The sequence below is a fragment of the Pleurodeles waltl genome, chromosome 5, assembly GCF_031143425.1.
Source record: "Pleurodeles waltl isolate 20211129_DDA chromosome 5, aPleWal1.hap1.20221129, whole genome shotgun sequence".
Lineage (NCBI taxonomy): Eukaryota > Metazoa > Chordata > Amphibia > Caudata > Salamandridae > Pleurodeles > Pleurodeles waltl.
The window spans coordinates 117,469,466-117,613,644 of record NC_090444.1 but is presented as its reverse complement, the minus strand read 5'-3'; positions in this window follow the sequence as shown (position 1 = coordinate 117,613,644).

The window sequence follows — 144,179 nt, the reverse complement described above, 5'->3', positions numbered from 1 at the left end:
CGAATTGCCCGTCTTCACTGTATGAAATTCGGTATTATGCAAAGAACCAGAAAATGGTCCAGTGTATGGCTGCCATTTTGAAGAGGTGTGTGGGCTAGTCTTCTGACACCCAGAAGTATGGACGTAGGTATTGTAGTCAGACGGCGAGAGTGGGAACTTTTGTCATTCATTTAGGGATATAAGTTTAATGAAGTTGGAACCACAATACGATGCGAACCCCGGTGTTTGGTTATAGGTGATTTCACCTGGACGAGACCTTGATGTTGTGAGTACAGCATAGTGGAAATAGAGGGCATGATAGAGGAAGAACTAAGGTGCATATTTATACTTTTTTAGCGCCGCATTTGCATCGCTTTTTGACGCAAAAGCAGTGCAAACTTACAAAATACAATTGTATTTTGTAAGTTTGCGACGATTTTGCGTCATAAAATGATGCAAAAGCGGCACTAAAAAAGTATAAATATTTGCCTAAATCCTTATTTCCAATGAATTATTGCATTGATTGTTACCCTCAGAGTGTGACTACAGGCTTGTTTGGGCATCAGAGGATCCATTGGGCAAAGCCTATATTTCTTTACATGTATGTATCTGTTTGGGGCGTGGCCTGACGCCAATGAAGGAAGAAGCCTTTCCGTGAGGCTCCTGCCAGCGATCCCCCCACCCTAGGTCAACCTGACTTCCAGTGTACCCACCTGGGACCCAAATAGCTGCTGATTCCTCTTAAGGCACCCTCATCGAGGAGTGAGCTGTTCGGCACTGGCATCGAGGTACATTGGATGCCGGACGCCGATAATGCGGAGAAGACCATGCAGTAGCCAAAATGGTAGCCAAAACATTGTGATTGCGGGGGTAGTGCTGACGACAAGATGATCGAGGTCGCCAGCGGTACTCCTCGTCTGTCATCACGGGACGCCCAGTTGGAGAGTGATTTGGTGGTCGCATGGCCCCTGAGGTGAAGAGGCCTAGTGAGGGGCACACGGCGAGGGGAGGCCAGACGGAGCCCCCAGCGGGGTTGCACATGGGCATTGCAGCTGAGGCAAAGAAGCAATAGCTCTTTTCATCCGCATGGAATGCTTCAGCGGGGGCATGGTGGCGGCTGGGCGCCAACCTACGGAGTGCAGCAGAGTGCAGGCAAAGAACAGTGACCCAGGTGAGGAGGAGGCCTGCAGCTGGATGGCCAGACCGGGGCGGATGCGGCGCAGCACTTGGCGGTGGGAGCCTCGCTCTGGCATCTGGCGTGGCCCTGACTGCAGAGAGCCCTGGAGGCCCATGCAACACCTAGGTTTCCCGGTGTCGGTTCAAGGGACCTGGCCAATAGGTGAGTGAATATTTTGAGGACCAGGGACGAGACAGTGAGGAACACAGACGTGAAAGGGAGCCCTCCGGTCGGCTCGTGAAGGAGGTGCAGACATGGCTGCACACTGGCTGAAGCCGGAGAAGTGGAGGAACAGGACCAGGGGATGACGTTCCCACTCTTCTAGGGAGGCACAACCAAGGGCAAATCAGGAGGACTGGCGCAACACCATTGGGGTGGAATTGCCTTTACCGGTGCAACAGAGGACTACCTTCTAACCACCACAGGCTACGCCGTAGCATTGGCTGACGATGTGGGGGCACCAGCTCCCACAGCTGAGGTCTAGGTCAATCTGGGACAGCCATCATGATCCAGGTGAGAACTGGCCATGTGGAAAACAGGTCGTAAGAGGGGCCAGGAGATGAGGGAGGAAGCCGCAGGGGGTTCCCTGGCCCCACAGTCGAAGACTAAGCATGTCCATTCAGTAGAGAGCTCTGGGGCCCCTTCCCTCCAAGATGTTCTGCAGGCTATAACGGCCTCTCACGAAGCCCTGGAAGGAAAAATTGATGCCCTGGCGATGTTGGCGGAAAGGGTATCTACATCAGAGAAACAAATCAAGGAGGCTCTACCTGTTGTTAAGGATTCGACCGACAAATTGTGCAAGTTAGAGAGACAAATTCATGACCTCGATTTAAGGACGGAAGATGCAGAAAACAGATCAAGACAAGATAATCTCTGAGGGATTGGCCTACTTGAGCGCACAGAAAGAAATGATATGGTGGGTTTCTTGGAGCACTGGCGTAGGGAGACAATAGCAGACGAAGGACTTTTGCCCTTTTTCACCCTGGAGACGGCACACAGAGTACCGGTGCACCCTCCCCCACCCAGGGCTCCACTGAGACCAGTTATAGCAAGTCTGCTTCATTAGAAGGACAGAGACTATCTTTTGGGGCAGACGAGGAAGAAAGGAGACTGTACAATGGAAAACAGCACAATTTGCATTTTTCCAGACTTCTCAGGAGAGGTGCAGAAGCAGAGAGCCACCTTTAGAGAGGCTAAACAAAAATTAAGAAAAATGGGCATACGATATGGAATGATGTTCCCGGCCCGACTGGATGTGGTAACGGAAGAGGGGGCGCAATTCTTCCGTGACGGTCATAGAAACTGGCACCAACTAACAACGGCAAAATAGACGTCCTCGGCATAAGCCTCAGTGCAGACCATCTACCCCATCGAAAAAGGAGGTACAACAAGAACACCAAAAACTGATGGAGGCAGTAGCCTCCCTGAGTGGTAGAGACCAGAGCCCAACCCCTGCACTTGGCGAGGAGGCGGACCACTCGGGATCTGACAGAAATTCAGTCAGCACACATACATTGGAGGAGACCGGACCAGAGGTGACACTTGGGACATCAGACTGTATCATTTGACTCTTTCGCCCTTCCTACCTGTGAGAACCGTATAAACACTGTGGACTTGCTGAGTTCCTACCCAGTGGTCTCCCAAGAGGGGAACGAGATTAGTGAAGACAATTTTGGAGGGGGGCATCGGGGTTAATGACAAGCCAGAGGGAATAAGACTGGGGTGTGAGGTACGGGTGGTGTTACAGCACTCTTTGAACGAATCAAGTGGCCAGCACCCAATTTAGTGCGCACAGTTCATTATTTTTAGTTTGGATGAGAGGCAGTTGTCTTTTTGTCGTAGGGATGGGGAGTTGGGAAGTTAGTAGTTTGTTTTTTTATAGGGGGACTCATGAGTCTCATGTTATGACGGAAAAGGGGCTAGGCTTGGGGTGTACTAATGACCAGATGCAGGAACTGAGGTGGCGGGGAGGGTACAGAGGAGGTTTGCTTTGAGACAGGACTATGGCTACACTAGAGGCATATACATTCATATCATGGAACGTCTGGGGTATGCATACAATGTCAAAAAGATAGAAAGTCTTCTCCTATTTACAGAGTCGAGGAGGTCATGTGGCAATGCTCCAAGAAACACATATGACACCAGCTGAAGAGAGGGCTATACAGAAGCATTGGAGGACACAGGTATATTATACTGCTTATTCAGCATTTGCCAGGGGTACTCTGATTTGGATAAGAGCTGGTGTTCCGTTTCAGCCCATGGATAGCTTTGTAGATCCAGTTGGGCGCTATGTGGCTGTGAAAAGAAAATTAGAGGGCCGGGCTTTAGTCCTGGCCAATGTTTATGCACCTAACACAGACCAAGGGTCATTCTTCGAAAAACTCACTGCCAAATTGGCCCCGCACCTTATGCAGCCAATAGTGCTGGGTGGGGTTTTAACTGTGTGGCGGACCCCAGCATGGACAGATTCCACCCCCCATTGAATGAGTCCCTGATAGCAAGGGTAGCACGGCGGTTTACAGCCTGGCAAACACAATGGGGCCTCATAGATGCCTGGTATAGGTTATACCAGCTTACCGGAGATTACTCGTACTTTTCCCATCTACATGACCTGCATGTGTGTCTGGATTATTTCCTTTGCACCCCTGATGTGTTTTCAACCATACATAATGTTGAATACATGGCCCGCACCATTTCAGACCACAACCCCATATTATTATCGCTGAAGTGGGGCTCCACCCATCCTCGTACTCTTACATGGAAATTAAAACCCCAAACCTTAAAACATACATGCTACCAAGAAGCCGTGAGACAACAGATGGCTCATTTCTTTCTTGAAAACAGTAACACAGCTAGTAACCCATTAGTTGAATGGGACGCATTTAAAGCGGTGCTGCGGGGGAGATGTATAGCGGAAGCAGTGGGGGTAAGGCGTGCATTGTTCAGGGAAAGACCAGGGGCAGAAGATACGCTGTGAGAGGAGGAAAAGCATAGGCCTGGACAACCAGACCCTTACCATAGATTATTAGAATTCAAAGAGAGAGTGGCAGCCCAGGTTGAGCGACTTTGTTGCTTCGATTCCAAGAATTACATATTGTGGCTCACGCAGATAGGCATACAGTAGGTAGACTGCTTTTGTGGTTAGCATCACCGACTAAGAGAGGGTTGATCATTAAGGAAGTACAGACAGCCACAGGGGATAGATTGCATACACAGGAGGAGATCAATGGCCACTTCCTGCACTATTACGAGAGACTATATAAAAGCACCCTCCAATATGATGTAGAGGCCACCCATGAATACCTGGATCTAGGGCCACTCACAGCACTCACACGAGAGGCAGCTGAACAGCTGGGGGGCATCATACTACAGGAAATTAGAAGTGCCATTAAGGACTTAGCTAGGGGTAAGAAGCCAGGAACAGTTGGCTTCCCAGTTGAGTTCTACTCCACCTATTCTGACCTAATGGCCTCGCAGTTGGTCACCCTATATCAAGCTGCAAAGGAGAGGGGACTCTTGTCAGATACGACATGGGAGGCTTTAGTGGTGCCATTATTAAAGCCCGGTAAAGACCTGACTGAGTGTAGTGCATATAAGGCCATTATCCATGCTGAATCTAGATTATAAGATTCTTAGTAAAATACTAGCAACATGGCTGCCTCCTCATATGACACACCTGGTGCACCCGGACCAGGCAGGGTTTATCCCAGGGTGGAATAAGGCTGGTAACATCCGTCGTCTACTTGCTTTCATGATGGACCCCTCATATGACAAGACAGTGGTGGGGGTGTTTGAGGTGGATATTGAAAAAGCATTTGACAGTCTTGAATGGTGTTTTCTTTATGCAGTGATGGCGAAGATGGGACTAGGTGAGGAATACATAGCACGGGTAAAATTACTATATACTGCCTCGATGGCTAGGGTTCGTACTGGCCAAACAATCTCAGTAAGCTATGCAGTCGAGCGGGGCACCAGGCAGGGCTGCCCCCTTTCTACGCTGTTGTTCGCGATAGCATGGAACCGCTGGTGGCCCTGACTCATGCAGGAGGTGGGGGCAAAGGGATACAGGCAGGTGGTCAATGGCACCACATAGCCCTATATGCAGACAACCAGTTTATATTCCTGAGGAATATGCAGGGGGATCTGCCAGGTGCCCAGCTGTCCTTATCAGGTCTCAGCGTAAACTGGCACAAGTCCGGTCTTTTACCATTGGGGGCCGCCGGGGTAGCCCCGTCAGACCTGTGTTAATTATTGTGGGAACCACAATGCTTCTCTTATTTGGGTGTTAAAATATATCATAATATGCACTACATTTTGGACGGTAATGTGGGACATGTTATACAATCTATCCAAGCAAGTATGACATTCTGGCTGGCATTGCCTTTGTTGCTGGCACTTCTCAAATGATAGTTTTGCTGAAGGCTGTTGTACTACTTCACAGTGCTACCTGTGTGGGTACCCAGGTCAACCGTTAAAGAGTTAGGTACCCTGGTAACATCATTCGTATGGGGTACTACCCGGAAGCTGGTGGCTTTGGCTAAACTACAAAAACAGTTGGCGGATGTTGGATTTGCCGATCCTGACTTCGAATCCTATTATCTTGCTGCACAGCTCCAGGCTTAGCTGAACCCAAGGCACAGGCCACCAGTACCTATGTATCGGTTTCGTCAGGCATGTTTAAAGCAGTCGCAAACCTATACAATAGAATATGGACACCATTTTGTGCTTAGAAGTGTTCACTATAAACATACTGACAACCCAGTGTTTATTTCCACTAGGGTTGCCCACAGAATGGTGTGTTTTGTGGGATAGGGATTATCTATACCACAGATCTTTCTAATTTATTTCTCTCCCCGTTCTTAATTACAGGTATGAACAAATTCACTAACTCGGTATAACCTTTTTCTACCATGCTTTTTATATCATGCGGCCAACCTCTATAACCACCTAACTCTGTGCAGCATACAGCCTTTGGCCATGTGCAGCGGGGCTTGGCCGCAGGGCCTGGCCTGCAGCTAGTCCCTGCTGCCATCACCCTAACCACCCAACCCCACGCTTCTTACAGCTTTTGGTCAAGCACAGCAGTATTTGGCCGCAGGTCTGCAATCCCCCCTCTCTCTGGAGATTTCAGTACTGGGAACTACATCCCCATGGTCTCAGCCTATTTATTATTTTTTGTGTGGGAGCTCAGCCCCATCCTCCAGGGCCTGGCCATGATCTGGGTGCCCCCTAGGGCATGCAGTCAGAATGTTGGGGACTGCAGGGGGAGTCTGAAGGTCCCCACAGTCCCAGCTGGCTCCCCACCTCCTCTGGGAGCTGGCATTGCTGTCACAGAGAGGGAGCTGCTTTCCTCTGGTTCCCTGCGTGCATCTCTGCGGGCAGGGAAACAGAACTGTTTGACAGCTCTCCCTTCATCCAAGCGGAGTGTTTGCTCTGACTCGGTGGGAGCTGTCAAAGCTCCCACCAAGTCAGAGCAAAGAGCTATGTCACAGGGGTGGCCACCCTGGGACATAGCAGGAGCTGGCCCTGGGGGGGGGGGGGGGTGACAGTCCCCAAGGCCATAGTAGGCTGCACGAGGGGGGTATACGGCCCCCTCTAACTTCATAATTTAACTCTGGGGAGGTGGCGGTCCCCAAGGCCGTGGGGTGGGGCTGCACGGCCCCCTTAATTTAAATTAATAGCCCTGGGGAGGTGATGGTCCCTGGGGCTGTGAGGGGTCATGCGGCCTTTGCGTCAGTTTATATATTGTGCCCTGGGGAGGTGGTGGTCTTTGGGGCTGTGGGGGAGCTGCACGGCACCCTCACATCAGTTTACATATTGTGCCTCGGAAAGGTGGCACCCCAGGGGCTGCAGGGGCGCCGCACAGCACCCTCACATCAGTTTACATATTGTGCCCCTGGGAGGTGGGGTCTCGGGGCTGGGCCGGGCCAGGCAGCCCCTGCATCAGTTTATATATTGTGCTGGGGGGAGGTGGTGGCCCCTGGGGATGCATGGGGGCTACGCGGCCCCCCTTAATTTAAATTCATAGCCTTCGGGGAGGTGGTGGTCCCTGGGGCTGCGGGGGGCGAGTGGCACTCCTGCATCAGTTTATATATTGTGCCCTAGGGAGGTGGTGCTCTTTGGGGCTGCAGGGGTGCCAGGCGGCCTCCTACATTGATAATTTTAATGCCCCTGGGACCTGGCCCACCCGGGGGCTTCAGAGAAACAAGAATGGGAGCCCGCAATTGTTTTTTTTTTTTTTTTTTAATTTTCAGCGAATTCGCTGCGATGTCCGCTGAAAATTAAAAGAAAATATTTTTAATGACGTTATAAAAGTTGTCATGAAAATATGGGGTAATTAGCAGTGCATGATGAGGGGGTGAGTTATGGTTACCTTACAGCACAAGTTATAGTTACTTGAAATAACTCTAACTATAACTGCAGAATTTCTAAGGTTATGTACGAGTACATTCAGAACCTAACTATAACATCAGTGTAACCTTTGGTTTTTTGAGTGAATTTCTATGTTGTTTTAAATTCTATTCCCTAACTATAACATACCCATAACCTTTGTTTTTTTCAATGAATTTCTATTTGTTTTAATGTAAAGTAATTTTAATTACTATACTTTAATCCAACCACTGCCACACACAGCCACAGGCCAGGACCTGAGGCCAACTCCCTATAACCACCCAGCCACGCACAGCTTTTGGCCATGCACAGCGGGGTTGGGCGCAGGGCCTAGCCTGCGACCAGGCCCTGCGGCTAACCACTTATAACCACCAAACCCTGCACTGTGTACGGCCTTCGCACCGCATCTGGCCTTTGACTCTGCGGGGGTTGACAGCAGAGCATGGCCTGTGGCCAGGCCCTGCAGCCAACCCCCTATAAACCCCTATGCATGACCGGAGGGTTTGACTCTCTGGGTGTGAGAATAGGTGTGTGAGCGTGTCTCTGGGTGTGAGAGTGTCTTTCTGGGTGTGAGAATGTGTGCGTGAGGGTCTTAGTGGTTCTGTGTGTGGATGTGTGACAGTCTGAGTGGGTCTGTGAGTGGGTGTGTCAGTGTCTGAATGGGTCTGCAAGGGGGTGCATCAGTGTCTGAGTGGGTATGTGAGTGAGTGCATGAGGGTCTAAGTGGGTCTGTGAGAGTGCATGAGGGTCTAAGTGGGTCTGTCAGTTGGTACACGAGGGTCTGAGTGGGTCTGCGAGTGAGTGTGTGCAGGTTTGAGTGGGTCTGTGAGTGGGTGCATAAGGGTCTGAGTGGGTGTGTGAGTGGGGGAGGGCATGTTTGTGTCAGTCTGTTAGTAGGTGTGTGAGTGTCTGAGTGCTACTATGAGTGAATGATTTAGTGTATGAATGGGCCTGTGAATGTTTTTTTTTCATTTTTCACCAATATTCATGATTTTTTGGTGAAGTTACGTGGGGCGTGCTGACGTATTTACAAATATTGCCCACTGTGAAAAAAATTATTTTAAGGTCATAATTTTACCCTCAAACATCTCCTATATCACAGTCCTGGAGTCAGGGTACAGGGTACCTCCACCCTGAACCCTTATGCCACTTTTCATTTTATTTTTCAACACCGGGGACCATGTCCCATTACCTAAAATGGCAGCCGCAACTTTCTGGTCAGATTGCGGCCAGCCAATCACAGCAATCCTGTTGACGCACATATTCGCAAATTCACTACAATAATTGCAAAAACGTTGTGTCCGTGTCCCTAGATATACAAATTAGATTTTCCTTTAATTTCTCTTAAATTTCTGAACAGACTTACACCAGATAACAAAAAGTATAATCTGCATACCGAAAGCTACCTTTCTACCAAATTTGGAGTAATTCCATCTAGCATTTCGGGCTGTAGTCGTGTTCACAACTCCTATGGTAATTAACATGGGGAACGCATTTGTTGGTCCCCATTTTGTCGGCCCCCGCTTGACGGATCTCCCCGAAACTTTCCATGTTCAAAAAGAATTACAGGCACACTTTTTGGGGAAATTTTCATGAAGATTCGTCAAACGATGCCAAAGATATAAGCAAGTCAAAAAACGCTATTTCTATAGAAACATTATATATATCCCAAATAATGAAATGTGTAGGGTATGCCTGTTCATCTCTGGCTAATTCTCATCTCACTCCCACTTAGACAAATTTCACCCACTTGCACACTTAACAAGCATCACACTTGCATAGTGAAATTAAGAAAAAAAGCTAATTTTCAACTATTTCCTCAAGTCTATTTGTGTGTATTCTATGTACTGTGTAGACTATCATTTTTTGTGGTTAGAAAAAAATCCTCATTATAATCTTTTTTTCTCTCACCCATGTGCCTTTCCCGAACACCCTGTGAAAAGGGGAGTTATTCCTATGGGTGCACAAAAAAGTGTCAATTCTTGGCCTCAAAACTGGATAAAGAAGACAAACTTCACACAGTCTGAAAAGTATTCAAAGGTTCTCAACTTCTCTGGCAGGGAATTTTCGATGCAAAAAATAATTTGTGAGAGAACTTTCTCACAATAACTTTTCTAGGAGAATTCATAAGCTAAAAATTAGGATTTGCTGATGTTCTTCCACAAAACTACATTAAGTGGAAGTGCCCTCCAGATATGTTTTTCTTCTCTTGTTTTGCAAACTTTGTGAACTTCTTAAGGCTGACAAGTTTAAAAGAAACCTATCAATTTAAGTGTTGAAACGCTTTCGAATTTCCGACATCCTATGTAATTGGTCTACATGCCCACAATTGCTGCAGTAATTTAAACCTTGGTGTAACGCACATGTTCTGAAGTGTTTGAAATACATTTTACACACATTTCTTCATCACTACTAGTTTAAGACAGAAGCATTCTGAAACACAGTCTATGCATAAATCAAAAGACTGCGAAGTTGTTATACTTATTTTATTGCATGTGGCTCAGTTATAAGTTTTACAAGTATAATTCACACTTTCTAGATCAGCCCCAGGGAAATCTGCTCTTCGCGCCGACAATGACAGTTGTGACGACTGGTAAAGTGAGACCTGCACTGCGTGTGACAGCAGTCTCAGCCCCCGACAACTGCCAATGGAAAGCAACTGCCCACGATGCCAGACCTGCTCTGCTCACTACAGCGACGACCATCCACATGCTCAGCTAAGGTCTCTTTTCAGCCAGTCTGCTCTGGTCCCTGCACCTGAACCACACTCCATTGGAGTTAGCCTGAACTTGTGAATTTCCCCTGGTCTAGCATACCTAGATGGCCACAGGTAGCACTTTGTGCTTTTAGTCACTATTTTCACTAAAAATGTTAAAAAAGAATATCTCTGTTGCTGATTGGATTTTTGTCGTTTTGATATCATTTTAGTTATTAAGATGTACTCTATGTTTCTAACTTGGTTTGGGATTTTCTTGTGTTGTGTTTTCACTTTAATACTTTTTAGGTGCTGAATAAATACTTTACAAATTCCCTCTAAATTAGGCCTGACTGGTTTTGTGCGAAGCTACTAAGGGATCAAGCACAGGGTAATTCAGTGACTTTTGTGGTGTACCTTAGCAGGGACTGAGTTTGTTGTCAGAGTGGGATTTCCACGCCTTCAACCAAAAACCCAATTTCACACAGTAGTCAAGAATGGTGGAGGATGTAATATTCTCCACCACATGATGGATGGAGTACTGCTAGCGGCCGAAGTGCATTAGTAAAAGTATGGGAAATGTAATTCCAATAGGGGAGAGTCTGCAAGCGTAGAGGGTGAAACTAAAGGGTTGGCCAAAAACGAACAAATATTCTGTAACTATTTTGTTGGCCTTTCACCTTCAAGCAACTGCATATAAAATAACACACAGCTTAAATGATAAAATAACTGCAAGTTAAACTAATCATTGAGAGATGCACTATTTTAGGTTGTGAAACCTCAGTTGCCTAATGCAAATACTTCAAATATCTGTGTGTTTAACCAGAGAGCCACATATTGGAATTCTGGCTGGTGCAATGGAGAATAGTAATGTGATTTAAGTGTTATGAGGTCCCAGCCTCTGACTGAAAGCACCTTACATATGTATGTCATTATTTTAAACTTGCATTACACACAATATAAATAGGAAGCTACAAAGGTGCACAAAAAGATTTAGGTTTAAGTCAAAAAAATGCTTCCAAAAGATAGATATAGTAATGTGCAGACTGTACTTAGTGCAAACATTGATATTATAATATATATATATATATATATATATATATATATATATATATATATATATATATATATATATATATATATATATATATATATATATATATATATATATATGTCTGTATATATATATATATACACACACACACTTAAAAAAACAAAGGTTACAGGGTCATTATACTTAGGCTCACATTTTAAATGTACCAAACCATAGAAATTCATCTGTTATAGTTAGTTATCTCAGGTTACTATAACTTGTGCCGTAATGTAACTATAACTCGTGCCCTCGCCATGCACAGTTTTCTTTGTCAAACATTTTACTGCAAATATTACATTGATATTATTAATGATGTTATCAAAAACGTCATGAATGCCGTAAATTGTGGGGTAATTAGCAGTGTATGGCGACGGCACGAGTTAGGGAACCTTAGGGCACAAGTTATAGTTACTTGAGATAACTAACTATAACAGATGAATTTCTATGGTTTGGTATGTTTAAAATATGAGCCAAACTATATCGTCCCTGTAACCTTCGTTTTTTTAAGTTAATTTCTGTGCTTTTTCAATTCTTTTTCCTAACTATAACGTCCCTGTACCCCTTGTTTTTTATAGTGACTTCCTTCTTTTTGTACTGTTAAGTAATTTTCATTACTATTCATTAATCAAACCACCACAGCTCAAAGTGTTCAGTTGTGCGTGGTGGCAGTTGGCCACAGGACCTGGCCGCAGTCCAGGTCCTGCAGGCAACCCCTATATCCACCCAAGTCTGCACTGTGCAAGGCCTTTGTCTGTGCACAGCAGCCATTGACCACAGGGCCTATGGCCACCCAAACCCCGCGTTGCGCATGGCCTTTGGCCATACCCAGCAGTAGTTAGTACAGGTCCACATTCCTCCCAGCCCCAGCTGATTTCAGCCCAATGACCACATCCCTGGGGCCCGGCCTTCTAAAATGTATTTATTTAGTGGGAGGCCCACATGGCCCCACCCTCCCCAGGTCGATCTTGCCCCGGGGTCCTCATAACCCCAGGTGCAGTCTAAATCTTTATTTTTTTGGGGGGGAGGGGCTGCGTGGTCCCCCTTCTCTGGCCAATCTTGGCCCCAGGGACCCATTGCCCTGTGGTCCAGCCTAAATATTTTTTTGGAGGATTGGGGCTACGCCTCCCCCCCCAACAGGTCAGTCCTGACCCTGGGGCCCAGCCTAATTCTTTTTAAGAGGGGGCTGCGCGGCCCCCCTCTCCAGGCCTATCAGGGGCCTCAGGGACTCCATCCCCTGGGATTGGCTTATTTTTTTTATTATTTTTTTAGGGAGGTGGTCCGTGTGGCTCCCTCCCCAGGGCTACTCTCGGCCCTGGGGACCCCATACCCTGTGGCCCAGCCATGTGACCTAGGTGCCCCCCAGTGCACCCAATCGTAATGTTGGGGACCCTGGGGTGAGCTGAAGGCCCCAACGGTCCCGGCCGGCTCCCAACCTCCTGTGGAAGCTGGCTCTGCTGTTACAGACAGGGAGCTGCTCTAGCAGCTTCCTCTCTGTGAGAGCAGTTTCCTCTGTTTCCTACCTGCATCTTTGCAGGCAGGGAAACAGAGGAAACCTCTGCTCGCAGTGTTTGACAGCTCTCCTTCACTGTGAGCAGTTTTTTCTGTGAACTGGCGGCAGCTGTCAAAGCTCCTGACAAGCCACAGCAAACAGCTATGTCCCTGGGGTGAGCACCATGGGACATAGCAGGAGCCGCCATTGAGGGTGGCGGTCTCCAGGGCCATTGTAGGCTTCACGAGGGGGGGCCCACAGCCCCCCTTCAAAGGCATTGCCCTGGGGAGGTGGTGATCCCCAGGGTCCAAAATGGACCCCCTCCACTATTGGTTTGTAGCCCCAGGGGAGGTGGTGGTCCCCAGGGCTGTGGTGGGGGGCTGCAGGCCACCCGCACTGTGTATAATAAGTGCCCTGAGAAGGGGGTGGTCCCCGGGGCGGTCCTGCGGCCCCCTGCATGAGTTTACTATTGTGCCCCAGGGAGGTGGCGGGTCATGGGACTGCGAGGGGTGGGGCTGCTTGGCCCTCTTGCACCTTTTGTTAGGTTAGGCGGTCCCTGGGTCTGTGGGGGGGGCTATGCGGTCCCACGCACTTTGTGTAATTAGTGCCCAGGGGAAGTGGCGGTCCCTGGAGCTGCGGGAGGGCCATGCAGCCCTCCCCATCGCAGTTATAATATCAATGCCTCCAGGACTTGGCCCAACCAGGGGTTTCATAGAAACAAGCATGGGAGCCCACAATTGTTTTTCTTTCGCTGATCCACTGCAACATCTGCCCAAAACAATTTTTAAATGTTTTTTTGCTCTGGGGGGCCTCTGGGGCCCCAGCACTAAAGCTAAAGGGTCAGGGTGCCCCTACCCTGGCCCCTTTTGTGTTTTTTTATTCTTTTTTGTTGGGACTCGGCTTCAGCTGAGTCCCAAGATGGCTGCCAACATTTCCTTGTTAAAGGGTTGGCAGCCAGTCAGATCTCAGCACAAGATTGGGAGAGTTGGCACAGCCTTCACGTCATTATATGTACAAATTTGGATTTTCTTGAATTTCTCAAAAACGTCTGAATGGATTTACCCCAAATAACAAAAAGGCTTCTTCCTAGACCAAGAGATACTTTTCTGTCAAATATTGTTACATTCTATCCAGCAGTTTGGGTGCTATCACTGTTCAAAATACCTGTGGAAAAATGAATAGGGAAAACACGTTTTGAGACCCCCTCTTTTACTCTGACCGCACTTGACGGATTGACGGATCACCCCAAATCTTTCAAGACAACAGATGAAGTGAGCACCATTTTTTGGGGAAAATGCTGTGAAGCTTCATCAAACAGCACCAAAGTTATTAGCAGCAAAACATTAAAATGCTTTTTTCTATAGAAACGAGGTCCTAACTATAACAACCTTGTGGCGCTAGGTCTTATATATACTGTTCATAACCTAGTGGTGGTGCTACTAGTTAGTTATAGTTAGTATTAGCAGAGATGCAGGCACGGAAGCAGAGGAAACTGCTCTAACAGAGAGGGAGCTGCTATAGCAGGACATCAGCCTGGGGAGGGGGGACCACACAGCCAGCCAGCTATATAAATATATATTTAGACTGCGCTTCAGGGGATGAGGACCACAGGGCGAGATCAGCCTGTGGAGGGGGGCACTCCCTCCCACCAAAAAAATCAATTTTAGAATGCCGGGCCCCTGGGGATGTGGTCCCCGGGGCAAACATTGGCTGGGGGAGTGGGACATGTGGATCTGCGGCCATCTACTGCTGTGTATGACCAAAAGCCATGTGCAGCATGGGGTTGGGTGGTTATAGGGGTTGCTATAGGGCCTGGACCTAGGCCAGGCCCTGTTGCCAACCCTGCTGCGCAAAGAGCAGCGCGGGGTTGGATGTTATAGGGGTTGGCCGCAGGGCCTGCTGCCAACACCTGCTGTGCATGGCCAAAGGCCATGCACAGTGCGATTTTGGTGGATACAGGGGTTGGCCACAGAGCCTGGCCTGCGGCCAACTGCCGCCCCACATGGCCAAAGGCTGTGTGCAGTTGTGGTGTGATTAATGTATAGTAATGAAAATTAATTACATTAAAAAAATCATAGAAATTCACTGAAAAAAACAAAGGTTACAGGGACGTTATAGTTAGGAAATACAATTTAAAAAAACATAGAATTTTACTTGAAAAGGAACCAGAGAAGGATGCCTTCTCTCCCCCTATTATTTATACTAACGCTAGAACCCCTACTTACATTGATCAAAGAAAATCTATTCATCCCCGGTATCCCTTTCTCATCAGGCCCACAAAAATTAGCCGTATATGTGGAAGACATTCTCCTTTTTACCACCCAGGCAGAATCAGCCTTGCTGCACATCATATCCACCATCAACAACTACTCTGAGATGTCAGGCTACTGCCTCAACAAGGAAAAGACAGAGGTTCTTCTTCTCACTGTGTACTGCAACAGTTCACACATGAGCCCCTAGAAACTCAGACTGGCCCCTGAAAAGATAAAATACCTGGGTATATGGTTCACCCATAATCTTAAAGACTCCATCGATCTCAGTGATAAACAGACGCTATATAACATCAAAGACTTAGAAAAATGGTCACCCAGATTAATTACTTGGTGGGATAGAACAGAATCAGTCAAGGTGATGATTACTCCTCTTTTCAACTTTTTAATCAGCATGTCCCCCATATACCTTGCAGACACCTCTTTTACTAAATAGACATGTTACTTACCAAATTCCTCTGGAAGTCTTAAAAACCCAGAATTGCCCTAAAGAAACTGAGACTTCCTAAAAAACGTGGTGGCCTAAACTTACCCGACTACCGGAGATGCCAACATGCCTTCTTAGTGAAACAGCCACCAACCCCTCAATGCCATAGCTCGTTATTGAAACCGCCCACGCTAAACCCTTATCCCTCACTTCATTTCTAACAGTCAAAAAAAAAAAATCACACCACTCTATAAACCTTCTATCCAGCACAGGCACTCCAAAGAATTGACAACAGACTACCCAACAACATTAAACACTCATGTCTAGCCTCGCTATAGCACAATGAATACTTAAAAATAGAAGGGAGAACCATGTATATAGAGCAATCGGCAGAAGAAAATATTCTCCTGGTGAGAGATATCGGCACCCCTCAGAATCCGTACTGTTCTCTCAAGTTAAACACAAATTTGACCTAAAACACCTAGACTTTTACCATTTCCTCAAAATAAAATCACTTATAGCCAAATATAAACCTCCAAATCCCCGTAACCTACCCAACACATTACAATAATTCACCAGAGGTGGTCACCTAGCTTCCAAACTGTACTCCCTCCTATCCCCCACCAAAAACTCACTAAATAAACTAACACATGACAAGTGGGAAACTCTTCTATCCGACTCCAACAACACTCCAAAAGGTCTTCCTGGACTGGCCATCTACCTGGAGTAACCTCACTTCCAACATAATAACCCCATCACTAGCACAAAGCAGATAATGGATTTCCAAATGGCTAACTGGACTCTGGCCAAACTTTATAAACGAGACCTCCGGTCTTCCAACACATGCTGGAGTTGTGAGTAGGAAATAGGAGACTTAAAACACATGCTAATGGAGTGCACCTCCACAAAAACGAAAACATTCTGGCAGGACCTCAGTAATACAATATCTCAAATACTTCATACAAAATGGACTCTGACTTTCGCCTCTATTACACTGGGCATCCTCCCCACTGGAATTAAGCAGGCATTAAACAAAGAGGACTGTCTTCTATGGGACATTCTAGTCACAAATGGCCTTAAAGTTATCCTTAATGGATGGAAAGACTCATCCAAACTATCCCCCCACACATGGTGGAAATGAGTCCAATTCACCAGAACTGCCTGTAACTCACTAAACGTATTCTTGAAGACAACACCATTTAAGAATGGTAAACTCTGGTGCAAACTAGACAACTCTATGCCTCAATCGTTTATGTAACCACGAACATCTGATCACTCGATCATTCATGCATTCACTCACTCATTCTCCCACCCTCCCCCTCTTGTTACCACTGTCCCACCACCTCCTCTCTCTACCCACCCCCACCCTACTTTTCACCCCCATAACCTTCTTTTTCTCTTCTCTTGTCTCCGCTTTTTTACTCTGTCTCATTCACCTACAACTGAGGCACCTTAAGCATTCACCACAGCATCAAAAACCGCTCCATATCAAGGCATACACCTAATAACCTCACCATTGCAAACTAATACACTTATCTCTACTCTCTACATTTATAAATGTGGACCAACTTCTCATGCTACATCATAAACTACTGTTCCCACATGATTTGATGGTACCATACACAGTATTGTTTCTTTTAATTTAAGCTATTTAATTTTTCTATTGTATAAAATCCCAAATAGAAACTCTTGAAATAAAAAAATAAAAAAATTCACTTAAAACTAGAAGGGAGGACCATGTATATAGAGAAATGGGCAGAAAAAGATATTCTCCTCGTGAGAGAGCGCAAGTTATAGTTCCTTAGGGCATGACTTATAGTTACTTAAGATAACTCTAAATACAGCAGGTGAATTACTATGGCTTGGTATGTTTAAAATGTGAGCCTAACTATAACGTCGCTGTAACCTTTGTTTTTATTTATCTGTCTGTGTGTGAATGTGTGTGTTTGCTCTCTTTGGGCCAGATGTATCAAACAGTTTTGCGATCGCAAACAACCCGACAGGGCCGTTTGCGATCTCAAAAACTGCATTTTGGTATGTATCAAATCCAATTTGTGATTCAGTAACTTGTTACCGAATCGCAAATTGGATTTGCGACTACATACCGATTCGGTGTTAGGAAAGGGCTTGTCAAGGGCGTCCCTTCCTAATACCGAATCACAGAGGTATGTATGCTTGTTTTGTGACCGTGAATGCGTTCGCAAAACAACCGCAGTTACAACCAGTTTCAAATTGGTAGTAACCCATTCACAAAGGCTTCCCCTTTGTGAATGCATGCAAAAACATTTTTTAAGAGCAGGCAATGGTCCCAGGGACCACTGCCTGCTCTTAAAAAATGAAAAGAAAACTTTTCATTTTTATTTTGTAAAAGCATCAGGCTGCATGCATTTAAAAAAAAAAAAAAAGATTGCTTTATTGAAAAGCAATCACAGACATGGTGGTCTGCTGAACCCAGCAGGCCACCATCCCTGTGATTGTAGCCATTCGCAATGGGTCACAAATTGCGACCTACTTCATGAATATTAATGAGGTAGGTCCATTTGCGAGCCCTTGCGAATCGCTATTTGAAACACCTGGAGTTTCATACATTCCATTAGCGATTACTTAATTGCAATTCGCAAAAAAATCACAATTTGGTAATCGCTATTGGGAAACTTGATGCTTCTGGCCCTTTATCTCTTACAAACACATCTTTGACCCCACCCCACCACCCTTTGGGCAGAGCCAGCTCACTGATGTGCCTTAAAATGAACCATTTGCCACAAATTGACTTCAAAATATCTTTAGTTAATCCCAGTAACTTCATTAAGGATGCCTAAAGTCCTATTCAGTTTTGCACAACCTTAGTTTTCCAACGTACTTTCAAGCACACCACCAACAAATACACCCAAAAGTACATTAGCCAATAACCACTTAAACTGTGTCCCATGTAGAAGGCTTGAATCACGATTTATGAATGTAGGCTACTTCGTTTTTCGGTATCTAGCACTTTTTGTCCCAGTCACTCAGTGGACACAGTGGGGGGAGACATAACCCCTGGCAGCAGCTAAAATCTCTTGTACTCTCGGAGTAGGCTAGTGATTATTCTAATGATGAACTTTTAGTCTCTTGGTAAAAATGTTGAGATGTATGTAGAGATCCTGCTGTGGCTGAAAACAAGCCCTCTTAAGAGTATGAGAGCTGTGATGCTCCATGCAATGGGGACAGGGACAGTCAGTGTGGGGGAGGGGTTAAAGGTGTGGCTAAAAAGACAAAATAGTCTAGGTTTTTTCTGCCTTTCACCTTCACGGAACTACATATAAAATAATGTGCATCCTAAATTAACAATAAATACAAGTGAAGTTAATCTGTAAGAAATGACCTATTGTGCACTATGAATCCTCTACTAGTTAATGCTCTGCAGAGATCAATGGGGCTGATTACGAGGTTGGCAGTCCTGTGTTGCCAGTGGCGGTCTGACTGCCAATAGGTTGCTATAGAAGACTGCCAAATTATGAGTTTGGTGGTGGTGCACACAGAAGACCGTCAAAGCTCCTGCGGCACTGCCAGGCAGATCAGACTGCCACGGGCGAATAGAGGCACAAACACTCCGGTGGAGATCATGTTTCTGCCGGACCTATTAAAAGGTTGCAAACCACCAATGTGACCACGGAGTCCAACCACCATGGAGCACCAGGCGGAAAAGGACACACTCACCTCCAGGAAGTCACACACATGCAGAGCCACCATGGAATCACAACTAGACATCATTCCGCTCACAGAAAGACAACAAAATCATCCCGACGAGGACGACAACAACCGTAAGTACACACACTCACCTGTTACATATGTGAAATGTCCAAATTTGTACAGTTACATAACATATCATAGAGAGGGGGGTGTGAAGGGCTTCCCTCACACATAACAGCATAGTAACACATACACTCACATACTGCATCAAGGATACTCACACATACACGTCACGCACACTTCAGCAAGCACACACACAGAACACATTGTCAATACCACACATTTACACACAGCAACACAGCGCAGGCCCTACTTTGATGATTTTGTCCACCATGACCCTTAACTCGTCAGTGAAACAGGGATGTTTTTGTGGTGGCATGGTGGTAGTAGATGACACGGAAAAGAAAAAAGAAACAGATGATGAGGTGTAGGTGCTGTGTGGTGAGGGGGTGATGGTTAGTAAATGATGTGTAGAGGTGCTATTATGTGTGGTGGGTGTGTTGTGCGGGTGTGGGATAAGTGCTATGTGAAGTTTGGAGGGGTTCCTATTCTAAGGTACTGTGTCTCTGCTTTTGGGCTCTGGCTTCTATGTGTGGCTTTGTTGATGCAAAGGATTATGATCTGTGAAGGGGTGTGTTTTATAGTGCAGGGTGTAGGTGTGTGGATGTGTGTCAGCTGTGTGGATTTCAAACTATCCATTGTGGTGTTGTGTATTACTGTGGTGACCGCCGTGGTTCACACTGCCAATGTTTGTCTGCCATAGATATAACGCCATTGTGATTTGTGAGTTGTAATGGGTTCGGTGGTTGGTTGATGGGCTGGTGGTGGGACCGCCTCTTTCCCACCCTCCAGAGTCCTGGCGGTGTTGTTTTTTTGGTTGGGTTATGGTGGTCCTGCCTGTGTAACTCGTAATACTGCGGTCTTTGTGACCGCCAACATGGAGGTCTTTTGGCAGCCAGCGACATGGCATTCTGGCGGTCAGACCACAAACTCGTAATGAGGCCCTAAGTCTGTAACCATAGAGCCACAGGATTGAATCCTGGTTGGAGCAGTGGAAAATAGTGATATATGTATTTTTTGTGTTCGTAGGTCCCAGCCTGTGACAGAAAACACTCTGAATATATGTCATTATTTTAAACTTGCGTTACACACCGTATAAGATAGTTTGCTACAAAATGCCCAAAAAGATAGTGCTCCCAAAATATAGATTTCAGTAATACCCAGACTGAATGCAGTGCATTTTTAATAACTATTCTTTAAAAGTGCACACTTCACAGCTCAGCCTTACAAACCCGCTTATAAAGAATAAAGCTGAGTCATCAGGAAGCTTCAAGGGATTCCATCAAGTAAAGTCAATGCTGACTTCCATGCTCCCTTTACATTTGCAGATTAACCAGTTGCACACATCTACATTTCTTTCAGGGAAGCTGATGTCCTGGCGACGCATCTTGTTTAGCAGTCCGCCCCTCCCTCAGTTTGAAAGCACAGGAGACTCCCTGGCTTACACTTCAGCTGACGCATTTTAACTGTGCGAATTAACCATCCCGGGATGGTTGTCTTTTCACAAAAAGTAGGGGAACTGTTTGTTCTTAAATTTAAAAAGTGAGGGCACATCGTGTCCTTCCCATCCCACCCACTTTGACCTCTGATTACCGCCCACCAGACCTTAGATCTGCAAAAAAGGCTTCATTTGTTCAAGTATTGGCCACTGTAGACGCAGCTTTTGCAGTCTCCTGTCTATCACACTGGGCAGTCAAGTTGGGCCTTGACCTTCCTTTTAACCCTATTTCTCTACACACTAATTTTCTCTCTTTCTCCTCTTCGTGCCTCTTGCCTTTTTTTTTCACTCCTCCACATCATCATCTTTGTTCAAGAGTATGATTTAATTTCATTGCCATGAATTGCCAAAAAGAGCTGTAATGTAATAGACCATCCCAGTCTGGCATAACAAGTCAAAGACAACAATGAATGAAAAGAGTGCCAAAGATGTACTGGAGAAGGGAAATTTAGGTTTAAGAGGGTTGAGGAACAAAAAAGAAGGTATGGGGCCACCAAAGGCAAGTTCAGTGAGGAGAAAATAAGGAGGATAAGTGAAGGAGTAAGTGGAGAAATGGACAGACCACAGATCTGACTGGGCAGGGAGCTCTGCTGCCCCTTAGAATTATTGAGTTCCCTGTTGTTTCTGCAGCCATCAGGACTTGGAAGAGTAAATAAATGAGTTTTCTTGAGATGATAGGTACATTCACTCATTATATAGTTCACAGTCTAAATTTTCTTTTAATCCCCTTCTCTGAAGTATGCTTTGTGTACCTGTAATGCCTTGGGGCTTTAAATGTTTTCCTGTATTGTCTAGTACAATCCCCACCCCAGTAAATGTCACCACACTTTAAGCCTTAAATAGTGGGGAGGGGGGTATACATCAGATGATATTTTTCAGAGAAGTCTGAAAAATGCACTCATTTTCAGGAATGCAACGGATCTATGGTTTCAATTCTTTATTGAGATTTTTTTCTCATTACTGTAACAAGAGTTGCACAATAGAAATACACAAACCAATCACAATGCAGGGTGAGAATATCATCAAAGTAAAAGGCAATCCCATTAATCCATCCGTAAGCCAGTTCCCCATTAAAGCAGTTTAGGAATATTACTTCTTTTAACGAGGTGAAAAGAAGAAGAAAATATGGTGACCTCCTGTTCCCATCCTCTTCCTACAACGAAGGACAATAATATTAAGGGTCGAAGTTTGTGGAACCTCGAGAGGTAGGAGACTGGGAAAAAGAACATACAAGTTTCACGGAGGCAGGATGAGGTTCATCGTAGGCACCTAGGATGTACGGATGAATTCGGCAATTCAATATTGAAGAAAAGAGCCCCAAACCTCTTCAAATATCTGCATGTTGTCATTTCGTTTCAAAAGAAGGCATTCAAGACATGCCATATCATACATGTCGTCCAGCCAGGTCTGAAAAGTGGGTACTAGAGTGGATTTCCAAAGATGCAGAATCACCAATTTAGCCACTCCTCGGGCTGTGGAAAGCCATTCATTAATATGTTTGAATACTGATAGTAGGCCAGAAGTATCATGCAGGAGCACCACCCGGGCAGCCAAAGGCCTATCTACTCTGAGGCCTTTTCTCATATGATCTCACACTGGCGACCTGAAGGCCTTCAGTCAATCAAATTCCCATAAAATATGGACTATATTGCAATCCGGTCAGTCACATCTCCAACAACATGAGTCCACACAAACACTGGCATTGTGTAACATTGCTGGGGACCGGTGCCAGCGCTGAAGGAGTGCTTCCGTAATCCTACATATTATAATAAACAAGTAGAGAATCCCAATCATCACCTAGGAATTGTGCATTAAGACAAGATTTTCACTAGGTTCATGGTGCTGAATACGTGGGAGCAGAAAAACAGGGATCCAACAATGTGATATACAATCCTGAAATAGCCCACCAAAAATATTTCCAAGTGTGCATATATTGAGTAATGGGTAAGCTGAGGTCAGTATGCGTGTTCCCCGGGACATGTGATAGGAAATGGGACAAATTAATATATCTCCATAGTTGGGAGGGTGGGATCCCAAATTTCCGTCTCAAGTTGGAGAACGATTTGAAATAGCCTTTACAGATAAGGGGCCTGATTCAGATCTTGGCGTTAATACCACAAATCTGCTGCAGCGTCGGACCCAAAAACACAGTCAAGTTGAGATGTATTGCAGCTAAGCCACCGACCGCCATGACGGAGTGCTCTTCCTAGCCATCAGGCTGGCAGGTTCCCGCCGACCCTATTTAGATGTTAGAGTCCTGCAGGCGGTGGACTGGCAGCGGATTGCTGAAGGAGGGACCCTGTCACCAGACCCAATGGACATCGTACAGTAGCAGCGACTGTGGAATAGAGGTAAGTCTCACACACACAAACACACACACACACACTGTACCTTAGCCATATGGCTCCCCCTGCACAACACACTACACAACACACTACATGCACACTTATATCAATTGCCATCCCAACACCAAACAACACATACATGTCAAAAACATACATTGCCATACATCCATGACACAACACACACACATTATGGACACTGCACTTGAACATGACACAACCACAACAACTGACACAACTAAACACTCATCTACAAAAACACACTCACACACAAGTGCAACTAAACAAATCACAACAACAACCACACAACAACGCTGACCTGAATGTGGCACACAGCAAAACAACATACAACCAAACATGAGCACCAACATTGAACTCACATACGACACAACCACATCACCCACTCCAGCTCCCTCTGCCTCATCTAGCGAGTCCACTCACCCACACATACAAGTACTGACTTACATACACAACTGGAGGCACAACATCACAGGAACAGGTCACCTTGCAATATGCACACAGGGACATAGTCGACTGGTGTGAATGTAACGTCATTGTGGTGCCAACATTCATTTGGTAATTAATACTGTCACCAAAATGACAGTTGTGTATTTGTGCAATATGTGTCATGTACTAGTTTGTCCCCATCCATGTCCCACACAAATGTGTTCCCAACATATGCATGTCACAGTAATTCAATAAGTTATTGTGACACGTTTATGACCGCAGCGGTTCTGAGATCATATGTGGTGACCAACATAAAATGTACACAGACAATCCAGGTTCCCTACCTTTAAGTCCGGCAAGGTGGGGTGGGGGTTTACAGTCGGGTTTTGTTGGTGTTCCAATAGCAGCAGTGACAGAAGGTCTTGTCTGGTTGTGTCCAGTCAAAAATGGAAATGGGAATGTGAAAAAAAGTTAGGTTTGTACCCCATTTCTTCCCAATCCGCCAACTCAGATGTGGAGGTCGCACCGCCACAGTTGGCTTGGCGGTAAGGCACATCCAAATCTGCTCAGTGGTAAAGGTGGCTGGAGTCCCCCCATCAGCCCCTATTTCCAATGCCTCCGTTGAGATGGCTGTAGATTCTTGGCAGAGTCTGCAGGATTCAGGTATTCTTTCACCTATGGTCCTGCCAACATCTAAATCGGGTGGGCGGACCTCCAATGCGGAGGAAAGGTTTTTTCAACAGAAAACCAGTGGTGTGACCGTTACCGCCAAGATCTAAATCAGGCCCAATGTCTTAAATGTGGTAAATATCATGATTAATTTCAGGTGGACCAGTGAATTTCCTCCCCATCGAGGAACCACAATGGGGCCTTAGCATGAATACGGCTCGGGACTTGCACCAGTCTGTGAACCGGGTGCCATGCATATTGGGAAGTGTGTATCATCGGATTCACAAGGAAAATAATTGGAGGTCTTGAAGTGTGAAAAACAGTCAGATCTCCGGAAGACTGCAATTTATGAAGCTTGAGCTTCACCCACAATGGCGTGGCCCTAGAAGTAGGGAAACAATAAACAGAATGGGCCAACTGCATGCCAGTCAATAACCCTCCAAATGAGGAAGACGTAAGAAACACTTCTCTGATGTGGAGTAGAGTTTAGCACCCTCTGATCGCAGTCTTTTTTAACCCCAAAATAAAATTGGGAAATAGAGTGCTGGATGCTCCGCAGGAAGGCGACTGATATAAGCTGCTGCAACTTTCCAAAAATGTAATTTAATATAATTAATGTAATTATCACCCATCACCACAAGCGTCTCTCTAGGCAGCCTGTCATTTAAATTTAAATGGCTTCAATCCCATTTTAAATACCTGAGGTGTATATTAATTAATCGGGCCTGGAAGACATGGTCCAGAAACATATGCAACCTATTGTGGATCGCATGGAGCTAGATGTGAAAAGGTGGCCTGCCCTGAACCTGAACCTGAACCTGTGGGGTAGGGTTCAAGTTGTCAAGGAAAATGTCCTCTCCAGATTTAATTACATGCTTGCAACAGAATGTAAATATATACGCATAACTCAGTCAATTAACGCACCTGCTGTCAAAGTCTATGTCCTGATGTATGCTGGGCATATGTTTGAATGCCTAAGGGGCCAGCTCAGCCTTTCATCCATCAAAGGCCATTAGGTGATAGTCACACCTGTTGTTACAGCCACAGGAATGTGGCAGCAAGACATGTATTACATTATCATTCTTATGGTGATTATTATGTTTCTTATGAATTGTATTATTGTGAAAAGAAGTATGAATTGTATTATTGTGAGGACAAGAAAAGGGAGAAGGACAAGAAGAAAAATAACCTTTTCCTTACACATAATTTAGTCAACCCTGCCGCATAATTTGGTCCTCTGCCGCATAATTCAGTGGCCCTGGTAAAGCGGTGAATAGCCTGCCTGGGATCACTGCCTTTCCAAACCTACCACACGAGGCAAAGACCTGCTTTTCACCGCACTCTGGAAGGTTTGTGGTCTGGCCCGCATTACACGTGGGATATTTTAATCTTCCAGCTCTTTTTATTTTTCAAAGGTTTAAAGTGATGGCTGCGTTCCAAACACCGGGACCGAATTAAAGCAACCCTAGGGCTGAATACACATAACAAAATCCAGATTTCTAATGTATATCGGAATTTAAGGCCAGGTTTATAGAGACCTTTTATGTAAGCAAATGGATATGGTCACATAAGAAATGCCACGCACCAAGGCACTTAATTAAACAAGCATTTGTAATGCAATGGGTCTCGCATATTTCGGACAAGTTAATTGTTATCTTTTAGCAACAGTGCCCACGGGCAAAAACAAAAAAAAACACAAGATTGGAAACTGAGAAAAGACAACTTAACAAAATAAAGTTACCTTTAAAAAATAAAACTTTGTAATTTTGTTTGTCCTGCTGGGCACGTTCTTGCCAGTCACAAAAGCCTTCTGTTTGCAAGGCAATAGCTAGTTACAAAGAACAAAATAGTACCTCGCTCACCAAGGTGCAGCGGGCAGGCACTAATTAAGTTGCAACCAATTAGTACTTTAGCCCTGCTGCACACAGAGAAACGGGAATGATGCCAGAGTGCCTTGACGAATTAGAGGCTGTAGAGAAGAGTGCCACGCAAACCAACAAATGGTGGGCGACAGGTGGGCTCCAAGCCCTTTAATGAACACGAGTGACTCGCATGAGAGACGCATCCGCTAGCACATGTACTCGCAGGCTCGACCCTAAAAACTTTAAAAAAACAATGTGAAAAACTGCACTTGCACTCTTTCGTGGCAGTGTGATTTACTTTTTAACTTTTTCCTGGCTGTGCTTGCCCGTGATACCGGTCCACGTCTGGGGAGCTGCATGCATGGTTGATAAACCGCTCTTGATCCGTGCACCTCACGAACATTGACATCAGTCTTTGCTCCCCGTGCAACCTGACTCCAGGAGGAATCGTTCAAACACGAGGATGTACCAAAGGCACAAATTAACATTTTGCGAGCGTTTAAAACCATTGCCCCCAGGCGCAGTTTTCTCGTATCGCCTTTTGCTCCGGGATAATGGCTCTCGGTGAAAGTAAACATCGCGGATGCGAGTGTAACTCAACCTACGCGGGCCGCGTTATTTCCGCTGCTCGGAGCGATCCAAGTTCGAGATTTATGGGGAGCTTGATTTCACTTTTCGCAGTCGGGCACACACACAAGCAAAATCGAGTTATGGAAGAAATATAATAGCATTCGCATTCCACATTTTTATCATGATATGCAGGGCCGGACTGGCCGTAGCGGACATCGGGCGTTTCCCCGGTGGGCTGGAAGGGTGGGGGCTCGTTTTAAAGCGGTGGGGGGCGGTTGTGCTGCAAACTCGGCCCCCAGTAACAGAAGTACAGTGATTCGCACTCTTCCCCCAGCACCCCCTCTCCCCACACTCCGCCCCCCTTGCTTGTGGTTTCCAGTCAGGCCATGTAGATTTTTTTTATTAATTACATATTTGTGGGGTGCCAGCAGTTTAGCAATGGGGGGACAAACTAAGGAAAATGTCTTTCTGCTGTTCAGGGTGCGGGGTATGGGTGTGGCCTCTGGCAGGGGAGGGAAGGAGGATTTGTTTTTGAGGGGAAGGGGGAACAAATATATTGGCCCACAAGCTATTCATCCTGTAACATTGGCCAAAACCTGGTATTTTAAACCTGAGATTTAAAGGTCATGGGGCATTTTCACAAAGGCACGTTGCAGTACTGAAGTAGCAGTACTACCGTACATACTTTTACATACTCTCACAGGCCTTCGTGAATTGAGGCCAGCGCATCTACAATGTGAATAAAGATAGGTAAGGATCATTTATCCCAAATTCCGCCTCAGCACTTATCAGAGGAAGATGCAATAGGATAACAGTACATTTCCCAGTCAAAGAAACACAGAAGGTATCAGCAAAGTTCCCAAAAGGCAAAGCCCGTGGGCAGGATGAGAATGACATTTTATAAAAACTTTTCAAAATCTCTTTCTCCAATCATTTACCCCAGTGGTTCCCAACCTGTGGTCCGCGGACTCCTGGGGGTCCGCAAAGCCTCCTGAGGGGGTCCGTGACTGCTTAGAAAATTAAATAATATTAAGAGATTGGGTCCCCAGCTTTCAGTAATGACTCAGTGGGGGACTCCCGGATTCGAATTATGATTCAGTGGGGGGTCCCTGGGTTTCAGTAAGGATAAAGTGGGGGTCCACAGAAGTCAAAAGGTTGGGAACCACTGATTTATCCTAAGGCAAATGAACTGATGACCGGCAAACCTCCCCATTGTCAGTTTACAAGGGGTGCATTATATACCAGGACAAAAAAACAGGAGCAAACACGAGATCTGACTGACAGCCAGATTAAAAAAAGATTGGTCACAACTATGAATTCACAAAAGACGGTTACCATCGCTTTATGTGCCTAACCCATGACTGGGACAGTAGTTCATTGTCTGTCAACGAGGGCATGCTTGGTGCGTCCCCCATGTCACAGGGCAGGCCCAGGACCTGACTCATTTAAAGGGACAGGCCCAACACTCTTCTCACACCCTAGATTATGACGACTCCAGGGCCAAAATCAAAGACCAAGGCACCAGATACACATGATGGGCAACACGACTGTACATCATGCAGAGAACGTCAGTCCCAATACCCACAAAAATGGAAGAACACAATAGAAGCACCTCATCTATTGCATGATTTAAACCCCTTCCTGGCAATGTTTGGGGCCATTATTGATATATCTCATTTTATTATGGAACAAGTGCAGGTTTTTAAAAGGACTTGCGATACAAATCAGAGTAAGTTACATATATTTAAAGACGATCGTGTATGTAGCTGGTTGGCTCCTAGGAACCTCTTGGAGAATTATCCTTGTATTGCGAATGTTTTTGTATTTACTTAGCGCTTTACACCTCTTACAAGGCAACAAAGCACATTTGTAGGTGGTGTGCTCAAATGAGAGAGTGCGGGTTTTGGTGTGCCCTGTGGACAGATGTGCACAATGACGGAGTTGTGCTGTTATCATGTTTGTGTCACTGCTGATAGTGTGTTGTGAATCGAAAGAAGTGAGGTCTGAGACACTTAAGCCTACAAGGCTCTAGTTCATGGATGGAAATGGCTGTGTGTGAATTCAGTGCAGCCTATGTGGGAGGCGTTTTGGAGTTAGATGGGTACCACAAAGGCTTCTCATGATGAAGTGCAGCCAAAATGTAGCTTTGATTAGTTAGTTAAGCAAAGCGAGTGAGAGAAGTCTGTGCATGTGGCTGTGTCTACTGTACCTGGGAGGTGTTTTTGGGCAGATCCCAGCAAGGCCAAAACTCGAGGAATGGACTTAAGGGCATGTTAAACATGCCAAAAGCGAATGCAAACTTGCCCAATACAAGCAACTGCCTATAATTAATGGCTCATCTACCCACAAAGGGATGAGATAACAGATGATAAATAATGTGACACACCTTTTAAGATAAAGAGTCTCACTGATAAACTTGCTTCAGCTTTGAAAAGCAAGGAACACTCTTGAATCCACCAGTATGTCACTTCCTTCCTTTCAGCAGTGAGATGGGCTGGGGTGCAGTATTGTCTTTCCAGCACTAGCAGTCCAGCTGATGAAAGGTCGCCCACCAGCCCAACAGGTTTCTTGAGGGAGGGTTAAATAGAGTACTTCAGAAAAACCCTTGGTCACCTCCAGATTTCAGGCATGTGCCTTGCTTGCTCTCCTCTACTGAACTGCTGTCCCTCTTGCCATGAGGTATCTACCTAAATGCCTCCTTGAAAGGCATCTTTAAGAAACACCTCCTATTTTGTGAATATACCCAACTGCTATTCATCCAACCATGCTCAAATACAAAAGCCTGTGGTACAGCAAGCCCTGGCATACTGTAAACAGTCTGTACCAATATAGCAAGCTTTACAGATAAAACTAACTCTAAGTGCACTTTTGGAGCATGCCTGAGATACATTTAGGCCCCACCGGCCTGAACACATCTTCTTCCACCAACCACACAAACACCTCTGCTCAGTAAGACTCTTACTCACACACATCCCATGAACACACAAAACCAGATCAGGAGGACAGGCGTTCTCTTAAGTCACTCCTAAAGTGTGGAACAGCCTCACACTCCACATCAGACCCTCCTCCTCTCTTCCTGAATTCTGCAAGAAGCTGAAGACCTGGCTTTTCCATTCATCAACCTACCCTAGGCAGGGCGCAGCACGCACACCTTCTCAGCATCACCATACCCTTGCGGATGATAGTGCCCTTTGCAAATGCAGATAACGTTAGTGGAACGCTCTGGGTGCTTCAGGCCGAGTGGTTGGGAAGATAATAAAGGTTTGTACCCTGTGTTGACTGTCTTGAGCTTCATGATCCCACTTGCCTTGCCGTGTTCCCCGCATCGCTGCAATCTTGGCTTATGGCGCCATCGTCTATTAAAGCGTCCAGCCCTTTGTGCAAACAGAACATAGCATTTTATGCAAACAGCTCAAGAATCCATGAAATAAGAATAAATGTATTTGATCCCTGCGTGTAAGTGTTTGCCATCAACTTACAGGCTTCCAGGTAAAGTTTGTACAGAAGTCATCTCCTGCCTTGAGAATTTGTAGCCATCATTTTACTGAACCTGATTAGTTTTGATGCACGACCGACGTTTGACTTGGTTGCTAACAACAGAGGTCGGATTACTGATGGTATCGCTCCATTTCTTTGACATTCAGGAGTTCTGATGTGCCAAGTCCCAGCCTGGATTTCAGATAACATGTCTTTCCAGGAAAATTAACCAGAAAGATTAACCGTTTTGAAGAGCTTTTCCTCGAAGATCTACCGAAAGCGCCTTCTACCTGGCAACAGTAGAGAAAACTATTTATTGAACTTAAAGATTTATATAAAAAATGTCTGTATATGAAAAACAGTCGAAGGTTAAACTAAACCTACTGCATAGCTGGAAGGCTGTCTTGGTTTCTTATAGATGTTGTTTTAACGAACCATTTTAGGAATGCAGACAAATCTGTCACAAGTTATACTAATTAATGAAAAGTGCACATAAAATAATACAATGTCAAAAAAAACTTGCAGGGTTACTATAGAAACGTTCCCTTAAGTATTGCAAATAGAATGTCATCACTACATTGAGAGGGCAGGTGAATTGATTTCATGTGGGTAAAAAAAAGAAAATATTGAAAATGTAGCATAAGCTCAATTACTTTAAATTCTGGATTTAACTGTACTCCACCCAGGCAACTGAAGGATAACTGACAGACTGTCTGGGAGGAAATGACTATCTGGGTTTGTATAGGTAGCATATGGTGTATACCATTAGTGCCTTGTCAAATCCCAATTATTGGGTTTTGACTGCATTGCATACTTTTGTTTTTTTCTTATGCAAAATTTTAGCACTCAGGTGATTGGTTCAACAAGAAAATGCCTCATGGAAACAATGAAACAAGATGGGCCTCATTATGATCTTGGGGGTCGGACTGCCAGACGGCCATTGTGGCGGTCACCAAAAATGCCAGACCACCATACCATTGAGGGTGGGAACTAGGCAGTCCATCCACCAGCACCGACAGCCTGTCGACCAACCATCGACTGTATTACAAGTCAAAAGTCACAGTGGCGATCAGCCATGGTGCTCCGACCCACGTTGGTTTGCTGTCACCAAAGTAATACACAACACCACATTGGATGGATTTGAAAACAACACAGCTGACACACTTTGCCACACTCGACACACCTGCAAGGTACACTATAAAACACACCCCTTCACACACCACAATCCTTTGCATCTCCAATGCCTAACACGGAAGCTGGAGCACATAAAAAAAACAAAAAACTTCAGAATAGGTAGGCACTCCTCCAACTTTCCCTAAGCACATGCCCACACCATCAACACACTTCCATTTCCAATCATATCCATTTGCACTTCCCAAATTCATAAACTCACCGTCACATGTTAACTTGCTCCTTTTTTTATCACCACCACGTCACCCCAGAAAAATCCCAACTTAACTGAAGATTAGTTAAGAGTCATTATGGATGAAATCATAAGAGTAGAGCCACACTTATTTGGAGCCCAAGTCCAAAACACTACTATCACCAGGAAAATGGAAATGTAACAAAGGATAGTCGACACAATGAATTCATGTAGGTCCCACCCCGGCTACAAAGGATGATATCAGGAAGAGGTGGAATGACCTCATGGAAGGTCCTTTCCATGGCATCCAAGCACCAGCTGCAGGTCCAGAAGACTGGGTGTCCCCACCACCACCTCCACCCCCTTACAGCTCACATCCGTGGGGGAGAAGGTCTTGGCCATACTGCATCCTGAGGGCTTGACAGCAATACCTGGGGAGCGGAGTCTGGTAAGTCACAACACAAAAATATGTCACTGACATGTATTGTCAGGCATGCTCACTGCTCACATTTTGCCACCACCTTTACTGTCACCCCACTCACCAGCCCAGTATCCACCTGTCCATAGATCCCTGTCTGGCATCTCACATGTGAAGTAGACCCACCTGGGGGAACAACATCTGTGTATAGTGTGTGTGTATAGTGTGTGTAGTACAGGGATTTACAGCACTACAATTCCCAGCAGGCACTGTTCTACAATTCCAAAAACCAGAACAGTGTATCCTACACAAAATTAACTTGTTTGCCAACTCCACATTGAAGTGTACTCACCTGGAAGGATCGCATTTGTGTAGTGTGTGTGGTACAGGCACTGACACGACTGCTAAGGCCAGGAGGGACTGGTACTGTCACTCCACTCAGCCACCACAGTGTTCCCTGCTTAAACAGCCCTTTTCCCTGAACTCACCATTGAAGTGTACTCCCCTGGAAGCAAGACATTTTTATAGTGTGTGTAGTACAGGCACTGCCAGGACTGCCAAGGCCAGGAGGCACTGGTACAGTCACTACAAACATCAGAACAGTGTCCTATTTTTTGAAGTCCACAGTACTTTTAAACCTCATATGATGTGTACTCATTAAGGGAATAGGCACCTGACAGGTATTGGGGAGCAGTAAGAGTGACAGGACTGCAACTCACAGCAGGCACTGTCCCACCAGCTCCAAACACCAAAACAGAGTTCTCCCCCAAAGTACCCCTGTGTACCAAATCATCATTGAAGTGTACTCACCTGGGAGTAAACCATAAGTATAGTGTGTGTAATACAGGGAGTAACATGGCTCCAACTCACAGGAGGCTCTCTTACTGTCACTCCAACCACCAGACCAGTGTACCCTTCTTTGTGAATTCACACATGAAGTACACTCACTTGGGGGGATGACATATAACAAGTGCATGAAGTACATGATTGCTAAGGCCAGAAGGCTGTGTGCCTCCAACTCCACACACCAGCCCAGTGTGCACCTGTCCAAATATCCTTGTTCGCAATGGAAGTGTACTCACCAGGGAAGATAACTTTTGTATATGGCGTGTAGTACATGGAGTAACATGACTGTAAATCCCAGGAGGGCCAGTCCCTGTAACTCCTTTCACCAGGCCAGTGTCCATATGCCATAATGCATCCGTCTGTTAGCTCACAAATGAAGTTTACTCACAGGGGAGTGACCAAGATACAGATCATGGTACACTCTGACGTGGCTAACCACCTAGATCCAGCTTGAGCAGCTAAGCCAAGCTGAAAATATTGTGGACAGGAAGGACAGCGCAACATGTGTAGAAAAATAGAACCAAAGGCCTCAGGATGCATCACCTGAATGGTACTGGCAGCAGACATTCACAATGCACTGACCACACAGTCACAAATACAACAAAGTACTGGGTCTGCCTGCATAACAGTCAACCAGGCCTTAAAAGGATCAAAGCCACATCCTGCTCAGCGATGTTTTGCCTGCACTGGTGGCTAGATGTAAGTCTATGCCCATCCTCCAAAGTGCTAATGAATTCATCCATCCTGCAACTGGTTGGCTGAAATGGAATTGGTATGTTTCACAAATGTCAGCTCAATATAATTGATAGCATGTGTACCTGTCACATAAGGAAAACCTGAAACTCTAATGTGTACACAGCCTTTGCTAAATATGACGGTAAACTATTGGAGGTAGATTTTACAATACAACCTGTAACATTGTATCTCTCACATCAATAGGTCGAGCTGCCACTGAGAATACCGAGCACACGGAGGAGACTGCCGCTACCACATGGATGAAGCCTTCAATAAGGACAACACTCCTGGACTTCTGGACATTGAGGAAAGTTCTGGCCCATCAGGGCAAACTGTTCAGACGACACTGGTGAGCCTCACCGTGACCACATCAAGTCCTCCCAGCGCAGTTTCATCAACATCGTAGGCAGCTATTCACCCCCAAACCTGTGTCCGTAGGAGAGTGACAACCATCTTGTGCCCCCCAGTCCAGGATCCTGAGACACAGCAACAAACCTCTGACAATGATGGTCCTGGAACCAGTGGTAGGGGGGAAACCGTGGCAAGGGTGCAGGCTCATGGGGGTAGGGTGTATGAGAGGGATGTTGTGGGCCAGCAGCACGAGGACACTGGGGATGCTTCAGGCCAGGACACCATCAGCCAAATCTTGAGAGCCTATCAAGAATCCCAAGGCGTGATGGGCCAGGTACTTACCGAACTCAGGGAAATGAAGCAGCTGGGAAAAGTGAAAAAGTGGGGGACCATCAACACCATCCTGGCCTCCCTATCAGGGGTGTCCAGGGAGTTAAGTAGTACTCTGATAGGGGACCGTGAACAACACTATACCCCTTCCTTTGGTCAGGCAACACCAGTCCCTTCACTATCTGTGGCAGGCACTGGAAGGGAGGGGCTGTCAGGAGAAGGACCCGCCTCAGACACCCCTGTCTCTGTAGCAGCAAACCTCTCCCCCCACAAGCTTGGACGTCCACCCAAGAATCCAGGAGCATTGGGTGGCAAGACATCAACCACTGCCAGCAAGTTAATTCTTCCTGAAGGAACTTCTTGCCACATATTCACTCTTTTGACTGTTCTTCAACCACCTTCCATTTTCTATGGCAGTAGGACACTGGACTTCAAATGTAGTGGCATCTACTAAAATGATTACATCCACCATGACTGATCCCTTCAGTTTCATTTTGTGTTGCAACACATTATTTCCTGCACCTATATCAATAAATTCACTTATCAGAAAATCATTACCTGCTTGTTTCTGTTCCACATTTGAAATTTTGAGATGTAAGCCCATGTGATGCATATGAGGGAGACACAAGATGGTAACGGAAGTAGGCATATGTCACAAGTAGTGTCATGCTGAGGATTACTAGCAACACACTGATACAAGTGTCTGGTCACACCAAACATTTTATTGCACTGTACAGCACAAAGGCTATCAAAATGTCTGGACTGTCATAGCCAATAATAGTTGAACCATATTGAGTAAGGGTAGATATACAGATAGGCAGTCCCCAAGACCACAGAAGAAAGGGCTTTGTCAGACCTCGTCCCGTAGAATAGGCTAAGATAAGTGGATGTTGTCACCAGCTTGAGCCTCATCACACACCAAAACCAGGTCTGCCATTGTAACACAAGTCCTGGCACAGACAGAGGGCAGTACAACAGTCAGTAATCATAGGTCCATCCTATTATAATGACCAAGCATCTGGTGGGATGACACAAACCTATGTCAGTGTTGTGGCACAGGCACTGTGGTCTGCAATGAGGAAACACATCTACAGCTACAAACAGGGCATACAAGATCATTGTCAACACAATGTGAAGGGAGAATTCATGGACTGCACTTGATGACAACATATCTCATGGCCATATGATCACATAAAAGGAGACAATTGGTCCAACAAACCACACCCAACCAGTGTATTGTGCAGTTCAGACTTCCACCCACCCACTGTCCAAGCTGGTTTGGCATAGGACTCATACACCCTAAATCTGTCATCAACATTACTTAGATCGATACATGTCCACTTCCTGTGTCAGAACAGCATCAGATACCTGCCAGTGCCACAACTCTGAAATACCCACATGAGGATGTCATGGTGAAGGTACCTGGATAAAAACAATACAAGGAGTTTAGGTTGGAAATGTATACCTTTGACCAAAAGCTCATATCAAACATTAGTTGATACACTTATGCCCATATTTATATTTTTTTAGCGCCTCGTTTGCGTCGTTTTTTGATGCAAAATCGGCACAAACTTACAAAATACAATTGTATTTTGGAAGTTTGCGCTGCTTTTGTGCCAAAAAATGACGCAAATGCGGCGCTAAAAACGTATAAATATGAGCGTTACATTGTAATGAGACTGACATAAACCCAGCAAATAATCAAGGTAGTGAAATGTTCACGTCTGACTTAGCAAGTAACCCTTGGCTGTATAAAGCAAAGCATAAGAGCCGCTATCTTTTGGAAAATACCCTACCCCACACATCCTGACAACTAAAGTTCCTCAGACAGTCGCAGTAATTACATCACATTACATGCTTACACTCAGATAAAGTAGTGATTGATGAGATCTTCCCGCAAGTCTTCACCTTCCTCCTTATCCCTGTCATCCTCAGTTGGCATTTCAGAATTCCCACCCAGTGGCACTGCTAGCTCCCCCCTCAACTGGGATGTATTGGATATTCCTCCACAGGCAAATGTTGTGGAGCATGCAGCAGGCCACAATGGTCTTACACACTTTTTCAGGTGAGTAGAGGAAGGAACCACCTGTCTTGTCCAGACACCTAAATCTGGCCTTCAAGAGCCCAAAAGCCCACTCCACGACACGTTGTGTTCTTCCATGGGCATCATTAAAGCGGACTTCCCCTCACATAGTTGGATTCCTCACCTGCGTCAACAACCATGGATGGTTTGGGTATGCAGAGCACCCTGTTATAGAATGGGACATATGTGCAACTCTGAGTCCCTTCCATCAGATTTGTTGCAGCAGACATTGCACACAAACACAAACAGGACATATGTGACTTACCAACCAGCCAGGCTGTCTCTGGGTACAGGCGTGATATCAGTTGTGGGATTGTGCTGTTCCACGTAATGGAGGCATCAAGGACCGAACCCGGATAATGGGCACAGACCTGTGATATGTAGAGACCCCCCAAACAAACAACTTGGACATTGATGGAATGGAAGCTCTTTTGTTGCGATACACATGTTCATGTCCATGCGGTGGGACCAAGGCAACATGTATACCATCAGTGGCTTCTACCACATGTGGGATGTGTGCCAAACCATGGAAGTCAGCCTTCATATGGGTGAAAATCCTCACGTTTAGGAAACATGATATAGCTGTCCAGGTGTTTCAACATTGCTGAGAGTACATCCTTCAAAACCAGACTGAACATGGGCTGGGGCATCCCAGCAGATAGGACCACTGTACTCTGGAAGGACCCTGTGGCCAGGAAGTGCAAGACTGCCAAACTTGTGCAATGGATGGTATGCTTGTTGGATGATGAATGGCAAGCATGGGACCTGGCTCCAACTGACGACATGGGTCCACAATTGTTTGTCAATTCAGACGGTAGATCTCGATGATGTGGCATTCTTCCATGGTCTGAAGGTCTGGCAATGGGTGATAGGCAGAAAGTTGTCTGATCCTTCCTGTCCCTGGGTACCTATGTATGCCACAAAATGAGTATTGCCATTATTCAATGTGTCCCTTGCAACATAAAGGATGCATGTCATTGAGAAAATGTGACAAGGAGTGTAGTAAGGTGTGGACATGATACATAGTACACATAACAACTGATAATGTCACAGAAGTCACTTGTTACCCACATGCTTTGCCACAAATGTGTACACATCATGTATCTGCTCATCAGCAATTTGTGCATTAAAAATGCCACTCAGACTGAGACTTGATGTCCCAAGCTTAAAAATTACCTTTGTTAGGGGAGACTGTACCCCAATGCAAACTGCCATATGTGTCTAGCAATGTACAACACTGGTGTTTAAGTTGTAGGACCCACATGAAAGAAAAAGACAAGCACTTATTACTGCAAATAGAAACATTTTAGACGGTGAGAGGAATTATTCCGAGCCATGTAACGCATTTCAGGCCTCTAAAATGGCTGATGCCTGACCTACTCCACTGGACATTAGGTACCGTCAGAGACCACTGGCGGAATTCGTCATGTCTGTTGCAACCGCGGGGGACACAGCCGTAGGCTAACGTTGTTGCCAGTGGCGGTCGCAGGCCAATGGCTGTGTCCGCCGGAGGTGACGGCCACGTATGCAGCGGATGTGACCGCCATGATATGCAAAATCCCTCACTTGACTCCTGACACTGCGGCCATAAAGACTTCCATTACCTGAACTGCTGTGTACCGCCTCTGTGAGCAATCATGCCACGTCCAGCAAGTGATAGCGCCAAAGCCTTCCCACCAGAGGAGTTGGAGAAGCTTGTATCTGAGGTCCTACCCCTGTATGAACAGCTCCATGATGTTCCAGAGGAGTAAGTAAGTGCCTCGTGCACATATTTTCTCTGTACTTCACCATATATTCCCTCCTCACAGATTAGATTGTGTCCATGTGTGCCAGAATATAAACTCAAGGCCATGTAGGTGCAGCCAGTGTGGCATCAATGGGAGAGTCAATGTGCATGTATTGGTATTTATTGCCAGATGTTGAGTTCTAATACATTGTGGTGTGTGTGCATTAAGTGTTCCCTGATCCACCTTGTGTTGGATGTACAGAACTAGTTGAGGTGACATTACAGTCATCCCCAGACATCTCTTACTTCATGGATATTTTTTAATGTAAGACAACATATATTTGTATAACAGCAGCGGTGTATGCATGCCCTATGTGTCAGTTGTGTGTAAAGTGAGCAATGTGCAGTGCTTAATTTGTGCTTGTTGTTTCCGGTGCTGAGCACCAGCACTTATTTTTCAGGGCCGGGGCTTATTCTTCTGCCTCAAGCATTTGCTGCAACCAAAAGACACACGTGGTTAAGAAGGAGGAAGAGAAAAACGAAAAAAGCGTCACAAAGGAAGAAAGCAGGAAGCTGCAAGAGTGAGCTGAAGAGGCAGGGCGTAGCTTCATATGGGTAAAGAGGCCCGAGATGGCTTTAGGATCACGCTACCTCAGTATTCCGGGTTCGCACATTTGATTGCAGCAGCCGTGTGTTTAAGAGGAGGGCTTTGGGCACCGACACCTTTATATTTACAAATTAAGCACTGGCAATGTGGATGTTGCCACAGAGATTTCAAACCACATCTTCCCTTTCTAAGCTGTTGTTTGGAATGCATATCCTGACTCAGTCTGTCCTTCAGGTTGCCTAACACACCCAGGGGTGGCTCCTTGGCTATGGTGAAGGAGCGTCGCCCTACTGGATAAGCCAGAAGCAGAAAAATAAAAGAATGGTTTACTATTGTTTTATTTTTCTGCTTCTGGCTCAGCCAGCAGCATATGAAGGGAGGGGATGGGTTGGGCCTCAGGAGGTGGGAGGGGGAGGAGGGGAGAATGCACCTAAGTGCGCATGTATGTTTGGCTGGCCGTCTCAGGCCAGCCAAACACACCTGCGCACTAAGGTTTCTCCAGCCCGGCTGTGTCTAACAGCAGGTCTGGAGCAACTGCACAAACCCAAAGGCTGTATCTGAGCGGTAGTCACTGCCACTCAGGCCAATCCTGTTGCTGCTTTCACGCTAGGTTTTGCATGAAAGCAGCACCAGGATTGCTGAGGAGCCTCTGCTCGTGCCCAAGCAATGAATGCTGGGACACCACAAGAACAGGAGCGATGTGCGAGGCAGCAGGGACGGAGGCAAGTTAAGTGCTTTTTATTATTTTATTTTTTTACCTCATCTCCATCCCCCCGTCCCTCGCCACCACCTCAGAAACCACATGCCAAATTGCTGTTGGCTACATGATGTACTGACCTGCATGGAAGGGATGACAATGGAGTTTCATGTTGGTTCTGTCTGCTGAGCCAGCAGAGACCAGGGCCTGTGAAATGTATCTCACAGTATGGGTCCAAGTCTACGCTGGTGTCAAATCAGTTTTGTTATGGAACTGTGGCACTGTGCCCACTCCCTCTATCCCATCAGAACCTGTTATGAGGCCAAATCTTGGCTCTGTGCTAATATGCAGCTTAATGAGGCTCTTTTCTCTGAATAGAATGTAAATGGTTTTAGGGGAGAGTTAATGATCTGTGACTAATGTGCACTTGGCATCATTGTCAATGTGTGTCTCTGACCCCTGACAGGTCTCTTAATCCTATAGCCCTGTTATCACCTTCATACAGGTCACATATGTCCTGTGTAGGCTCATTGCATTTCTGACATTTCAAAAGTGCAAACAGTGTGTTGTCTCCTGGGAACCCATGATAATGTGACTCAGTAGTCTAGTCACATTGCAAGAAATGCACAATGAATGCCTATGCTGTTTTGAATGCAATCTATGTGATATGGACCCACATGTCCCAAAGTGTGTGTTAATGATAAAATACACAGAACTCCCCCCCCCTGAAGTGGAATGAGTCTGAATTTGTATTTGCACATGTCCACACTTGGACAGGCTAGACTATTTCTGTACCCTCTATGCCAGTCCATTCATTGTTACCCATGTGTAATGTTTGAGTTTGTACCCTGGCAGTAGCCTGTATGGACTGTATGCAGAGGACCATTCTCACAGATTGCTAGTGTTGTGATGCATTCATGCCTAAGGAGTCTACCTTTCAGAAGCCACAGAGGTGTGCTGTATCACATAGTTTCTCAGATCTCAGTCAGATTGTTAGATCATGTCCATTAAGATGTTAGTTGACCTACCTAGTCTGTGCAGGGCTTGAGCAGGGTGGTGGGTTTGTCTGCAGATTGGGAAGCGTTAGTAGTCATGTCCCCGTACTCAATGGCTATTATGTGCCACACTTGGGCAGTATGGGCAAAACATAATGTTCTTAGCTTGGTCTACTGACATGTATGTGACTCAGCCATTTTGGATGAGACTTGTGGACATAATTTCTTGTCTTGTCTATTGCATCCATGCAGGTCAATGCCCATCAGAAGAAAGGGATATAAAGAGTTATCGCCAAGAAGGTCAGTGCACCCACTGTCGCAAGAGGTGGGAGGACCTGAGACGCTGGACCCGGAAGATCGCGGAGGCCCAGCCTGGGCTGTCTTCCCAATGTGGGCAGGGTGCCCGTCGGACCATGACCCCCCCTAATGGCCCACTTTCTGGCGGTGGCCTACCCGGAGCTTGATGGGCATTTGAGGGCAGCACAGCAGCCACAAGGGGGTGAGTACACAGCAAATTCCTGCCTGTCCCATTGCCAGGTGATTGAATGAGGTACTGACTGCTCCCCCTGACAATGAGGGATGAGCAATGCATCAGACAGTAAATGGGAGATGGGGTTCACATGTCAAGTATACCAAACTAGTGTGTCTTGTCTTTTGGACCTGGGACCTAGAACAAAACTGGGGGAAATCCTCAAACCACCTGCTCTGCTGGGAGCACACATGGCTGTGTACAGTGATCCTTCATGTATTGTTTGTTGTAGTGGGTGTAATTTCTATCCAAGAGATCACTACTCCTACACGTTACAGGCCAAAGGTAAGTAAGTTATGGATCACTGTACCCTGCCGTGCATCTGGGTATTTGTGTAGGTAAACATCTGCCACCCAGAAAGTAGTTATCTTCAGTGTGTGATGGGTGCTGGTGCCTCATTGCAGTCTGTGATGTGTAGATGTCCATCATACATGTGACATGGCTTACATGGCTAATTGTTTGCAGATGCAGCAGTCTGCATTTCCCTTGGTAAATGGGTAATGTCTATTGGCATGAATGATGTGTCATCATTGTTGCCAACATTTCTTGTGCCTACATGTCAGCATGTGTCCCTTTCTCTTTAGGAAACATTTGTAAGCTGCAGTTTTATGCATGTTCTATCTATGTTGTATTCCCTGACATATTTGTGCCTGGCAAACTGTTTGTGGAATCGTACATTTACAATGGGGTTACATTTCATCGTGTGCCACACATAGGAGTGTGTCACCATTGTTTATTGTCTGACAGATTACTTCATGCGTGATAGTGTGTCGTTTGTCATGTAGAACTGCAGTAGCAATGACGGACATGACAGGTAGGCCTAGAGTGGGTAAACACTCTGGCCCTCATTATGACATTGGAGGTAAATGCCGCTTACCACCGCGGTAACGGCTGCCAACGTACCACCACGGAGGCGGGTATCCATTCACCATATTATGACACACACACACCAATCCGACAGAATACTGCCACATACACAAATCTGCCAGCCCAAAGGTCAGTGCTAAAGTGCCAGTACCAACACCCATACCGTTATGCCAACAAAAGAACGCCCACCACATTATGACCCACGAATCACCATGGTGGACATTCAACAGTAGTAAACTATTGGCAGTACCCACCAGCGCTCAGAATGGACACCCAAATAAAAAAAAAAACACTACAATGGCCGAAATCACACACCTGACACCCATACACACCCCACCCCCCCACCCAAAGCACCATAAAACACACACCAACATTACCCACAACCCTTTACGAACAGCAAGTATTGCCACCAAACTGAAACCAAGACCACTGAGACAACTACACACACACCCCAAACATGCACACACATCCGTCATGCACCCCCATCCCACACCCCACCACAATACTCAACACCCTCCCACCAACACACACCACACAACACCCATGTCCCCACTAAGGCACCCTGTTTCACTGATGAGGAGTTGCGGGTCATGGTGGAGGAAATAGTCAGGGTAGAGCCACAGCTGTTTGGAGCACAGGTACAGCAAATATCCATTGCCAGGAAGATGGAGCTATGGCGGAGAATCGTGGACAGAGTGAACGCTGTGAAACAACATCCAAGAACAAGGAACGACATCAGGAAGAGGTGGAACGACCTACAGGGGAAGGTACGTTCCGTGGCAGCAAGGCACCAGCTCGCCATCCAGAGGACTGGCGGTGGACCTCCACCTCCTCCCCCACAGCTCACAGCATGGGAGAAGCAAGTCTTGGCAATACTGAATCCTGATGGACTCATGGAGTTGCCGGAGGACTGGACACCGGTGAGTCAATATCTACTACTTAAAACCTCCCATACCTGCATGCCATCACACGTCCTCACCCTCACTCCCATCACTCCACTACATTCCACACACTGCACCTACACATATGACTAACCCTCCATGCTATGCCAATGCATGGACAGCCCTCCCAGCCTTGCATGGACACCCATCACCAAAGCATGCACAGCATGGAGATCTAACAATCCCACAATACATCACCATACACAAACAAAGGCGGCCGGGCAACAGCAACGATAGAGGGGAAGCCAGGGATGTACAATTTGTCACAGACATGAGGCATAATACATCACTTACATCCCCACAGGTGCTCCAACCAATCTCAGTGGAGAGAAGGTGCCACATCTAACCAGTTCCCCAACAGAAGATGCCCACAGTGATGACAGTAACTCTGGACTTCAGGATCTGGAGGAACTACCTGGCCCATCAGGGACCACTGGTCAGTCGGACAGTCTAGCCCACTCACAGTCCACCACAGAGCCTCCCCCAACAGTGTCCAACATCACAGCACGCATCGAACGTCCCCACACCTCTGTCCCCAGGACACGTCAATCAGCAGTGTGCTCACCTGTACAGGGACCCCAGTCCACACCTCAGACCCAAGACAATCAGGGTCCTGGGGTCAGTGGAAGTGGGCACACCATCCAGGAGACAGAGGCACAGGGCTACAGGGACAATGGAAGACCACTGTGCACCAGGAGGAGGACAAGCCCAGGGAACCGACTCTCCAGGAGGCACTCACTAATGTCCGGGGGCTTACCAACAATCCCAGGACAAGATGGGCCAAATCCTTACCAACATGCAGGAGAACAAGCGTCTGCAGGAGAAACACCACCAGGAGATCAGGGAGGATTTGAAGGCCCTCGACACCGCCATGATCTCCATAGCAGGGGTGCTGGCAGACATGGCCAACATCATGAGGGAATGGACAGCACACCAGTGGGCCCCTACCACTAGCCAGCCTACTGACTAGCCCACCGCATCTCCTGCAGCTAGTGGACAGGAGGCCCTGCCACTGGACCCACAGGCTACCAGCACCCCTTCCCCTGCAGAAGGTGAACCACCCAGCAAAATGTTCCCTGCGACACAGACAGAAGCCAGAGACACTTGCCAAGACCTAGATCCCGGCCAAGAAATAAGACCCTCCTGAATGTTCCCCTTGTGTCCCACCCTGTCACCTTGTCCACTTTGAACTGCCTTTCCACCCCTTCCTATGGCCATTGGACACTGGACCTGTGCTACAAACCGAATGGAGCCATACCCTGCACTTTCCTCTACCATCACCCCATTCCATTGCACTTTTCCGTCAATTATTTGCACCTCAATAAAAACCCTTGAACACAACTTCACTGATAGTGTTTAATGTGATGAAAATGTGCATTTATGGAAACAGTCCCATCATGTGCAAATGATCTGTAAACGGTGATAGCATAATATTAATGACCTGTAGCTGTCTGTAGTCATCACATCACTACAATGTTGTAATATCACCAACATCTGCAAAATGAGAAGCCACTGGTGACAGTGAGTACAGATGCAAAGGAAGTGAATGCCATCCTGCTACAGCCACACAGATAAAACAATAGTCAGAGGAATGGTCAGTTACACTGTCTCAACTGTGCATAATTGGAAGCATTGACGTATAACTGATGTTCTGTTGTCCACATCCTCATCCTCTACCTCATCAGCCTCATTGTCGTCAGGGTACACTGCTGCCACAGGGGTATTTCCAGTCTCCTCCTCCTGCAGACAAGGCACATGTCGCCTGACGGCCAGGTTGTGCAACATGTACCATGCCACTACTGTTTGGCAGACCTTCTTGGGTGAGTAGCACAGGGATCCACCTGTCAGATGCAGGCACCTGAACCTGGCCTTGAGGAGGCCAAAGTTCCTTTCAATGATTCTCCTGGTTTGTCCATGTGCATCATTGTAATGGAAATGGGATTTGTGGGCCATATGTGTGACAGGCTGGATTGTATGTGTAATGGTGTTCTTCCATCTGTATTTCCTCTGCAGGTCAGCGCCCATCAGAAGAAGGGATTGTGGTGTACCATCGCCAAGGACGTGCAGACCCTGGGGGTCTACAGCAGGCGGAGCACCCACTGTCAGAAAAGGTGGGAGGACCTGAGATGCTGGGCACAGAAGACCGTGGAGGCCCAGCTGGGGATGGCCTCCCAATGAGGAAGGGGACCCCCCGATGGCCTGCATACTGGCGGTCGCCTACCCAGATCTGGATGGGCGCTTGAGGGCATCACAGCAGCCACAAGGGGGTGAGTACAGTGGAAGTAACTACAATCATTGGTAGGTGGCATGAGATCCAGGTGGTGGTTGTGAGTCAGTGAGTGCCCCTTAATGCCAGGTCAGACATTGCAGTGTGACCCAGCTCAAGGGTAATGGTTGTATACCAAATTCAGGAAATCTAGCTAGGTTGTATTCCATGTCAGACAGGGCTTAGTGGGTCCGAGTAGTGCTGCAGTTGGCGGTGTTTGGCCCTCATCTTGCTGTGGCACCTAGCCAATTGATTTCCAGTGCGGTGCATAGTGCTCAATCCTGAACCCTGTGTGTGATGGTAATGTATATGCCAACTGTGGTGTTGGTGCTGTAACCAACCCAGTGTTCCCTTTCTCTCTCTCCCCCACCTTTTTTATTCTGTCATGTATGCAGGGGCACCAGCGACTGAGGGAGCTGCATCCACAAGACCCAGGAGGCAGAGTCCACCGACACCGAGGGAACCAGTGGGACGGAGGGCGATGGGAGCACCACGGCGGAGACAGGAGGTGACAACACTGATTCTGATTCCTTCTCCGATGGGAACTCCCTGGTGGTGGCGGACACCTCTGGGACCACCCCAGCTCCAGGTACAGCCACCACCCCCGTACCAGCACCGCCCTCCCAGTAGCCCCTCACCGAGTTGTCCGTGCTCGCTCACCCAGGCGGGTGGGCATCTCCTATGCCCCAGGCACCTTAGGCCCTGCCCCAGTCAGCCCTGCTGCCCTGAGTGAGGAGGCTATTGACCTCCTGACAACCATAGTGAATGCCATCCAGGGTCTGGCATCCCAGACGCAGCAATGCAATGCATTCCTGGATGACATCCACAATGGATTAGAGGCCCAACAGAGATCGTTCTAGGCTCTGGCCCCCTCTCTGATGGCTGCCATTGTCCCTGTTCCTACTGTCCCCCCTCCAACTACCACTTCCCAGTCTCCTCCACCCCAACCCATCCCACGCACACATACAGACAAGCATGCACACAAAACATCACACAAGAGTAGCAGAGTCAAACACAGGCAGCACACTTCAGGCCACAAGCACTCACACAAACAGACAGTTGCACACACACCAACATCCACTGCCTCATCCCATTTCCACATCCCACTCAATCACCAATGACAGCAGCAGTTCCCACTTAATGCCAACGACAGTAATGGTTCCCACTCAATGATCAATGAAAGGCAGAGAGCCCTCACCTCCAGCTGAGACACAGCAGCCCTCACCTCCAGCAGAGGCTGCCCAGCAGACACCTCCCCAGCAGAGATAATGCAGCCCTCACCTCCAGTAGAGGCTGCCCAGGAGGCACCTCTCCCAGCAGTGAAAATGCAGACCTCACCCCCAGCAGAGGCTGCCCAGGAGATAGCTCCCCAGCAGAGACAATGCAGCCCTCACCCCTCCAGCAGCGGCTGCCCAGGAGATACCTCCCCCAGCAGAGACAAGGCAGCTCTCACCTCCAGCAGAGGCTGCCCAGGAGACACAGCCCCCAGCAGTGACAATGCAGGCCTTGCCTCCAGCAGAGGGCATGTATGCCTCCCTCTAGGGTCTGTTGTACAAGGAGCCCCCTCCAGAAGCAATGGGCAAGCTCCCCACTTCAGAGACTGTGACCTTGCACTCCCCAGCATTGGGAAATTGGCATGGAGCCCCTTCCAGAAGCAGTGGGTGAGTTCCTCACTTCGCAGACTGTAACCTTGCACTCCCTAACATTGGGAAATGGACATGGAGACCCCTCCAGAAGCAGTGGGTGAGTTCCCCACTTCAGAGACTGTGACCTTGCCTTCCCCAGCATTGGGAAATGGGCATGGAGCCCCCTCCAGAGCCAGTGGGCGAGTTCCCCACTTCAGTTGAGGTGCCCTTGAGGTGCCTGTCCACTTCCAATATGTTGCCCCTATGCAGTTTGGTGCGGTGAATGTCAGGATCACGTTGGGGCTTGGACGCTTCCCTGTGACCATGTGGGCCTTTTGAACTTTTGACTGGGTTCATGTATAATATTTGTCACTTCGGTACTAATGGTGGTTGTTGTCATGCAAATACATTTTCAATTCTGCCTTACTGTTGTCCTTGCGTTATTATGACGTGTGTCCTGTGACACTGTTTTTCGTCTGCAGCTGGTTGTGTGTATGGTGTGTGTGTGTGAATGGTGTGTGTTATGTGTGTGTGTGTCACTCTCCTTTTCCTCTGTCCCTCTCTTGTGTGCTAGGCGGCTGTGCTCACCATCGTCATCTTCGTCGGCGTTGGTGTTCCAGGTGGAGCACGGCGTAGAAAAGCATCGGGAAGACCTGCAGTTCCGGTTCCATGGCGGCATTGATCTTCTCTGTGTCTCTAATGGTGAGTGTTTGTTCTTCTGTGTTGTGTTTCCGCCAGGCTTTTGATGGTGTTGGTACCGCCCCAGAAATAGTGGCAGTGTGCTATGTCATAAGATGGTGGGTGGTACCTTGTCTTCCGTCTGGCTGTTGATGTCTACCGCTGTGGTCAGTGGTGTTTACACCCTGGCATTTGGTGTGGTACGTTGGCTGTCCAGGGGAGTTGTCACCACCATGGTCATAATTTGGTGGTAATTACCGCCAGCCTGTTGGCGGTATTACCGCCACTTTATCACTCACAGCCAATGTCATAATGACCACCTTTGTGTATATCTATGCCCATGATGTGGAATCATGTGGAAAAGTGCACTGGACATGTGTAAACATTAAGGATTGTGCCCTGACTGTTGGCATGCATCATGGAGTGACTTGCTGTGATGTTGACATAACATGTGTTTGAGTAAAGTCATTCATCCACAGACAGACACCAGGGTTGGCATGTCCAAGATTTGTATAGTGATGTTGCTTATGTTGCTTCTCATTGGGCAACAGGTTGAGGGCCTTCTATTAGCCCTTGCATGTTCTGTGTCCCTCCAACATACAAAGGACAGGAGGCTTCTACAGAAACACTCAGAGGATGTCATTGTAATGGGTGTCAGACATTAGTGCTGACTATCTTGGGGCTTGCCAATGAATTGTTTTGTGTATTCTGGATACATCTCTCCCTGACATTTTGAACCTGACATCAACAGTGTTCCTTTAAATGCCTTTTGTGTGTACATCTGAGTGACATTGATACTACTCCCTTGACTCTGTTGGGACAGATGTCACTTGGTGAAGTGTACATTGCTGACATGTTTCCAATGTGACATAAGTATTTCCATGTCACCTACTTCAGGATACTGTACTTTTGTAAGCAACATAGCAGGATTTCAGGGCATCATTTCTCATTGTTGGTTCATTCTATATGTGCCAGATAGATGTGTGCATGACCTTGTGTGGGATATGTGGGAATGGGCTTTACAATGGGATAGTATTGTTTACCATCAGTTAACTGAGGTCTGCTACATGTGGTATAGCTTTGAGGATGAAGAGGTCTCCTAGTTGTTGTATGGTTATAGTGTTTCTAAGACTTCAGCCATGCAATTGTAGTTGTCCGAGATCCTGATATTCTTGTGGGCAACTTTAGTAAATCCACATGGCATGCATGTATATGTTATGGCACATGTATGTGCCACTTAGGTGCAAGTTCTTGCTGGAGTCTACTTGACATAATGGTATTTTGTCAATCAGAGTTGTGGTTCAAGTGTTATCATGGGCATGTGATGACCCTATTCCTGTTTGTCCTTGCAGCATCAGCACCAGCAGTTGGAGGAGACGGTGCCAAGCCGAGTGGGGAAGCATCTGCCCACTTGACCTTGGGTCAAGACACCAGCGTCACAGAGGGACCCAGTGGCCTGGAGGGCGAGGGGAGTGCCTCGGGGGAGACCAAATCTACTTCCTCATTATCATCGGATTCCTCCTTCAATGGCCACTCCTTAGTGATGACAGACTAATCTGGGCATCCCCCTGTACCATCTTTGTCCGCCACCCACATTCTATCACCACCCTTCCTGTTGCTCCCCACCCAGTTGGTTGTGCCCGCTTACCTAAGAGGTTGGGTGTCTCCTATGACGCAGGCACCGCCTCCCCAGCTCCTGTTACCCCTGCTGCCCTCAGTGAGGAGGCTATTGACCACCTGAGGAGTATCTTTGTGTCAGGCAGCCATTGTGAATGCCATCCAGGGACTGGCAACTCAGCTTCAACAGACCAGTGTATTCCTGGAAGTAATTCATGGTGCAATGGCTGGCCTACAGAAATCTTTTCAGGCTCTGGCCTCCTCACTGACGGCAGCCAGTCACCCCCCACCTTCTGTCCCCCCTCCACCTTCCTCCCAATCTAAATCCCCCCTCCTCTTACCTACCCAAGGCACACAGACAGATCCGCAGGCATCCACCTCAACACCCAAACACGAGCACTGCAAAACACACTTGCACACACACAAACAACACTCACTACTTCCCTGGACACCCCCACCACCCACAGCATCAAAGACACAACATCAAGCATCACAATCACCACACCTGCAGATACCACAACTACAGACACACATACGTCCACCACGTCCAGCCAACCAGCAGTCACCACCCCAACAGACACGCACACATCTGCCACTCCCACATCCCACAGCACCTCCACCTCCTATCCCCAAGACACACAAACACCCACACTCACCCACGCAACAGACAGCCACCACACACAAGCATACATTCGATAAGCATACATCCATGAAATCCATACCTACACAGCCGACAACCACTCCCTCAACCTCTAAATCCTGACCCCCTTCTGATGACCGTCCCCGAGTGTCAAAAAAACATTTTTGTATAACCTTAATCTTTGCCCTGTTACCCCTTCATACAAGACCCAGAAGGACCCCACCAAGCTCCCAGGCCGCCCCTTCCACCTCCAAGGCCTCCCCTGCCCCACCTGCAAGCAGCCATACCTTTCCCCCTGAAGAAGCCCACCCCTCCCAAGAAGACCACCTCTCCTAAGCCCAAGCCCAAAGCCCCCTCCCAAATCCAATCCCCCCCACCCCTTTACCCCCAGATAATCCCGAGGTGCCTGCCTGCCCCTTTCATGCCCCTTCCTGTGGAGGCCCCTTGACAGTTAGGAGTCACGTTTTGGCACAATACTGTGCTGTGATACAGCCTTGCATCAACTGGCCAATGGCCTTTATTCAGAATCTTTTTTATAATAAAATCAAACCAGTTGTTGGTTTATTGGGTACACCTTTGTCTTGTAGTTCCTTTTCTAGCTTTCTGAGTGACTTTGGTTGTGTGCCTTCAGTTGTGTGTGCTTGAGCATGCTTGTTGCTCCATGTGCTGTTGTTTGCAGTATGTGAGTTTGTGGGCAGTGCTAGTGTCCCCCAAGAGAAGGGTATATGTTGTGTGTATAGGTATGTGTGTGTGCAAATGCAATGGTGGTGTAATGGCATTGTATACTGTTTGGTATGGTAAGTATTTATTTTTGTGTTGTCCAATGTGGGCATGTATGGTGTTAGACATCCACCTGAGATGGCTTATGTATTCATGTGATGTGTGTCAGCTTGAGTTTTGTTAGTGCAGACATAGAGTGTGTTAAATTGTGCCAACTGTATTTGCATTTTTTCTGTGTATGTGTCCATTTAGGTGTGTGTCCCTTGCAGCTAGTTCCTGTAGAGGTATGTCCCATGTAGTAGTGTCACGTAGGCTCTCTTTATTCTAATGAGACTACTGGATTTGAGCGGCAGAATCGCCTGCGGTGTGGGGGACTGAGTCTGAACCCAATACAGGTGACACCTGTTACCCCAATCTGGGTTTTGCTCCGGCCAACTGGCAGTGCCTCATCTCTACCCAACAGCAGGGATTATTGGGCAGCCGAGCGCATGACACAATTGACTCCTCAAGGAAATCGTGGTCACTCAGATCTCATCTGTTTCTCTCAGTTACATTAGTCTCACATATAAAATGACAAGCAGAGGCAGTATATGTTTCAATAAGGTTTTAATGAAGCAACTGCATCTTAGACAATAAAGCATGTACTGCAATAACCAGGATGATAAAGCTTGACAAGATTAAAATTGTGACAAGGAGAGTAAAGCATAGCAATAACGCTACCATATTGTCACTAGAGTCAATAGACTAATTCTTACCTAGGCTATATTAGAGCACAGCATGTTAAGCTCTAGTTTTGCCCTCCGGGTTCCACTGGGAAGACATCATCCCCCATACCTGAGCAAAGGCCTGCAGTCTGCATAAGCAGCTGTAGCAAGGCATTCAGCAATCAGCATATATTTGTGGTAATCTGGCTGTAATCTCCCTCTAACGTGTATGGGACAGGGAAGTGTTTTTATAATAAAACAACATACTTAAGCAAAGTCACAAACCCAAGACATCGGTTTGTCCTGACGCGCTTGAGACTAGAGTCTTTCCATCGCCTCGTTAGTTTCCCCCTGATTAATGACTGGTCTCTACAACTGCAAAAATGCCCCTGCGATAATGTCTCTGATCAAAATACAATGCACATACTTTTTTTTTGTAAATTTTATTTAACTTCTAGGAAAATGTTTGTGATACCACTTTTAAAACTAATGTATTTTAAACAATGTCGTCCAGCTTTCTTGTATCTTTTATCCCTTCCCTCTATTATGGTTTGCAATGGATTAGCCTTGTTCCTGTGCTCAGTGATTAAGGCCAGACAATGCCTTGAGGCAAATGGGTGAGATTCCTAAGCGTCACATTTGAGATTATTTTATCTGTTTTAATCAAAGTATTTATTAACCTTTATCATCTTCTTAAACTTTTACCTGTTGCATCTATATTCATATTTATGCGTATTTTATTATTTGTATTTTTTCTCCTTTTTTGTCTGACAACTGTTTTTTTTTTCTTTTATGTATAATGACTTTTATGATTGAAAAAACAACCGAATAAAGTTTTTTGATGATGATGATGATGATAAAACAACTGATGTTCTGAGAAAATGTCCCTACATAAGGATGTGTGTGTTTCTATAAATACCAGAGACAAAACGTTTACCACGTTTACCAGCAACCTATCTTACTGTAGCCTTGAGAGAAGCACAGAGTGAAAGAAATATGTTGTTTAAGAACACAGAGCTGGCCTAGGCAAAGAACAGCTTGAGAGAAATAAAACAAGACCACAAATATGGCTATTGTTAAAATAATAAATGAAGCTGAATAAAATATATCTATGTTAAAGTGCACAGCGGCAGGCCTAGTGTGCTAAAATAACGTGCATGGAACTATTTCTAAAATATGTGCTGTAGGTGTGTTATGTTGATGTGTATGACAATGTTGTAGAGCCTTTAGTCTCCTTGCCTAAGCTGTGTGGCTGTGTGTATTTATGTAGTGTTGTAGTGTAAGTGTGCTTCCCAAAGGGGTCATATTGTGACTGTGAGTTTTCATGTTAATGTATATTTGTGAGTGTATCTAGGTTGAGACGTGTACCTGCTGCCCTTGGCATGTCCCCCCTATAATGTGTAAGCTGGCAATACAAGTTGTTTTTGAGTTTAATGATACAGATAGGTGTATGTACCTATGGTTGTTGGCGCACCCGGACTTGTTGATTGTGTTGTCTTTCAATGAGCATCAGTAGCGGCATGAATATGAATGGCTCCATGATGGCATCGGGCGTGTGAGGCTTCCTGCAGGTGAGTGTCTCCCTTTTCCACCAGCTTGTACATGGTGGTTTGACTGCCGTGTGCAACCTCGTAATGGGTCTGGCAGAAACACAGACTCTGCTGGGCTATTTGTGCTTCCTCGTGACCGTGACTGTCTCTGCTGTCTGGCCATGCCAGCGGACTGCTGGCGGTCTTTTGTTGGTACAACTGTCAAACTAGTAATATGGAAGTCGGACCACCAAATCGATTGCGGTGGGACCGCCGCTGCTACCAGGGCAATCCGTGGACCGCCAAGGTCATAATGAGGCCCTCTGTGTGTTGCAGATGTATACACTGTGCTAGCAAAGTTTACTCATTATCTTTTGACAGCGTATGTAAAATACAGTGAGGAATATCTCTCATGATTTTTGTACACAAGGGCTATCTTGAGTACAAGTTTCATGAAGACGACTGCCTAATACATTAAGGCCGATATAGTTTTTAGTTTATAGTTTTTGATGCAAAATTGCGCAAACGCAGTTTTGTGTCAAAAATTATGGCGCTGGCTTGGGTCATTCCAGAGCGCCAGCCAGACACCAAATTTATGGAATGCCGCAAGCTGGCGCAAAGGGTGGGCTAGCGTCAGTAAAAATGATGTTAGCCGGGTGGGGGTGTGGGTGGCGGTACGGGAGAAGGGAGATTTGCCTAAAAAAATGACACTAGGCTGGTTAACGGCAAAACAAATGCCTCTAGCCAGCCTAGCGTCATTTCCTGATGCAAAACCATCCATTCCACATGACTCCTGTCTTAGAAAAGACAGGAGTCATGCCCACCACTCCAATGGGCAGCACAGGGGACCAGCGTCCCCTGGGCATGGCCACTGCACCCAGTGCCATGCTGGGGGGCCCATGTCAGGGCTCCCAATGACACTTACAGTTCTTTTTTTTAAATACTTACCTATATTTACCATACTTACCTGGGATGGGGTCCCCCATCCTCTTGTGTTCCTCTGGTGTGGGTGGGGGTGTTCCTGGAGTTCGGGGTGGGCACCTGTGGGCCCATTCTGTGGTGTTTCACCATGGAATTGGGTCCACAGGTCCCCTAACGCCTAGTCTGACTTAGGCGTTAAAAGCAAGCTTTGCACCATTATTGAGCCCCTCCTCCCATCCATGCGTCATTTTAGCATAGGGGGATAAATATGGGGCTAGCACAATTTTTTAGATGGGAACACTTACCTTGCATCTCATCGACGAAAGGTAGGTGCACGCATCCAAAAAATGGTGCTAACTCCAACAATTTGACACTAGACGTGTCTAGTGTCAAAATATAAATATAAAGTTAAGTTTGCGCCGAATTTGAGTAAAAAAAAAAAAGACACAAATTCGGCACAAACATAGTATAAATATGCCCCTAAGTAGGTATCTCACCCAGCTTGTATTTGCCAGTCCATACTTTGTATTCAGTTTCCATTAAGGTGCGGTTCAAGACTAATTTGTGTAATATGCACAACTTTTCATGATGGAAATTATGCATATTATATTCACACAAAATATGTAATTTCAATGTATCTGCCAACAAATCACCTAGGCACCTGATTCACACAGGTTTGGGGAAGTTTATTACTTTTCAGTATTCACAAACTGCACTTTTGTAGTATCTTACACTTTTGCAGTAACTTAGTGCCTCATGACGAGTCTGGCAGTCGGACAAGCCAACTACCAGACTCGCAGTGAGGAGACCACCACGGAGCTGGCAGTCTCCACAACAACCCCATTACAAGGTTGCCATTAGGCTGTCCGGCGGAAACCAAGGTATCCTCCGGTAAGCCCAGTAGAAACTGTGTGGCGGCATTGGTCTCGGCTCCACATGGAGCCGAGGCCAATGCAGTCGCATTGGGGGGCCCCAGCACCCTCGGAAAGCACAGTGTCTGCAAAGCAGACAGTGCACATTCCGAGTATGCTGGGCATGAGCAGTGCAGGGGCACCCCTGTGGCCCCCAGCACTAGCTTACCACCAGACTTTACATGGCAGTCAGACCTCCATGGAAAGGCTGGCGGTAAGTAGAGTTATAATTAGTCAGGCAGCACTAAACTCAGCACCACCCTGGCTGAGAACAACTCAGACCACAGTCTGACCATCGGGGCCATGTTCCTGGCAGGGACAGAGGTCCCCTGGTGGTCCAACCGCCACGGTCATTGGCAGTCACTGCCTCGTAATAAGGCCTTTAAACGTTTGTAGTAAGTACACACGACTAAGCACTGGTGCTGCAACACCCTCCCAAAGAAGGTAATAGTGGTAGGGATTGACTACAAAAGTGTAAATTACTACAAAAGTGCAGTTTGTGAATTCTGAATAGTAGTAAGCTTAATCAAATGTGTAAGGGCCTCATTATGAATTTGGTTGTCGGACGAGCCGACTGCCAAATTTGCGGGGGGGGCACCACTGTCATACCAGAGGTGTCCCCCATGCATATTACAATGTTCCCGCCGGGCTGACCTGAGGGAGCTTAGGCCAGTGCCATCGCACTATTTCCCCCGGTCAGCCCAGTGGAAACATCGTAATACTGACGGCCGCCTCCCCAACCGCCATATTGGAGTTTGGGCAGTTCAATCGCTGAACTAATAATCAGTCCCTTAATCTTTTCTCTGTTATATTTCTCTACGTGTCGCTCACCTTTCATTCTCTTACTTCTTTATTACTTTGGGCCTGATTACAAGTTTGGCGGTCATACAAACAGATGACCGGGAGCAGTCTGCCTGCACCGCCAGGCACCCCAGACTGCCACGGCATGAGAATGCATAAACAGGCCGGCGGAGGCACTGTTTCTGCCGGACCCATTACGAAGTTGCACACCATCAATGTGACCGTGGTGGTCCAACCACTATGTACATGCTGTTGGAAACGGATAGTATAAAGGGAGACACTCAGCTGCAGGCAACTTCACATGTCTGGGGCTGCCATGAAGCCATTCATAAACATCATGTTGCTGCTGCTCATCAAGGGACCACAAAATCAACGTCGACGTGGACGCCATCAACTAGAAGTACATACACCTACCTATATCATCAACCTTTAAAAACAGCTTGTAGCACCAGCAAAAACATCATAGGGGGTACGACATGGCCAGCAGGCACATGTCTCATACAACACTCACTCACTGACAGACATCAAAACGGACATGTACACACACACAATAAAACACTTTGGCCAACACACTCACGGAGCACATGGCCACACAGCTCAGGAACAGGGACACAGAAGGCTACGCACATTGTCACACACAGCAACAACACACCTACAGCATGTATACAATTACAGCTCACACAACCACATTCCACACTGGCCAGGGACTGCCCACACATACAAAACACATACCTATTGATATGGCATGCAACACAAAGAACACCACAAGTAGACAGCCCTGTAATGGACACACACATCACACACATCACAGCACAACGGAAGCACAATGGCATGCATAAAACACAGAGGCACAAATACACTAAGAACAACATAACAACTATACATACACAATTGGGACACACAGGGAAGGAGACTGCACTGGGACATATAGGCCCTCATTCTAACCCTGGCGGCCGGTGATAAAGCGGCAGTGATACCGCCAACAAGCCAGCGGTAAAAAAAATGGAATTATGACCACGTCGGAAACCGCCAACACAGACAGCCACTTTAACACACCAACTGCCACGGCGGTAGCAACAAGCACCGCAGCAGTAACCACCAACAGCCATGCAGAAGACAATCTACTGCCCACTGTATTACAAGAGGCCTATCCGCCACCTTTTCCGGGGCGGTACCAACAACAACAAAAGCACGGCGGAGACAGATCTCAGAAGACAAAGGACTCACCTCTGGAAACTCAGTGAACAACCACGCTGCAATGCAGCCCGAACTGCATGTCTTCCCCATGCTGGTCTACCTCCTCCTACACCAGGAATACCTACGCCTGCGACAACGACCACGGTGAGTCCTGCCGCCTAGCACACAGGGGAGGAAAAAGAGAATGACACACACATGCAACACCCCCACCCCCAACAACATACACGCAAACAGATGCAACAACATTACACATCCACCCCGTACCCCTTAGGAATAATGTAAGGACAAAAGGAAGTGATAGAAGTGAGTGTTATAAGAAAAAAATGTAGAAATATGTCCTCAAAATTCAAAACAGAATTTACATATGTACAAATGGAGGGACACTGCCCAGTCCATAATGTCCGTGGGCCTCAGGGCAACATCACATTGGTCAAAGGCCCACCTTACTCCTGCATCAACACGGAGAGAACACTGCTGGGGCACCAGGTCGAAAAAATACAGAGGCACCTCAGGGGATGTGGAATGGGGGGGGGGGCACCTCAGCCGGAAGATGGTACAACACCACTGGTCCTGGAGGGGGCAACATGCCCTGTGCAATGTCCTGGGGAGTGCAAAGCCACAGTCTCTCAAGTGGGTGGTTTGCCCACTGCTTGGCCCTGGGGAACGCAAAGCCACAGTCTCTCAAGTGGGTGGTTTGCCCACTGCTTGGTCCTGGGGAGTGCAAGGCCACAGTCTCTCAAGTAGGTGGTTTGCCCAATGCTTGGTCCTGGGGAGTGCAAGGCCACAGTCTCTCAAGTGGGTGGTTTGCCCATTGCCTGGTCCTGGGGAGTGCAAAACCACAGTCTCTCTAGTGGATGTCTTCTTCCACTGATTCTGGAGGGGGCTTTGTGTCCAGTGTGCTTCATCCTGGCAAGGAGGGGTGAGTGGATGCCTTCTTCCACTGGTTCTGGAGGGGGCCTTGTGCCCAGTGTGCTTTATCCTGGCAAGGAGGGGTAAGTGGATGCCTTCTTCCACTGGTTCTGGGGGGGGGGGCTTTGTGCCGAGTGTGCTTCATCCTGGCAAGGAGGGGGTGAATGGATGCCTTCTTCCACTTGGTCTGGAGGGCGCCTTGTGCCCAGTGTGCTTCATCCTGGCAAAGAGGGGGTGAGTGGATGCCTTCTTCCACTGGTTCTGGAGGGGTCTTCGTGCCCTGTGATGCAGATCTTGGGGAGTGCAAGGTCACAGTCACTCATCTGGGTGTCAGACCCACACGATTTGCAGTGGACAGGATGCATTACACTCCATGGAGGCAGGACTACACACTGCTCGCCGGCTGCTCAGTGGTGGCAGTGCCGGTGCTGGTGTCGGTGCTGCCAGTGGTGGGGGGAGGCTCCAGCCCTGCCCCTTCAGCCTCGGACAGCTGCCCACTGGGGCTGCTGCTGCTGGCAGTGGAGCTGGTGGTGGTGCAGGTGGCAGTGCTGATGGTGGTGCTGGTGCTGCCAGTGGTGGGGGGAGGCTCCAGCCCTTCCCCTGCAGCCTCGGACGGCTGCCCACTGGGGCTGCTGCTGCTGGCAGTGGTGCTGGTGGTAGTGCAGGTGGAAGTGCTGATGGCGGTGCTGGCAGTGGTGGGGGGAGGCTCCAGCCCTTCCCCTGCAGCCTCGGACGGCTGAAGCACCATGGTTGGTATTAGGGGCTCATATTTAGTCACAGCACCAGGCCTCCTGTCCCTCCTGCTGCAGGGGCAGGCCCTTTGCCCTTGCCGTCTGGTGGTGCCTCATAGACCTGGCCCTTGCCGTTTGGTGGTGCCTCCTTGCTCTTCCCCTTGTAAGCTGGTGGTGCCACCTTGCCCTTCCCCTTGTAAGCTGGTGGTGCCTCCTTGCCCTTGGTAGCTGGTGGTACATCCTTGCCCTTCCCTTTGGCAGCTGGTGCAGGCACACTGCCAGTGCTGATGGATGTCTCCTTGGAGCCTCTCACACCTGCAGTAGCTGCCGAAACTGCAGTGGCCGTAGACTGGGTGGCTGAGGTGCTAGCCTGGGTTCTGTCCACCCTGGCCTGACGTGAAGGACAGGGCGGGGGGTGGGGTAAGGAAGAGGTCAATGGCGGGAAGGAAAAGCTTCTTAGGAACACTGGGGCAGAAGAGGGTGAAGGTTTGGGAGTGGAGGAAGACGGAGTGGTTGAATGAGGTGTCTGTCTGCTGTGGTTGGGTGCAGGTGCATGGGCTGGATGCTGTAGTGAGGTGGATGGCTGTTGGGTGTCTGACTGCTTGTGTTTGTGTACTTTGGGAGGAGGGGGCACAGACACAGTGGGAGAGGACACAGGGGACATGTGCATGGATGTGGGGGTGGTGACTGCCAGTGAGGGGCGTGTAGTGATAGGCGTGATGGTGATGGAGGCAGTGGGTGTGGATGTAGTGCATGAAAGGTGTGAGTGGAGACGCTACTGAGAGGGAGGTGGACGACGAGGTGGATGGAGACACAGTGGAGGCAGCAGATGTTGTTATGTCAGCATCTGGATGGTGTTTGTGTGAAGGCCTGTGGGATGATGTGTGGTGCTTGTGTTTGCCTGAGCCACTCCTGTGTGTTGTCTTGGGTGCATGCTGGTCTGAATGTGTGCCTGGGATATGTTGGGGTTCAGGGGAATGGGACTGGGCAGAGGAAGTTGGACGGGGGAGGCTAGAGAGAGGAACAATGGCTGCCATCAGGAAGGAGGCCTGAGCCTGGAATGATCTCTGTTGGGCCGCCACACCAGAGTGAATGCCCTCCAGGAATGCATTTGTGTTTTGCAAGTGCCCTGCCAGGCCCTGGACGGCATTCACTATGATTGACTGCCCAACAGAGATGGATCGCAGAAGGTCAATAGCCTCCTCACTTAGGGCAGCAGGGCTAACTTGGGCATGGCCTGAGGTGCCTGGGGCGAAGGAGATGCCCACCCTCCTGGGTGAGCGGGCACGGGATACTCGCTGAGCGGTTGCTGGGAGGGTGGTGCTGGTACGGTGGGTGGTGGCTGTACCTGTAGTTGGGGTGGCCACAGAGCTGTCCACCACCACTAGGGAGCTTCCATCAGAGAAGGTATCACTTTCAGAACTGTCCCCTCCTATCTCCACCGTGGTGCTCCCCTCCCCCTCTGTCCCACTGGTGCCCTCACCGTCGGTGGATTCAGCCTCATGGGCCCTGTGGGATGCAGCTCCCTCCGTCGCCGGTGCCTCTGCTCCTCCACCAGATGATGCTAATGTACCGAAGGACAGGATGACAAAACAAAAAGGGGGGGGGAGAGACAGAGGATACATTTGGTCAATGGCTGCAACAACACCACTGTTGGCGTACACAGCACACAGGGAACAGCCCTATGCACTAGGCAATGCACTACCAGTCACAATGCTAGTCACCAGGCCATGGACAGTAATACCTAATGCCAGTTGCAGCATACCTGAGACCCACAGAGCCCTGCTCAGTAGTGGATGCCCACTAGCTTGGTTGGAGGTAGCATTCATCAGCCCCTGCCCAACATGGAACTTATCCTGCAATGTCCGACCTGGCCTAGGGGCACTAACAGGCGCACATTCCCCACCCAGAGACCACCCCACCACGCACATGTAGTATATTGGGAACTGTACTCACCCCCTTGTGGCTGCTGTGATGCCCTCAAGCGCCCATCCAGCTCTGGATAGGCCGCCGCCAGTATGCGGAACATCAGGGGGGTCAGGGTTCGATGGGCACCCCTTCCTCTTAGGGAGGCCCTCCCCAGCTGGGCCTCCGCCATCTTCTGTGCCCAGCATCTCAGGTCCTCCCACTGTTTGCAACAGTGGGTGCTCTATCTGCCGTAGACCCCCAGGGTCCGCACATCCTTGGCAATGGCACGCCATATACCCTTTTTCTGATGGGCGCTGACCTGCAGAGGAAATACACATAGAAAAAGGGTATCAGTCATACCGTCCGGCCTGTTACACTAATGGCCCACCATATCCCTCCCATCCCCTTACACACATACATTGCCCACCATACATGCAGCACGCAGCCCAGCACCCTTCAACCACCCCCCTTACACTAGGCCCTCACATACAGCACTCCGTGCATTCATGCGCCATGGATCGTGCTCACAGTGTACTCACCTGTTGGTCTGGAGGGCCATACAGCATTCGGTACTGGGGTAGGACCCCATCCACCACTCTCTCCAACTCTGCAGTGGTGAAGGCAGGGGCCCTTTCCCCAGTCACACGATGGTCAGATCCAGACACAGGTCACAGCAGCACTTGCAGTGTAGGTCCTCTCCTGTTGAAGGTCAGGTAGCAAGTGAGTGAACAGATAGAAAACGGTGGTCACGTCCGTGGCGCTGCATACCGTCACCGCCAGGGTACATCACCATTGGCTACTGTAACCCATAGGGCCCAATGTTAACCAATGAGGAGTTGCACGGCGGTACTCGCACAGGACAGGCGGCCGCCGTTTCAGGGGGGGGCAGGCCATGGCACCTAACTGCATCACAGCACACATAGGCACCATTTGGACCTATACATCAACATACTGGTTCTGTCACAACATGCAATGCACTGTACATTTAGGACCAGATGCTCCTCGTTTTGCCCCTTAGATTACAACTGCTGAGGATGAATAGGAGATGGAGACATCCCCCTATGTACAGACCCCTGGTGGACTTGGCAACAATGGAGGACAGGCACATTATCCTCACCTACAGACTTGACAGGGCCACAATCCAAGAGCTGTGTGCCCAATTGGAGTCAGACCTGGTATCCGTCACCCCAGTGGGATCCCCCCTCTTGTGCAAGTCCTATCTGTGCTCCATTTCTTGGCAAGTGGCTCCTTCCAAGTGACAGTGGGCTTGGCAGCAGGAATGTCTCAGCCAATGTTCTCAATAGTGCTGACCAGAGTTTTGTCTTCCCTGATGAAACAAATGCACAGCTACATCGTTTTCCCCCCTGGTGGAGGATTTGGCCACAGTGAAAGCTGACTTCTCTGCAATGGGACATAGCCCCAACATTATTGGGGCAATAGATGGTACACATATTGCCTTTGTTCCCCACCACCCCCGGAGAAATTAACAGGTGTTCAGAAATCGAAAGAGCTTTCACTCTATGAATGTGCAGATAGGGTGCCTGGCGGACCAAGGGTGTGGCTAATAGGTAAGCCCATGGTCCCCACCCAGTATATGTTAGTGTATGGGTATGGGGTTGGCCCTAAGGGTTAGTGTCTGGCTAAAAGGTATCCCTTGGTATTTGCAGGTGACTCTGGTTACCCCAACCTCTCATGGCTACTCACCCCAGTGAGGAATCCCAGGGCAAGGGCAGAGGAACGTTACAATGAGGCACATGGGTGAACAAGAAGAATTATAGGGCGAACCTTTGGCCTCCTGAAGGCCAGGTTTTGTGTCTCCATCTAACAGGTGGTTCCCTGTGCTACTCATCCAAGAAGGTGTGCAAAATCATCATGGCATGTTGCATATTACACAACCTTGCCTTACGTCACCAGGTGCCTTTTCTGCAGGAGGATGAGGATGGAGATGGGCATTGTCGAGACGGGCCATTCACCTGAAAAGCAGGATGTCTGCAGGGACGATGGTATGCCCCCCAACCTCCTGGAACACCTCTCGGCACTTCCTGGTGGACACAGAAACCCCGGCAGGTGTCCCAAAAGGAAAGAGGGAGTGGAAGAGGAAGAGACAAAACACTGCCACGTCTTGCCAGTCCAGCCAGTCCAGCCAGGCACCCTGTATCTTCAGGGGGGCAGGTCGTTGTTGACAGATGATAGTAGAGTTAGTGCACTCAACTTCATGGAAACTGAATCTCTCTTTCTGATATGGACATGGGAGCGGTAGAAGAACACCGGGATGCTTCAGCACTTTTCTTGGATAATAATAACTGTTGGCACAATTACAAACACTGAATTACCAAAAACCCAAACTGAGTACCATAACAATAAGTACTGCGACACTAGGGCTGTCTTCACAGAGATTCACTGTTGCACACTACAATTAGAACTGTGGGTGCACTTATCATGCACAAGAAAGACAAATAAGGGCATTAATTATATTACATATAACTTTCCTGCATGCATAGAGTTTAACTAGAAGGAACAAAAACAATCCAAGAAATACAAATGTCCACTCTGGGTTTAAACACTTAGGGTGGCATGGTTTGGTTTGGTTTCACTGTGTGTGTGAAAAACTCTTCAAAAGAAAATTCCTCAAAGCTGAAACACAGGCATGAATGACACAATTTAAATCCAAGAGTTATGCTATTAGAGAAAGAAAAGTCACATAAATGTTCTTTTAAAATTGCACTGTCACTTTTTGTAGTACTTGAGCTCAAGCAGATTTCCTGAAGCACATTTATGCAAGTAACTACAATAATAATGTAGAATGTTCAGAAATGCATTAGTCTCTTCAAGATAAGCACTCTGCCAAAATACGAGGTCTGAAATACACCAGCTATTCTAGGAAAGCGCGAAGCTCAAAGTGCAAACTCCCTGGAGAATACTAGTTACTTAGCTGCAGTCTTTTCCGGAGTGCTGGAGCAATGCCTGGTGTCAGCTGGTACAGGAACGAAGAAAAGAATTGCCTCAAAAGTGCTGAATACGAGGATGGCAGCAGCAGCTGGACGGCCAAATCAGATGCTGAGATCAGGAAGCAAAACAAAGCTAAGCAGGGAGGCATGCTTAACTCTGCTATTTACAGCCAATCAGGAAAGCAGTTGAGTTTCCACATGTGGATGAGTCACCACACCCAATTAGAAGCACATGTCTACACCACACCCAAGTAGAAGCACACGTCTACACCTGCTCACATTAGCAAACAAGCATTGGTAAAACAAGCATTGATAAAACCAATTGTGTAACACAGCACATTATGTTTACTTAGAAACATGAAGGTTTAACCAAGAACAGAGATGTGATTTAACTCTAATCCCTGGGGATGCTGACAGATAACGCAGGAGGCACCTTGGGGATTCCTGACAGGTGTGTGGCAGCGGTGGACCCTGTGGACAGTGACGAAGATGAGGCAGAGGATGAGGATGTGGACAACAGAACAGCAATCATTTGACAGTACTTCCAGTGACACACAGGTAAGACACTATAACTTCCCCTTCCATTGCAGTTTTGTATTGTACGTTTTTACTGGCAGGCTAATATTCCCACTACTATGGCCACTTACTGTACCCTTTGACATGTCTATTTACAGATATCTGTGCCCCACTCTGGCTCCTGGTGTATTGACTGCAGAAAACTACAGGTCATACCTAAGTATACATTACTGTAAAGTTGAATTGCAATGTCTACTGATTGTGAAAGGAATACATAGTTCAATCACTTGACAGACTCACTATTTGTATTTTTTACAAGGATGTTTATTCATGTGCTAATAAGTGGATGGGGTATTGCTATAGGCTGGGGGTGGTGGAGGAGACTAGAGGATAGAGTCCAGTCCATTTGTATCACAGTTGCATTGTCCAAGGGGGCATAGGAAGTGGAGCAATGTCAGTTCAAGGTGGACAGGGTGACAGAGTGGGACACAAGGGTGACTATCAGGAAAGTCCTATTTCCTGGCGGGGGTCTTGGCAATGTTAACTGGCTTCTGCCTGGATCGTAGGGACTGTTTGCGGGGTGGTTCTCCTTCCACAGGGGGTGAGGTGCTGGTGGCCTGTTGTTCCTGTGGCGGGCCCTCCTGTCCACTAGCGTCAGCGGAGGTGGAGCGCTGTTCATCGGTGTGGCTAGTGTCAGGGGCCCGTTAGTGTGTCACTGCCTCCTTCATGGTGCTGGCCATGTCTGCCAGCACCCCTGCAATGGTGACCAGGGTGGTGTGGATGTCCCTCGGTCCTCCCTGATCCCCAGGTATTGTCCCTCCTGCAGCTGCTGGGTCTCCTGCAACTTGGTCAGTATCTGGCCCATCGTCTTCTGGGAATGGTGGTATGCTCCCAGGATGTTGGTGAGTGCCTCCTAGAGAGTTGGTTCCCTGGGCCTGTCCTCCCCCTGTCGCACAGCAGTCCTCCCAGCTTCCCTGTTGTCCTGTGCCTCTGTCCCCTGAACCATGTGCCCACTGCCACTGACCCTAGGTCCCTGATCGTCCTGTGTTTGTGGTGTGCCCTGGGGTCCCTGTAGTAGTGGACACACTGCTGATTGACGTGTCCTGGGGACAAAGGTATGGGCCCGCTGGGTGGGTGCTGTGCTGGTGTTTCCTGAGGGGGGAGGCTCTGTGGTGGTATGGGAGTGTGCCTGGGTAACCGACTGTCCGGAGGTCCCTGATGGGCCAGGTTGGTCATCCTGATCCAGGTGAGCAGAGCTGCTGTCATCACAGTGGCCCTCTTCAGGGGCTGGGGGTACTGGATGTTGCTGGCCCCTCCTCTCCGGTGACGTTGTGTGAGGGACCTGTGAGGATGTAAATGCAGTGTTATTGTTTCTGCGTGTGACATCTTGTGCATGGGTGTGTTGGCCTCTATGGTTGTGAGTGCCCTGTCAGCTATGCCTTGTTTGAGTAGTTATTTTGTGGGCTAGGTGATTCTCTCTAGTGTGCATGCTGTGGTGATGGGTGTCTATGCAGAGCTGTGAGTGGTGTCCATGCATTGGTGGTGCATCCAGTGCTGGTTACTGGGATGGGTGGGTTGTGATGGTGGGGTGTATGTGAGGTGGTGGGATGATGGGGTTGAGGGTAGGGGTGGGGGAATGTGATGGCATGCAGGTAGGGGGGTGTAAGTAGTAAAGATTTGACTTACCAGAGTCCAGTCCTCCTGCTACTCCTGCCAGGCCCTCAGGATGCAGTATTGCCAAGACTTGCTCCTCCCATGTTGTTAGTTGTGGGGGAGGAGGTGGGGGTCTACCGCCAGTCCTCTGTACTGCTATCTGGTGTCTTGCTACCACGGAACGCACCTTCCCCCGTAGGTCATTTCACCTCTTCCTGATGCCATCCCTTGTTCTTGGGTGCTGTCCCACGGCATTGACCCTGTCCACGATTCTCCGCCATATCTCCATCTTCTTAGCAATCAATGTTTGCTGCACCTGTGATCCGAATAGCTGTGGCCCTACCCAGATGGTTTCCTCTACCATGAACCTTAGCTCCTCCTTTGAGAACCTGGGGTGTCTTTGTGGTGCCATGGGTATAGTGTGAGTGGTGTGTGTGAGGGTGTGTGGGGTGATGTGTTGGGGTGTGTGCTGTGAGGTGCGTGGATGGTGTATGGTTGATGGTTTTCTGTGGCTCTGGTTCCATGGGTGCTCTCGCTGTATCTCTCTCTAGTGGCAATTTTATTTAGTCTTAAAGGGTTGTGGGTAATGTGGGTGTGTTTTTTATAGTGTTGTGGGTGTGTGGGTGTGGTGTGTGTATGTGTGTCAGGTGTGTGTAGTTTGAATTGTCCAATATGGTGTTGTTTTGTCTGTGTGTGTGTATTTTGAGTGCGGCTGTATATACCACCAATGGTTTTCCGTGGTTGAATGTCCGCCATGGTGATTCGTGGGTCATAATGTGTGGGCGTAGTTCTGTTGGCATAACGGTGTGGATTTTGGTACCGCCAGTTTATCACTGACCTTTGGTCTGGCAGACTTGTGTGTGTGGCTGTATAGTGACGGATTGCTATGTGTCGGTCATAATATGGATAGCGGTAATCCGCCGCTGCGGCGGTATGTTGGCGGCAGTCAGCATGGCGGTAAGCAGGACTTACAGCCAACGTCATAATGAGGGCCATAATACTTCTAAACAGTACCCTCAAACAACATCTCCAAAGGAAATGGCCACATGGGTCTCAGGTACAAACAATACCAAAACCAATTGTCAGACACATCTAAACAATGTGGAAGGGACTGTCAACAAAGCAGCTACAATACAACTTCCACTGCATAGGACACACCTCTACAGGAACCAGCTGCAAGGGACACACGCCTAAATGGACACATGCACAGGCAAATGCAAACACAGCTAGCACAATGCAACACACTTCATGTCTGCACAAACAAAACTCAAGATGACACACATCTCATGAATACATAAGCCAGATCAGGGGGACAAGTCTTACACCATACATGCCAACAGTGGACATCAAATTAAGAAATACTTACTATACCAAACAGTGAACAATGCCATTACACCACCATTGCATTCATACACACATACATATACACACAACATATACCCTTCTTCTGCACACAAACTCACATACTGCCAACCACAGCACATGGATCAGCAAGCAGGCTCAAACACACACAACTGCAGGCACACAACTGGTCAATCGGGAACAATATAAAGCTGGAAAAGGAATTGCAGGACAAACGTATACCTAAAAAAACAACTGTTTGGGTTTATTAAAATGGTAAATTTGAAAAGTCCAAAAGCCATTGGCCTGTTCTTTAGAAATGCCAATAATGACACACTGTTGTGCCCCAACTTGACTCCTGACTGCCATGTAACCTCCAGAGGAAGGGGCATCAAGGGGGCCGGCAGGCACCTCAGGGATTATCGGGGGGAATCGAATTTGGGGGCAAGGTTTGGTTGGGCTGGGGAGGGGTAGTCTTCTTGTTGAGAAGGGTGGGCTTCTTTTTGGAAGGGGGAGGCTTCTTTGGGGCAGGAGGAATGACTACTTAAATGGGGGGCAGGGGAGGCCTTGGAGATGGTTGGGGTCCTTCTGGGTGTGGTTCAGTGGGAGGGAGCACGGGTAAGGCCGAGGTCACACAGGAAGCTTATTTTGGAAACACAGGGAGGGTCATCAGATGGGGGACAGGATTTGGAGGTTGAGGGAGTGGTTATCTGATGTGTAGGTGTGGATGTCGTAGGTGCGTGCTTAATCAAGGTATGCTTGTGTGTGGTAGGTGTCTGTTGGGTGGGTGAGTGAGGGAGTTTATGTGTCTTGGGTTTAGGGGAGATGGAGGTGCTGGAGGATGCTGTGATGGGTGGGTAAGTGTCTGTTGGGAAGGTATGGTGGATGTAGGTGTGTCGTAGTTGTGGTGTCTGCAGTTGTGGTGCTTATGGTAGATGTCTGAGGGTCAGCTGGGGTGGTGTCTTTGGGTAGGATGGGTGTGGGAGCTGTGTCAGTGACTATTGCGGTGGTGTCTGTAAGTAGGCTTGATGTTGTGATGCTGGGGGTGGTAGGGGTCTCAGGGCCAGCAATGAGTGTTGCTGTGTCTGTGGGTGGACGTTGTTTGTGTGCATGCCGGTGTGTCTTATTGTGCTTGTGTTTGTGTGCCCTACGTTTGTCTGGTGAGGTGGATGCATGAGGATCAGTTTGTGTGCCTTGGGTAGGTAGGGGAAGGGGGGATTTGGATTAGGAAGAGGAAGAGGAAGGTGGAGGGGGACGGAAGGTGGGGGTGACAGGGTGCTTTCAATGTGGAGGCCAGAGCCTGAAAAGATCTCTGTAGGCCAGACATTGCACCATGAACTCCTTTCGGGAATGCATTAGTCTGTTGTAGCTGATTTGCCAATCCCTGGATAGCATTCACAATGGTCCCACAGAGATCATTTTCAGGAGGTCAATAGCCTCCTCACTGAGGGCAGCAGGGGTAACAGGGGCTGGGGTGGAGGAGCCTGTGGCAAAGGAGATGCCCACCCTCTTGGGTGAGCAGGCAGGCCAACCGGGTTGGGAGCAACAGGAAGGGCGTTGATAGAATGGGGGTGGCGGACAAGGATGGTACCGGGGGAGTCCCCAATGGGTCTGCCACCACTAGGGAGTGGCCACTGGAGGAAGAATCCGATGATGAGGATGTCGATCCTGTCTCCTCCGTGGCACTCCCCACACCCCCCAGGCCACTCAGTCCCTCCATGTTGGTTGTATCTTGACCCGAGGTCCCATGACGAGATGCTTCCCCACTCCGCTGTGCCCCGTTTCCTTTGACTACCTGTGCTGATGCTGCAAAAAGAATGAGAAATATGGTCATGAAATATATACATGGTAACCCCTCATTCACATCTCTGATTGTCAAACAATATCATCATGTCAAGTAGGCTCCATAAAATTATTTACTCAAAGTGGCACTTTTATGTGCCATGCCATGTGAATGCATGCCATCTGGACTTACCAAAGTTACCTAGAGGAAAATCAGCATCCCAGACAACTACAAGTACGTGGCTGAAGTCTTGCAACTGTAATGACCTCTAGGTGGCCTCTCCATCCTTATAGCTGTGCGATTGCAGCAGACCACAGTTCACTTGCAGACAACAATACAATCACTTGACTTTTCATATTTCACATACAACTTTATGCACAAATCTATATTGAATATACATGAGGTACCAACAATTTGAGATGATGCCAATGACATCCAGCTATCGCAGATAAAAAAAGTGATACATCCTGGTAGCTGACATGGAAATACCCATGTCACAATGGACACATTTCAATAACGTACAGCTCAAAAACTGACACTTGTTCCAGTAGAGTCAAGGAGGAAGTATCAATGTCACTCTGATAAGCCTCACATATGTAATTGAAAGGAACAACATTGATGACAGGTCCAATATGTCAGGGAGAGATGTCTCTAGAATACACACAACAATGAATCAGTCAGCCCTAGGATAGTCACCACCGATGTAAGACACCCATTACAATGCCATCATCTGAGTGTGTCTGTGGTACACATCTGTACCTTGCATGTTGGAGAGACACAGAACTTGCAAGGAAAAATAGAAGGACACCAACCTTTTGTCGAATTAAAAGCAACATCACTGTCCGCAACTTAGACATGCCAACCCTGGTATCTGTCTGTGGATGAATGCCTGTAACCATACACAAGTAATGTCAGCATCACTGCAAGCTACTCCATGATGCATGACAACAGTCAGGGTACAATCCTCAATCATTCAGCATGTGCAGTGCACTTGTCCACAAGATGCCACATCAAGGGCATAGTTAAACACAGAGTGGTTCAACAATCTGGCCCTAAATGTCATGTCCCACATAGCTATTGCAGTCCTAATGACAAGTGACATATGCATGAAGGTGTCTGTCAGACATTCCACTAACAGTTTTCCATGCACATATATGTGAGGGAATACAGACATCATCCAATCAGCATGGGTAGAACATGCATGAAATTGCAAATTAAGGAAATGTCCTAAGGAGAAAAGGACACATGCTGACATGTAGGCACAAGGAATGTTGGCTACAGTAATGGGACATAATTCTACTCAATGGATATTCCCCACTTACTAAGGTAAAGTAGTTTGCTACAGCTGCAAACCATTAACCATGTAGCCATTACATCTATACTGGGCATAAACACATCACAGACTGCAGTGAGGCATCAGCACACATCGTACACTCAAGAAAACTTGCTTCTGGGTAAACAATGTCTACATACACATATGCCCAGAAACATGGCAGAGGACAGTGATCCATAACTCACCTACCTTTTGTCTGTGACTTTCAGGGGAAGTGATCTGTGGGTCAGAAATTGCACCCATTACAACAACAAAAAGTACATGAACGATCACTGTACACAGCCATTTCTGGTGCCTGCAGAGAAATTTGTTTGTACCAGATCCCAGGGCCAGAAGGCAAGGTAGACCAGTTTGATACACATAACATGTCAACACAAACAATATACCATCTACTGTCTGACATATGGCTCATCCCTAATTGTCGGGGAAGCAGTCAGTACCCCTCTCAATAACCTGACAAAGGGACAGGCAGAAATTTGTGGTCTACTCACCTCCTTGTGGCTGCTGTGCTGCCCTCAAATGCCCATCCAGCTCCGGGTAGGCCACCGCCAGAATGCAAGCCATTGGGAGGGTCATTGTCCGACAGGCACCCCGCCAACATTGGGAGGACAGTCCTGGCTGGGCCGCAGTGATCTTCCAGGCCCAGCGTCCCAGGTCTTCCCACCTCTTTCTGCAGTGGGTGCTCCGCCGGCTGTGGACCCTGAGGGACCACACCTTCTTGGTGATGGCTCTCCAAATTCCTTTCTTATGATAGGCATTGATCTGCATGGATGCAAAAGAGAAGACAAGAAATTATGTCCACAAGTCCCATACAAAATGGCTGAGACACACACGTCAGTACACAAAGCTATCAACATTCTTTTTTGGCCAAACTGCCCAAGTGTGCCACATACCAGCCACTGAGTTTAGGCACATAACTTAAACACTTTCCAATCTATAGACCTTTCCACCACCCTCCTCAGACCCCCCACTGACTAGGTAGGCCAACTGACACATTGTGGTGCATGCTCTAGCAATCTGACTGAGAGCTGAGGAAGCATGGGACACATCACACCTCTGTGATTTCTGAATGCTACACTCCTTAGGCATGAAGGCATTAATACACTCACATTCTGTGAGAATGATTCCCTGCATACAGTCCCTACAGACTACTGCTAGACTAAAAACTCAAACATTACACATGGATAGCAATGAAGGGACTGGCATGGTGGTTATAGAAGGTGTCCAAACTGTCCATGTGTGGACACGTGGACTGACAAGTGCATACTCATGCCATCTCAGGGGGTCAGGTTCTGGATCATGTACATGTGCCACAGAACATGCTTCTGGACACGTGTCCATCCTACAGAGATGGCATCCAACAAATAAAGCCATGTATTGTCCATTGTCCGCTATGAGACCAAACCAATGAGTCACATATCATGGGTTCCCAGGATTCATCACATTGTCTGCACTATGGGGCTAACATTTATGCAATAATCCTGCACAGGACAAATATGACCAGTGTGATACTGTCAACAAGGCTGTGGGAGTAAGGGCAGGGGCGTAGCTTGGTCAGTATGATTGGGGGAGTGTAAGCTTCAGATTTCCCAGCAATCACACTGGGACACTGTGTTAAAACATATATATGAGAAACAGAGAAGGATTAAGGGGCAGTGAAAAAAGGAGAATGCAATTGTTAGGGGTACTTAAAACACAATATTTTTTTAACTAATCAACATTTGTTAAGGCCTTCAATAGATAGATGAAAGAGTGTGTGCTTTTGTCAATGTGGGCATGTAAAAATCTCAGGTGAAATCCAACAGACACTTCACATTACCGGACTGAAAGCACCTGTGCCCAACTATTTACTGCAGAGTACATTTTTTAGGGAGTGTGACACCCCACAACACCCACCAGAGCTACAATCCTGAATAAGGGACCTGCCAGGGGTCAGAGACACACATTGACAGTGATGCCAAGTGCACAAAATGCATAGATCATTGTCTCCCTGCTAAAACCATGTATATACTTATTAGGGAAAGAACCTCAGTAAGCTGTATATATTAACAGAGCCCAGATTGGTTCACATGACAGGACATACTTGGCTACAGAGACTGGACACAGTGTCACAATTGCATAGTCAAAATGACTTTACAACAGCCTAGACTTGGACCCAAAGTGGGCGATACATTTTACAGGCCCTGATCTCTGCAGGCAGAGCAGACAGAACCTACATGGTGCTCCATTCCATTCACCTCCATGCATGACAGTACATCATGCAGCCAACAACATATTGGTATGTGGTGTGTATGTGGTAACATGAAGGGCAGAGTGAGTCAGGATATGCCTTCAGAACAACAGTTTAGTAAGATCAGATGTGGTTTGTAATCTCACAGGAAACATACACATAGCTCACTTGACACACACCTGACACATACAACTTGCATACACAGCTCATGCTGCCATGCAAATACATGTGTTCTTACATTTACAACATTCATGTGTCAAGTGATGTATTGGGATAGCTGTGTGGTCACCTCACCTACTATAGTGCATCCACCATAAGGTACAACCAGGTGCACTCAAAACAGACACACACACCAAAGTCTAATGACCCAACATCTGGCACTGAACACATTTACATGAAGATTGACTCTCCCATTGATGCCACACCAACTCAACCTCCTTGGTCTTGATTTTGCATCCTGGAACACATGGGTGTAATCTAGCCTGTGAGGATAGAAAATATGGTGAAGTACATTTATAAAAAGTGGGCATGAGGTACTAACTTCTCCATCTCCTCTGGGGAGAAGGCAGGGGCACTATCACCTGTTAGACGTGGCATGATTGCTCTCAGAGGCGGTACGCAGCAGCTCAGGTCATGGAGGTCTTTCTGGCAGCAGTATCAGGAGTCAAATGAGGGATATTTCAGAGCATGGCGGTCATGTCCATCATGTACGTGGCTGTCAGCACTGGCGGACACAGCCATTGGCCTGTGACCACCACTGGCAACAATGTTAGCCTATGGCTGTGTCTGCCACGGTAGCAACCGCCATGACAACTTTCACCGGCGGTGGTGGATGGATCATAATATCCAGTGGAGTAGGTCAGGCAGCCGCCATTTTAGAGGCATGAAATGCATTATATGGCTAATAAAAATGCATCACAACCCTGAAAATATTGTTCATACCAATGATAATTGCTTTTCCTGTCCTGTAATGTGGGTCCTCGAGTTGAATGCCATTTTTGTACATTGCCTGACACATGTGGCAACTTGCTTTGTGGCACAGCCCCCCCGGTAATTTACGTTTTGAGACATCAAGTCACAGTCCGAGTGGCAAGTATTATGCACTAATTCTTGCTGTCCAGATAGATGATGTGTACATATTTGTGGCAAAGCAAGGGGGAAACATGTTGATTTTGTGTCATTGACAGTGGTGATGTGTAATGTGTATCATTTCCTCAACTTATGACATGCCCCGTCACATTTTGTCATTGACATGCCTAATGTATGTTGCAAGAGACAAATAGAGTGATGGCTAAACTCATTACTTATCCTACATAGGTAACCAGGGAGTGGAAGGATCAGACATCCTCCTGTCTACCGTACGCTGTCAGACCTTCAGACCATGGAAGAAAGACACATTATCCAGATCTACTGTTTGAATTGGCAAACAATCATGGATCTCTGTAGTCAATTGAAGCTAGATCTGATGCCTGCCATTCATCATCCAAATAGCATGTCACCCATTACATAGGTTATTGCAGTGTTGCACTTCCTGGCCCCAGGGTCCTTCCAAATTATAGTGGCCCTATCTGCTGGGATGTGCCAGCCTACGTTCAGTCTACTATTGAAGGATGTATTCTCAGCAATGTTAAAACACCTGGACAGATACATCCGGTTTCCTCAGTGTGAGGATTTTGTCCCTGTGAAGGCTGAGTTCTATTGTTTGGCACACATCCCACATGTTGTGGGAGCCATTGATGGTATATATGTTGCCTTGGTTCCACCAGATGGCAATGAACAAGTCTATCGTAACAGGAAGAACTTCCATTCCATCAATGTCCAAGTTGTTTCTCTGCTGGACCTCTACAATTCACTGGTCTGTGCCTGTTATCTGGGTTCAGTCCATGATGCCTTCATCATGAGGAACAGTGTAATTCTACAGCTGATGTCACAACTGTACCCAGAGACGGCCTGGCTAGTTGGTAAGTCACATATGTCATGTCTTTTTATATGCAATGTCTGAAGCAAAATTTCAGATGAGAGGGTCTCATAGTTGCGCATATGTCCCATTCCCTTACAGGGGACTCGGCATACCCAAACTGTCCATGGTTGTTGACACCGGTGAGGAACCCAACTACGCCAGGGGACATCCACTTCAACAATGCCCATGGAAGAACACAGCATGTCGTAGAGCAGGCTTTTGGGCTCCTGGAAGCCACATTTTTCTACTCACCTGAAAAAGTATGTAAGATCACTGTGGCCTGCGGCATATTCCACAACATTGTCCCGAGGAGCGATATCCCATACATTCCAGATGAGGGGGAGCTAGCAGTACCACCAGGTGAGAATCCTGAAATGACAGTGATCAAGAGGAAAGTGAAGACTTGCAGGCAGATCTCATCAATCACTACTTCACTTGAGTATAAGTATGTAATGTTATGTGATTACTGTGACTGTATGGGAATGAGTAGGGTATTTGTTACCTATCAACAAGGGTTATGAAGTTAGGCAGTATACAGCCAAGGTTTAATTGCTAAGTCAGACTTGGAAATGTTGCAACCTTGATGATCTGCTTTGTTTTAACAGTCTCATTGCAATGTGAGTGGATCTACTAAAGTTTGATATGAGGTTTTGTGTCATGTGTATGCTTTTTCATGCCTAAAGTCCTTGATTTGTGTTTTATCCAGGTCTGTTCACTATGCCATCTCCATGTGGGCATTTCAGAGCTGTGGCATTGGCAGATAGCTTTTTCTATTCTGACATATCAAGTGGTCATGGATTGATCCACGTACTGTTGGTCACAGACATGGGGTGTATGAGTCCTCCTCCAAAGTAGCTTGGACAGTGGGTAGATGGAATTCTGAAATGCACAATACACTTGTTTGATGTGGTGAGTTTGTCCAATTGTCTCATGTGTGTGATCATGTGCCCTTGAAACATGTCACCCAGTGCAATCCATGCATTCTCCCTTCACACTGTGTTGACAATGATCCTGTATGAACTTTGTGTAGCTGTCAATGTGTTTCCTCCTTGCAGGCAACAGCCACAATGCTGACATAGGTTTGTGTCATGCCACCAGATGCTGGCTCAGTGTAATGGGATGGACCTATGATCAGGGACTGTTTTACTGCCTTCTTTCTGTCCCATGGCATATGCTAAGTCGGCAGACATGGTTTTGGTATGTCATACACCTCTAGCTAGTGACAAGATACACTGATTTCTTAGCCTATTCTACGGGACAAGGTCTAACAAAGCCCTTTGTTCTATGGTCTGGGGGGCTGTACCTTTGTGATATCTAGCCGGACTCAGGATGGTTCTGCCATTCTGGTTATGAGAGTCCAGCAATTTAACAGTCTATGTGCTGTGCTGTGCAATAAAATGTTTGGTGTAACCAGACACTTATGTCATTGTGTTGCTAATTCTCCTCAGAATGGCACTACCTGAGACATTTCCCTCCTTCCATTACCATCTTATGTCTTCCTCATGTGTATCACATGGGTTTAAAAGTCAACCATTGAAAATGTAAAACAAATGGTGCTAGGCGGTGTTTTAGTGATAGGTGTGTTTATTAACATATGTACAGGACACAATTGTGAGACTCAACAAAAAGGTGAAGTGAAGGGATCAGTAATGGTGTTTGAAATAAAGTAGTAGATGCCACATCATTTGAAGTCCAAAGTCCAGTGTCCTACCCCCAGGGAAAATGGAAAGTGGTAAAAAAATAGTCAACATAGTAAATCTGTGGCACACAAAGGTGTTCCTTCAGGAAGAGATCACTTGCTGGCAGTGGTATATGTCTTGCCATCTGCACATCCTGGAGTCTTGGCTGGACATCCCCGATTGCAGGGGGATCTGCTGCTACAGAGGCAGGGGTATCTGAGACTTTCACTGACAGGGCCTCCCTTCCATTGGCTGTCACAGATGTTGAAGGGGCTGGTGTTACTTGGCCAAAAGAAGGGGTGTAGTGTTGCTCATGATCCATGATCAGGGTCCTACTGATCTCCTGTTAGGGAGGCAAGGATGGTCTTGGTGGCCTCCCACTTTTCCTGAAACTCATGATGGAAGTCCCTCTGCAGCTGCTTCATTTCCCGGAGTTAGGCAAGTACCTGGCCATCACGCCTGAGGATTGTTGGTATGTTCACAAAACTTGGCTGATGGTGTTCTGGCCACGACCATCCACAGCACCCTCATGCTGTAGGCCCACACCATCCCACCCATGGACCCATCTCCCATGTGCCTGCACCATTGGCACAGATTGCCCCCTACCACTGGTTTCAGGAACATCATTGTCACAGGTGTGTGGATGTGACACAGGATCCTGTACTGGAGGGCACAAGATGGTTGTCACAATCCTCGGGACAAGGCTTTGGGGGCGAATGGCTGCCTGAGATGTTGAAGCAACAGATCTAGGGGGAGTCAATGTGGTCACAGTGAGGCTCACTGGTGTCACCTGACTAGCTTGCCTGGATGGGCCAGAAACGTCCTCAACATCCAGATGTCCAGGAGTGGTGTCCTCACAGAGGGCTTCATCCATGAGGGTAGTGGCAATCTCTTCAGTTGGCTCAGTATTTGCAGTGGCAGCCAGACCTCTTGATATGAGAGACACAATGTTAAATATTGTATTGTGACATCTACCTAACCGTAAACTGACATTTGGCTAAGGCCATGTACACATTGTATTTGCAGATGTCCCTTATGTGACAGGTACACATGCTATCAGTTGTATTGACCTGACATTTGGGTAACATACCTATTCCATTTCAGTCAACTAGCTTAAGAATGTCTGAGTTTGTTAGGCCTTGGAAGGATGGTCATAGACTCATTTATTCCCGTCAGTGGAGGCTAAACTGTGGCTGGGCAGGATGTGTTTCAGGTCATTTTAGGACCTAGTTGACTGTTATGCAGGCAGACCCAAAACCTTTTTGTATATGTGGTAGTTCATGTGGTCAGTGCACTGTGAATGTGTCTGCTGCCGATGCCATTCATATGGTGCATCTTGGGGCCTTTGATCTGTTTCAAATTTCTTTTGCCACACAGGTTGAGCTGTCCTTCCTGTCCACAATATTTTTATCTTGGCATAGCTGCTCGAGATAGATCTAGGTGTTTAGCCACATCACAGAGTGTACCCTGATCTGTTTCTTTGTCCCTGCCAGGTGGGTAAACTTTATTTGTGAGTTCACAGACAGATGGACCATGTCATATAGACACTGGTCTGGTTATAGGAGTTACAGGGTCTGACCCTCCTGGGATCTACAGTCATGTTACTTCAGATACTACATACAGTATACAAAAGTCATCCTCTTAGGTGAGTATAGTTCAAAGGCTGAGTAGAGGGAAAAGGGTCATTTGAGCAGAGGACACTGTGGGGTTGAGTTGAGTGAGAGTAGTATTGCCTCCTTGCCATAGCATTCCTGTATGTGCCTGTCCTACCCACACAATATACAGAGGGCATCCTCTCAGGTGTGTACATTCTAATGTGGAGGTGACAATCAGGGTAGTTTTGAGCAGGATACACTTTTCAGGTTTTTGGAATGGTGAAACAGTGCCGGCTGGGAATTCTAGTGTCGTCAATACTTGTACTACACACACTATGCAGAGTTGTTTTTGGCCCAGGTGAGTCTAGTTCACATGTTGGAGGCCAGAAAGGGGTCTCTGGACATGTGGACAATGGGCTGTTGAGTGGTTTGACAGTGAAGTTGGTGAAAGGTAAGCAGCTGGACAATACATTCTGTTGACATGTTTTGGGTTGTGACATACCTGACTCCACTGCCCCAGGTATTCCTTGTCAAGCCCTCAGGATGCAGGATGGCCAAAACCTTCTCCTCCCATGATGTGAGTTGTAAAGGAGGAGGTGGCGGCCACCACCAGTCTTCTGGACCTGCAGATGGTGCCTGGATGCCATGGAATGGAACTTCCCCCTGATGTTGTTCCACCTCTTCCTGCTGTAGTCCCTTGTGGTGGGGCCTGCAGCATTCACTCTGTCGATTATCCTTTGCCATATTTTCATTTTCCTGGTGATAGTAGTGTGCGGGATATGGGCTCCAAATAAATGTGGCTCTACTCTTATGATTTCATCAACCATGACTCCTCACTTATCTTCAGTGAATCGGGGATTTTTCTGGGGTGACATGTTGGGGATTACAAAATAAGTGGTGGGAAATGAACAGATAATAGTGAGTTAATGTGTTTGGGAAGTACAAATGGATGTGGTTGGCAATAGGAGTGTGTTGAGGATTAGGGGTATGTGCTTGGGAAAGTTGTGGGGGTGCCTAATCTATGGTGTAGGGATTTTGTGATGTGCTCTGGATTCGGTTGTTGGCGTTGTAGATGCAAAGGAATGTGGTGTTTGAAGGAGTGTGTTTTGCAGGTGTGTCGGTGTGGCAATGTGTGTCAGCTGTGTTGTTTTCAAATCCATCCAATGTGGTGTTGTATATTACTTTGTTAACCGCGAACTGCCGTGGTTCGGACCACCATGGCTGACAGCCACTGCAACTTTGTACTTATAATAGGTTTGGTGGTTGGTTGACGGGCTGTTGGTGCTGGTGGCCGGACTGCCTATTTTCTGCCCTCCAGAGTACTGGCGGTATTGGATATTTGGCAGAAGTTTGTCGCTCCTGCCTGAGCAAATCATAATACAGCGGTCTGTATGACCGCCAACATGGTGGTCTTTTGACAGCTGCCACTATGGTGGTCTGGTGGTCCAACTGCCAAACTTGTAATGAGGGCGTTTATCTCTTCAATTACTTTGGGGACTATTCACAAAGGTAACTTCACACATAAGTAAACCTACACATGGGAAGTTATTCTTACATTTTGGAGTAAAGTTACTACTTTTGGCTATTCACTATTTTCAAGTATAAATTTACTCCAAAGTGCAAACTTGCATGTCTCCACCTCCTGACACCAGAGGATTGAGCTAAATTTACAAGTAGAAAATTACCACTTGTAACTTTTCAGAGTATGAGATAAATGTAAAATATATAAAAATAATTATTTTTACCCTGAAACTAATAAAAGAAAATATTAGACCACATTATTTTCGCAATATACTTTATAAATAACTAAATAATTTAAACATATCACTTTTTTAAATATTATTTCAATAATATACATTTTTAAACAAAATAAGATAAAAAACCCAAACTAGCAATTTTATTTTTAAGTGATATTTAGGGGCTGATTACGAGTTTAGCGGTCAGAAAAACTTGACTGTCCAATGACGTTGCACAGGGGGCCCTTCTAGCACCCTCAGAATGTGCACTGTCTGTCAAGCAGATAGTGCGCATTCTGATGGTGCTGGGGAGGGGGGGCCCCTGCACTGCCCACAACAATGTCATGGGCAGTGCAGGGGTCCCCCATGCGTCCCGCAGCACTTGTTCACCGCCAGCCTTTTCATGCCGGTTGAGCCGCCATGAAAAGGCTGGCGGAGAACATGGTAGTAATCAGCACAGCAGCGACCCTTCGGGATCAAAGATTCTAGTGGATACAGTGGTCTTTTGGTGGTATAACCGCCAGGTTTGTAATGTGGCAGTCGGACCGCCACCTGTGGCGGTCTGACCTCCACTGCGAATCTGGTGGTACTGCTCAAGTTGAGAGACCTTCCATTCACATTGAGGAAGCTCCCACTCGAGAAGAAAATCTACTCAAGTGGCAGAAAAGAAGCAGCACCCTCTTGCGCTGCGCATGGTGCCATTCGCGCTGATTTTACAGCGTGGGACAAACACCCAGCGCCAAAAATCAGTGCGAATGGCACGACCTAACACACTCCTTCACTTTGCGGAACTCAGCTTAGCACAGTGGAGTTTTTTGGTCACTTCGCCCAGGCCTAGTCATATTTAGTCCCTGCCTCCATGTTTTTTGTATGGGAGTGTGTTGCAGTACCTGTGCACAGCCTTGTGTGTATTAGAATTTTTCTGAGCCTGGGCTGGAGTGCATTTAGGGCCTCATTACGAGAGTGGCGGTCTACAGACCGCCACACTTGTGGTGGCGGTCACACCCACCGCTGTTGTGGCAGTATGACTGCCACATTAAAACCCTGGCAGTCAGAATGCTAGGGAACCACCAGCACCGCCAGGATCCATGATCCCAGACGCCTGGCGGTGACAGAGACCGTAATCCGCCAGGGCAGCGCTGCATGCAGACCTTGTTCTCCACCAGCCCTTTCATGGGGCCACAGGGGGTGCCCTGCACTGCCCATGCACTTGGCATGGCAGTGCAGGAGTCCCCCTGCCCAGCACCATCACAGTGTTCACTGCCTGCTTTGCAGTGAACCTTGAGAGGGTGCTTGGGCACCCTATGGACTATAGCATTGCTGCTGACTCGATGACGAGCCAGAGACAATGCAGTAGCCTCTTTCCTGCTAGGCTGGGGGGCAGAAACTGAGGTTTCTGCCTGCCGACCTAGCGGGAAACTCTAAATAACTCCAGGGGGGTGGTCACCACAAAGGCAGTGGCCACCCTGCTGGGAGTTTGGCAGACAGGCTTTCCCGACAGTTAACTCAAAATGATGCCCTTAGTACTGTCAGAGTTGTAATCTGCTAGGGCGGCACTGAACTCAACGCCGCCTGGCTGATGACAACTCAGCTTTCCGCCAGCCTTTCCATGGCGGGGACTCTGCAATGGAAACGGCTGGCAGAAAGCCAGTGCCGGGGACCACAGGCATGGGCAGTGGAGGGGCCCCGCTGTCCAACACCATTGGAATGCATATTCCAATGGCGCTGGTGTACTGCGGTATTGGCCTTGGCTCCCTTAAGGGAGCTGAGGCCAATATTGTAGCACTGTTCTTGCCAGCCAGCCTGGCAGAAAAGCGTAATACAATGTTCCTGCTGGGCAGCCTGGCGGGAACATTGTAATACGCTCAGGGGGACGGCACCGGAATGACGGTGCTGTCCTCCCTGCGAGTTTGACGGTAAGCTCGTCCGAATGTCAGACTCTTAATGAAGCCCTAAATAGGAAACTTACATGTAACATGATCTCCCTCCAAGAAGGGTGCAGATTTACACAAAAGGTTTGTTATTTGCTTTTTGTACTAAATATTAGTTCTAAAGTATAACTTTGCGTACTACCAAATGCAGTTTGTTAATCTCATATTCTCAAAGGTAAATTGACATGTGAGTAAAGATGCAGACTTTTGGGCTTATTCACAAATGTTGGCCTACAAGTGAGTACATCTACATGTGTACATTTACTCTAATACATTGGAGCTACTTTACTACTCTAGGGAATTAACCATTTAAGAGTGTAAAGTTACTCAAAAACATAGATTTACATGTCTGCACCTCATGACCTAAGTTTACCAGTGTAAAGTTCCTACAACAAAAAGGAGCAACCACTGATAATGTAACACCCTCCAATAGAAAATAATAGAGCTAGGGGCTTAAAATAAACCCCAAAGGAAATAATGTAAAATTAAATTATTTAAGATAGTTGTTGGCATAGACACTCCTACGGTAACTTACAGGGAAATGAAGAAAAGTTTAATAAACTTGAGAAAAATATGAAAATATTTGATTGGTTAATATTCATGTGATATTTTATATTTAGTTTAAATGTAGAAAAAAAATAAAAATAGTGACACATGATTAACCTATCTTACATGTTTAATTCAGTTATTTTGACTATATTAAATTTAAATTATTTTTCTGAAGTTTAAATGAAAAAGAATCTCATGTAAAGTAAAAACTACACATATTTGTTTATCATGTAATTATAATTATAAAAAATGATGAATAAAATTAACTAAACAAAATTTAATTTAATTATATTTTAATTACAAAACACTCTAATTAATTGTTAAAATTCATGAAAAGTTTTGAAATTTTAGTATAAAATGTGTTTGCTTTTTAGATATTTTTGCACTAAACTGAGTTCATTTATATTTTTTACTATGTTAAATAATGTTATTTCATGTAACATTATTTTCTCTGAGGTCTTATTTTAAGTTCTACCTCCATATTTTCATGTGGAAAGGTGTTGCAGTCTTAGGTGCTCATTACAAGTTTGGCGGTCTTTTCTGAAGGCCTCCGTGTAAGCAGGTGCAGAAAGACGTCAGTGATGGAGGTCTGAAGACCGCCGTATTATGAGTCACCAACACAACACCACCAAAAAGCAGGAAAAAAACAACACAGTTGGCCTGATTGGTGGCAGGAAAGAGGCTGTTCCACCACCAGCACCACCATGCCGACAGCATCCCGCCCTCCAAATTACAACTCACAAATCAGCACCATGATCTTTGTATGAAGGTAATCTATTGGCAGTCCGAACCACAGCGGACAAAAGCACACCTCCACCAGAACACCGAACCACATGGAACAATAATAATACCCCAGACCTGATACACATACACACACCACACACACCTGACCACAGCTCTATATAACACCCCCCACACATACCCATAATCCTTTGCACCCAGAAAGTCTGACATAGCGAGGCAAGACCACACTGACAGAAGGCACTGCACCTAGATATCACAGGCACCATCACACTGAATATGCATCATACAACACACAGGCAACACAACATGCACATCACCACTGCGCACAAACAGCACAAACCACACGCACACCTTTGCACTCAAACTCACAACAACAAATGGCACACCCAGCATCCCTGCACATCACACTCCCCACCACTCATAACACAACAACCATGGCACCACAAAAACACCATTGATTCACAGACGAGTGGAGAAGTGTGGCACAATGGTTAGAGCGGCAGACACTGATGCAGAGATCTGGTCCGGGACCAGGGTTCAATTCCCACCTCGGCGGGTCTTAGGCTCAATTCCCTTGGACCAGATAATTCTCGCCTCAGTGCCTAATCTAATTAATGGGTACCACTCTGTAACTCTGGGCAATAGCTTGCTTAATCTCCACAACGGCCCTCACAGCACTTGGATGCTTGGCTTCACCCTGGGGCTGTCCAGGAGTGGGTGCCTCACAGGGAAAAGCCAGGAGGGGTTCCACAGCGGTATGCATACAGCGCCTTGAGACCCTAACGGGTGAGTAGTGCGCTATTCAGGTGCAAAGTTTACAGTTTACGAGGAGTTGAAGGTCATGGTTGACGAAATCATCAGAGTGGAGCCACAACTGTTTGGAGCACAGGTCCAGCAGACTTCCATAGCCCAGGAAATGGAGTTATGGCAGAGGATCATCGTCAGGGTGAATGCAGTGAGAAACCATCCATGCACAAGGGACAACATCAGGAAGAAGTGGGGATCGACCAACAGGGGAAGGTACGGGCCATGGCACCACAACACCAAATCACCGTCATGAAGACTGACGATGGGCCACCACCACCTCCCCCAGAGGTCTCATCGTGGGAGGAGAAGGTCTTGGTCATCCTACACTCAGAGGGACTGATGGGAATACCAGGAGGACTGGACTCTGGTAAGTCAACAAAACTCTCTGGCCACCATGTACCCCTGCAAAGCATGTATCCCCACCACCCTTTCACCCCCTCACACCACCTTCACGTGCACAAAATCACCCTGGACCCAATACCCTTCCTTGCATGCCACAGCTGCCTACTAACACCATTCCCTCATAGGCCCACCTAATGCATGGATTTCCCACACTGCAGCAAGTACTACAGCTACCACAATGTAACACTCCCTACCCTTGTATGACTGCAAAATCCACTCCACATTTGAGCACCTGCATGTATAACCATGTTACCCCCTTCATCAAAAAGAAATTGGAATGCACATCAGTACATGGCAATGACAGTAGGCAAAACCAATACCAACAACAGAGCCAAATTGTACCATAGCAACTTTCAACTCATGCAAAAACAAGCAGTAGTCAAGAAACTGTCAATGCCATTACTGCTCAGCAATTCCAGACAATGATGGCAAACAACCATGTGTACCACTAGTACAATACTATCATGAAACACAATGCCTCTCATTACACAGGTATCCCAAGTAATGCCACACAACAGAGGAGACCAGAGACAGAAAGCCCAGCCCTGGAAGTAGGTCCAATAGAGGAGGAATACCCTGGATGTCTGGATAGGGATGACTTGCCTGGCCCATCAGGCATGACTGGTCAGTCCACCACGCCTCACCCTTCCCACAACTGAATCCCCCTCCACTGTGGCATCCATTGCACAGCAGAGCTCACCTTCCCAAACCTGTGTACCAAGGACAGATCAAACATCAGTGTGTCCCACAGTACAGGGCCTTGAGTCAACATTCCAAACCCAAGACAATGAAGGCCCTGGTGTCAGTGGGAGGGGGCACACTGCACCAGGGGCACAGGCACATGGGGCAAGGGCCAATGGGAGGGCAATCGTGGGCCAAGGGATGAGGCAGCAACAGGACATGATTAGCCAGGAGGCCATCTCCATAGTCATGGGAGTCTACCAACAATCCCGGGACACGATGGGCCAGATACTCACCACCTTGCAGGAGAACCAAAGGCTGCAGAGGGAATACCACCAGGAGGCCATGCAGCAGTGGTAGGCACACAATGCCACCATAGACTCCATGTTAGGGGTGCTCTAAGAACTCACAACCATCCTGCGGCCATCCTCCACCCAACAGCAGGCTCCATCCAGTAGTCATACAATACCTGTGCCCTCTACATCTGCACCTGCTACTGGAATGGAGGCCCAGCAAGAGGACCCACAAGCCACCAGCACCCCTGCAGCTGAGGAACTCCCCCGTAAAAGAGGTCGACCATCCAGACATCCTGCAGGACCTGAGGCCAAGACCAAACCCACCGCCAGGAAGTGATCCCTCTCCTGAACTGTCACCCTTGTGTGCCACTGATACACCCTGTTGGCTGTCCAATGCCAAATTCCCATCATCCCAAGGCTAATGGATACAGGACCTGTGGAACATTCAGCTGGACCACCCACTCTTATGATCACAGAACCCATATTCCGACTCCTCAGAACTGTGATGTGAACCACTCAATAAACACTAATGAGCACAAGTTATGGTGCATGTGTCTTCATTGTTTAAAGTCGCATCTCTGTTAACAAGCAATAATCAAATATACATATATGGACAACAAGAATGTCAGAGTGACAGATGTTGCAGGAATGTGCAGCAGGTGTGTAAGTACATCCACTTGGTAATAGCATCCAATGGCAAGGGTGCCAACAGGCATTCATTTAAGAAAGCAGATTGCAAACAGACATGTGACTTGAAAAGGAAAAAAAACATGGGACAAGGCTCAATGTAGTAAGTCATGTAGGCCATTACTGCAGCGGGTGTGATGCCACATATGTATAGGCCAGGATTTTCAGTCAAACATATGTGTAGGAATGGTATAATTCCTTATAGGTGACATCCTCTACAGAACACCACCTTGCATAGTCAAAAAGAGGTAGATGCTAGGCAGCATCTCACAATACAACATGATAGGCCTACAGAACAGGACAAATTAGATAGATGTACCTTACATTTACCCGACTATTCAGACTTAGGACCATTAAACTTGGGTACATCTACAGGGATGAATTGTGATGGCACCAGCATTAATCACATGTAATTGGCAGCAATGCATTTCCACTTCCCCTCATGTTAAGTCAGCAAACTTTCAGGTTTGGAAACCAAGATGGAAGGCAGTAGTCTCCACACACACCTTGATGCATGCAACATTTAAGAACAAACTCGCATCTCCAATACATGGTCCAAATGCACATTACATTTAAATCACACATACCTGAGAATCATTGAAAGTATTGGCGAATCAGGTCAGTCATGTTGTCATCTGCCTCCTCCTCTTCTGCCTCCTCAGGGTCACCAACCTCAGCCACAGCTCTTGCAGCTATGTCCCCCTACACCAAAAGTGATATGTGCCTTCTGAGGTCCAGATTATGTAGCATGCAGCATGCAACAGTGATCTTGCAGACTTTCCCTGGTCAGTACTGTAGGGCACCACCGGACACATGGAAGCAAAGAAATCTAGCTTTCAAGAGGCCAAAAGTTCTCTCTATCACCCGCCTGTACATATCTTCCCCATCTGTAGTTGGATATCTAACAGGTATCAGGAGCCAGGGCATGGAGTCACCTGTGTGGAAATGGGAACATTGCAATAGGAAACAGTGATAGACATAGTCCAGACTGTGTAGGGCGGTAGATCAAACGTCTGACATGTGAAGCAGTACACCTACCTATGAGCCAGGCCCTTTCTCACTGTAGGTGTAATATAAATGCAGGGACACTGCTGTTCCACAAGATGTAGGAATCATGTACCGAACCAGGGAATTTTGCTGTCACATGATATGTACTGGCCTGCAAGACACACCATTTGAGCATTAATCGAATATGTACGTTTCCGGTTTCTGTACACCTGTTCATGGGCCCTCGGAGGTACAAAGGTAAGGTGAGTCCCATCAATGACCCCTATTACATGTGGGACATTTCAAATGTTGTAAAATCTGCCTTAAAAGTGTTCAATTCTTGATGTTGTGGGAACCTTAGGTACCTGTTTATATGCTTTGTAGGGCATCTAGCACATCCTGTAACACCATACTGAACATCAGCTATGATATCCCTACAGCTAGTCCTACAGTCACCCGAATAGAGCCACTGGACAAAAATGCAGGACAGACAACACCTGGACTGTTGGAGGGATGGCATTGGGATTTCTTCAAGCTGGAAGGAGGTCTGGCTCCAGCTGGGCAACCAGTTCCCTGATGGTCAGACGGTTCAGTCGATAGGTCATCATGATGTGCCTCTCTTCCATGGTTTCAAGGTCTACTAGGGGTTGGTAAACTGGTGCATTGCTTATCACTCCAATTTAGCGGATTCTAGGCAGGGAGCCAAACAACAATCTTGACATATCTCACAATGTAGCGACCTATGCATGACGTATGGCAGTATTTGCCATGTAAGTTGTCTGTCATGTTGTAGAAAGACACATTCCTATACACACCATTCCTACCCAGACCTTATGGTAATACCTCATATTGCCATACCTGTGGCAAGGGACATGTACAGGACTTGTAGTGATATGCAAACATAGACTTTCCATATGTTTCACTACACGGAATGTCAATACAGACATATGTACAAACAATTGTAGTAATGTCAGCTGACACCCACTACACATGTGAGAGCTGACATATTGTAACCTACAATTAAGCATATCATGACGATATGCAGGTAATGACACAGTGGGAACACAGGAAAATAATGAAAATATGTAAAATGGCAGCCGCCTGTCCTGCATGCAGAGGACAGACGGAAGTGACCTCATTCCGCTGGCAGGAGTCGCCATGGTGGAAGGCGGTTGGAACTGCAGTGCAATTCCTCATTGGTTATGACGTCTAAGGGAAACTGGGGCCAATGACAATCACTGCCGGCGGTGACGGTCATGACCGCGCGGTCGTGACCGCCATTTTATTTAACCCAGCTCACCTAACTCCTGGCACTCGGGCAAGAAAGACCTCCACTTCATGTGCTGCTGTGTCCTGTATTTTGGAGTCACAATGGCACGCACTGTAGGGGATAGGGCCCCAGCCTTCACTGCTGAGGAGCTGGATAAACTGGTGGAATGGGTCCTACCCCTATATGGGCGTTTGTATTGGGTTCCAGAGCAACAGGTCAGTACAACGTTCGTTAACTTGTATTTCGCGTGGTGTTTGACGGGAAAGGTGTGTGCACATTGACATGGGATGTCTGAATTGCATGCACATGATGTATGTGGTGCTTGGAGTATTGGATATGTGCATGGGCCGTGTATGTTGTTTGTCAATAAATGTTGCAGCTGTATATGTATAATCTACATTATGTTCTCCATTTTCTAAGTGTTTCCCATGCAGGTAAGCGCCCACCAAAAGAAAGGGTTATGGAGAGCCAAAGCCAAACAAGTGCAGACCTTGGGGGCCCATAGCCAGTGGAGCACCCACTGCAGGAAGCGGTGGGGGGACCTGAGATGTTGGGCCCGGAAGACCGCAGAGGTCCAGATGAGGATGGCCTCCCAACGTGGAAGGGGTGCCTGTCAGACCCTGACCCCACTAATGGCCCACATACTGGTGGTGGCCTACCCATAGTTGGATGGGCGCTTGAGGGCAGCACAGCAGCCACAAGGGGGTAAGTGTAGACTGCTATGTGACTTCTGTATGGTTGTCTACTCTGTCCATTACTGGACTTAGGTATTGATGAGGTCTGATGGAATTTGGGGAGTATACAGTCCTGGTTGTCACTCCAATTATGTTGCACTGTAGTATGTTAGCTATGTAAAACCATGCAGGAAATGTATTGGTAGTACTGGATCACATTTTCTACTGTAAATGTGAGTTACTCCAATGTTGAGGCATTCTACTGCCTTCATATCTCTGAGTCTACTGTACTCACCCAAAGTGATCTTGTTGGCACTGTATTTGGGTAATGACAAATATGTATAGTGAACATTGAAAGTGGTATCATTACAATATGACTGGACACCTGTACAGAATGTATTCCACACATACCTGTCATATAGTTTATGTACACTGTACCTCAGAAGTCAAATTTGTTTCATCCTGTCATGATTGACATGTAGGTGAGTGTGTTCATGGATTAAACTGATGGGTAAGTGAGTTAGACAGTTGACAGGCATATAGGATGTTCAATAAGGCTGAAGAGGTGAGGTAATAGGTGATAAGTTTGCTTATGGCTTCCAGGAATCTATTGTTCAAAACTGTATTATGGGTTCTTGTTGCCATGACAGGGGCAATTAAGTATCTTGTTAGTATGTGTATTAGATAGATAGGTATTTACAGTTTCCTCCCTTTCTTTCTCTCCCACGCGCCTTCTCTCTCCACCTCTGTCTATGTGTGCATTAGCATCATCTGGCGAAGGAGGAAGGGCACCGGCGAGTGGGGAAGATGCAGCCCATGGGACCCTGGAGGATGGCACCAGCGGAGCTGAGGGGACCAGTGGAACAGAGAACGAGGGGAGCACCACAGGGGAGACTGGCGCTAATACAACATCTTCTTCAGATTCCTCCTCCGATGATGGCTCCCTGGTGGCAGTGGTACCATCTGGGACTACCCCAGAAACATCCTTCTCCACCACCCCCTTACCAGTACCGCCCTCCCTGTAGCTCCCCAGCCAGTTACCCGTGCCCGCTCACCCAAGAGGGTGGGCATCTCTTTCGCCGCAGGCACCTCTGCCCCTGCCCCAGTCAGCCCTGCTGCCCTCAATGGGGAAGCTATTGATCTCCTGAAGTCCATCTCTGTAGGACAGTCAACCATTGTGAATGTCATGCAGGGACTGTCATCCCAGATGCAGCAGTCAAATGCCTACCTGGAAGGCATTCACGGTGCCTTGGCTGACCTACAGAGATCGTTTCAGGCTCTGGCCTCCTCGTTGGCAGCAGCCAGTGTCCCTTCATCTTCCGTCCCCCCTCCAGAAGCCTGTTCCCAATCCACAACCCCTCTCCCTTCACCCATCCAGAGCACACCTACAGACCAGCATACACCCACTACAACAGACAAGGTGTGCAAAGACAAACACAAGCACCACAAACAAACCTAAACGCATGCACACACACAATACACATCTGCAAACACAACAACAGAAACTTCCCACACAGCTTCCCCACCACCTCCTCCCTTACAGTCGCATCACCACTCACACCTGCTGTCACTGCATCATCACACCCTGATCCTGCCACTATTCTCATCATACCCTCAGTCACCAGAATGGCAGACTCACAGACACCCACTCCACACACAACATCCTCATTCACCACAACCATCTTCACTACCACCTGCAGCACATCCACCTCACTTGCACACACCACCCCAACATCCACTCATAAATCTTCCATTCCCTCTCACTGCATCTCTTCCCCCCTCCTCCCAAGAGACACAAATGCACCCACTCACCCACCTAACATACACCCACCACACACATGCACACATTGCACACACCAGCATCCACGTGCAGCACACCAACACGTCACACAAGCACTCCCTCGAACGCTACTCCCATCCCTTTGTCATGTGACTACCCTGTGCTCCTAAAAAAGTCTTCCTTGCTTCCCTTGACCTGTCCCACACTGTGTTGCCCCTAAAAGTCATGTCCCCCTGGCCCAACCCGGCCCTTCCACCTCCCATTCCTCCACTGCCCCCCCTGGTGTTGCCCATGCTCTTCCACCCAGTAAGAAGTCCACCTCTCCCAGACCCAAAGTCCCCCCTCTCAAGCCTAAACAGAAACACCCCCCTTCCAAACACAAGCCCCTCCACCACCCTCACCTCCACACCCCTGAGGTGCCTGCCTGTCCCATTGATGCCCCATTGATGCCCCTATGACATGGAGGCCTAGTTGCTGTCAGGAGTCAAGTTGGGGCTGTAACATGTGAACTATGTGCTTTGTTCACTTCTGCACGTTGAACTTGCCATTTAGCACTTTTTGTATATAGTTCATTTTTATAACTAATGTTTAAGATGCATCTGCCCAAATTGCTGTGGTTGGCAAGATGAGATACTTGTCCTGGCTTCCTTCAAAAAGGTGGTGTGACATCTGTGTGCAACGGTGTGTGATGTTTGTGTATGGGTTGTGTCTGTGTTGTTACATATACTGGGTAGATGACTTGTGCTATGTGCATGTTGTGATGTGTTTGAATGCTGGCTTGTGGGATTGTATGGGTTGTGTGTGCGTCCGTGTGTATGGTGCTGCATCTGTGAATTCCTTTGTATGTTGGTTGTACATGGCGTCTCACCTGTGTCATTGTTTGGATGTCTGTTCGGTGATACTGATTGTGTTTTGATGCTACATACAGCTTTTTGTTTGTGTGGTTGTGTGGTATTTCTCAACGTGCCTGTCTATGACTGTGTTTAAGTGTTTGTGGTGTAGTTGTCGTTGTATGATTATGGGGTGTTGAGTATGGATGTGTCTGACTGAGTTGGTCATGTTTGTGTGCGTTGCGCTGTGTGTTTGGCACATGTCTGTTTGGCGTTGTGTGTGTATTAGGTACTCAGCTTTTTTGTATTGTGTGTGTGCGTGTGTGTATGTGTGTGGTGGTAAGGTCCATTTGTTTGCGTGTGTGTGTGTGGCCTTCGTTGTCCATGCCGGGTGTGTGTGTTGTGTGTGGGTGTGTATATCTGCCCTCCCCTCCAGTGTTTGCTAGGCGGGGGTACATACGGTTGTCATCTTCGTAGCTGGTTCTCAAGGTGTATGGCGAGATACAGTGCTAGGAAGACTTGCAGTTTATATGCCATGGTGGCACGGATGCGTCTGTGTACCTGGAGGTGATTGTCTCCTTTTATACTTTCTGTTTCCGCCAGGCTTTTCGTGGTAGTCAAATCGCCCCGGAAATCCTGGCAGTCTGGTGATTCATAATATGGTGGATGGTAAATTGGTTCCCACCAGGCTGAAGATGGCCACTGCCGCCGGCAGCGGTCCGACCGCAGTGGTGGTACTGGCAGTAAGTTTGCTGTGTTGTGTTGGGTTCACCGGCGTAGTTGTAATATGGCGGTCTGCAACGCCAGCCTGGCGGCGGTCTTACCGCCGGCATGGCGGTCCGGATTCCGCCAAACTTGTAATGAGGGCCTCAGTGTCTGGCCATCTGTGGTGCTGAACTTACCCCAGCTCTGAGCTGGAGTACATTTACTACTATTTTGGGTCCTTTTGGCTGTAGTAACTTTAGAAATGCAGTTTGTGAACAGCAATGGCCTTACTCTTTTATGAATTTGTCAGGCTCTACGTAAACACCTCCTTAACCCTCCATTAGCCCCTCCATACTCTCCCATATACTTCAACTACTTTGTAGCAAGTACGTCCCGTTTTTCAGCCACTCCCCCTGACCTTTCTCACATTACTACTAAGTAGTAAACTTACATGTGTGAGGATATCCCCACAGAAAATGTAGGAGAGGTGGAGCTTTACACTTGTAGGTTTGTGAATACCATCTTATAGTACTTTAGGAGTACTTCTGTAGTACTACTAAAGTACTACAAAATGCAGCTTTTGAGCAGGACTATTAATTTACTTACTATTATACTGTGTAGTAAATTCACTACTTTTGGTTGTTAACTATTTAAGAGTATAGATGTATTGCAAGTGTAGACTTACCTGTCTCCACCCATTAATTCAAAGGGGAGCCTAATTTACAAGTGTAAAGTTACTACTACTAACATTTCACACACAGGCGGACACTTCCGCATCAGGGTGGAGATTTCCGGATCAGGGCGGAGATCTCCCATAAGTATAGGGAAAAATAAAAAAGAAAAAGTTTATTTGATCAAAAACAGTAAGAATAGTTTTATGAGAAATAGTGTTACTTAATTGTATACATCAGTGGTTCCCAACCTGTGGTCCGAGGACCCCAGGGGTTCCGCAAAGCCACCTCAGGGGCTGCAACTGCTTAGAAAATTAAATAATATTAACAGATTAATAAAGTGTATATACATAAAGTGGTTAAATGTACAAGTGACAATTTTAAAACGTACTGTAAAGTTCAAGGAATTTGAAATTGGAGGCTTAAAATTTAAGTAAAATCCTCAGATTGATTTGTGGGAGCAATGCAGGTGCATCAAACAGGATATAATATGGACGATGTGTGGCTTCAAAAGAATTTAGAAAAGCTCCAACCTTCCTAATAAAATTATTTTTTATTTATATTTGTTTGAAAATTAAATAAAAATGTGTTATCATTTGTTTATATGTTTGATGAATGGTTGTTTCTATATTTTTGGTGTATTTTGTTCGTATTTCAAATTATCACAACATTTTGGCCAGGGTACCCGGCTTCCGGTAATGATTCAGTGGGGGGGGGGTTGCCGGACTCTAATAATTATTCAGTGGATTCCCCGGGTTTCAGTAATGATAAAATGGGGCTCCACAGAAGTCAAAAGGTTGGGAACCACTGGTATACATTATTTTGAATGTACAAAATATAAAAAAGCTACAGCACTATTATCTTAATTTTGAATGACATATTTAAATAATTTGAATATGTAAAATTATTTTTAGTGATGTGTTTAAAAAAAATAATCACACCTAAAGTACAATGTTTATATTTACATATTGTATATTATTAAACTATATACATAGAATTAATTGAAATCATTTTTAAAAAAAAGTAAAGTTACATTTATTTTTAAATTTAAAATGTTTGTAAATATTTTACAATAAAATTTGAATTATTTTTATTTATATGTAATTTTACTATCAACTTCGATTTATATTTTTTAAAAAGTTTAAATACATTATTTATTTTAAAACTATTTCCAATGAGGTGTTTTTTTAAGTCCTTTGCACCATTATTTTTATAGGAGGATGTTGCAGTACCTGTGGTTGGCTATGTGTTGACTATGCTAGACTTTGTGAATAGGCCCTTGTGTTTTCATTTTCAAACTTCCGCGCAATCAATTCGCCTCTTGCACTTTTTTCCCTGGAAATCCTTGATTTCTCCTTTTGACCATCATCTTACTCACTCTTTCTCTCACTCAGGGGCATATTTATACTCCGTTTGCGCCGAAATTGCGTCGTTTTTTTTTACGCAATTTCGATGCAAAACTAACTCCATATTTATACTTTGGCGTTAGACGCGTCTAGCGCCAAAGTCCATGGAGTTAGCGTCATTTTTTAGCGTGGACACCTACTTTGCGTTAATTATATGCAAGGTAGGCGTTCCCGTCTAAAAAATCGACTCCGAGGCATGTGCGTGGGATTTATACTCCCGGGCAAAAATCACGCCCGGGAGTGGGCGGGTCAAAAAAAATGACGTACGGCCGCTTTTGCGCCGTTTTTTAGCGCCTGCAAAAGGCAGGCGTTAAGGGACCTGTGGGCTCTAAAGGAGCCCAGAGGTGCCCTCCCATGCCCCCAGGGACACCCCCTGTCACCCATGCCCACCCCAGGAGGACACCCAAGGCTGGAGGGACCCATCCCAGGGACATTAAGGTAAGTTCAGGTAAGTTTTTATTTTTTATTTTTTTGTGGCATAGGGGGGCCTGATTTGTGCCCCCCTACATGCCACTATGCCCAATGACCATGCCCAGGGGACAGAAGTCCCCTGGGCATGGCCATTGGGCAAGGGGGCATGACTCCTGTCTTTGCTAAGACAGGAGTCATTTCTATGGGGGTTGGGAGTGAAAAAAAATGGCGCAAATCGGGTTGAGGCGCAAAAATTGCCTCAACCTGACTTGCCCCATTTCTTGACGCCCAAGCTCCATATCCCCCTACGCCGGCGCTGCCTGGTGTATGTCGTTTTTTTTAACGCACACCAGACGGCGCCGGCGGCTAACGCCGGCTAACGTCGTTCAATAAATACGGCGCCCGCATGGCGCTTCAGAATGGCGTTAGCCGGCGCTAATTTTTTTGACGCAAAACTGCGTTGGCGCAGTTTTGCGTCAAAAAGTATAAATATGGGCCTCAGTCTTTCTTTTTGTCTGTTTTATTTTTTCTTTCTTGCAATATTTTAATGCTGGGAGAGCTTTTGTGTTCGATAAGCATAACCATTTCTTTAGAATGACCACCTCCATCTAGGTAATTACAGACAATGGGGCTGATTACGAGTCTGGCGGTCGGAAAAACCCGAATGCCAAACTCCTGATGAGGGGGCCACCACAGTGTTGGTGGGCTCCCCACTGGCCCCATTATGAGTGTTCCAAGGTTTCCGCCAGTCAGCCCAGTGAAAAACATGCGGCGTCATTGGACAGTCCAATACAGTTGCACAGGCCCCCTCCCTACAGCACCGTTGGAATGCGCACTGCCTGCTAAGCAGGCAGTGCGCATTCCAACGGTGCTGAGGAGGGGGCCTCTACACTGCCCACTGCATTGTTATGGGCAGTGAAGGAGCACCCCTGTGGCCCCCAGCACTTGTTTTCCACCAGCCTTTTCATGGCGGTTGAACCGCCATGAAAAAGCTGGCAGAGAACATAGTTGTAATCAGCACAGTGGCGATGTCGTCAGCACCACCATGGCTGATTATAACCACGACTGCCGTTATCCCATCGGGATCAACGATTCTGGCAGAGACAGCTGTCTTTGGGTGGTCCAATTGCCAGGGTCGTAATGTGGCGGTCGGACCGCCACAGCCACCACGGTCCGACCTCCAACGCAAGTCTGGTGGTCTACGGACCGCCTGATTCGTATTAGGGCCCATTTATTCCAGTCCTGAACATTTGAGTGATCACCTAATGGGTTCTGGGTGTTGTGGTCTTACTTTACTCCCATTGATCTAATTTGACTAATAGACCGGCTAACAGTGATGTGTAGGTGAAAAGTTCACGACTGGAGGCAGAGTCGATAATGATTTGGACTGACATGGTCAACTTATGTTTGTTTAACATCTATGCATCACTGACATGCAAGAAGTTTATTTGCATAGTGCTAATATTGAAAATGATATATAGTTTGGTTGTGAGGTTATGATTACAATGTCATCAGTTTTTGAAGCGTGTTTATTTGTTTTTTTGTTTTTTGTTTTAATGAGTGTTTGATGGTTCTGTAATTATGAGCTTGATAAAGGCATATTTATTCATAAATGCTTTGAGCTGAATATTCAATTTAAGATTACTTTATGGGATATAACAGAACCTAAACATAATATATTTACTTTATGTGCATAAATTATGGATTTATTGTAAAGATGAACATTCATTTATAAAGCAAAACCTTGGTCCTGTAGTACTAAAGCTGCGGACATGTCAAAAGATTGTGTTTACTTTCAATCTGGTTAGGAAAGTGGTAGCATGTAATCATATTAACAAATAAGCATCAGCAAATCTAATAGATGCCGGCATCCGTGGCAAAGCACTGGAATGGATTTGATCATTCCCCACCGGAAGAACCCAGCGTGTCAGACTCCCATTGTTCACCTCGGCACCCAAAAAAGTTTTGCTGCAGAGTACCCCAGGGACCCCACCCTCTTCAACATCTACATGGCCCTGTTCACTAAAATAGTTAGACAGCACAGTCTAAACATCGTCTCCTACACAGACGATACCCAACTTATCCTCTCCCTGACCGACGACCCATCAACAGCCAAGAGAAATTTCCACAATGGAATGAGAGCAGTCACATGGATGGAAACCACCTGCCTCAAACTCAACTCAGACAAGACAGAGATCCTCGTACTCAGCTCCACCCACTCCGCCTGGGATGACTCCTGGTGGTGAACCTCCCTAGGAAGCACCACCACCCCCACCAACAACACACACAACCTGGGCATCATCCTGGACTCCACGCTTTCCATGATCCGTCAAGTCAACTCCATCTCATTGTCTTCCTTCCACAGTGGATTCTCACCGAGACAAGAAGGATGGTCATCTAGGATGTTGTCATCAGCAAACTGGACTATGGCAACTCACTCTACGCCGACATCACAAAGAAGCAAGACTACAGAGAATCCAGAAGGCAGCAGCTAGACTCATCCTAGACATCCCCCATCACTGCCACATCTCTGCCCACCTCAGAGACCTTCACTGGCTCCCAGTTGACAAATGCATCACTTTCAAGCTACTGATGCACACCTACAAGGCACGTCACAACATCAGACCAGACTAGCCCACCCACCGCTTGACCTTTTACACCCCTGCCAAGCAACTTCAATCCTCCCAACTTACCCTCACCACCATCCCCAGAATCAGGAAGAGCCCTGCAGGAGGCAGATCCTTCTCTTACCTCGCAGTCCGGACATGGAACACACTCCTACTCAACCTCAGACAGGCCACTTTGATGAACAAGTTCAGGAAGGATCCCAAGACCTGGCTCTTCGAGGGATCAGCATGCCCACGACAGCACCTTGAGACCCCATGGGTGGTAAGCCGCACTTCACAAGTGCTTGATTGATTGATTGATTGATTAAATAGGTATCACCTAAGCTAGATCTGTTGGCTTTGTCAGTGTGTTTTTAGCCATGTTGTACAGCAGCAAGACAGCTGTTCAGCATAGTTGAAAGAAGTAAAAAAAAGGGGCACTGCCAGCGCTAACTGCATAATAGCACTTTTTGCTTGTTTTTTTTTTTCTTGTGAGGGGGGAATTGGGAAAGGGGAAAGCAACAACAGGGGGCAAGGATTGAGGCAAGCAATGATGGGATGCGTGCTGGCGTCTGGGCAAGAAATGATAGAGCAAGGTGGGCGAGGGATAGAAATAAGTGCTATGATGTGGCCAGCACTGACTGAATCATAGCACTTATTTCTGGCAAGAGGGAGCGGGAAAGAGCAAGTAACGACATGGGGGAAGGGGCAGTGTAGGAGGCAAGCAACTATGCGGAAGTGGCACGGGGCAAGCAATTAGGGGGTGGGCACCAGAGGGACAGGGCATGCAACAACGGAATGTGGGATGGGGTATGCAATAACGGAATGCAGGATGGGGTGTGAGGGACAGGGATGGATGGAAACAAAAACGCAGGATGGGGGTAGGGAAGTGACAGACTGCAAACACATGCACTCTTATGGAGAGGTACAACTAAAACTTTTTTAAAAAAGTATCTCCAAGCAGTAGAAAGGAAGCTGTACTTGGTCCCTACTTCAGGGAAGTGACAAGCACACAAGGAGGAAGTGAAGCCGTCTTGTGCTAACCAATGAGAAGCAAGGAAATGATAGTGACGATGAAGCCAACAAATGGAAAGTAGTGGGTAAGCTCTAAGCCCCCATTTAAGCTAACAGAATGTCTTGCAAGCAACAGTGCATGGGCTGTTTTAAGCCAGACATAATAGAGGAGTAGTTGTATTAAAAAGAACGTCTGCAATACTTATAGAACTTTTAGCAATTTATAAGAATGGAAGCAGATGTACACCCTGCATTCTCTGCGATAGGTGTTCTTGACAGCTCTCTGGTGCATTTGCCAAAGCTTCCATGTATGAAAACTAACACGCTCTTTCCCAGGCAGCTCAATTAGCTATGAAACTAAGGGTGAGGTAGTTGAGGTCGGCTGGTGGAATAGTGCTTTCCTTCTAGTCCTATAGTGAATGGTGGGGTGACAGTGCACAATTGCGCTCTTTCTCTGATTTTGATTGTTGTAATTCATGATTTTAGCAATTCAGGGACTGATTATGAGTATGGTGGACCAAAACATCCGTCTACCGAACTCCCTCTCCGCCGGCCCAATTACAACTTTCCACTAGGCTGAGAGGAGGAAAAAAAGGTTCCCACCAGTCAGCCCTGCGGGAAAGGTGTGGCAGCATTGTCGCTGGCTCATAATTGAGTGGGAGGCAATGCTTCTGCACGCAGGGGGCAACAGTCCTCCAAATGCAGACTGTGTGCACAGTGGTGGTCAGGGGGACCCTTGCATGGGCATGGGCAGTGAAGGGTCAGACCACTGGCTGGTGGAGAACAAGGTTGGAACCAGCAGGGTGGTGCTGAGTTCAGCGCCGCCCTGGCTGATTACAACCAAGACTACCGTCAGCCCATCGAGATCACTGATCCCGGAGGGGACAGCGGTAGGTTGGTGGGTATGCCCGCCAAACTTGTAATGTTGTGGTCAGACCATAATAAGACCTTCATTCTACGTTCCTTTTTTTTACCAGGTATGGAGTGGGGCCACATTTTTGTTTCACCATGGGGCAGAGGTTCTTGCCTCTGCTCTGCTGTGGTTGTCCATTGTGGTTAAAAAAGGTGTGGGATGGGGCATTCTTTTGAATTGTGTCCTTGATCACCTCATAACAAGTTACTTATGGGCAAATTCACTCAATGCAAATAAATGGCCTGAGGAATGGATCATTTCAGTGTTAACTTTTGAAACTTTTGAGCCTTAATGTAGATTTTCCTAGTAATTTATGACGGAAAGTCTTAATTTTATTAAAGACATGGAGGCGAGTATTATGCTTCTCTAACTTGCTTTATTTTAAATAGCAGCAGTCAAGAAAACTACAACTCCCATGGGGCTTAACAGTCCAAAAGCCAATGGGAGAAGAACAGGAAGAAACAGATGCACCAATCACCATACACAGTGCTACGTAACCACTAAGCTTGACTGCGACCAGCCCTCTTTCTTGATGCGAGGGTTCAGTCTATGTGTGAAAACAATGGAAAAATAGTCAAAATGATTGCTACTGCCAGAACCAAAGACCAAAGTTCCTGAAGTAAGTGCAGGCAAAAGAAGAGACGAGGAGAAAGTCGGGAGACGTTCAGTGAATTCCGCTGAAATGAAGCCTGGAGATCAGAAGGAGCGTACGAGCTCGACATAACCAGGGTCCGATCAGGTAGCTGGTTGCGCTGTTGTGGAAGTTGCTGTGAGGGAGGGAAAAGGACAAAAAATTAGGAAAAAAAATGTCCCACTCGAGGTGGGATAATACTCGCCTCCGTGTCTTTAATAAAATTAAGACTTTCCGTCATAAATTACTAGGAAAATCTACATTTTATGTCAAGAACGGAGGCTCCTATTATGCTTTTTTTAAAGCATATTAATCACTACAGAAGTTGCAGTATGTACAGGTTTACAATAAAATGTTCTGAAAACATTATTGTTAGACCAATCGGCTGACCTCAGAATGTCCTCCAAGCTAGAACCAACCCAAAAGGCCTTGGAGGCCATCGCACCCCTAGAGGAATGAGCCCCAAAAACAGAGGTATCTATACCTGCCAGGGACATAACCCAGCGAACCCATCTGGCAAGCGTAGCTGAAGTAACAGGTTTGTGGGGTTTGCAAAAGGAAATGAGCAACTGGGAAGAGGAAGACGTCCTGAGGTCAGCCGTGCGTTCTTCGTAACATTTAAGACATTGACCAACACATAACTTAGGTTGATTGGGAAAATATGGGTAGAATACCGTATGTAGATTATATTTTGTGCGTTTATGAACCGAAAATAATACACCTGAAGGGGCAAATTGTCGAGAAGAAACATCCAGAGCTCGAACATCAGATAAACGTTTGATAGAAACTAGGCAGAGTAACATGGTTAGTTTGGCAGAAAGCGATTTTAAAGACAACTCATAATTATCTTGCCAAGATAAAAACAGATTCAGTACTACATTCACATCCCACAACTTTGAGTACTTGGGTAACGGAGGAAAAGAAAATTTTACTCCCTTTAACAGGCGACAAAGGAGAGGATGTTCTCCTACGGGTTTGCCATTGATCTGATGATAGTGCACGGAAATTGCTGATCGGTATAGATTAATCGTCCTGTATGACTTACCTAAACCAGCTTGCGCCGCTAAGAAATTAATGACATAATTTATATCTGCTGAAACTGGATCGAGGTCCCTTCCCACACACCAGCCAGACCAAAGCGACCAGGCAGAGCTATATGCCTTTCTGGTGCCTGGGGCCCAGGCTTTGCTGATGAGGTCCGCAGCTTCATCCGAAATTGGGATGGAAGGTCGGGAGTCCCGACACTTTCCATGCCGAGAGCTGAAGCGTGTTGTTGATGACAAGGGGATGAGGATTCCCGCGTGGATCTTGAAGAAGAGAAGGGAACGACGGGAGAAGAAGAGGGGAATCGATTGCTAACTCCAAAAGAGGTGGAAACCACATTTGCGACTGCCAGAAAGGGACTACCAGTACAGATGTGGCTTTCTGGCGTCTGATCTGGGCCAATACCCTGGTGATCATTAAGAAAGGAGGAAACGCATAATTGATTGCTTGGGACCAGTCTTGTAGAAAAGCGTTGGAGGCCAAAGCGACAGGGTCTGGGCGCCAACTGAAAAAGAGGGGTAACTGGGAGTTGAGACGGGAAGCAAAAAGGTCTATGGCAAAAGGGCCCCATTTGCGACATATAGCACGGAAAACTGAGGGATGAAGTTTCCAATCGCTGTAGTCCCTGAGGAAGCGAGAGTGCCAGTCCGCCGTCTGGTTGAGGGAACCTGGGAGATATTCTGCTGAGAGGGAAATCTCGTTGAGGAGGCAATAATCCCAAAGACTTTTTGCGAGGTCTGCTAGGGGCTTCGATCTGGTCCCTCCGAGATGGTTTAAGTAACGGACAGCCGAAACATTGTCCATGCGGAGGAGGATGGTACACTGCACCCTGTCCTTTGCTAGGCTTTTGATTGCAAAGGAGCCCGCAAGCATCTCTAAATAATTGATGTGCAACCTGGACTCCTCGAGTGACCATGTACCTCCAGTCGAGATTGAGCCACAACGGGCGCCCCAACCCGTCAGGCTTGCATCGTATTCTAACACAAGATCGGGGGCTGATGGAAAAATAGCCCTGCCGTTCCAGGCATCTAAATGGTCTGTCCACCATTGGAGTTCTAAACGAGACTCGTGATCGAGAGCTATCATCTCTGAATAAGCAAGACCTCTTCTTAGATGACGGATTTTTAGTCTCTGGAGAGCACGGTAGTGGAGAGGGCCTGGAAAAATGGCCTGAATGGAAGCAGACAGAAGGCCCACAATCCTGGCCAGAGTTCTGAGGGAGATCAGTGATCTGCTGAGTGTTTTCCGAATTTCCGATTTTATGGTATGTACTTTTTGTGATGGGAGATGGAGAGTAGAGGACGAGGAGTCTATCTCGAACCCTAAGAAGTCTATTCTTTGAGATGGGAGAATATTGGACTTTGCTTCGTTGAGAAGAAAACCGAGTTGGGAGAGAAGGGAACAAGTTATTTGTAACTGAGATAAGAGAGTAGCACGATCATGATGTAGTATGAGGATATCGTCCAGATAAATTAGAAGTCTGATGCCTAATGACCTGAGGTGAGCCGTGACCGGCTTCATTAACTTGGTGAAGCACCACGGTGCGGAAGAAAGGCCGAATGGAAGGGAGGAAAATTGATACGTCTGGCCTAGCCATTGAAACTGAAGATATTTCCTGTGAGTTGGATGAATGGGAACTGAAAGGTAGGCGTCCTGAAGGTCTAGACGTACCATGAAATCGCAGGGAAGGAGAATGTCCCTGAGATGGATAATGGTCTCCATCTTGAAGTGTCGATAAACGACAAACTGATTGAAATCCCTGAGATTTATCACGGGCCTGAACTTTTTGTTTTTCTTTTGCACCAGAAAGAGAGAACTGAGGAAACCAGAGGGATCTAGAGGGGCTTTTTGGATGGCTCGCTTTGAAAGCAACAAAGCTATTTCTTCTGAAATCAGGGAAGACATCTCTGTGGAAAACCGAGGGGGAGGGGGAAAGTACCTTTGGAAGGGAGTGGCATAGAACTCTATTTGGTAACCCATAATGGTATTGAGAACCCAAGGGTCTGAAGTCAGAGTGCGCCATTTTTGGGTGAAATGACAAAGTCGTCTCCCTATTGGAGTAAGGCCAGAAACAGGGCTTACCTTGGTTGTTGTGGGATCGGAATCCACGCTGCCCACGACCTCTGTAGCCTCTGCCACGTTGAGGGTAGAACTGGGGCTTGTAGGCTTGAGATGAATAGGTGGACTGAGAGGAGTGATAGGAGCCTCTGTTTCCCTGGAAGGAACGGCCGGTAGAGCGGCTCCTGCCTGTACCGGCCCTGGCAAAAACACGTTGATTGAACACCTTTTTGATGTTCTGTTGAGCTTTGTCAATTGAGGAAAAAGTAGAAACAAATTTTCCAAAGTCTTTAACGAAGGTATCCCCAAAAAGATGACCATCAGCCTTAACGCCAGGATCCATGTTGGCCAGATTCGACAACTTGGGGTCCAATTTTAGGAGTAAACCTTTCTTTCTCTCATGAATTATGGAGGCGTTAGCGTTGCCAAGGAGACAAAAGGCTCTCTGTGTCCATAAGGATAGCTCAGCCGGATCAATGTCCGCCTCGTCCATTTTTGCTGATTCAGCGAGATCTAGAATACGAGCCAAAGGACCCACTACATCCAGCAGTTTGTCCTGGCAATTTGACCAGGCTTTATCTACCCTCTTACGGGGGTCCTTTCCGAATTTGGAGAAAAAGGTAAGGATAGAATCGTCAATTGTAGGGGTCGCTGTAATCTGGGAAAAAAGTGATGGTCTGGGACATTCAGATCTCAATGTAGACCTTGTCTGCTTATCAAGAGGAACTCTCAACCTGGAAGCAATGTATTTACCCACGTGAGAAGACGGAGACCACTCTGTGGAGTTAGGGTGATGTAGGAGTGATGGGTCGAACATGGGGTTACCATCCGCGTCTAAAAAGGTTTTGGCAAAGAACGGGTCCGAAACATTTAGTTTAGGCTTTTTAGCAGGGGAAGCCTGAGACTGTGAACCCCATATATCAGAGGCGTCATCTGCCTCATCTGCATCACCGACGTCGTCATCGGTATCTGAAATGTGGGAGATAACAATTTGTGTTGGCGCTGTAACAGAATGTTTAACCTTAGATTTGCATTTAATGAAAACATTGCTATTCCCCTCCTGAGAAGGAGGCCTGGGAGGAAACTTGTCCTCATCCATGGGTGAAGAAGCTTCACCAGTCAAAACAGCGCTAGCGGATAGTTTTTGAATGTACAAATCCTTTGATTTTCTTTTTCTGCTATCCCCCGCAGAATGGGCCAGGAAGGATTTGTGGACCATGTTTTGAACAGTGGTCTCAATTTTTTTTGACATTTTTAACATAGAAGCTGAAACAGCTTTTACCACAGCCTCATTAATGAGGGTTCCAAAATCATCCATATTGGTTGATGAAGAATCCTGAGGATCCATAATAAAGGGAATGGTACAGGAATAAACCAATACAATTGTATCAGGGAGAAAGAAAAGAGCCCTTGCAGAAAGGGTTAAAAACAACCATGAAGTAATGGGAGGATAAAGGTAAATACACGCCCCTAAGGCGTGTCCAGGTCAAGAAAAGGATAATGCGTGAACAAGCGACAGCTAGGAAGAGCAGGCGAGGCTCCAGGACTCCCAACAGCGTGTGGGAAGAAAAATCGGCACACGGCGGTAAGGAGCGTTCGTTTTAGAACGTTCGTACAACAGAGGCAAAATGCCTCAAGACGCGCGCGAGCGCAGCTCCCGAAGCCTCAGGGCTGATAGGAACGCTGCGAGGAGCGGAAAGCGCATGCAGATAAACTATTTGAGCATGAAGCCAAGTAAGCGCTCGTGTATATCAAATAATTAAAATATATAAACAATAGACAATGAAAGTACGTAAGAGAGAATAAAAACACCACTTATCTTGACTGCGAGCAGCAAGAAAGAGGACTGGTCGCAGTCAAGCTTAGTGGTTACGTAGCACCGTGTATGGTGATTGGTGCATCTGTTTCTTCCTGTTCTTCTCCCATTGGCTTTTGGACTGTTAAGCCCCATGGGAGTTGTAGTTTTCTTGACTGCTGCTATTTAAAATAAAGCAAGTTAGAGAAGCATAATAGGAGCCTCCGTTCTTGACATAAAATTATCATTTGCTCCTGTGTGAGTTGACTAGGAATTTGCCAATAGGTGAATCACTGTTCATTTTCATACTTGCATGCAAGCTCATGTCAAGTATTACACATTCAACTTGTCTTGGCTTAAATTGAACAACACTGAATTCTGGTACTTGTAGTTTTGCTGTTAACACTTGAGGGACTGATAATATCAAGTTTGCAATATGATTTTAGCTAAAAAGCTGGAAATGGCTTAGGGTGCAACTTTGCTGCCTGCATGATGCATAAGTGCTTTGCTACTACAAAATAATGTATCTCGACTGGAATCGAGGTGGAGGTGCAAAGCTAGATAAACTATCTGCAATCTGTATCAGATTTGCCAGAGAGGAGACAAATGACCTGTAAACTAGTAAGATTAAAAGAACATTAGTGTTTGACCAGTTACACTTTCTGATAATATATTAAGCTATGGAAATTATATATATTTATATGTTCACTTATTCTTCAGAACTGGGTGGCAGTGGAAAAGTCTGGCCTGTTGGATGTTTAACAAACAATCGGACCATGTTTATTTAGCCAGAATCACCTCAAGTGCTTCTCACACCTACACAGACAAATATTTGAATGGACAGCATACCCACCCAGCGTGGATCAATTGAGGCCCAGCAATTTACTCAGCCATCATATGAGCCTTGTTGACAATAGTCCAATAGCATATTGACACAGGGGCCACATGTTCAGATATTTAATGGAGGAATGCGAAAGTGCATGAGGACAGCAAACCCTAACATAGATGCCAAGTTTGCCAATGCTGCTCCAGTCAAGGTGTTTTCCCTTTCTTACTGGTACTTGTAGTCTTGGTTTATAATGGACTAAACAAGACTATGGGCCTGATTATGACTGTGGCGGTCCAACAGTCGGACTGCCAAAGCAGCGGGGAGGAGGCCGCTGTCAAGCCGGCGGCCTCACCCCGTTGTATTACAATGTTTTCAGTGGCCTAACAGGTGAAAACGTCGTACTGCGACGTTTCCATTGGTCATCCCGGTGGAAACAGTGCATTGGCATTAGCCTCGGCTCTCTTAGGGAGCTGAGGCTAATGCCGTCGCACACAAGCACCCTCGGATTGCGCACTGTTTGCATAGCATAGCGCATTCTGAGGGTGCTAGCAGCGGGGCCCCTGCACTGCCCACAACTGCCTTTCTGACAGCCTCTCCATGGCAGTTCATTCACTATGGAAAGGCTGGCAGAAAGGGGAGTTGTGATCAGTGTGGTGGCGCTGAATTCGGCACCGCTGTGGCTGACCATGACTCCGACCATCGCCAATCTGTCGGGATGAGTGATCCTGGTGGAGGCGGCAGTCCCCTGGCAGCCGACCGCCGGGATCCTAATCTGGTGGTCGGACCGTCAGAAGTGCAGCGACTGGAAACAATCTGGTAACCCCGCAGGTTGTACATATAATTAAGGTACAGCACAAAGAAAGGCAGACAGACCTCCAGTTTGAACTATTTTGCCAATGAGATTAAAAATCAGTTTTAACAGCTTGTGTTTTACCACCTTGACTAATCGACATAGGCCCTGGAAAATTGGTTTGCATAATCTGAAAACAAAAAAAGATAGCTGCGATCCTCCAAACTCTTCAGATATAACTATATTACACAAAGAGTCTTTATGTACTCAGAAACCCTTAAAATGTGAATACGTAAAGGTGTTCAGTGCAGAAACCCATCAATTCAGAAACATGTACCTCCTTACATCAATAAATACTCCAAATAACTGAAAGAACACAAGTGCCAGATGTGCAGTATTAACAAGGCCCAGTAGCACTGCAACGTTACGTGGCTCATTAAAGCCCCTCACTGATTAATTGAATTATCCAAATACCCTGAGTAAACCATTCAGTGAGGGCCTGTAATGGAGAGGCCTCTGCTGCCAAGGGGAGCTTGGAGTGTGCATGGACAATAGACGTGTGATGTGAAGAGCAAAACAGACGCCAGACCAAGGAGAAAGAGGGGGGGGCTGAACAAGGTTGTACTTGGGGCCATTGGAATTATGCGATTCAGTAGCTGCAGGGTTTTTTGCATAGTTATGGATTTGCTGCATTTGCCACATAATGTATCATCTGTTACACAGTTTGCAGATTTTAGCAAAAAATGTTTCTAGTTCAAACTGATCAAAAGTTACTAAAATTGTGGCAATGCATGTTGCTGTGCAGCGGAAGGCATTTGTAAACTTTGACTGTTCACCTTTCATTTGTATATTGCTGTATTTGAGTGTTAAAGTTAGTACTAGTAAGACAAAACCTTTGTCAAGCAAATGTTAACATGTAAAAATGACAAAATAATGGACTGGCACTAACACTAAGGGCCTCATTACGAGTTTGGCGGTCTTTTGGGAACAGTGCAGCGGTTGTGGCAACCAAAAGACCACCATGGGTGCGGTAATCCGACCGCCGTATTAACAGCTACACTGTGAAACCCACCAGAAAACAGCCAATTTTCTGAAACCAGCAGGACACTGGAGGAAAAGAGGCGGTCCTACCACCAGCACCGCCAGCCTGACAAAAATCCTCCCATCCCATTACGATCCACAAATCACAACAGTAGTTCTTTCATGGCGGAAAACAATTGGCAGTGCGAACCGCGGTGGTCTCAACTCACTTCAGTCAGGACACCACACCACATAAGATAGTTAGTATACCCCAAACCTGATACACATCCACACACCAGACACACCTACTCACAGCACTATATAACACACCCTACACAACGCGCAATCTTTTGCAATCAAAATATCACACACAGCCACAGACATCCAACATCCCAGAGAGTTCAAATTAGCAAGACTAGGCACCCATTTACCCTTCACTATGCACACATCACACACCTGCACAACACACAAAAACACACATATTAGTACCACATACAATCCACAACACCCGTCACCCACTCACATCACAGCACCTACATCTCACCATTTAACCAGCACTGCCCCTTTTCACTTTGAACACAACCACACCGTCTTCACAACCACTACCATGTCCCCACAAAAATACCCATGTTTCACTGATGAGGAGTTGAGGGTCATGGTGGATGAAATAGTCAGGGCAGAGCCACACCTGGTCGGAGCACAGGTACAACAAACATCTATTGCCAGGAAATGGAGTTGTGGCAAAGGATAGTCAACAGGGTGCATTCTGTAGGCAGTTATCCACGCATGAGGAAGGACATCAGGAAGAGGTGGAATTACCTCAGGGTGAAGGTCTGTTTCATGACATCCAGGCACCAGCTTGCGGTAGTGAAGACTGGTGGTGGGCCTCCACCTCCTCCCCCTCCTTTCACATCTTGGGAGGAGAAGGTCTTGGACATCCTGCATCCTGAGGGCCCGAAGGGAATACCTGGGGGAGTGGATTCAGGTAAGTACCCACAACATTCATGTCGCCCAATAGTCTAGTCTTGCATGCTCGCTCACCACCTAAACCCACCCAAATTAACACACCACCCACTACAACTCTGTTCTAATCACCTAATACCCCTCTCTGGCATGCCACCTGTCCACTAAACTCATCTGGTCCCACAGTCATTGGAAATTGCATGTGAAGTACTGGTTAATTGTAGCACCACACCTCCCAGAATGCAACATCCTAGCATTTTCAATACCTGGACACTGTACCAAATATTACGTCATACATGTTAAACTTATTTTGTATCTACACCATCTTGATTGTTCTAGCATGGAACAGTACATGGCAATGACAGCAATGCAATGGCTCACTCACACTAGCATTCCAAGCAAAACACAGCTATAGCTGAGTGCCCAGTCAAAAAGCCACAGATTAAAGATCTCAAGCTAGAAATATACTCCCCAGGTATGGAAATTCAGATGGTTGAGTAGATGCACATGCATTACATCTTGACACAGGTCAATGTCCATTGCTTACTCACATACTGTGCTCCCAAAAGGACACCAATGTGCATTGTACAGCTTTTATTTGTGCCATATATCATGGCAGACAGTTCACTAGGTAACTGTCAACATCAAGGCAGTGCGCGCTCTACGGACGACTTGAATGCAAAAACCCAGCACTTCCAAGATAACGTAATTCATGCATTATGCTGATGTGCTGTTGTTTAACCTTTTGCATTGCAGAGTTTAATCCTGAAGACTTATATTCAAGGTGCTTATAAATACTGTTCAGTTGCAATGTATTGCTGCAGGCTTTCAAAGTGTGTCAGGGTGTGGTCCCTTTCCAGGGCCTTCTAGAAGCTTCCTCTGCAGCATGACTGGGTGTGGTTTGTGGGCTGGGTCAAGACTCTATATAAGGGAGCCAGCCCAGCTCCACGTGCTCACTATTCAGAGGTCCCGGTGCAGAGCAGCAGCAACTTCCTGAGCTCCTGTTCCAGAGGCCTACTTTGATCTTCCAGGCCTTGCTCTTCACTGTGTTGGTGATCCTTGATCAGGGCGGTGAGACGGAGGTCGGGCTGGGCCCCCGATCCCGTTCTCAAAAGCTTTCGAGTTCTTGGGCCTAATTTTTATGATATAAGATTTTACCTTGTGCGTGTGAATGTGCGCTTGGCTTTTTCTGGCATTTGCATGCTGATATTCGAATCGGCGAGATGCGTGATTCATTTCCTGTGTTTAACTTGTGGAATTCAGTGTGCGCTACCATTTCTTGGCATTCACATGGTGGCCTTCGAATCAGCAAGACACGCAATTCATCTATTGTTCTTAACTCATGATATTCATTATGTGAGCTACCATTTCTTGGCATTCACATGGTGGCATTCGAATCGGCAAGACGCGCGATTCATTTCTTGTGTTGAACTCGTGATATTCAGTGTGCGCTAATATTTCATGGCATTTACATGGTGGCTTTCGAATCGGCAAGACGCACTATTCATTTCTTGTGCTTAACTCATGATATTCATTGTGCACTACCATTTCATGCCATTTACATGGTGGCATTCGAATCGGCAAGACGCGCAAATAATTTCTTGTGTTGAACTCGTGATATTCAGTGTGCGCTACCATTTCATGGCATTTACATGGTGGCATTCGAATCGGCGATACGCGTGATTCATTTCCTGTGTTTAACTTGTGGAATTCAGTTTGCGCTACCATTTCTTGGCATTCACATGGTGGCATTCGAATCGGCAAGACACGCAATTCATCTCTTGTGCTTAACTCATGATATTCATTGTGCGCTACCACTTCATGGCATTTACATGGTGGCATTCAAATCGGTAAAACGCGCAATTAATTTCTTGTGCTTAACTCATGATATTCATTGTTCGCTACCATTTCATGGCATTTACATTGTGGCATTTGAATCGGCAAGACGCGCGATTGATTCCTTGTGTGTAACTCTTGATGCTCATTGTGAGCAACCATTTCTTGGCACTTACAAGGTGACATTCGAATTGGCAAGACGCGCAATTCATTTCCCGCAAATGAAATTGATGTTTCAGATCGTTTGCAGTGTGCGCAATCATTTCATGGCATTTGCATATTCTTGTTGAAATCTGCAATGTGCGCAATTCATGTTTCTGCATTTAAAAACTAAGGGGGTCATTCTGACCCTGGCGGTCGGTGATAAAGTGGCGGCCAACCCGCCAACAGGCTGGCGGTCCAAAAAATTGAATTCTGACCCTGGCGGGAACCGCCAACAGAGCCCGCCACTTTAACACTCCGACCGCCACGGCGGGACAGACAAACAGCGCGGCGGTCACTGCCAACAGGCAGGCGACAGACAACGTACCGCCCACCCTATCACAACTCACCAACCCGCCACCTTTTCCGGGGCGGGAGCCCCGCCGATAAAAACACGGCGAAAACAGACTACGAACGGGAAAACGCTCACCTCTATACACTCCACGAGGACGGAGGACAGCATGGAGCCCGAATTGAACATCCTACCTGCTCATCTACCACGAGTACGAACTCCGGCGCAGACGACAACGGTGAGTACCGCACCTACGACACAGGGGAGGGGGGGAGGAGGAAGGGTTACGGGCACACACATACGCATTACACCCACCCCCCAACTATCTACACACCAATGCAGAGCACCAAGTCAAAGTGACCCCACCCAAACCCCCCGGAATAACGAAAAGATATGATTAAAGTGAGAAACTAAATTTATGTAAAAAATAGGTACATTGAAGTCATGGTAAAATAGGAAAATGAAACAAAAAAATCCAAGTGTAAACATTGCGTAACCGATAAATAGAGGCAATAAGTCCCGCACAGTCACTGAAATTGCAAATGTCCGTGGGCCAAAGTGTATCAACACATGGGCAAAGCCCACACAGGAGACCTGAGTCCGTTGGAGAGAACACTGCAGGGGCATCAGATGATAAAACTACAGGCACCTCAGGGGGAAGGGAAGGGGGGGCACCACAGCCACATGAGTCCACGACGCCAGATCCAAGAAGGGGCCACCATGCCCACTGTTCAATCCTGGGGAGTGCAAAGCCTCAGTCTCTCAAGTCTCTACAGTGAGTGGCTTGCCCACTGTCATATCCTGGGGAGTGCAAAGCCACAGTCTCTCAAGTCTCACAAGTGGGTGGCTTGCCCACTGTCATATCCTGGGGAGTGCAAAGCCACAGTCCATCAAGTGGATAACAGTCTCCACAGGCAATGGAGGAGGCAGGGTGGCCCGAGTGCAGCGTGAACATTAGCACGACACAGAACCGGCACTGTCATTGGGCCAGCGGTGCTTGAGACGGCGGGGCCCAGCAGAGCGATGCTTGAGATGAAGGGCCCAGCGGAGCAGTGCTTGACAGGAAGGGCCCAGCGGAGCGGTGCTTGAGATGAAGGGCCCAGCGGAGCGGGGCTTGAGATGAAGGGCCCAGCGGAGCGGTGCTTGAGACGGCAGCGCCCAGCGGAGCGGTGCTTGAGATGAAGGGCCCAGCGGAGCAGTGCTTGACAGGAAGGGCCCAGGGGAGCGGTACTTGACAGGAAGGGCCCAGGGGAGCGGTACTTGACAGGAAGGGCCCAGGGGAGCGGTGCTTGAGATGAAGGGCCCAGCGGAGCAGTGCTTGAGATGAAGGGCCCAGCGGAGCGGGGCTTGAGGCGGCGGGGCCCACCGGAGCGGTGCTTGAGATGAAGGGCCCAGCGGAGCGGTGCTTGAGACGGCGGGGCCCAGCGGAGCGGTGCTTGAGATGAAGGGCCCAGCGGAGCAGTGCTTGAGATGAAGGGCCCAGCAGAGCGGTGCTTCAGACGGCGGGGCCCAGCGGAGCGGTGCTTGAGATGAAGGGCCCAGCGGAGCAGTGCTTGAGATGAAGGGCCCAGCGGAGCGGTGCCTGAGACGGCGGGGCCCAGCGGAGCGGTGCTTGAGATGAAGGGCCCAGCGGAGCAGTGCTTGACAGGAAGGGCCCAGCGGAGCGGTGCTTGAGATGAAGGGCCCAGCGGAGCGGTGCTTGAGACGGCGGGGCCCAGCGGAGCGGTGCTTGAGATGAAGGGCCCAGCGGAGCGGTGCTTGAGACGGCGGGGCCCAGCGGAGCGGTGCTTGAGATGAAGGGCCCAGCGGAGCAGTGCTTGACAGGAAGGGCCCAGCGGAGCGGTGCTTGAGATGAAGGGCCCAGCGGAGCGGTGCTTGAGACGGCGGGGCCCAGCGGAGCGGTGCTTGAGATGAAGGGCCCAGCGGAGCGGTGCTTGAGACGGCGGGGCCCAGCGGAGCAGTGCTTGAGATGAAGGGCCCAGCGGAGCGGGGCTTGAGACGGCGGGGCCCAGCGGAGCAGTGCTTGAGATGAAGGGCCCCTGTTCAGCGGGGCCCTGTTCAGCTGTGCCTTTCTGCACGGCGGGGCCCTGTTCAGCGGTGCCTTTCTGCACGGCGGGGCCCTGTTCAGCGGTGCCTTTCTGCACGGCGGGGCCCTGTTCAGCGGTGCCTTTCTGCACGGCGGGGCCCTGTTCAGCGGTGCCTTTCTGCACGGCGGGGCCCTGTTCAGCGGTGCCTTTCTGGGCGGGGGGGCCCTGTTCAGCGGTGCCTTTCTGCACGGCGGGGCCCTGTTCAGCGGTGCCTTTCTGGACGGCGGGGCCCTGTTCAGCGGTGCCTTTCTGGACGGCGGGGCCCTGTTCAGCGGTGCTTGTTCTGTAAGTCAAGGGAGTCAGACCTGGCCACGACTCCCTGCTCAGTCGCCCTCCGACCGTGCAGTTGCTGGACCCTTCGGTGACGGTGTGCTGGGCCCTTGGGTGTCCTCCCTCAAACCCGGGATGGGGCTTGTGAGGCCCTCCTGGTCCGCGCTCCTGCTGGCTGACTTCTCCGCCCTGCTGCACTTGCCCTCCTTCGATGTGGCTCTCTGGCCCTTGCCTCCCCTGGATGTTGTGGCAGGTGAAGTGGCAGAACTTTGGTCCTTGGGGGCAGCCGTGTCAGTCGTCCCACGGCGTCCCCTTACTTTACGGGTCCTCTTTCCAGGGGGGGGCTGGCTGTCCTCTTGCTGCTGACCGATGTATCACTGCTGGCAAAGGAGGGACTCCAAAAGCCATGCACTACGGTGACCCTTGAAGCCGGGCTGGTGGTGGCTGAGGCGCTCCTGGGACTCTTAGCAGATGGAGGGGGGGGGTCAGGGGAGGGAAAGAGGTCAAGAGTGGAGAGGTAAACTTTTTTAGGACCAGGGTAAAGGGTAGGTGTAGTGGTTATGGGAGTGGAGGAAGAGGAGGTGGTTGTAGGAGAGTCAGGTGTGCTGTCCTTGGGTGAAGGTGCATGGGCTGGAGGCTGTCGTGAGGTGCTTGGCTGTTGGGTGGGTGGCTGCCTGCGTTTGTGTGTCTTGGAAGAGGGGATGACAGACACAGTGGGAGAGGACACAGGGGACGTGTAAATGGCAGTGGGGGTGGTGACTGCACGTGTGCGGACTGTACTGGAGGGTGTGCTGGTGATGGAAGTACTGGCTGTTGGTGGTGTGCATGCAGGTGTGAGTAGAGACGTCACAGGGAGGGAGGAGGGAGACGAGGAGGTGGGGGACACAGAGGTGGTAGTGGCTGTTGGCATGTCTGCATCTGGGTGTTGCTTGGGTGAATGTTTGTGTGATCTGTGGTGCTTATATCTGGATGAGCTGCCCTTGGGTGTTGAGGTGTGTGCAGGCTGGTCTGTAGGTGTGGATGGGATAGGCAGAGGAACAGGAGACAGAGACAGGCTGGAGGCAGTTAGAAGAGGGAGGCTGGAAACAGGGACAATGGCTGCCGTCAGTGCTGAGGCCAGAGCATTGAACGATCGTTGATGGGCAGCCTGACCCGAATGAATGCCCTCCAGGTATGCATTGCTACGATGCACCTCCCTCTCTACCCCCTGGATGGCATTCAAAAGGGTAGACTGCCCAACAATGAAGGTCTGTAGGAGGTCAATGACCTCCGCACTGAGGGCAGCAGGGGTAACAGGGGCAGGGCCTGAGGGGCCTGGAGTGAAGGAGACGCCCGCCTTCTTGGGCGAGCGGGCACGGAGCGAAGGCTGAGGGGCTGCTGGGAGGGCGGAGCTGGTGCGCGGAGTGGCGGCTGTACCTGTAGAGGCGGGGAGCACGGATGTTGCCGCCACCGCTAGGGAGCTCCCATCCGAGGACGTGTCGGTGTCGCTGGTGTCACCACGGCTCCCCGTTGTGAAGCTCCCCTCGCCCTCCGTATCACTGGTGGCCTCGGTGTCTGTGCCATGGCCCACCGGGGCCTGGTGAGTTGCAGCTCCCTCGTGCTCCGGTGCCAATTCTCCTCCGCCTGATGATGCTAATGCACACATGCACAAGAAGATAAAGAAAAAGGGTGGGGGGAGACATAAAAACAGGTTGAGTGCATGCATTGTCAACACCGTTGGCGGAGAGGACAGACACAGGAGCCTCATGCACTAAGCCGCGCAATCGGGGTACACTACTCAGTACTTGTGACTAGGCCAACAGGTCTAGGGACAACAAACGCGCACATGGGTGATGCAGGACCATGGATAGCTGTACTTGTCACCCTACAGAGGTGGGGGGCGGGGGCACAGGGACATGGCTAAAGCAGAGGACTACACTACAGAAAGCGCCCTGGCCTAATGTCACCTACAGCCCTCTTCCCCCACCCAGGCACCTCCACTGCGCGTAAAGATAGCTGAATGTGCTGGTACTCACTCCCTTGTGTCTGCTGTGATGTCCTCACGCGCCCATCCAAATCGGGGTAGGCCACCGCCAGGATCCGGGACATCGGGGGGTTTCAGGGTACGACTGGCACCCCTCCTAGGTTGGGAGGCCATCCCCAGCAGTGACTCAGCGGTCTTCCTGGTCCCGCGGCGGATGTCCTCCCACCTCTTGCGGCAGTGGGTGCCCCGTCTGTTGTGGACCCCCAGGGCCCGGACTTCCTTGGCGATGGCACGCCAAATGTCGACTTTCTGATAGGCGCTGACCTATTTGACATGTACAGGGTGGAAATTGAAATATCATCAATTTTCCGCATGATAGATGCGATTGGCCCCCCCTCCCCAACCTTGCCATGTGGCACATGCTCTCATCTGTTGTGCCTTGCACTCGTCATTGTCTCCCCACCCCACCATCTTACATCCACCATACACAACCCAGGCATAGCCCATTCAACGTGCACACAGTGTACTTACCTGTTGGTCTGGAGGACCGTAGAGTCGCGCATACTGGGGCAGGACCCCATCCACAAGTTTCTCCAACTCTTCTGTAGTGAAGGCAGGGGCCCTTTGCCCAGTCGCAGCAGCCATTGTATCTCCCAGACCGAGGTCACAGCAGCACTTGCAGTATAGGTCCTCTCCTGTGGATGATCAGGTCTCGAGTGATTAACCAGATAGAAAATGGCGGTCACGCCCGCGGCGGCGCGTACCGCTGCGGTGCGTTCCGCGACCGCCGGCGCAGCTAGTCATTGGCTCGTGAAACCCATAGGGTTCGATGTTAACCAATGCGGCTTTGCGCCGCGGTCTTCGACTGCCTACCGCCACGGTGTGTCACGCCAGCGCATTGACCTCATATCCCACTGTCACACTTCTCAGGTCAGGCAGCCGCCATTACAAGGGCCCACATGGCTTAATTACTACTGCGTCACACAGGCCTAGGCCTTGCATTGCCACTCATACAAGCCATTCAATGCATTGAGAATCGTGTACTGTACAAGCTGTAGTTACGTACCTGTGGGTTGCTTGACTCTGTGCTCCATGTTGTCCTTCCTAGTCACCGTCCGCTGGGACTTGCGAGGAGAAGGATGAATCCTCCTGTGTACCGACCGCTGGTGGACCTGTCGACAATGGAGGAACGTCATATAATACTTCGCTACCGACTTGACCGAGCCACTATACATGAACTGTGTGCCCAGCTGGAGCCAGCACTGATGTCCCCCATCCGCCAACCCACAGGAATTCCCCCTCTGGGGCAGGTTCTGTCAGTCCTCCATTTTTTGGCAAGTGGGTCTTTTCAGACAACAGTGGCCATGTCATCAGGGATGTCTCAGCCTATGTTTTCTAAGATTTTGTCCAGAGTGTTGTCTGCCCTGACGAAATACATGCGGAGCTACATTATTTTCCCTGAGGAGGGTGATTTGGCCACTGTGAAGGGTGACTTCTATGCCCTTGGACATATCCCCAACATCATTGGTGCCATTGATGGGACCCATGTGGCCTTAGTACCCCCAAAAGACAATGAGCAGGTGTACAGAAACAGGAAAAGTTACCATTCGATGAATGTCCAGGTGGTCTGTTTGGCTGACCAGTACATCTCCCATGTAAATGCGAAGTTCCCTGGGTCAGTGCATGACGCGTATGTCATGCGAAATAGCAGCATCCCTTATGTTATGGAACAGCTACAGAGACACCGTGTGTGGCTAATAGGTGACTCTGGTTACCCCAACCTGCCTTGGCTACTGACCCCAGTGAGGAATCCCCGGACCACGGCAGAGGAACGGTACAATGAGGCCCATGGGCGATCTAGGAGGATCATAGAAAGGACCTTCGGCCTCCTGAAGGCCAGGTTCAGGTGCCTGCATATGACAGGGGGATCCCTAATGTACTCACCCAAGAAGGTGTGCCAGATCATCGTGGCCTGCTGTATGCTTCACAATCTTGCATTGCGACGCCAGGTGCCTTTTCTGCAGGATGGTCCAGATGGTGGTGTTGTAGCAGCTGTGGAGCCTGTGGAGAGTGAAGAGGAGGAAGACGACGGGGACGACACGGACAACAGGGACACAGTCATACAACAGTATTTTCAGTAGCACCCAGGTAAGAATCCCCCACGCCATTTTACATTTACTTCTGGCCTCCTGCATCTCTACTTTCTGTGTTTCCCCCCAGTTCCTTTCAACTGAATTGTGACTTTCCCTTGGCTTTTCAGAGCTGTTTGACCCACTGCGTGACTTCTGGTTTGTTCGGCCATGGAGTAAAGCACATTGACATTGGTATGTTGTCATCACAATGTAACTGAACAATTTTGAACCGTTATGTGTAATACATTTGTTAAGAATACAAGCAGACTCCTGAGTGTTTTAAGTGCAATTAGTGATTTATTTAAAGTGCTACATATAGGTCCATGATAGTAAAACGGTGATGGGTGGGGGTGGAGTGATGTCCATGGCAGAGTCCAGTTCTCGGTCGCACAGGTGCATTGTCCATATGCCTGTGGAAGGATGGAGCAGGGGCAGTTCAAGGTTGGACAGGGTGACGATGTGGGACAGTGGAATGACATCCGGGGGGATCTTAGGCTGGCGGGGATCTTGGCATCCTACTCTGTCTTCCTTTGTGATCTCAGGCTCCTCTTGCGGGGTGGTTGATCTTCAGCAGGAGGTGGGGTTCTGGTGGCCCGTCGTTGTGTGGGGGCCTCCTGTCCACTAGTGCCGGCGGAGGTGGTAGGCTGTTCCTGGTCCGGGCTGGTGACAGGGGCCCTTTGGGGTGCCACATGGTCCCGCAATGTGGTGACTATTAGGTTCAGGGCCTGGACGATGTTCCTGAGCTCCTCTCTGTACCCCATGTACCGTTCCTCCTGCTGTGCCTGGATCTCCTGGAACCTGGCCAGTACCGTCGCCATCGTCTCCTGGGAGCGGTGGTATGCTCCCATGATGGTGGTGAGGGCCTCTTGGAGAGTCGGTTCCCTGGGCCTGTCCTCCCCCCCCTGTCGCACTGCAGCCCTCCCAGTTGCCCTGTTTCCCCGGGCCTCTGTCCCCTGGACGGTGTGCCCACTACCACTGCCCCCAGGTCCCTGTTTTTGTTGGGGTGTTGGGTCAGCCTGGGTGCCCTGTAGTGGCGGACACACCGCTGATTGACCTGTCCTGGAGACAGAGGCATGGGCCCGCTGGGTGGGAGCTGTGCTGTTATTCCCAGAGGGGGTTAGGTCTGCTGTGGCCTGTGTCTGTGTGTGGGGAACCGACTGTCCAGAGGTCCCCGATGGTCTGGGCTGGTCATCAGGTTCCAGGTCGACAGAGCTGCTGTCCTCACTGCGGGCCTGTTCTGGGGGTGGGATGGACATATCTGGACCCTCCTGGCCGGTGTGTTGGCGTTCGGGCCCTGCAGGGGTGAAAGAGTATGGTTATTGCTTCTGTGTGTTCCATGGCGTGCGATTTGTGGGTGCCCTTGTCCCCCAGTGCTGGCATTCCCTTGTGGCAGGAGTTGTGAGGGTGGTTTGTGGGGGGGATGGGTATGTGCAGTGGTCATGCATAGGTGATGGGTGTCCATGGTTTGTGTTGGCATTCAGGGTTTGGTTTTGGGTTGGGTGGGTTGTGCTGGTGAGACATTGGCAGGGAGGATGTGTGCTGGGGGGTTGGGGTGAGGGTGGGGGTGTGGGTTGGCATGCTGGTGGTTGGGGGGGGGGGAGTAGTTGAGACTAGACTTACCAGAGTCCATTCCTCCGCCTACTCCAGCGAGGCCCGCAGGATGCAGGATGTTAAGGACCTCTTGCTCCCATGCTGTGAATTCGGGAGGGGTGGGTGGTGGTCCGCCGCCAGTCCTCTGCACAGCGATGTTGTGTCTGGAGACCATTGACCGTACCTTCCCCCGTAGGTCGTTCCAGCGCTTTCGGATGTCTTCCCGGTTTCTGGGATGCTGTCCCACAGCGTTGACCCTGTCGACGATCCTCTGCCATAGCTCCGCCTTCCTGGCTATTGTGGTGTGTTGCACCTGTGTGCCGAAGAGCTGGGGCTCTACCCTTATGATTTCCTCCACCATGACCCGGAGTTCTTGGTCCGAAAACCTGGGGTGTCTTTGGGGTGCCATGGGGTGGTGTGGATGAGGTGTGGGGTGGTGTTTGTGGTGATGTGAGTGGTGGTGTGTGGTGATGTGTGCGTAGATGTGGTGTGGTTGATGATGTTGGGTTCCTGTGTGTGTTGGGGTTTTCGATTGCAGTTCTCTCTCTCTCTCTCTCTCTCTCTCGCCTTCTCTCCGATTTCCAACTAGTGGGGGTTTGTGGGTGATGTGGGTGTGTGTTTTATAGTTGCTTGGATGTGTGGGGGTGGTGTTTGTATGTGTATCAGGTGTGTGTATTTCAAATTGTCCAATGTGGCTGGGTTTTGGAGCTGGGTGTGTATTTTGACCGCGGCGGTGTGTACTGCCAATGGAATACCGCGGTTGAATGACCGCCGCGTGGATTCGTGGGTCGTAATGGCATGGGCGTGTTTGTGTTGGCGTGGCGGTGGAGGTTTGGTCATCTCCAGTTTATCGCTGCCCGCTGATGAGGCGGCCTTCCGTGGGTGTCGGGTTTTTGGCAGCTTGGCAGTTGTGGGTCAGAATGACCGTGGCGGGTTACCGTGGCCGCGGCGGTAGAGTGGCGGTCTTCTGACCGGCGGTAAGAGTCTTTTACCGCCGAGGTCAGAATGACCCCCTAAGTGTTAGAATTCTAGATGTTACATTATATGTGCATAATAAGTCCCTTAATACAACTCCTATGGTGTTCCAGAAAAAGTTCAGATTATTTCTTTGTCCTCATGCAAAAAGACTATGGGGGTCATTACAACATTGGCGGTTAAAGCCGCTTACCGCCGTGCAGAAGACCGCCAACACACCGCCGCGCCCGCGGAAATCCGCCACAGCCATTATGACCCACAGCACGGAATCCGCCAATATTCAGACACCCTCACAAGCCCGCCACACCAAAGGTCAGTGATAAACTGGCGAAAACAAAACCTCCACCGTCACGCCAACAGAAATACGCCCACACTATCACAACACACGAATCCACGCAGCGGTCTTTCAACCGCGGTATTCCATTGGCGGTACACACCGCTGCGCTCAAAATACACACACACATACAAAACACAACCACATTGGACAATTCGAAATACACATACCTGATACTCATACACACACCACTCCCACACACCCAATACAATATAAAACACACACCCACATCACCCACTAACCCCAACGACCACAATTGAGAAAGAAGCACAGAGAGAGACACCACCATCAACAATACTAGCATCCACAGGCACCCATCACCCACGTAACTTCCACGCACCTCACACAACACCCCACTACATATCAGCACACTTATCACCACACACACCACCCCACACATCACCAACACCACCCCATGACACGGCAAAGACACCCCGGGTTCTCGGAGGAGGAGCTCAGGGTCATGGTGGAGGAAATCGTCCGAGTAGAGCCACAACTATTCGGATCACAGGTGCAGCACAGCTCCATTGCAAGGAAGATGGAGCTATGGCGAAGAATAGTGGACAGGGTAAACGCAGTGGGACAGCACCCAAGAAATCGGGATGACATCAGGAAGAGGTGGAACGACCTACGGGGGAAGGTGCGTTCCGTGGTCTCAAGACACCACCTTGCGGTTCAGCGGAGTGGCGGCGGACCCCCACCTCCTCCCCCACAACTAACAACATGGGAGGAGCAGGTCTTGGCAATTCTGCATCCTGAGGGCCTCGCAGGAGTAGATGGCGGAATGGACTCTGGTAAGTCAAATCTTAACTATTACATCCCCCACCCTACCTGTATGGCATCACATACCCCCACCCTCACTCTCACCCCCATCACTCCATCTTCTCACAAATGTCCCAACATCACAAACCACACATCCCAACACCAAGCCCTGCATGCAACAACAAAGCATGGACACCCATCACCAAAGCATGGCCACTGCACATACCCATACACCCCCCTAAACCATCATCACACAAGGTCCCACACAGGAATGCAAGCACTGGGGTACACGGTCACCCACCCATTGCACACCATGGCGCACACAGATGTAATAAACATCCTTTTATACCCCTGCAGGACCCCTACCCAATGTCACCGGACAGGAGAGTCCACACATGTCCACACCACCAACAGAAGAGGCCCACAGTGATGACAGCACCTCTGTCCAACTGAATCTAGATGACCAGCCTGGCCCATCGGGGACCTCGGGACAGTCAGTTCCCATCACACAGTCACAGGTCACTACAGAGCTTCCACCGTCTGGAAACACCAGCACAGCACCCACCCAGCGGGCCCATACCTCCGTCCCCAGGACACGTCAATCAGCAGTGTGTCAACCACTACAGGGAACACTGGCTAACCCACCACACCAACAACAACAGGGACCTGGGGGCAGTGGCAGTGGGCACATGATATAGGGGACGGAGGCCCAGGAAAACAGGGGAACTGGGAGGGCTGCTGTGCGACAGGGGGAGGACAAGCCAAGGGAACCCACTCTCCACGAGGCCCTCTCCAACATCATGGGAGCCTACCACCACTCCCAGGAGATGATGGCAATGGTACTGGCCAAGTTTCAGGAGACCCAGCGCCTGCAGGAGGAACAGTATTTGGGCTTCAGGGAGGAACTCAGAGCCATCAATTCCACCCGGGGCACCATCGTAGGGGTGCTGAAGGAAGTACTCAACACCAGGAGGGACACTGTGGCACAACAAGGGGCCCCTGACACTAGCCTGGACGATGAACTGCCCACCACCTCCGCCGGCGCTAGTGGACAGGAGGCACCACCACAGGACCACCACACCAGCACCCCACCCCCTGCAGAGGGAGAACCCCCCGCAAACGGTCCCTGAGATCCAGGACAAAGACAGAGAACGATGCCAAGACCCCCGCCAAGAAATGAGACCACCCTGAATGTCATCCTTCTGTCCCACTTTGTCACCCTGTCCATCCTTAAACTGCCCCAGCTCCACTTCCTATGCCCATTTGGGCAATGCACCTGTGAGACTAATAGACTGGACTCTGCCATGGACATTCCTCCACCATCACCCCTCACCATTTTGCAACCCCCTCCAATATTGAGCACTAAAATAAACACCCTTGAAGCACAAAACAATCTGGAGTCAGTCTGTGATTTCGGAATAGTGTATTAGCAATTACTGTGGCAAAAGCTCTTTCAATTGTAATGTCAACATACCTATGTCACACAGCTCTAGTCCATGAGGAATCAAAGCAGATGTCACACAGTGGGACCCACATCTGTGAAATCGTAAGGGAAAGTGACAACTCAGTGACCATACACTGGGTGAAAACGACAGACAGTAGAGAGGTAGTAGTGTTAAAATACATGTAGTAGGCAGGTTTGTATTCTTACCTATGTCTCACTGGAAATATTGCAGGATCACTGAGTCCCTGTTGTCCATGTCTTCTTCTTCTGCTTCCTCGTCTTGACTGTCCACAGGCTCCACAGCTGCAACAACACCGCCATCTGGACCATCCTCCTACAGAAAAGGCACCTGTCATCGCAAAGCTAAGTTGTGAAGTATACAGCAGGCCACGATGATCTGGCACACCTTCTTTGGTGAGTAGAATAGGGATCCACCTGTCATATGGAGGCACCTGAACCTCGCCTTCAGGAGGCCGAAGGTCCGCTCGATTATCCGCTGTGTTCGCCCATGGGCCTCATTGTAGCATTCCTCTGCCCTTGTCCTGGGATTCCTCACTGGGGTCAGTAGCCATGACAGGTTGGGGTAACCAGAGTCACCTGCAAATGGCGAGGGACAACAGTTAGACACACACTAACCTGTAGGGATAACCCCAGACCCAGACAACCATTCCCACTGTCTTGCTTCCAGGTGCTCACCTAATAGCCACACACAGTGCCTTTGGAGTTGACACATCACATAAGGGATACTGCTATTCCGCAGGATGTAGGCGTCATGCACTGAGCCAGGGAACTTGTCATTAACATGGGAGATGTACTGGTCTGCCAAACATACCATCTGTACATTCATCGAATGATAACTCTTCCTGTTTCTGTACACCTGTTCACTCCTGCGGGGGGGGGGGCAAAGCCACATGTTTCCCATCAATGGCACCTATGATGTTGGGGATATGTCCCAGGGCATAGAAATCACCTTTCACTGTAGGCAAATCCTCAACCTGAGGGAAAACGATGTAGCTCCGCATGTGTTTCAGCAGGGCAGACAACACTCTGGACAACACGTTGGAAAACATAGGCTGGGACATCCCTGATGCAATGGCCACGGTTGTTTGAAATGACCCACTTGCAAGGAAATGGAGCACTGACAGCACCTGCACTTGAGGGGGGATTCCTGTGGGATGGCGGATAGCTGACATCAGGTCTGGCTCCAGCTGGGTACACAGTTCCTGGATTGTGGCACGGTCAAGCCTGTATGTGATGATCACATGTCTTTCCACCATTGTTGACAGGTCCACCAGCGGTCGGTACACCGGAGGATGCCGCCATCTCCTCACATGTCCCAGCGGACGGTGCCTATGAAGGACAACAGCGAGCAAAGAGTCAAACAACTCAGAGGTACGTACCCACAGCTTACACAGAACACAAATCATAATCCAAAAAGTGGCCTGTATGTGTGTTGAGTCTAGGCCTAGGTATGTGTGACGCAGTTAAAAATGAAGCCATGTGGGCCCCTGAAATGGCAGCTGCCTGACCTCTAAAGTGGGACAATGGGATGTGAGGTAACTGCGCTGGCGTTGTACACTGTCGCGGTAGGCGGTCAAAGACCGCAGCGCAATTCTGCATTGGTTAACATTGGACCCTATGGGTCCCATGAGCCAATGACGATGTACGCCGGCGGTGACGGTATGCACCGCCGCGGACGTGACTGCCATTTTCTATCTGTTCAATCACTTGATACCTGATCTTCGACAGGAGAGGACCTACACTGCAAGTGCTGTTGTGACCTCGGTCTGGAAGAGACAATGGCTCGAGTGTCTGGGGAAAGGGCCCCTGCCTTCACATCGGAGGAGTTGGAGAAACTCGTGAACAGGGCCCTCCCCCAGTACACGCTACTCTACGGTCCTCCAGACAAACAGGTAAGTACACTGGGAGCATGCTGTATGGGCTATGCCTGTGTGGAGTGGGGTGGATGTAAGAGGGTGGGGGATATTGCGGCGTGCATGAAACGACGGTGAGTGCATGTACCACATGGCAAGGGTAGGGATGGGGGCCAATGACTGTGACGGTGCAGTTGGTAATTACTTCTCTTTTCCCCTATACAATTCATGTAGGACAGCGCCCACCAGAAAAAAGATATTTGGCGTGCCATCGCCAAGGACGTCCGGACCCTGGGGGTCTACCACAGACGGAGTACCCACTGCCGGAAAAGATTGGAGGACATTCGCCGCTGGAGCAAGAAGATGGCAGAGGCTCAGCTGGGGATAGCCTCCCAACGTGGGAGGGGTGCCCGTCGCACCATGACCCCCCTGATGTTCAGGATCCTGGCGGTGTCGTACCCGGAGTTGGATGGGCGCTTGAGGGCATCACAGCAGCCACAAGGGGGTGAGTACACTCTCATCCTGCTGATTTTGCACGCAGTGGAGGGTTCTGGGTGGGGGAGGTGGGCTGTGGGTTTCCCTAGGCCAGGGCGAGTTTCGTAGGCAAGGTCCCTCCGTAAGGCAGGCCATGTGGCACCCCACACCACCTCTGTAGAGTGCAAAGTACACCTAGTCATGCCCCTGTGTCATCCATGTGTGCAGATGTCATGCATAGCCTAGTAGGCCATTTCCCAGGGATTGAACAGTGGAGCCCAAGAGCGCGGCGTAGTGCAGGGGGCTTCTGTGTCTGTCGTGTCCGCCAACGGTAGCGGTAATGCATGCACTCAACATGTCTTTCTTCTGTTGTTCCCCCCCCCCTTTTGTGGTCTCCCTGTTCTTGTGTGCATTAGCATCATCAGGCGAAGAAGCAGTGGCACCGGAGCACGAGGGGGCTGCATCCCACATGGCCATGGAGGGCCACACTACGGACTCGGACTTCACCAGTGGGACGGAGGGCGAGGGGAGCTCCACGGTGGGGACAGGAGCTGAGACCAGTGACACGGACTCATCCTCTGATGGGAGCTCCCTTGTGGTGGCGGCAACATCTGTGCCCCCCCCATCTACAGGTACAGCTGCCACCCCCCCAACCAGCACCGCCCTCCCAGCAGCCCCTCAGCCTGTGCCCCGTGCCCGCTCACCCAGGAGGGTGGGCATCACCTTCGCCCCAGGCACCTCAGCCCATGCCCCAGTCACCCCTGCTGCCCTCAGTAAGGAGGCCATTGACCTCCTCAGGTCCCTCACTGTTGGGCAGTCTACCATTTTGAATGCCATCCAGGGTGTAGAAAGGCAGTTGCAACAAACAAATGCATTCCTGGAGGGCATTCATTCTGGTCAGGCGGCCCTTCAGCGAGCTTTTCAGACTCTGGCCTCAGCACTGATGGCAGCCATTGTCCCTGTCTCTAGCCTCCCCCCTCCAACTTCCTCCACCCAGACCCAATCCCCTGTACCCCAGCCTATCACAACCACACCTACAGACCAGCATGCACACACGTCAACACATAAGGGAAGCTCTGGCAAACATAAGCACCACACATCCCACAGGCACTCACGCAAGCATCACACAAATGCAGACACACCAACATCCACTGTGTCCCCCTCCTCGTCTGTCTCCTCCCTCCCAGTCTCGTCTACACTCCCACCTGCATGCACTACATCTACAGCCTCTACTGCCATCACCAGCACACCCAAAACCACACCCCGCTGACGTGCAGTCACCACCCCCACTACCATTCACACGTCCCCTGTGTCCTCTTTCAGTGTGTCTGTGACCCCACCTTCCAAGATACGCAAACGCAGGCACACACCCACCCAACAGCCATCCACCTCACGACAGCTTCCAGCCCATGCACCTTCACCCAAAGTCAGCAAACGAACACCTCCTACAACCACAACCTCTTCCTCCACTCCCAAACCCCCTCCAGCTACCCGTCCCAGTGTCTCCCAAAAACTTTTCCTGTCCAACCTTGACCTCTTTCCCACACCTCCCCCACCCCGTCCGTCTCCTAGGTCCCGAACTAGCACCTTAGCCACAACATCTCCGGGACCAGTGGAGCCTGTAGTCACCGGAATCTGGAGTGCACCGACACCAGGGCAGCCAGTGTGGCACGGAGCCACAGCACGGACAGTCCCCCACCTGTCAAGCATCAAAAGTTGGCCAGTGCCCGGCGGGAGAGGGGGAAGACTCCAGCCACCAAAGCAGCTCCCAGGGGTCCCGGTGGGAGTGTGGAGTCAGCTGCGACACCTTACAAGGTGGGGAAGGGCCACAAGAAACCAGGAAAGTCTGGGAAGAGCAGCACGGCGGAGGAGACCACCATCAACCCCGCTGCCCAGGAGGCCAAGTCATCATCTCTGCTGCCCAGGAGGCCACAGCCATCATCCCCGCTGGCCAGGAGGCCGCCGCCATCATCCCCGCTGTCCAGGAGGCCACAGCCATCATCCCCGCTGCCCAGGAGGCCACCGCCATCATCCCCGCTGGCCAGGAGGCCACTGCCATCATCCCCGCTGGGACAGAGAGGACCGCAAGCACAAGCCCCGCTGGGACAGAGAGGACCACCAGCACAAGCCCCGCTGGGACAGAGAGGACCGCCAGAACAAGCCCCGCTGGGACAGAGAGGACCGCCAGCAGAAGCCCCGCTGGGACAGAGAGGACCGCCAGCATAAGCCCCGCTGGGACAGAGAGGACCGCCAGCAGCTGAGTCACTGCAAAGGAGCCCGCCGCCTCAAGCACCGCTGAACAGGGCACCACCGCTCCAAGCACCGCTGAACAGGGCCCCGCCGCTCCCAGCACCGCTGAACAGGGCACCGCCGCTCCAAGCACCGCTGAACAGGGCACTGCCGCTCCAAGCACCGCTGAACAGGGCCCCGCCGCTCCAAGCACCGCTGAACAGGGCACCGCCGCTCCAAGCACCGCTGAACAGGGCACCGCCGCTCCAAGCACCGCTGGCCCATGAGCGCCAAGGGCACTGATGCTACTGAGTCCGTCATGAGCAGGATGAAGCACTCTGGGCACAGAGCCCCCTCCAGAACCAGTGGAGAGATACATCCACTACCACTGTCCTTAGCAGGATGAAGCACTCTGGGCACGAGGCCCCCTCCAGAACCAGTGGAGAGATACATCCACTAACTCTGTTTTTAGCAGGATGAAGCACTCTGGGAATAAGGCCCCCTCCAGAACCAGTGGAGACTGTCATCCACTACCTCTGTCCTTAGCAGGATGAAGCACTCTGGGCACAAGGCCCCATCCAGAACCAGTGGAGAAATACATCCACTACCTCTGTCTTTGGCAGGATGAAGCACTCTGGGCACAAGGCCCTCTCCAGAACCAGTGGAGAGATAGATCCACTACCTCTGTCCTTAGCAGGATGAAGCACTCTGGACACAAGGCCCCCTCCAGAACCAGTGGAGACTGTCATCCACTACCTCTGTCCTTAGCAGGATGAAGCACTCTGGGCACAAGGCCCCCTCCAGAACCAGTGGAGAGATACATCCACTACCTCTGTCCTTAGCAGCATGAAGCACTCTGGGCACAAGGCCCCCTTCAGAACCAGTGGAGACTGTCATCCACTACCTCTGTCCTTAGCAGGATGAAGCACTCTGGGCACAAGGCCCCCTCCAGAACCAGTAGAGACTGTCATCCACTACCTCTGTCCTTAGCAGGATGAAGCACTCTGAGCACAAGGCCCCCTCCAGAACCAGTGGAGAGATACATCCACTACCTCTGTCCTTAGCAGGATGAAGCACTCTGGGCACAAGGCCCCCTCCAGAACCAGTGGAGACTGTCATCCACTACCTCTGTCCTTAGCAGGATGAAGCACTCTGGGCACAAGGCCCCCTCCAGATCCAGTAGAGAGATACATCCACTACCTCTGTCCTTAGCAGGATGAAGCACTCTGGGCACAAGGCCCCCTCCAGAACCAGTGGAGAGATACATCCACTACCTATGTTCTTAGCAGGATGAAGCACTCTGGGCACCATGCCCCCTCCAGAACCAGTGGAGACTGTCATCCCCTTGTGAGACTGTGGCTTTGCACTCCCCAGGATGGAACAGTGGGCAACCCACCCACTGTATAGACTTGAGAGACTGTGGCTTTGCACTCCCCAGGATGGAACATTGGGCTACCTACCCACTGTAGAGACTTGAGAGACTGTGGCTTTGCACTCCCCAGGATTGAACAGTGGGCAACCCACCCACTGTAGAGACTTGAGAGACTGTGGCTTTGCACTCCCCAGGATGGAACATTGGGCAACCCACCCACTGTAGAGACTTGAGAGACTGTGGCTTTGCACTGACCTGGATTGAACAGTGGGCAACCCCCCCACTGTAGAGACTTGAGAGACTGTGGCTTAGCACTCCCCAGGATAGAACAGTGGGCATGTGGCCCTCTCGTGGATTTGGCGTTGTGCACTCAACCGGCTGAGGTGCCCCCCCTTTCCCTCCCCCTGAGGTGCCTGTTTTGTTGCTCTCTGATGCCCCTGCAGTGTTCTCTCCGTCATGGTCGGGGATCTTGTGTGGGCCTCGCCCATACAGTGTGGGCCCAGTGTTCCACGGACTACATTGGAGCACTACCTGGACTACTAAGCTTGGTGTATATTTTGTTTATGGTGTATATATATATTTTTGCGTACTTGATTTTAATATATTACAATGGTTACACTCATTTCCTTTTGTCTTTGCATTCTTCCGGGGGGGTTGGAGGGTGTAACTATAATGTATAAATATGTATTAGTGTGTGTGTTGTAGTGGGTGAGGGTGGGGGTGGGGGTGGGGGTGTTGCATGTGTGTGACCCTGTTTTTTCCCTCCTCCCTCCCCTGTGTCGTAGGTGCAGTACTCACCGTGGTCTTCACCGCCAGCATTCATGCTCCTGGTAGAGGAGCAAGAAGATGAGGGCTGGCAGGATGTGCAGCTCTGGTTCCATGGCGTCTGGATTCCTCGTGGGGTGTGTAGAGGTGAGCGTTTTCCCTTCGAAGTCCTGTTTCCGCCGCGTTTTTCTCTGCGGTGAATCCGCCCCGGAAAAGGTGGCGGATTGGTAGGTTGTGATACTGTGGGCGGTACTTTGTCTTCCGCCTGTCTGTTGGCGGTGACCGCCAAGCTGTTTGTCTGTACCGCTGTGGCGGTTGGAGTGTTAAAGTGGCTGTCTTTGTTGGCGGTTTCCGCCGTGGTCGTAATTCCAATTTTTTTACCGCCGGCCTGTTGGCGGTCTTACCGCCGCTTTAACACTGACCGCCAGGGTTGTAATGACCACTTATGTTTGATTTTGAAAACATAGTTCTAGAGAGTTCTTATGTTTCTAGTCAATGTGTAACATTTCATTAAGAGATTCATTGAGAAGTTGTAATAATCATTCTTAATTTCTTCCCAGGTAACCAGACGTCTTGAGGCCTAGTTATTTAGTCCATGCTTAAGTTGTACGTGGTTACAGTATGACAATGCTTAGAATCATAGTCTAGTAAAAGTTTAATGTGATATAATCTTGATATTGCGTGCGTTTAACCTTTTGCATTCCTACAGGTCTCCTTCCCAGCTGTTCCTATCCTAATTCCCCTTTTCCCCTCTTGGATTCTCCCAGACTCTGTGATTCATCTATCAGAGTCTTGGAGCTGTCTAGTGGTGGACATGTTGGGAACGTGCGCAGACCCTGAGGATCTGGTCTCCCTGACAGTAACAGAGGTGTACAGCCATGTCAATAATCAGACATTATCTGATGCTATCAGCAGAACTAACAGTACAAAACTAGTTTAACAACTATAAACATGGAGTATGGAATTCATGTCACAGAGTTGTATGTTGTACTAAGTTATTCTGTGCAGCAGCTGTCAATGTCATTGCTGGGGATCATGTTAACGCAATGTCTCCATCTCTCACAACTACAACAATACCCCAATTTAACCTGAACTCTGTCTTTCACTCCTTCCACAGGTAACCTTGCCATTGTCACTAAGGAGAGGGTATCAGAGACTCTCACTACCCCTATGGATGAAGGCCCCAGTGAGGACAACACCTCTGGATGTCTGAACACTGATGACAAACCTGGCCCATCTGGGACACCTGATCAGTCAACAACTGTCAACCTCACCCTGCCCACATCAACTCTTCCCAGCCCTGTTGCATCTACATCACAGGCAACCATTTGCCCCCAAACTGTGTCCCAAGGACTGTTTTATCCATTTTGGGCCCCACAGTACAGGTACCGGAGTCTCACCTTGCCACCCCTGACAATGATGGACTTGCCAGTATGGGAAGTGGGCACACTGTGCCAGGGGCACAGGCGCGTGGGGGTAGGGTGTATGGGAGGGATGCTGTGGGCAGGAGAATGAGGTCTCAAAGGGACAATACTGACCAGGAAACCATCTCCTAAGCCTTGGAAGCCTACCAAAGTTCCGAAGGCATGATGGACCAAGTTATTACCATGTTGAGGGAAATCTAAAAGCTGCAGAGGAACAACCACCAGGAATATTTGCAGCAGTGGCACACACTAAATGTCCACTTAGCTTCCATTGCAGAGGTGCTGAGAGACATGGATACCTCACTGAGTAGGTTTTGTATCCAACATCTGTCCCATTCCACTAGCAACGAAGCATCAGGCCCTTCTACATGCGCCTGCCAGTGGAATGGAGGCCCTGCCTGGGGAAGGACATGCCTCAGACACCCCATCCTCTGTAGTTAAAGAACCATCCACAAATGTGGACGTCCACCCAGACATGCAGCAGGAGCAGATGTCAAGACCAAACCCACTGCCAGGAAGTAAACCTCTCCTGACTTGTACCCCTTGTGTGCTACAGATACACCCTGTTGACTGTTCAGTAATCAATCTCCATTTTCCTATGGTGCAAGGACAATGGACTTGTGTATCCTGATGGTGTAGCAGCTACCATGATTGAACCCATCACTGTTTATTTTGTGTGTTTTTTACGTAAATGGTCACATATGTTGTTTTTATTTCCACAATAAATCACACTTAAACACAGTTCCTGTGTATGTTTCATTTATCATCTATGTACAATAGTTATGCATGCCGATTCTAGTCTGAATATGTCACTCTCTATTGTACACCCATTGTTATGTACATCAAATGTGGACTCCAACAGCAGAAGACTCATTACAATAGGATAGTAATAGGACAGATTCCAATAAAGTTGTAAACTACAACTACACACAATTATTGGTAGCTATGCAAACAACACATAGAGCATGAATGACAGTAGCATCAGGATGTTTGCCAAGGTGTCCCACAATGCTAAACCACAGAATACAGATATTCGGGTCATGTTAGTCTACCAACAAGGCAGGAGGCATACAATTGGTCCTTTGTATCACCCAGTAGATTCTTGTCACATACATATACCATAGCTTCCTAATATTCATATCCCATGGTACAGACAGAGATCAAGTTTGATGCCCCCAGTCCTGGAACCTTTCACTTACATTGGTCATATACCTGTGGGCTTGTCATTCTCCTATGTCAGTTAACAGTGACATGCACATTGGTCTGCAAAGTAGGAACACACTGACATCTAGGTTCAAGGTAGGTTACATAAAACAGAAACCATTGTGATGGGAGTGGCTATGGTCCTACATTTACACATTTGGCAGACACATATCCAGACACAAATGACCCCATTTGACAACCTCATGTGATCTTGATGAGAAAACACATTACCACCCCAGTGTCCTGAGAGTCTAACAATGTTCATTACACTCCACATAATCAAGACTAATAGTACCTGGTTTCAGCCATGTCCACTTCTCCTGTCTGTCTGCAATTCCGACCTGCTTCTGACACTTTCTGTTGTTTGCCAAGGTTGAGGAGCCAAACCAGATCTAGGCAAATATGTGATTAAAAGAGGAAAGGGATAGGACATAGCAGAATACACTCCTCAAATCAGAGAAGTGTGGTTCTAAAAATTCTGGACCCATGTAATTTACTTTGCCACAGCAGTACGATTTTAGTATCAAAAGACCGATAATGACTAGTACACTAAGCATGAGCATTTTCGCTCAATTCCAGCAGCGTTTTCACCTCGAAATCGCCATTTTCGTCCTGCACTCGTGGCTCCCATTTTATACACGGCAGCCATTTTAAAAGTTGCCCTCACATAGGCTTATAATACAGTCAGATTTGATTCCAAGGACACGTACACCTTGATTGACTTTTCTCTGACCTGGGCAAGCTGGAACCATTGCCTCAGGCCAAACCTGTTTGGTCAGTCCCCGTCCCAGTGGCCGAATCAGATAGCATCAAGGCACACCAGGCCATAAAACCCTTATTATCGCTAACACACCCTGCCTAATCTTGCTCACACCTGCACCTGCTCTTTTCTTCTTCTTACTTTACGAGGGGGAGGTGCCCGTTTTTATTGGGGGTCCACACTTATCTGATGTGAAATTCTAGGCCTTGCCGGGTAATTTATTATGGGTTGGATGACATGAAATATGAGGTTTCATCATGACACTGTTTTTTCCTTTGTAGTGAAAACATGTGAATGACCAACCAAAATGTCAAGAATGTTTGCCTGAAGCTTAAAAAACTGTATATAAGGAAACCTGATTTTGCATTGACACACAGTCTCCTGAGAACATACAAACCGTGCTGTTGTACTTCTAGGACGCTTGTTACTTGGTTGCAGCCAATAAATTCGATCTTTGACTTCACCTAGAAGACTCTGAGTTTCTGTAGTCTGAATCAGGAAAGTACCCGAGGTCTTTGGGTGTACACTGGCACCGCTGGGTTACCGGATCAGTACCGGTTCTGAAAAACCCAGTACCTCAGTTGGCGCCCAACGTGGGGCGATACCAGCGGTACCGGTCCAAGCCTGAGGTCTGTGAGGAGCTTCGTGTGAAAATTCTGGAGGAAGGCCGCCACTTCATCGACCCCTGCATGTCGACGTGGTCCGAAAGTCTTTGCTGCGAGGTTCCCCGCTTCCAGACGGCTACGAAGGACTGCTGCCCTGGCTATCGCCCTGATTTGGACCCTTGATGTTTGGTAGAGCGAAACGATAAGACGAGTCTTCTGGTGACGTCATCGATATTTTCAGTTAAGTATAAGTGGAGCGTCTCCCAGTCCTTAGTTGGACACTTGGTTTGGTCCTTAGTTGGACATTTGGTTTGGTATCCCTTCGGGATCACTTTGATTTAGAACTTGCAAGTACCAAAGCCGAAGGACTCGTGTATTCACGAGACTATCATAAACGATAATCCTTTGAAGTTTGAAGCTAGACTAGTGAGCGAAGATGCCTGGTCTTAGCAGACTTGGAAATTTGTTTTGTCTTGGTTGTAAAAGGGACTCCCGGTTGGAGGACTCATGTCCGGTTCCTCCGATTGGAACTCCAACCTATGAACTATATGTGAAGCACGGAGTAGGCCCCATCACATATAATGAAGTATGGATCCGTTACACCAGAAAAGATGGTGTTTTAAAATGGCCCCAAAATGGTAGCTTTGACACAGAAATCTTAGATAACCTCGAAGTTAGACTTTTTAAGAAGAAAGCCCGGCCGGCAATGTTTGATTCTTTCCGCTTATGGCGTAAGGAAGCCAAGCAAAAGGAAATTAAATTAGCTAAGAAAAATAAGAGAGAAAAAGGTATTTCGATTATGCAAGCTGCTATACAGTTTAAAGATAACGAAGTAGAACAGTTGAATGAGCAGTTGCATAGGCAACATAAAATGACAGTAGATAAATGCTATCCAGTTTTGCCGCCTCTTCAGCAAGATGCAGCAAAAGACTCTGAAAAAGATCCCCTAATGTCGCATTTGCTAAGTTCGCCACCACCCTATGCGCAGAATGCAACGGCACCCCCGCAACCTCTAGTTGCACAACCAGTGGTTGCATTGCCTCCTGCTCCTCCCCAGCACCCACCAGCTATTCTTCAGTTGGTTCCTATTCCTCCGGTGCAGCCTCCTCAAGGGCCACCGGCTTTGACATCTGCTCTACCTTTACTTCCTACAACTTTGACTACTATAGCGACTACCACTCCTGGTATTGTTTCTGACACTGCTTCTGTCTCTGCCTTGTCTCACTCTGTTTTTCCTCCTGTTCATTTGTCAACCTCTCCATCTATCCGTCAGAGAATGACGAACACTGTGACTAGTCTTTTATCCCCTCTCTTTGGGTCATTAGCTACGACCCCAGTTTCAGAGCGTAAACAATTGCGTAGCCAATTGCCTGATGGTATGGAGAAAGAGACACTGAATTATTTGGCGCATAAATGGGTTACTGAACCAGCGAGATATGAACTAGAGTCTGGTATGGATGTCTTCCATCAGTGGGAAGAACCGAAACAGAGATACGTTTTTGAAAAAATGTGTACTTTTCTTTCTGAGGATTTAGAGGAAAATGGTTTGGAGCCCAATCCGCCTAAGTTGTGTCGTGTACGGTTCGATTTTTCGACAGGTTTGATTGTGGGTTCAGATGTCGAGAAAGCAGTTGCGATGTTATTGTTGTTTAGGACTGAAGGTGTTTCCAGGTTATTGTTTAAATATGATTCTTCTGCTAAAAAGAAAGGGAAACAGTACCCCATGAGAGAAGTTCCCCCACAGTGGAGGGAAGGGGACCCAAATGCTAATCCACCTGTCCTGCCTCATTTCCAGCGTGTATGGGTACACGTTCCATGGAAGCGAGCTGAAGTTTTAGCCCTTAAGCAGACATTGCCTGATCCCCGTAAGAATCCTACAGGGTATTACAAGGAATTGTCACAGACTGCGGGGTCTTGCATTATGAATTTAGCTGACATAGACATGTTGTTTGGGAATGTTGTTCCACAGCCTTTATGGGGAAAGATTCGCCATACAGACCATGCTCAAGAGTTAGGTGACACATGGGCTAATATTGCTGCTGCAGATGCCCGACAAATTGGTGGTGCTAAACCTGAGCCTTTAGTGACAGAGCTTCCTGGTAGAATTATTGATTACATGAAAACTATAATGCCTGCGATGCGTGTAAACTGGGATAAATTGTCTGCATGTAAGCAAAAGAAAGAAGAAACAGTATCAGATTTCTTCACCAGGTTTGAAGAAACGTTTGTGGACCACAGTGGTCAAGATATGAGCACGGAAGGTGGTCAACGTTTGTTCGTCGATAAATTTGTGCATAATCTGCTTCCTGAGTTGTGTAAAAAGTTAAAAGACTCAGAAAGTTCTTGGGCAGTTTCCTCTTCAGCACAGATATTGGCTACTGCACAGTACTACGAAAATAGAGATAAAGATGAGAGAGAAGTAGAGAAGAAAACAAAAGAATTGAAAACGAAGGTTCTGTTACAACAAGCGTACCCGCCACGTGGTGGTCAGAATAGTGGTGCACAGAACAACTATCAGAATAACTATCAGCCCCAACCGTTTCAGAGAAACTCGCAAAGAGCCGAGTATGCTCAACCACGTATCCCAGCAGGTCCCAATCAGTGTTTATATTGCAAGGAAGAGGGTCATTTCAAGTATAGTTGCCCTGCTTTGCTACAGCGCGCAAATGGTACTTCTGGTTTAAGAGGTCGAGGTGTTCCACAAGCACCTAGAGGAAGAGGACGTGGATATGTTCCCCAGAGCGCGCGCCCATTCCTCCCTCAAAACTCAATGAACAGATTTGATCAACAGGTTAATGCATCTGGTAGGACGGCTCAGTACTATACTGATGATTACTATACAGAGGATGAGCATTTGGACAGTAATGATTGCTAGGACAGCCATAGACAAAGAGAGGGAGTTGTTTCAGTTCCAGTAGATCAGAGTGGGCCTTATGTTAAGGTGATTGCATCAGGTGTGTCAGAACCTTTTCTGTTGGATACTGGTGCTACCAAGAGTTCTATTATGCACTCAAAACTCCCTGGCGCACCTTTGTCTGGCGAAACAAATGTATCAGTAGGGTTTTCCGGCGCCCCAGTTAGAAATCCGATTTCTAACCCTATATCTCTTTCTGTTGGACCTTGTAAATTTGAAACACCCCTTATTTTGACGACAGGTTGTGGCGAGAACTTGTTAGGATTAGATCTGTTAAAGAGATTGTATGCAACATTGTATTGCTCTCCTTCTGGAGTGCAACTCACATTGGGTAAGAAAGTGGTTTCACCAATGTATTTGTCAAAGGACAGATTTCCACCAGAATTTTCGTCTCTTCCTAATACTCTTTGGGCTACTGGACCTAATGATGTAGGTCTTTTGGAAATTCAGCCATATGTGATAACGTTAAAAGCCAATGTTAAAATGCCACGTATTCCCCAATACAAGATCTCTAGTGAAGGGGAAAAAGCGTTGTTGGCAATTATTCGTGATCTGATTGAGAAGGATGTAATTGAAGAGACAAGAGGCAACGTTTGCAATAGTCCTGTTTTGCCTGTCTTGAAGCATACTGACCCTACTCAGCCACCTGTTTATAGGTTTGTAATTGATCTTAGAGAGGTGAACAAAATAGTTGTGCCACAGTTTCCAGTCGTCCCCGATATCACTGCATTGTTGACAATGATTCCAGCTTCAGCCACTTGGTTTTCAGTAATAGACCTGAAAAATGCTTTCTTCAGCATCCCTATTGCAGAAGAGAGCAGGGACATTTTTGGCTTCAATTTGGGAGGACGAAGCTTCAGATTTAAGAGAGCTCCTCAAGGCTATTGTGAAAGTCCATCTATCTATAGTCAGGCTTTGAAAGCACAACTCGACACTCTTATATTACCTGATGGCGCCACTCTCATTCAATATGTCGATGATTTGCTAGTTGCTGCAGATACTAAGGAGATCTGCAAAGAAGCAACATTGTCATTATTGCGTCATTTGTCTGATTTACACCACAAAGTGTCCCTTTCAAAGTTACAGTATTGTCAAAAAGAAGTGACCTATTTAGGTCATCTCTTTTCGAAGGAGGGAAGGCAACTGACCCCAGAGAGAATCAGGGCTGTTGCAGCAATAAGTGTGCCAAGAACACAAAGAGAAGTGCGTGCTTTCTTGGGTATTACATCATATTGCAGACAATGGATACCTAATTTTTCGTTAATAGCCAAACCCTTGGTGGCATTAACTTGTAAAGATATACCAAATCCCGTCCCATGGTCTGAAGATTGTCAGAAAAGTTTTGTCGAATTACGTGATGCATTATGTTCAGCTCCTGTGTTGGGTACCCCCAACTACAGCAAGCCTTTTACATTGTATGTCCATGAGAAAGAAGGTTGTGCGTTAGCAGTTTTGACACAACAGTTTGGAGACAGGGAGCGTCCATGCGCCTATTTCTCTTCAACCTTAGACCCAGTAGCTAAGGCACTACCGAGCTGCTTAAGAGCGGCAGCGGCAGCTGCTGTTTCTATCCGACAGTCTGCTGGTTTAGTGATGAATAACACATTAATCGTAATGGTTCCACATGCAGTGGACACGTTGTTAAACAGAACCAAGACACAGCATTTAACTAGTGCTCGATTGTCAGGTTACGAGTTGACATTGTTAGCAAGTCATGTACATATAAAAAGATGCACTACACTTAACCCAGCTACGTTATTGCCAATTGTGACGGAGTTAGATACTTCTGAACAACATGATTGTCTTCATAGAACAGAAGAAGAAACGAAAGGGAGAATAGATCTTCTGGACACTCCCATTGCAAAGAGTGATGGTACTTTGTGGGTGGATGGTTCATGCTTCAAGCTCCCGAATGGTGACACGACTGCGGCGTATGCTGTGACAACTTTGGGTACGATTGTTGAAGCTGCACGTATCCCACATAATTCAGCCCAAGCAGCTGAGTTAATAGCCCTAACAAGAGCATGTACAGTATCAAAAGGAATGAAAGTGACTATCTATACCGATAGCCAATATGCGTTTGGTGTGGCCCATAGTTTTGGGCGTTTGTGGAAGGAACGTGGGTTCCTGACCTCGCATGGAACTAAAATACAGCATGGTCAGTTGGTAAATGAGCTTCTTGATTCACTTACTTTACCGTTGCAAGTTGCGATTGTGAAGTGTACCGCACATAAAAAGGTGACTGATGATGTTGGTCGTGGGAATGCATTTGCTGACGAGGTCGCAAAAGAAACGGCAAGGAATGTGATGAGCCGAATGTATGTCGCGGGCCCTGCAAGATGGATTGGTGATGTTGGAATGTGTGAAGACACGATAGAAAGCGTGAAATCGATTCAAGCTGAAGCCACAGAGAGAGAATTGAGTGTGTGGAGAGGAAGTACGGGTAAATTGGATGCGAATGGTTGTTCAAATCAAATCAAATCAAATCATTAGCATTTATAAAGCGCGCTACTCACCCGTGCGGGTCTCAAGGCGCTAGGGACAAAGGGGGTGGTTATCGCTGCTCGAACAGCCAGGTCTTTAGGAGTCTCCGGAAAGCGGAGTGGTCCTGGGTGGTCCTGAGGCTGGTGGGGAGGGAGTTCCAGGTCTTGGCCGCCAGGAAGGAGAAAGATCTCCCACCCGCCGTAGAGCGTCGGATGCGAGGGACGGCGGCGAGTGCGAGGCCAGAGGAGCGGAGGGGGCGGGTGGGGACGTAGAAGTTGAGCCGTCTGTTGAGGTATTCCGGTCCCTTGTCGTGGAGGGCTTTGTGTGCGTGGGTGAGAAGTCGGAAGGTGATCCTTTTGCTGACTGGGAGCCAATGCAGGTGTCTCAGGTGTGCGGAGATGTGGCTGTTGCGGGGTACGTCGAGGATGAGGCGGGCTGAGGCGTTTTGAATGCGTTGCAGGCGATTTTGGAGTTTGGCGGTGGTCCCAGCGTAGAGGGTGTTGCCGTAGTCCAGGCGGCTCGTGACGAGGGCGTGGGTCACGGTTTTTCTGGTGTCGGCGGGGATCCAGCGGAAGATCTTGCGGAGCATGCGGAGGGTGAGGAAGCAGGCGGAGGACACGGCGTTGACTTGCTTGGTCATGGTGAGAAGGGGGTCCAAGATGAAGCCGAGGTTGCGGGCGTGGTCTGCGGGGGTCGGTGCGGTGCCGAGGGCCGTGGGCCACCAGGAGTCGTCCCAGGCGGACGGGGTGTTGCCGAGGATGAGGACTTGGGTCGAGTTGTCAGAAAGATGGTTGCTACCCGATGCGTATGTGCTTGCAGTAGTTACAATGGCTCATGGAATGGCTCACATCAGTGTGAAAGGGATTTGTAAGTTGTTGGCCCCAGTATGGCAAAATGCAGGAATTCCCAAGTGCGCAGAAAATGTGGTTAGAAATTGCATGGTATGCCTGAAACACAACCCTGGTAGAGGAACCCCAACTCCAGCTGGTCATTTTGCACCTCCTACGTATCCGTTTGAGGTTTTGCAGCTAGATTTCATCCACATGGAGAGGTGCAACAACTTAAAATACGTACTCGTTGTTGTTTGTGCCTTTTCAAGATGGGTGGAAGCCTATCCCCTAAATGACAATACTGCGCTATCCACAGCTAAAGCCCTTGTGAAAGAGTTCTTCCCTAGATTCGGAATGCCGAGAATGATCTGGAGTGACAATGGAAGTGAATTTGTGGGTCAAGTGATGAAGAAAGTATGCGAAGGGCTAGGCATAAACCAAAAGTTTCACGCTGCAAATCACCCCCAATCAGCTGGATTAGTGGAGTGCTATAATGGCACTCTAAAGCTAAAATTGGCCAAGATACAAACGAGCTCTGGTCTCAAATGGCCTGACGCTCTACCCTTAGCACTCCTATCAACCAGAATGACTGTGCATTCACGAGTGAAACTTAGTCCTTATGAAATAGTCTTCGGCCGCCCGGCCAATATATGGGGAGTGCCTAGGCCCAAGAAGTTCAGCGAGATAGAGCATCCTGTCTTGCTTGACTATCTGTATGAATTGACAGCTAAATTGCGTGTCTTACATCAACAGGTCCACGACACCCTGCCTCCGGTCTCTGAATCTCCAGGTCATCCCATTGAGCCTGGATCCTGGGTTTTAATAAAGAACTTTCAGCGAACCAAAAACGAGCAGCCCAGGTGGACCGGACCGCACCTCGTTCTTCTCTCCACAAGATCAGCTGTTCGAGTAGAAGGGAAGAAACACTGGATCCATGGGACCCATTGCAAAAGGGTACCCCTACCTCTGCCATATGACCGGTGGGTCCAGGAAGGTGTCGCCGACTCAGAGACTGAAACCGTGCCACGTTTTCTGCCTTTCAGCGATGCACGAATAAAAGGAACACTCACTGAGAAAGAAAGTGATGACATTTTACAATCAGCAGTATCACCGTCAGTTCGATTGGACACTACAGAACCTGAACTCCTTTTTCAGGACCACACGATACCTGGGACTAACCGTTATAATCTACGACCAAGAATAAAGGACAAATAAAACAGTTTACTTTTCTTCCCTTTAGCAAAGTTCTCCAATATGGAAAATTATTTTTGAATGACTTTTTGTTTTTTGTATTTTTTGAACCTCCATCCGGGTTCAGCTGTAGGATCGTGGCTGAAAAGACTTAGGGGGGTAGCCTGTGGACACAAGGTCTACAGGTCTGGTTTGTTCTAGGGCGGCCTGGAACATTCAGAACACTCCTAAGTGAAGTAAACCAACCGCCACGAACGGCAACGGTTAGAGGATGGAATCTTTCCAAAATGGAGAACATGTTGAAAGACTGAGTTTCAAAAAGAGAATATGTGAAACGATAACCAGGAAACGGTTTTTGCTGCTGTGCATTTTTATATTATTTAGTATACTTATGTTTTTTATAGGATATATTTTATTCTGTTTTAACGTGATATTGGCACCCACTACCTCGTCTGCACCTCCTCCTTCCACTGTTTCCCCACATTCTTTTCAACTCCTCCCTAAACATGAATCTGCTAGGAGACTAGAGTTCATTAATAACTCCTTCATCCAGCTTTTGCACCAACACCAACTAGTGATAAATACAACTAACTGTTGGGTGTGTGGCCTTATGCCTCACACAGCAGATAAAGGTATCCCTTATCTGATCCTGCCTTTTAGCCACCATGGTTCCGTGTGGGCATTCAGAACGATATTCATCTATGCACACTACCCCCTACGTTTTGCGGAAGACAACCCTAAGAAAAATGCTTTAGTTAAAGGTATCATAGACATGATGAAGGACAATATCTTCTACAAGACTATCCCCAGAGATGAGACAATGGCATACATAGGATGGAACATGACCGGATATGAAGCCACATTGAGTGAGAAACAGCAAGCTAAGATATCTTCCCTGATTTGGGTTGTACCCCATCAGGGTCACTTGTGTCTGCAAGGTACTGGCAAGAATCCCAGAGCTCAGCTAGGGGAAAGCGTCTGCACTGAGACATATGTCTTCGCATCTCAGACCTCCCCTCCGCTCTTGGCAGCTAAGGGTACCTATTTCATCTGCCATGATAGAGCCTTTACATGGTTGCCCCCTGACTTTTCGGGCACATGCTTCGTTTCGTTCCTGTTGCCCCCTACCTACACAGCGGCGGCAGATTACCACAAGACAAGGATAGTTAGAGGCGTCTTCAGTGAAGAAGACACTGCAGGACAAGAATTTGGGGACTTCGTAAAGGGTTTTCTGCCGTTCTGGGGACAAATAAGTAACAGCAGGAGTATAAGGCAATTGATAAGAGTGGTTGAATCCACCGTGGCTGAAACCGCTGGTGCCCTTGGTAACTTGACTGCTGAGCTCCAGTCGGATCGTCTTATGACCCTTCAGAACAGGGTCGCATTAGATGTCATACTTGCAGACCGGGGTGGAGTATGTACATTGATCCAGTCGAGTTGCTGTGTTTTTGTCCCAGATAACGCTCCAACAGTATACCAGGCCATCTCCAAACTGCATAGAATTTCCGATTCTATTCATTGGGATAAAGGAGATTGGTCATTAATGGGATGGCTCTGGAAACTGATATCGGCATGGGGATGGAAGATTCTGATGGTCATTGGGATGATCTTGGCCATTCTTTTCCTGTTCTGTCTATGCGTGCAGTGTGCTCCTGCGATATGTGGTTTCTGTGTTACATCATGCATAAGGAAACCTGCACCAAGAGACAAGCTAAATACTAGGATGATGTTACAGCAACATCTCAAAGACTTTAGAAACATAGACCTGGACTCAGATTAGCATGAGAATAGGTTTATTGCCTATGTAAGGGCAAAAGGAGGGTTTGTGGTTCTAAAAATTCTGGACCCATGTAATTTACTTTGCCACAGCAGTACGATTTTAGTATCAAAAGACCGATAATGACTAGTACACTAAGCATGAGCATTTTCGCTCAATTCCAGCAGCGTTTTCACCTCGAAATCGCCATTTTCGTCCTGCACTCGTGGCTCCCATTTTATACACGGCAGCCATTTTAAAAGTTGCCCTCACATAGGCTTATAATACAGTCAGATTTGATTCCAAGGACACGTACACCTTGATTGACTTTTCTCTGACCTGGGCAAGCTGGAACCATTGCCTCAGGCCAAACCTGTTTGGTCAGTCCCCGTCCCAGTGGCCGAATCAGATAGCATCAAGGCACACCAGGCCATAAAACCCTTATTATCGCTAACACACCCTGCCTAATCTTGCTCACACCTGCACCTGCTCTTTTCTTCTTCTTACTTTACGAGGGGGAGGTGCCCGTTTTTATTGGGGGTCCACACTTATCTGATGTGAAATTCTAGGCCTTGCCGGGTAATTTATTATGGGTTGGATGACATGAAATATGAGGTTTCATCATGACACTGTTTTTTCCTTTGTAGTGAAAACATGTGAATGACCAACCAAAATGTCAAGAATGTTTGCCTGAAGCTTAAAAAACTGTATATAAGGAAACCTGATTTTGCATTGACACACAGTCTCCTGAGAACATACAAACCGTGCTGTTGTACTTCTAGGACGCTTGTTACTTGGTTGCAGCCAATAAATTCGATCTTTGACTTCACCTAGAAGACTCTGAGTTTCTGTAGTCTGAATCAGGAAAGTACCCGAGGTCTTTGGGTGTACCCTGGCACCGCTGGGTTACCGGATCAGTACCGGTTCTGAAAAACCCAGTACCTCAGAAGTCATGTCCACATGAGTGACTTTACATCTACTATACCAATACATGATACTGTAGACCACTCTGTCCTGCACACAATAAAAAACTATCAGTCTGCAAGCACAACTCACTCAGACGCATTGGAGCCATCTACAACCCCACAGATGATGCAAGTAAGGAGGTGACATGCTACCCATCTGCTTCAGGTTACAAAATTATGGGCCACATGTACAAAGCTAAAGAATTGCGAGTCGGAAATAGTGACTCCTTGCGAATCGCTATTTCCGACTTGCAAAATGGGATGTAGGTAGAAATCGCAATACCATTTTGCGATTCAGTGCAGAGTCGCACCACAATTTGCGAAATCGCAAATTGCGATATCGCAAATTGCACAAGGGTATGGTCCAGAGTCGCAAATTGCGACTGGCTCGCAAATTGCACGCGGGTGCAAATAAAATTGGAGAAAACACACTTCCTGGTTCTGAGTGATGACATCAGAACCAGGAAGTACCCCCCATGGAACAGGGAGGAGTCTACCCAGCACAGACAGCAGAGGCATACCCAGCTGAGAGGAGCAACTTCAGCTCAGGACAAGGAGACACCCACTGCAGGGAGGAAGAGGAAACTAAGGTTTTCAGAAAAGGAGCTGGAGGTCCTGACTGAGGAGTGCTGCCTGCACCACGATGTCTTGTTCGCAAGGCATCAATGAGTGTCCCTGACACACAAAAGAAGAAGATCTGGCAGGACATCCTGAGTAAAATCAATGTGATTGGAGTCAGCCATCGCACCATTGATGAGGTCCGCAAAAGGTGGTACGACCTCAGGTCCAGGACCAAAGAAAGGGTGGCAGAGCGGATGAGGGAGGTGCACGGAACTGGAGGAGGACCATCAACAGTACCACCTCCTACAGCCATTGAGAGCATGGTGGAGACCACTCTGGAGCCGGAGGCTGTGGTAGGAATTGGGGACCTGGACAGTTCTGCACCGGGAACATCCAAAAGTAAGTATCAAAAATCACTTATTTACACCACTCAATGCATCATGCACACAGCCACAGTACACAAAAGCATGCATCCTCCAGATTTGCTCCATGCCTATAATGCAACCTACAGAACAATGCATTATGGGCAATGTAGTACAGTAGTCCAACTTTTGATGAATATTTATTGTGATACACCACACATATGAGAGGCACTGACAGTGTATCCCCTGTGTCCCACAGGTCTCCCACAAGTACCCACCAATGACCCTACTGTGCAGGGAGAAGAATCTACCACCATCACAGCAGACGAGGCAGCCTGTGTAACAGCAGGGGAGTGCATGACCACACCACTTGTCCACCATGCATGTGAGACCACCGAGGAGACAGATATCGACACTGTGACAGGCAACCTAACACCGGGGCCACAGATGAGTGTGAGTTGGCCACATAGGTCAGCTGGGTCTGGGCGGAGACGGCAACGTCAAACACAGTCAGCAGGTGAGGAGGAAGTCACAGGTGAACAATTTCTAGGACTGGAGGCATCCCTACTGAGCAGTCACCGCCTGCAAAATAAACATATGTGGGTAATGAACAGGAACCTGCACAGACTACAACAGACCCTCTCACAGGGTTATGCCAATGTTGACACACAATTCACTACCATGAACAACAACATGGCAATCCTCACCACCTCCATCAATGACCTGGTCAGGGAAATGGTGGCAGATAGGGCCTAGGCAAGGCACAGAGAGCGCAACACTGCTGCCCGTTTGGACCGTCTGAGTCAGTCAATTGGCCGCCTTGCAACCACTACTACCTGCCTTTCAAGGCGCACCGTAAAGCTACAGGTGGAACTTGGGCATTTTGCCAGTGATGTAGCAAGGGAACTAGGGCTCATCAGTCATGCAGTGGACCTAATATAGACCACCCAGACAGCAAGGGGCATTGGTGATACCCCTGAGGATAGTGAGGACATCTCCAGCGTGAGCAGCGTTTCTGCCTCAGATGCACGCATCCTGCAGAGTAGCAGTGCCCACCAAGGATCAGGGGACCAACCAGGATCAGGCCATGGTCACCGTAGTCACAGGAGGGTGTGATTTTGCTAATCTGGGATTTGCCTGAGGCACATGATGTAAATGTGTCAGACATTACATTTTACTTTTTTCTTGCTGTTTAGACGTCAACAGTTCATTATTACACTCCTGACATTAAAGGGATTTTTTTTTCGTACTGCACAACCTGGCTATGTGTCTCTCTGCTGGGCAGCCTGGACTCTCCTCCTCCATGCAATCATGTATAGTGCAGCCATTTTGAGAAACCCTGATGCCTTCTGGGTCTGCTTTTCAACTTTGGTTCTGGTTACCACCTGTTTGGAATCAGTGCTAATCTGGGTGTGCAAAACGGGCTTTTTGCGACTG